At 46.9% G+C, this 144,179-nt stretch overlaps 4 protein-coding genes across 4 annotated transcripts in view; 2 read left to right on the top strand and 2 right to left on the bottom strand.

Moving 5' to 3' along the window:
* Positions 1 to 8,145: 8,145 nt before the first annotated feature.
* Positions 8,146 to 36,356, bottom strand: LOC119385570 (solute carrier family 22 member 7). The gene is made up of 2 exons (XM_037652984.1): positions 36,018 to 36,356; positions 8,146 to 9,648 (listed from the first exon to the last, which is right to left on the bottom strand). Exons 1-2 carry the CDS (start codon positions 36,354 to 36,356, stop codon positions 8,146 to 8,148), a joined length of 1,842 nt encoding a protein of 613 aa, XP_037508912.1.
* Positions 36,357 to 36,992: 636 nt separating this feature from the next.
* Positions 36,993 to 82,372, top strand: LOC119385571 (neprilysin-1). Its single transcript, XM_049414020.1, has 15 exons — positions 36,993 to 37,057; positions 41,542 to 41,684; positions 48,429 to 48,488; positions 49,753 to 49,914; positions 54,962 to 55,048; positions 56,723 to 56,925; positions 59,818 to 59,988; positions 63,187 to 63,267; positions 64,546 to 64,676; positions 65,411 to 65,609; positions 68,242 to 68,361; positions 71,037 to 71,111; positions 72,312 to 72,412; positions 73,746 to 73,798; positions 82,317 to 82,372. The coding sequence occupies exons 1-15, from the start codon at positions 36,993 to 36,995 to the stop codon at positions 82,370 to 82,372; spliced, it is 1,707 nt and encodes a 568-aa protein (XP_049269977.1).
* Positions 82,373 to 84,063: 1,691 nt separating this feature from the next.
* On the top strand, positions 84,064 to 119,093 carry LOC125757950 (neprilysin-21-like). The gene is made up of 6 exons (XM_049414351.1): positions 84,064 to 84,134; positions 88,630 to 88,748; positions 97,116 to 97,181; positions 99,210 to 99,326; positions 101,676 to 101,752; positions 118,750 to 119,093. The coding sequence occupies exons 3-6, from the start codon at positions 97,116 to 97,118 to the stop codon at positions 118,847 to 118,849; spliced, it is 360 nt and encodes a 119-aa protein (XP_049270308.1). The 5' UTR covers positions 84,064 to 84,134; positions 88,630 to 88,748; the 3' UTR covers positions 118,850 to 119,093.
* Positions 119,094 to 138,205: 19,112 nt separating this feature from the next.
* LOC119386730 (glypican-5) overlaps positions 138,206 to 144,179 on the bottom strand; it is a 153,326-nt gene continuing 147,352 nt past the window's right edge. Inside the window, exon 9 of the mRNA XM_037654014.2 lies at positions 138,206 to 143,094. Coding sequence (XP_037509942.1) covers positions 142,943 to 143,094 — 152 coding nt within the window. The 3' untranslated portion in view covers positions 138,206 to 142,942. The remainder of the gene's footprint in view (positions 143,095 to 144,179) is intronic.

Raw genomic sequence — 144,179 nt, forward strand, 5'->3', positions numbered from 1 at the left:
CCGTCGACAAATACAACGACGAGCTCAAGCAACTGACAACAGGCCGCGCCATTTTTCACGTTTTTCACATTGGCTGAAGTTGAGAGTCGGCACTACGACGTTATACTTTAACGACAGCGTCTGTTCACACACATCGGTCAGTTTTGCAGGAAGCACGCGGCATATTTAGCTGTTTTTGTTTGTTTTTCGTACCACCACGATTTAACTGGTTTAAGCTCTGAAATGGTGGAATCACTTGGCATATACTTGGCATATAGCCTCTTTTTCTGACACCAGCTGTTGCTTTCTCCCGGTGGCAACAACTGTAATTCTCAAAAGCTTTACGGAGGGAACGGGCGATCACGTATATCCCTGGAAGTAGTCTAGTGACATTTTATGCTATACGGCGCATGAACTCCAGGCTTGCGTATAGTGTACTCCACCAGTAGACTGGTAGCACGCATCGGGCAACTTTAAGCGCCCAAGCTTTCAGTATTAGCTCTTGGCAAATGGTGCTTTCGAAAATCGACTTTCAGACAGTCAAAAACCGACTCTCAGTCAAGCGAACGTAACGGTGCCAAAACAATTTTCCGCGCATCATTGCATGCGCTCTGTGGTATCGGGCTAGCAGACGACGCGCGAGCGTCTCGATCAAACAGCCGCGAAAGACACATGCCTTCGAAATGGCCTGATTGCCCAGAACGACAAGTGCTTCATGATTCCAGTTTACAAGTTTTCATTTTACTTTAAACAACGCGAAAACAGCCGAAAACTGAACCATATTGCAGCTTCGAATGCAGCCACGGCATTCCTTTCCGCGAGCGTCGACGCGCGGCGGGTCTACTACGGTGGCGGCGCTCGGCGGCTAAAAGCCGCACTAACGCCGACGGTCGGTTCCCATTGCGCTCCGCTCCTTCGCCCAGGCACAGAAAAATAGAGGAGGCGCTGGCTGTGTTGCGGTAGTTGCGGGCTGGTAGTCCCGGCGCAGCAGCAGGCGAAGACCGGCGGTGACTAACGCGACCGGCGGAGACGCCAGCCAGCCCGAACACGCGGTTTGGCGCGAGGCGCCGAAGCAGAAGAAACATCCGCACTCAACGAGTACTCTCCACACATTCTTTTATTTACACGTCGCCTGGGTAAAACAGGAATGCCAGAGCGGCGCCCCATGGCATTCGTACAGTGCAATACTGAACCGAAACCGAAACAACAATGAGCTCGTGCAGAGGGCATGGAGGAAGGCGAGTTTCAGCGCAGTCGCATTTTCAGCGCAGCTTAAGAAACTAGGGTCTCTAGAATTGCGTATCTATGTATTTTCTATTAAAGGAACACACCACCTAATACTTACCTAGTGATGTTGCGCCTCAGATATGCGTAATGTTTGCTTTTTGATCAACAATGTATACAAGTATGAACCTCGTCAGCCGTTCAAGATGGCTGGCCCTTGGGCAAGTGGTTCAACTTTGGCCGGGTGGCTGAATCGAGTGACGTGCCGACAAACAGAAAGACAGACAGACCAAAATTTCAGCGTTTAAGACCGTTCGCTCAAAACAAAAAAATCCCGCTCTGCAACCCGGGGCGGGACCCTTACCGGAGCGGACGTACTGGATGATGAGGGGTTGATGAGTGTTATATACTCTGGGACATGGTGCTTTCGAGTGCCAAGCTCCCCTTCCCTTCTGACAACGGTAAGTTCCCCAAGAAAGGCTATCGTCTTTAAAAGTAGTACTTTCAAGCAAAAGCAATCAGCATGCTTTGCCACTTTCAACGTAGTATCAAGCTTTAGTGCTTTTGATGGCATCTACGCCTTCAAGGTTACAAGCTTTCGTCTTCAAAAGGTAGTAAATGGGACAAGGTTCCTCAACAGCTGGCCAGAATTTCAAGCTTTCATTTCAGGGCTTCATGTCCCCAAATTTATTTGGACACGAGCTGCACATAATACATATATTGGTACGTAAGTAAACGGTCTTCGCGCGAGTGTCCTTTGCATCGCAGGCGTAGCGCTAGCTCAAGCAGCTAAGTTTTTAGCATATTTACACAGCACACATTTCATAGGAGACAGCTGGATTCCGCCAATCTCAATATCGGCTTAACTAAAAGTAGCACAGTTTCGCGTGTAAATCATCATCGTGACAGGATTAAAATCATGCGGATAGCTTCCAAAAGGGATCGATGAACGGTACTGCAGGTGATACTCTCTGATAGCACGCTTTTGTGAGCAAGACGCCTTATTGTAAGAGCGCTCGTGGAACAAAAGTTACGTTCCACGAAACTACCCGCAAAGCGTACTCTATTACACGATGCATGTTAAAATGATGAGTTCTCGCAAAACTTTGTGCGCAACTTGTAATATGCGGCAACAAAACATCGTTTCACTTTTTCGCGAGCTGCACTGAAATTACGACTCACGCGTACTACAGCGAGGACGTTTTCTTTACAAATGTAACAGCGTACGTACCTGACCAGGTTGCTTCCGCAGCCTGCTCAGCACGTACTGTATACATTGCGAACTTGCATGAGCAAGTTGTTCTTGATGCTCCAATAAGAACAGCGAAAATGTCCATGCTAGAAAAAACGCGAAACACGCCCTCCGACGGGCTGTGTGCACTGTATCGGGAGTTTCGTGTTTGCTCTGTGTAACGTCTGCGGGCATGGCAGCCCGGGCATGTTGTTTAGTCGCGTGCGTGGTAGATGGCGCGACACGCGATGCAAATATGGCGCTGCGCATGGAATTCACTGTGTTCGGGTCTATAGTGCAATATAGCAAGGGGGTGGGAAAGAGAAGTGATGAGGAAGAGAGGTGATGTGAGGGTGAGGAGGAAGAGAAGGGGAAGGCCACCAGCTGCACTGTTTCCTCAGTCTTCGCACCGCTAGTACACTCTAAGAGAAAAAAAAAGAATATGTGTAACTACAGGTCGGCAAACTCACATTTGAGGCGACTTACTCAGACTCACTCGGGCTCATATCGGGTAGTGAATCTAGGTCTGCGTGATTCCGGATCGGTAATATTTTAGTGAGTTTGAGTCCGAGGGAGTCCGACTGAAAAAGAATTTAGTGAGTGTGTTCGAGTGAGTCCGGTTGAGGAAAATACTGGTGAGTCTGAGTCCAAGTGAATCCTAATCGCAAAATATATTTCTTGAGTGAGTATTAGTGAGCTTCGCCTTTCATTGCGTACCTGTGTACTATCTACTCATCTTCAGCATTACTATCAGATCACCTTTACATCGGCTTACGTTTATACTTAAGTCCATTCACACATATCACAACGCACTGGCGTTCATGTGGCACCTCAATATTTATTGATTAAAGGTGTGAGTTAGGGGGAGGACGTTTCCATATGGCCTCCCCGCAAACTCTTCCACGGGAAGTTCTTGATAAAACATATTGTGTGAGTTCCGTGTTTCATAAAAATGTCCTTACTCGATTGCAATCTATGAAAACCTGTATTTGAAGGTACATGATCAAGAGGCGTATCGTACAGCACCGATTGTGCGAGATGTTGGCGTTAATGGGCATTCACACCATGACTGAAAAAACTAATTTCATGCAAGCGGACTCGTGAATCGACTCACTCAGGCTCAAGTCAAGCCGTGAGTCTGGGTCTGAGTGAGTCCGGTTGAGTATTATGATGGTGAGCTTCAATCCGAATGAGTCCGTTTGAGAAAACGTTTGGTGAGCCGGAGTCCGAGGGAGTCCGAGGGAGTCCGGTTGGGGAAATTTTTGATGAGTCTGAATCTGAGTGAGCAGGCAGAGCAAAACATATTTGAGTGAGTCTGAGCGAGCTACATTTTTTTTTTTTTGCCGACATATGTGTGTGACTCCTTTCGATGAGTCCTGACTTGTCACGTATATGACTCGCTTTAAGGAGACACGTTAACTCTCTCGTGGGTCACACGACTCTCCGAAGCGAGTATAATTATCGCCAAAGAGAGTTGACTCTTTAAAGAGAGTCTTATACGTGGCAAGTCAGGACTCACCGAAAAGAGTCACAGGTACTCCTTTTTTTTTTCTTGGAGCGTGCTACGCTGCCCCAATTTTCGCTTATGTTTGGTGGACCAGCGGACAGTAGTAGGGTTTGCCCAGTTTTTGTGGCACATACCTACTAGGGGTTTTCTGTTGAGTAGGTAATTGTTGGCTAGGCAACTGTTCGCGGAGTTAATAATGAATAAAAATTGTTGGGGTTTAACGTCCGAAAACCACACTATGATTATGAGGGACTCCGTAGTGGAGGGCGCCGGAAGTTTCGACCACCTGCGGTTCTTTAACGTGCACCTAAATATAAGTCACGGGCCTCAAGCATTTTCGCCTCCATCGAAAATGCGGCCGCCGCGGCCGGTTCAGCCCCGTGACCTTCGAGTCAGCCAGCGTGTCGGGTGTTCGCGGAGTTCCGAACGGCGCAGTTATATACAGTTTCGCTATAAAAGCAGTAAAGGTCGCAAAAATTAACATATATCGAAAAATAATTTGACCACTACTCAAACAACGTACACCGCGAAGCTACTAGGACGAAGAACAGCCTGTCCTTGAACAGCGAAGCTGTTTAGCAAATCGTTCCTTGTCCGGCGAACCATAAAACTATCATCATCGGAAACGGGTATGTGCCACAGAAATATGGTAAATCCCACGACTCACCACTTGTCCACTAAAAATAAAGAAGGCGACAGTTAGCCCAACAAATGACTCCGAAGCGACGGCGGTGAGCCGAAGACCCCGAGTACGTATACGACGAGAGAATACTAGGGAACAGGAAAGGCAACGGCGGCTGCGAGAAGACCGTAAAGCAATGGAAGGCTTACGCCAACGACGACCTGCCTGGAGATCTATGAGAAGTGCGAACGCTTGGTTTCAGCTCGAGCTTCTGTCTCTGCAGTTTGGAAATCCGTGTCGTGTCTGTGACTGTCTGTGGTTTAACCCTGACTTCTCTTCGCTGAGAATCAACGTAAAGCAAACTAACATCAGCTAGCTAAAGCCTAGAGCAATGACCTAGAAACAACCTTCATCACCTAGCAAAGGTCTAGAACGAAGCGCCCTTCGTGCTGTCTATCGCTTCAATGCGAATTGAACGGTGAGAACAAGCCCAGGCAAACGTACGAGCGGTCTGTTAATCCCTGTCAAAATAGGGCGCGCGCGGCCGCGCTGTGCCGATCAAAGTACGCAGTTTTCCGGAGGCACGCAGCCCTTGTTTCTTTTCGGCGTTTTTTGTCTCTGTTTATTACTTTCTTTCCTTCTCTTTTCATCTCTTTCACTTTCTCGCTACTTCTATCTTTCTCTTTCTCACTTTCTTTCTCACTATTTCTCTCTTCCTCTATTCTATGCTACGTTTCACCCTCTTCCCTCCTCCTCACCCTGACTTCCATTTCCCACCCCTTTCTATTCTATACTATACTATACTATACTATACTATACTATACTATACTATACTATACTATACTATACAAGGCTGTGCTATGCCCTGCTAGCGTGCGTTGATAGTCGAGTGGCTACGACGCTCGCCTTCGGATCGTGGGTACTTGGGTTCGTATCCGGACTCGCCGAGAATTTCTTTCGCCAACGACTTCTCTCTTTGTTTCCTTGTATTCTCTCTTCCTCTTTCTATCTTTATCTCTCTTTCCCCGCCTCACCGACAATTCTTTTTGTCAAGAATTTATCTCTTTCTGTTTCCTTCTCGCTATCTCTCTCTTGCTCGTTCTTTCTATATCTTTCATTGTCTCTTACTCTCTCTCTCTATACTCGTTCTCTCACCTATCAGAGTTATTGCATCCCACGCAGGACAAATTAGTGCACGTGTTCTGAGAGCGAAGCGGAATATCAAGAAGAGGACGAAGAAAACGAAGACAGCGTGCGGGTTAGCGATAATAATTTCTGTTCGCACTACCCTGTGAAACGAAAAGTAGGTGGCAAAATGAAACATGAAACAGGAGGTGGTAACAGGAGGTGGTAACATGTAAGTAATGACATGCATGTCATGGACAGCATGATTTACATGCCACGCTCATAGTGCACTCACGGCCTGTTCACTAGCTTGATATACACCAAAACTGGTATTGCGTGAGGTGACTGTATGACCAACATAAGTGACAGGTCGTAACATGAAAATAATGACATGCATGTCAAGATTTTCATGTTACCACGTGTGATTTACGTTTCTCAAACAGTCACGCGACAGAATACAAATTTTGGTGTATATCAAGCTACCGAACCGGTTGCGAGCCCCCCGTGAGCTTGTCATGTAAATCATGCCATACGTGACATGCATGTCATTAATTTCATTTTACCACCTGTCATTTATGTTCTCCATACAGTCCAGCGACATAATAAAATTCTGGTGTATATCAAGCTAGTGAACCGGCCGCAAGTACATCTTGAGCGTGGCAAGGAAGTCATGCCGTACATGACATGCAAGTCACGATTTTCTTGTTACCATCTGTGATTTACGTTGCTCATACAGAAATATCTCTTCATAGCAGTTTTGGTATACATCCATTTATTTAAACGGCCGCGAGCGCCCCGAGACCATGTCATGTAAATCATGTTGTACGTGACATGCGTGTCATGCTTTGCCCGTTAGTACCAGTCACTTATGTTCGTCAGTCTTGTCACGCCATACCAATTGTGGTATATATAAAGTTAACAAAACGGCCGGAACATGACCAAGACAGTGGCGTGCGAACCATGCGGTTAATGACAAGCGGGTTATGATTTTCATACTATGACCTGTAGTTTGTATTCGGCATACAGTCATGTTATGCCATATTAGGTATACATCCCATTAACGAAGCGGGCAGGAGAGCACAATGTCTTGGTCGGATAGATAGATAGATAGATAGATAGATAGATAGATAGATAGATAGATAGATAGATAGATAGATAGATAGATAGATAGATAGATAGATAGATAGATAGATAGATAGATAGATAGATAGATAGATAGATAGATAGATAGATAGATAGATAGATAGATAGATAGATAGATAGATAGATAGATAGATAGATAGATAGATAGATAGATAGATAGATAGATAGATAGATAGATAGATAGATAGATAGATAGATAGCCGGCTCACCTTAGGCGAATGCACAAGAGGCCCTATGAGTTTTTTTTTTTTTTTTGTCACGACTCGCGGCACCGCTTTCATGACGGAACATATTTGCGCAAGAAAGATTGAAAGCAAATATTGGTAGCATGCCACAAGCGTTGACTTATGACTGAAGGTTTATCTCACGAAACTCAGCAATGTAGTGAAGGAATGCGTATGCGTGAGGAGAAAAAAGCGATAAAACAGTTATTAAAATAACGAGAATCAAGAACTCGGCTGTGGTCATGCACTGAGTGGATATAAAATATGCTGGTCATCCTGCTCAAGTATTCTTTTTTAAAATTTCTACTCGCGCAGCGCTATGAAGGGCTGGCTCACAAATTTTCATTTTGCCTGGTCGTAAAATAAAGTTTGATTCTCTCTTTGCTTTAAATTGTAAGCCTCGGTGATTTCCCTCGCCAACTTGTTTCCGTGACGGAACAGAACCGATGTGCGTCCAAGACACGCCGCGCATCCACGTCTCTTTTGGCTTTCACAACATATTGAAAAACACCAGGTACATCCAGTGCTTTCCATTACGTGTCCATTACGCTCTATTAGGCGTCCCTCATAATTATATCGCGGTTTTTGGACACAAAGCCATAACTATTGTAAAAACAGTATGTCCCCTCTCAAACCTCATTTTAACTGCTGATAAACAGATGAATTAGGCTTACGCGGGCAATGCATACAGACAAAACAGTAAGTAACTTATGAAGCTCAGTTCTACAAATGAGCCAAAAATAAGTTTGCACATGCGCGGAAATTTCATGCTCTCCTAGGCACGAAAGCGTTGTGCATGGTGGTAGAATAAAAAATCAGCCAAGTTAGTTGTGGAAACTGCTCAGCATATCATAATTTCCCGTTAATGGCGCTAGTCTTCTGTATATGTAAAATAATCGCTTGGTGAAGCTTCTGAAGAATGCGCTCGTGACAAATCAGTAACTTAAAAAGTGGTGTCCAGCGTAACTTCAAGGCAAATAGTACAACTTCAGAAAAATAATGTGATCTGTAATCAAATAAATAGAAAATATATTTTCGTGAAGGTTGATTAAAAAATTCAATTCAAGGTCCACGAACAGACTTCAAGTTTTTAAGATTTGCCTGCATATGATAGTGCAGGGGAGGCCACTTGCTTTACGGCATTGGAGCCGACGTCCACGGATTCGGGAGAACCAGTCGTCGACCTTGTTTTCAAGCGGCGCGGACTATGCCGGCGGCGCGACTTTTTCGAGCGGGTCGAGGAAGCGATCGATTCTTTCAGTGCCGCCTTTCGTTCCTCGGAAGTCATGGCGTTCGACTCGAGCGGCTTATTGGGCGAACGCTTGATGAACACTTCCGGTAGCCACTGAATGGCACCGGCACTGACGATGACCATGACAGTTATGGCGACGCTAAGCGCTAGCGGATGCACCTCTTTCACTTTCTTGGCTGAGATGACACCAAGCACGGCACCCACGCGTCCGCAACTATAGGCTAGGCAAAGAGCAGTGCTGCGAATGGAGATGGGGCATACATCCAACGTGTATGCATGAGCGACGCTAATACATGGCGGGCACATTGCCAGCACCAGGCTTCGCAGATGTGGAAGCGCGGACCAGACGTCGAGGAGTTGTGCCACGGCGTATGTTGCTGCCGACAGGCACAGGATCACCAACATGGCGGTCAGTGTTTCGCGCTCTCCCTTCTTCCCCATTACCTGGCACGCGGTGAAGTAAATACAACACTGTAGGGCCGTGTAAGCCGCTGCGTGGTAGATGCTGGTCGGCTTTTCATGGATCAATAAAGCATAGAACAAAAACGTGAGGCTACTAAAGCAGATGACGACGGAAGCAACCTGGCGACGGAATACGCTCAGCCGAACAGCGACCTCGCCAGCAGTATCGCTCTTCAGTAGCCCCGTCGACGAGTTCGATCGCGCGCTTCCTTGCTGTCTTATTTGATCTCTGAGGAGACGAAGTGAGACTCGGGCTTTCTCCATGTCGACTCCGTTTTCTTTCGCAATGATAAGCATCGTCCGTTCCGCCTTGCGTATTTGCGACGTGCTGATCAACCAGCTTGGGGACTCTTCGACGGAATAGCACAGTAGGATGAGCAACGCGACCGGCAGTGCGAAGACGGCATGCGCGAGTGCCCACCGCGGCTGGAGAGCGCCGATGGCCTTCAGCAAAGGTAAGGAAACGGTGATACCGATGCCCGTGCCCCAGACGAGGTAGAGAGTGCGCTGTTCTTTTCCCACTGTCTCGAAAAGCAGCACGAAGATGATCATGTTCATCGCGTAAGACGAGCCGGACGCCAAGAACCTGGCAACGACAAAGAATGGCAATGTCTCTGCAAAGGCCATACATAGGCTGGCAATGAATAGGATCCCGGCCGCGATGAGGATGACAGGCCGACGTCCCAGCTGGTCGGACAGAGCGCCAGAAGCAGGAGCGAATGCCACCACCGCCAGCATGACAACAATGACTGACAGCTCGAAGAGCCAACGCCGCTCGCAGACCAGGTCCCAGCGGCTGATGACGCTGTCGGCGCGTCCGCCGCTAGCATAGTCCCACTCTCGGCACTCCAACACATCGCGTTCTTCCGTGCCGTTTTCCTGCGTTGTGTGGATGCGACAAAAACAACATGCCAATGTCAGGGCAGCTCACTCTTGCCCATTGGTGCTATATTATGCTGTCACATATTCAGATTGTTTCGTATTGTAGACGATAATTCGCTCCATTTTCACAGTATGACGCTATGCTCAACTCGCCTATCCTGCAGAAATCTCAAGACTGTCTTCATCCGCTTGAAGTAACGCTGGTCTTATCAAGAAAGACTTAATCCTGTTTGCGAATTACGTTAGACATGTTCTGTGGGCCATCTTTGCTGGAAACACAAATCGTAATCCAGGAAAGCGCTTTAGGCGTGTACGACTTACAGCACTGCACGGGCCCGGGCCGACCCGAAAGCCCGGGCCCGACCCGGGCCGTTCGAAGCGTTTTCCGGCGGCCCGGGCTTGAAAGTGCGGGCCTGGGCCGGGCCCAGGCTTGAGGTTGCGGGCCGAGCCGGACTCCGGCCCGCTCATTAAAAGGCCTAAGTCGGGCCTTCGAGCCCACGCCATTGTTATGCATTGCATGGTCTAAGGCGTTCTGTGCCAAGCTGAAGTGACACGTGCAAAGAGCTGGCTGTTAGTCAAGCTTAGCACAGAAAATTGAAAAACAGTTGAAGTTCTATTTCTTTTCCACAAAAACGAACATGGCTTCCGTGTGAGGAAAAATGAATTATACAAAAAAAATTGGCCGCGTATCTGCGTGCTTCGCTGCAAATGTCGTCGAAAGGCGATAGAGGAGGCGCTGCGTGAGATATGGATGCCATCTGGCAATACGTCGGCAAGCATGAGCTTGTGCAGAGGGCACGGAGGAAGGAAAGTTCTCTCCTTCCTCCGTGTAAGAGGGCTTTCGTCGGCGTACATAGCGTCGCATTTTCATCGCAGGCACATTTTTAGCGCAGCCTAAGGAACTAGGGTCTTTAGAATTACGTATCTATGTATTTTCTAGTAAAGGAACACACCACCTAATACTTACCTAGTGATGTTGCGCCTCAGATATGCGTAATGTTCGCTTTTTGATAGATATTGTACACAAGTATGAACCTATCCCCCAGTTCAAGATGGCTGGGCGTTCGGTAAGTGGTTCAACTTAGGCCGTGTTGCTGAATCGGGTGCTCAATCGTTTAAGTTCCCCAAGAAAGACTATCGTCCTTAAAACGCACTTTTAATGCAGCTGGGTGCGTACTACAAGACAGGAGGACCTGCTTGAAGCCGGACAGCCTGGACAACTTTCTGTTTTTGATCAAGAACATGTAGATATTTGCCTTTTTCTGGCATTTTCACATTCCTATTCCTGTGGCGTCGTTTTCGGGTGTGGTCTTTTTGTGTCACTGGGTGTTACTTTAAGCGTATTTTCTATCTTTATTTCACGAAGAAGGGTGAAACCTTTTATCTGGAATAGCATCAAGTATGGTGTGTAGTAGCTTGATTATATAATTATATTGTACGTGGCGATTACGTTTCCGTGACGACGTTAGAATGTGAACGATTCATATTTCATGTGCTTTTGGTGGGTCTTCACTATATATAACGTTAACGTTTTTTCATCTGGCTGCAACAAATTATGAATCAGGATCCTCTTTTAAAAAAATTTGTAATTATTGTTTCCAACGCGAGTGTAGAAAAGAGCATTAAAGAAAATGTCCCGGGTTTGCTTCTATCCACTTTTTCATGCTAGTTGTACACTTGTTTTAAATAAGTTTACGTAATTATTGTTTCCAACGCGAGTGTAGAAAAGAGCATTAAAGAAAATGTCCCGGGTTTGCTTCTATCCACTTTTTCACGCTAGTTGTACACTTGTTTTAAATAAGTTTTGTTGCTGTTTTATTGTCACTACACTGTTGTAATGACTTGCCATGTGCCATATAGGCAACATTTCATTTATATTTTTGGTATTACGTGCCAAAACCACAATATGATTACGAGGCACCCTGTAGTGGGTACCGGATTAATTTCGACCACCTGGAGTTTTTTAGCGTGCACCTAAAGATAAGTACACTGGTGTTTTGCATTTCGCCCCCATCAAAATGTGGCCGCCGTGGCCGCGGGAATCGCACCCGCGTCCTAGGACTTAACAGCGAAACAGCTTAACCGCTGAGCTACCACCGCCGGCAAGGCAACATTTCGATGCATGTACACACCGGATTTTCTGTCCGATCACCCGCTACGAACGCAAAACATCATTAATAATCATCATCAACAACAACTATCCTATATCGGGCCCGGGCCGAGCCTGGTTATGAACACACGCGCTCTGGATAAGTTTAGTAACGAACGCCCGGGCCCGGGCCGGGTCCAGGCTTGGAACCACGGGCCCGGGCAGGGCTCGGGCTGGGTTCGGTCATGTACGTCCGGGCCCGGGCTGGACTCGGGCTTCATAAAGCGGGCCCGGGCCGGGCCCGTGCAGTGCTCTAGACTATCCCGAGGTATAGGCGTGGGCTGTCACACGCTTGCTTCAGTAACACGCTCGACCAAACATGTCGCTACCCGATCGTCAAAATATTTTGCTTTCCCATGACCAAGTTGACAAGCGTAATTGGACGTTAGAAGTATTCTACTCATTGCAGGGAAAATGTCAGTATGGCAGTATAATGAATATTACGAGAGTTTTCTCGCGAAATACATAGCTGAGGCCCTGCTATGCGCGCGCCGCGTATGTCAGATATGCGTAGACTAGGCGGACGCGAATATTGAAGTTCTGTAATAGGAATCGTATGCGGATAACGCAAAAGCCTGCGTTCGAATATTCAATCGAAGGTTGAGTATGGAGCTATCATTAATGAGTTACAAAACGGATAGTAATTATACCTTCCATTACCCCTTTCTTTAAATTAGGGTGCACTGGTGGTGCCAAGCCTGAAGGAACAACGGTTCTGGGGGTCATTATTAGCATACCAGCCTAGCCTAGCCTTAGATAGCCAATTAAGACTATAGTCGGGTACAACTGTAGAAAAAAGGAGAGGCCCCGCCCATATGACCGAAGCGCGGCAGCCGATTGCCTCCGCGGCAAAGAAATAGTCCCGCTTCTTCTCCTTGAGCGGAGGCACCGGCCGTCCGGCTCGTGACGTCAGTCTAGAGCGCGCGCCCATTGGTGGAAGCGCGTGTGCATCCGCCTTTGAGGTGCAAATGCCGCTTTTTTCTAAAGTTGTACCCGACTATAGATATAGACACATGAGCATACAGAGGGGACATAAGTCTAGGAAAGCCAAGTTGACCCTATCTCTCTCTATTTCTTTCTCTGTCTTTCTCTCTCTCTTTATTTCTTTCCCTCTCTTTTTCTCTTGAACCTGCGCCTCCTTTCTATCCTCCTCTCCACTTCACCGAGCAGAGTTTTCGGTTAATGCTCGCCCCCCTCCTCCTTGCTGGCTCCTCGTTTTACTAGGCTTTACTTCAGTGCGTGGGGCGTCTATTTTTTTCTCCATCAGCCGCGAGTCTCCCAAGCACGTGGCGTGGTGGCACGCGCCGGCCGGCGTGCCATTCATAGCGCGCTTTGCTTGCCAATTCTGCGTCGGCTTTTTAAATGCAAAGCATTTCTTGAATACCCTTGTCACACGGGCAGTCTAACCACAGTTAAGAACGATGGCCGTTAAGTCTAACGGCTGTTGTACCTTATAGATTTCAAAACAGGAGAAAGTGCCTCAGATCAGGCTGGCCGACGTTTCGATAGGGGACCTATCTTTGTCAAAGGCGCCTTGTCATCCCTGGCGTGTTAGTTTTATGGGGTTAGTGATGACGTCATGTCCAGCGGCGGCGCGTCTGTTGCTGTTGGTAATTGATGCCTGGAAAGAGAGAAACTCGAAAGCAGAGGAGTAAAGCCCTTGCCACATTTCAAGAGAGTTTGCAAACACGTTCGGGTCTGCCATGTCAGAGTTAAAGGTAGCTGCAAAGAAAGAAAAAAAAAGGAAAAAAAGAAAAAAAAGGGGGGGTACAACTAAGCGAGAGGGCGAGTGCAGCCATCACAAAGCTGCAGAAGGTGGTGAGGAAGGGAACTACAGGCGGGGAGAAAAACCGGGAGGCTTACGTTTAAATGTCCGCCAAGGAGCTGCAGAAGGTGGTGGGGAAGGCAGCTACAGACGACAAAAAAAAAAAGGAAGGTACTCGGGCGGCGTACGTTTAAAATGCCGCCTGCCTACTTTAAGTGATATTGAAAGGGTTGCCTGAAAAGCAAGCTCCTGCTTAATGGGTGAAGTAATTGGCTGGCATATGCATCCAGTGTCGTCGGTGGCTTCCAAAAATTGGGCGCCCGTCAACTAAGAGGGTGAAGTAATTGGCTGGCATATGCATCCAGTGTCGTCGGCGGCTTCCAAAAATTGGGCGCCCGTCAACTAAGAGGAAAAAAAAAAAGAAAAAAAGTTGAGAGGAACGAGGGGCGGCCGGGGGGGGAACAATCAGAATAAGACTCGTAGAACTTCCTGAGAAAGCGAGGGCTGTGACAATGCTGGACAGAAGCGGCCTTTGGAGCGCGGAAAGGGGTAAGGAAACCGTGGTTCGGATTCACTAGAAAATGAAAACATCTTAAGAGAATAATATCTACACGTATGTGCACATTTATACATGCAAGGTTAAGAGATATTAAAAAAGAATAATGATAGTGTATTATGGGAGCTGGTTGGGATTTTATTTTGCGAATAGGTTAAGATTTGTGAAAGCTGAGCGTACTTCATGTCTCTTAATATTATAGGAATCATGGTATGGCTTTTAACGATTCCAAATTCCCACGAGCTAGATTTATTCCTGATGGGTGTAGGGATTGAAATTTGTGTATCAAATACGATTCCATGTATTTCCTCTCACGTGGTGACCGGAAGTTTGTTTGTAGAATGTAAAGTTTGGCTTGATCGAAATTGTGGTCTTGTTGATTGAAGTGGCTGGCTACTGCTTTTGGTAAGTTGTGCTTTGTGTCTGCGCGGTGGCCGTTCAGTCTTACATGAATTGGTTGTCCAGTTTCGCCTATGTACTGTTTTTTACAGGTGGCACACTCAATGCAGTAGATCAGGTTGTTTGAGGTGCACGTGAAGTTCGATGTTACCTTGTGAAGGTAATCGGATGCTGTGCTTTTTACGTTGGTGGCTGGCTGTATATGTTTGCACGTAGAACATCTTGGACGCCCACAGGGTCCAGACGTTGGTGTAGTTTTTGTTGCGAGTTTTGCATGTACGAGCATACCTTTAAAATTGGCGTTGCGTCTGTAGGCAACCTTAGGCGGTTCGGGGAAGATTTTAAGTTTCTGGTTGGTTCCCCGAACCGCCTAAGGTTGCCTACAGACGCAACGCCAATTTTAAAGATATTGTAACGACGTGGGATCGACGAGGACACGGAGAACGATAGGCAAACGCGCTTTATCATTCAGAGAAACTGCCACGTCTTCTTCGTCCCCGCGATGGGCCAAAAACACTCGCGCTGCTTCGTTGCCGTCGCCACTGGCACATACGCGCGGCATTATTCCCCCTTTAAAAATAAACATCGCCCCGATGTTCAACGTTCAGAAAGCAAGGTAAAAAAAAAAGAAACTGCGCAGTTAGTCACTGCAAGTATGGCTTCATCCGAAGCACGTGAACAATTTCTGGCGAATGTTTTCGGCGCTTTGAGCTCTGAGAGCCGTCCGGAACAACCTCGTAGTTGACCTCACTGACGCGTCGGATAACTGTGTAAGGTCCGAAGTATCTTCGCAATAGCTTTTCGGAGAGCCCACGCCGACGAATAGGTGTCCAGACCCACACCTTGTCGCCCACGTTGTATGTGACGGGTCTGTGTCGGAGATTGTACTGTCGCACATGCAAAACTCGCAACAAAAACTACACCAACGTCTGGACCCTGTGGGCGTCCAAGATGTTCTACGTGCAAACATATACAGCCAGCCACCAACGTAAAAAGCACAGCATCCGATTACCTTCACAAGGTAACATCGAACTTCACGTGCACCTCAAACAACCTGATCTACTGCATTGAGTGTGCCACCTGTAAAAAACAGTACATAGGCGAAACTGGACAACCAATTCATGTAAGACTGAACGGCCACCGCGCAGACACAAAGCACAACTTACCAAAAGCAGTAGCCAGCCACTTCAATCAACAAGACCACAATTTCGATCAAGCCAAACTTTACATTCTACAAACAAACTTCAGGTCACCACGTGAGAGGAAATACATGGAATCGTATTTGATACACAAATTTCAATCCCTACACCCATCAGGAATAAATCTAGCTCGTGGGAATTTGGAATCGTTAAAAGCCATAGCATGATTCCTATAATATTAAGAGACATGAAGTACGCTCAGCTTTCAAAAACCTTAACCTATTCGCAAAATAAAATCCCGACCAGCTCCCATAATACACTATCAATATTCTTTTTTAATATCTCTTAACCTTGCATGTATAAATGTGGACATACGTGTAGATATTATTCTCTTAAGATGTTTTCATTTTCTAGTGAATCCGAACCACGGTTTCCTTCCCCCTTTCCGCGCTCCAAAGACCGCTTCTGGCCAGCATTGTCACAGCCCTCGCTTTCTCAGGAAGTTCTACGAGTCTTATTCTGATTGTTCCCCCCCGGCCGCCCCTCGTTCCTTTCAACTTTTTTTCTTTTTTTTTCCTCTTAGTTGACGGGCGCCCAATTTTTGGAAGCCACCGACGACACTGGATGCATATGCCAGCCAATTACTTCACCCTCTTAGTTGACGGGCGCCCAATTTTTGGAAGCCACCGACGACACTGGATGCATATGCCAGCCAATTACTTCACCCATTAAGCAGGAGCTTGCTTTTCAGGCAACCCTTTCAATATCACTTAAAGTAGGCAGGCGGCATTTTAAACGTACGCCGCCCGAGTACCTTCCTTTTTTTTTGTCGTCTGTAGCTGCCTTCCCCACCACCTTCTGCAGCTCCTTGGCGGACATTTAAACGTAAGCCTCCCAGTTTTTCTCCCCGCCTGTAGTTCCCTTCCTCACCACCTTCTGCAGCTCTTTGTGATGGCTGCACTCGCCCTCTCGCTTAGTTGTACCCCCCCCCCCCTTTTCTTTTTTTCCTTTTTTTTTCTTTCTTTGCAGCTACCTTTAACTCTGACATGGCAGACCCGAACGTGTTTGCAAACTCTCTTGAAATGTGGCAAGGGCTTTACTCATCTGCTTTCGAGTTTCTCTCTTTCCAGGCATCAATTACCAACAGCAACAGACGCGCCGCCGCTGGACATGACGTCATCACTAACCCCATAAAACTAACACGCCAGGGATGACAAGGCGCCTTTGACAAAGATAGGTCCCCTATCGAAACGTCGGCCAGCCTGATCTGAGGCACTTTCTCCTGTTTTGAAATCTATAACGTGTATCCATCCGTCCGCTCCCTTCTTGATCTTGGGCTGTTGTACCTTGTCACACGACAACCCTAACCGCAGGTAATCCGCTTACGACAGTTTTCGTAAACGGAGGTAGGCAACCCCTGTTAGCGCCGTAAGCTGACAACATGGCGGCCCTCATGTCGGACGGGAGCAGCTCGGCTCCAAGCGAAATATTGAGCCAAAAGCGTGTCAACTGGACCGTTGCGACGACGAAAGCGTTGATACGCATTTGGGAAGATAAGCTACCGGCTTTGAAGTCCAATACAAGAAACCTGCAGATTTATAAATCCATGGTGGAGACCTTGAACTCCGGCCTGCCGGCGGGCGAAGGTCCGTACGGCGTGAAGAACAACGGAATACTTTCTATTTTAATTAGGCCTCCACCACGGCCGCTACATAAAAAAAAAACAGGTGCGACCTGCTGCGTGGCGCCGAAACGGCGTCCGGGGCCTAGTTCTCCTTGCGCCCGCTCTGGCGCCACCACACCGGTCCAGCTGTTCACGGAGAAGCGCTTCGACAGCCGCGTTTGTACGCGCGACACTTACTCCAATCAGGCCGTAGAATGCGCGTTTTATATCTTCACATTACAGGTTGAATATTGAAGTCGTTATTAGAAATGCCAAGAGATGCGCAAGATCTAATGTGGTTTGGCAGGCCTTATCTACAGGAAAGCTACGTTCTGTGCTCGGTTCTGAGGCCGACTGTGGAACGAACGCTTCGATCTCGTCTTTTCACAGGGTGCGAGGAACTTTTGATCTGAGGGCTTTCTCCTGAGCTTTCACAATCACCTGCCCCAACTATTGCGTCATCACTGCATTCATTCGCCGGCGTTTTCTGGGCTGCGCGTTCTTTTTTTTTTTTTTTGCATGTAGTGCGGATAACCGGGAAACACAGTTGGGACCGCAGTCGGAAGCAAAATGCTAATCTTCGTGTTCTTTTTATAGTCATCCTCAGTGAAATGTAATGCACATACCAGCGACCTGTCGCTTGTCTCCCACTTACTTGCTTTCCCTGATGACCCTTGGCGAGAAATATTCTTCAGCCACGCTTCGCGACGCTGAAGATCGCTAGGGAATTCGTGGTACTTCATAGTAGCGTCTCTTCTCGCGTTTGAATTGCACAGCGGCACACAACAGCTTCGCGGCATCTCACCGCTGGAAAAAACCGTCCGCCACAGACGCGCACACCAAATAAACGCACTCAGGCGCAAGAAACACGAGGAAAGATACTCACACACACGATCACACAAAAAAGCACACGAACAACGCATAAATTCCGAGCCGACCACATTGTAGCACAACGGCCGCTGCATAATGGTAGCACGAAGGGGCCTCTGCTTTGCGGACCGCGCTAGTGGCGTCCTCACCAAAAACTGCGGCCGCAACTGTGAACTCGACCGGGACGCGCTTGCCCATTGACGGCCACGCGACGCAGCAGGCCGCACCTGTTTTTTTTTATGTAGCGGCCGTGCCTCCACCTTCACGACGCGGTAGCTACCGAGACGCGTAGCTACGCGTTGGAAACGAATCGTTCTTGCGCAGAATGGCGCAGTTCTCGAACTTGTCCAATCATTTGCTGCTAATGCCGCTATGCATTTTCAATGTCAGCCCTGACTAAAGCTAAAACTGTGTTCGTTACACGCGTACAAGTTTGTTCGTGCTGCAAAAATCTGTTGTGCATTTCACGAGATTGATACACGGTTCCGTTCGTTCACTGATCAGGGCTTCACGCTATTTGACAGACGCGCATCAAAACGCGCTGCTGACGCGTCCATAATCGAGCGTGAAGCCCTGTACAAGGAGGTGTTGCACGAACGCAGCCATGTATCAACTAAAGAACGCATGGAAGCGCTAGAATAGAGATGCACAAGCGCGCGTCTATTGAATATTTGGCGTTTCGCGCGCTTTTGTTTCTTTCTCGGAAAAAACAAGCAGACAGATGTGACAGCGCCTCTGTCTGGTTTACGGTAACCGGTTACGTCCGCTAACTGCAGTTGGGTATAACAGCGGTTAAGCTTACCCGTGTGACAAGGGTATTAGCGAACCGTTGGCACTTTGAGCGTTTCTTTCTATCTATCTATCTATCTATCTATCTATCTATCTATCTATCTATCTATCTATCTATCTATCTATCTATCTATCTATCTATCTATCTATCTATCTATCTATCTATCTATCTATCTATCTATCTAACTAACTAACTAACTAACTAACTAACTAACTAACTAACTAACTAACTAACTACCTACCTACCTACCTACCTACCCACCCACCCATCTATCTATCTATCTATCTATCTATCTATCTATCTATCTATCTATCTATCTATCTATCTATCTATCTATCTATCTATCTATCTATCTATCTATCTATCTATCTATCTATCTATCTATCTATCTATCTATCTATCTATCTATCTATCTATCTATCTATCTATCTATCTATCTAGCCGCCTACGTCCGAGTCCTCTCATTGATCGCCTTCTTAACTTGGTGTCGACCAAAATTGGCATGGGAAGGTAAGAGGATATATGACTATAGGGTCATGACATCAATAATATGACAATCCTCTCGCGTATGTCCTCAAACCCTTTCCTCCAAACACGTGTGGCACATACCCGTTTACCACTGGCCGCGGTGACGGGTATGCGCCGCAGGTTATTGACAGTTTGTATCTACCCAGGAATGGCGAAAACAGACATTGGTCATTTAAATGCGTGGGCAACGGCAGCGTTGACCCGACGAATGGAACGAATGAAAATTAGGCGTGGCAATCGGGTATTCTACCACAGCGCCACGCCAGGTCTATAAACTGGTTTCGAAAAACAGCCTATCCAGGCTTAATGTCGGTGCAACGTCAATTGTGGTTATGGTGCTGGCTATCTAATTTTACAAGAAAGCAATAAACACTACATATGTACTCCTACGATACAGGCGTCATATCCGATTAACGTCTGAGGTTGCAGTGTTGGCTCCGCTTTTGTAGCAGTCTAATAAACATTACATTTGTATTCCTATAATTCAGCTAGCTACATTGAAGCATTGCTCGACCACGGAGGAATGTATTGTTACGGGTAGCTTGTTTAGTAACTATTTACAATGCACAGCGCAGGGTGGGCAAGATGGCGGCAGCCCAGCAACAACTAGAAAAGCGACGTCGTCTTCCTCCTCTTTCATGCAGCCACGCTGCGGCGGCTGTTTGGTATCATAACCCCCCGGCGGTAGAAGCACCGTCTCGGTGTTTAATCTACACAGATGTGGTCGAAGGAGGGTAATAAGGCTTGAGCCGAGACACGTGAACGACGTCGCTCGTAGCTGACGATGACGTTGTTGGATCGGCTGGGATGATCTCATGCGTAATGTCAGTCACCTGGCGAAGGACACGGTATGGTCCAGTGTACAACGACAGGAGTTTCTCTGAAAGCCCCACACGCCGAGTGGGTGACCAGAGAAGCACAAGATAACCCGGGGAAAAGTGCACGTCTCTATGACGACCACCATAAAGCTGTCTTTGGTGCTCCTGCGAGGCCTATAGGCGGTTACGGGCGAGTTGGCGCGCTTGGTCGGCGCGGGCGATGGCTTCGGCGGCAGATTCTATTGCGAAGGGCAGCAAAGTGTCCAAGGGTAGCGCGGGTTCTCGTCCATACAGGAGATAGAATGGCGAATAGCCGGCAGTGTCGTGACGCGAGGAATTGTAGGCGAACGGCACATATAGCAAATGATAATGTCCCAGTCCTGGGGATCAGCCGCAACGTATTTCGCGAGCATGTAGGCTATGGTAATGTTGAGGTGCTCCGTGAGACCGTTCGTCTGTGGATGGCACGAAGTTGTAAACTTGTGTTTGGTATTGCAAGACCGCAGGATTTCGTCAACGACAGCTGAGAGGAAGGTGCGGCCACGGTGAGTGAGAAGTTGGCGTGGGGCTACGTGCATTAAAATTATGTCGTAGAACAGAAAGTCCGCAACGTCCGTAGCGCAACTCATCGGAAGCGCTCGTGTGATAGCGTGCAGCGTCGTGTAAACTGTGGCGACAGCAATCCATTTATTTCCGGAGCTGGAGAGTGGAAAAGGGCCATGCAGGTCGAGACCAACTCGAAAAAAAAAACATGGCTGATCCCTCCGTCATAGGAATCCGTATAACACGAAAGTGAAACGTGTCTTCACAGAAGTAGTGCTTATTGTGTAATGATATATCAGAGCTTGTACAACGTCTATTCGTGTTTGGCAGCTATAGCACCGTTTGACGTGGATGCACCCATGTTGACAGCATGTCTCTTTCGCGACGACTAACGCCCATGATCATGATTAAACTGTTGTGGTAGCTGACGGTGTGAACATATATTTGGACACAGCGAATCGTGAATCCCGCGTAAGGATGATATCAACAAGCTCATAATCAACACTGGTACCCGGTATGCACTTCTTCAAAGCGTCGTCAATTAAGGAGAGAAACGGCACGGTGTGCGCTTTCTAGTAATGGGTAGCCGACGCCTGTGCTCATGCATACATAACACGCACTGCGCTTCAGCAACACGGGAGGTAGAGGTTCGTAGCCAGAGCCGCAAACGCGTGCGTCCCGCTGGCCTCTGTCTCGCAGGCGCTGCTCTCGCTCCACCAAAGCACGACATTCGCCCGTCGAAATCGCGTCCTTTCTGCAACGCATATTGCAGCAGTTTTGTTAGTCGGTGCTCTCGCAATTGAAGCAGTCGGCGGCGGAGAAATCCCGTTGGTGCACGTGGAAGATGCACTACTCCGATGAGCCGACGCACGCTAACACGAAGCCAAAGGCAAAGAACGTAACTGCGTCAAGGGTGCCTCAGCGACGCCAGCGCGGCCACTCTACCTCTCTGGTATCGAGACGCTTTAACCATGACCTCAGATATCGCGTGCAGTCTCGGAGTAAGCGCTAGTAAGTGTCGATCGTGAAGTATTACTTCTTTTCACCTCTCACAGACGGCGGCACCGCCCCGCTCCGCCCGCCGCGAAAGAGAATGTGTGAAAGATATAAGGCGCGTTCGCGCCGTACCCAGCATCTCCCGAGATGGCTTAGGGGGTAGCGCGCCGGGCGCTTGCCGTGGCGACCGCAACGTCGTGGGTTCGATTCCCAGCGGAGTATCTTGGTTTTTTTTCTTTCTCACCCGTTGGTGTCCATTTTATCAACGTCATATCCGTGACGGATGTATCTTGGTTTTTTTTCTTTCTCACCCGTTGGTGTCCATTTTATCAACGTCATATCCGTGACGGATGTACTTGGTGGACCCCGGCATAAAACACTTTCGTGTTAAAAGGTTCAGCGGGAACTTCGATTGGCTGAAGGCATCCAGCTGGAAGGGCAGACGGCTTTTGCGGCGCTGGCAGGGCTTGCAAGCGGCGACATAGCGTCGAACATAACGGGCAAGTCCAGGCCAAAAAAACGACGACGTACACGGTCGTATGTGCGGGAAACGCCCAAGTGGCCTACCAAAGGGGCGTCATGAAGTTGGTGAAGAACAGTCGAACGCAGGTGAGCTCGTATGTCGAGGAGCAAGTCGGAGCCGAGTGGAGAGGTTGTGGTGGTATAGGATCCCGTCTTTGATGAGATACATTCGTAGAGGCGCGTCGCGAGGCGTTGATTCAAGTTCGTCAATAATGGCTCGTAAAGAGTCATCCTGGCGTTGCTCTTCGCCAATTTTGACTAGCTGCGCTGCGACACAGAAAAAAACGTCTGCAATGGTGTCAGTAACGGATGGTTCCTCCACAGGGTAGCGGGATAAACAATCCGCATCCTGATGCAATCGTCCTGTTTATACGTTACAGAGAACGTGTATTCGTGCAGCCGTAGAGCCCAGCGGGCGAGTCATCCTGTGGGATCCTTGAGTGAGGCTAACAGCAGAGCGCGTGATGGTCGGTGACGACACGGAATGGGCGTCCGTATAAGTATGGGCGAAACGTGGCGACTGCCCACAATAGAGCGAGGCACTCGCGCTCCGTGATTGAATAGTTGCGCTCGGCGGGAGATAGCAGTCGGCTTGCATAGGCGCACGGTCGTGTTCACGTTGGTGTTGCAATAACATTGCTCCTATGCCATGCCCACTGGCGTCAGTGCGGACCTCGGCTGAAGCTGATGGGTCGAAGTGAGCCAAGACTGGCGGCGTGGTAAGCAGGGTCGTAAGATGAGAAAAAGATGAGGCTTGATCAGGGCCCCAGTAAAACGGGGGGTCTTCAAAAGGTCTGTGAAGGGGTGTGCAATGGTCGCAAAGTCCTTAACAAAGCGCCGGAAATAGGAGGAGGAGGAGGAGGAGGAGAAAAACGGAAAGACAGGGAGGTTAGCCAGTTCTCAGACCGGCTGGCTACCCTGTGCTGGGGAAAGGGGGAGGGGGAGTGAAAGATGACAGAAAAGAGATGTTACAAAAAGAAAAAGAAAAAAAAGAACAATAGTACGATAAACGACACTGCTTAAAGTCTGTCTATGAGATTAGTTTTGCGCAAAAAGCGCAATAACGCTTTCAAAGCTTTCCGTGCCGAGGATGGTTTCGTCCAGTGTCCTAAAATCTTTTCCTCCGACAGTGGACGATTGTCAAGTCTATTTAACGCTTTGGACAGTTCTCTTTGTGCACTGGCCGGAAATAGGAGCACGGCCCCAAATACTGCGAACATCCTTTGGGGACTTCGGAACAGGAAAGTTTATAACGGCGCTAATTTTCTCTGGATCTGGGCGCACGCCTGTGGCATCGACAAGGTAACCAAGCACGGTGATTTGACGACGAGCAAAGTGGCATTCGGAGGAGTTCAATTGAGGTCCGGCTCTACGGAAAACGTCAAGAATTGCCTCTAAACGATCTAGATGTGAGTTGAATGTGGGTGAAAAAACAATAACGTCGTCGAGATAACTCAAGCAGGTGGACCATTTGAACCCTTGGAGCAATGAGTTCATCATTCTTTCGAAGGTGGCCGGCGCATTACAGAGACCGAAGGACATCACCTTGATTGAACTGATAAAGACCATCAGGAGTGACGAATGCGGTCTTCTCGCGGTCCATGTCATCGACGGCTATCTGCCAGTAGCCAGACTTGAAAAAGTTGAAATAGTTGAAAAATAAGTAGCACCATATAGGCAGTCTAGGGCGTCGTCGATGAGGGGCAAAGGGTAAACATCTTTCTTTTGTAATCTTGTTGAGGTGCCGATAATCTGCACAAAAGCACTTGAGCACAAAAGCACAAAAAATTCTTTTGCCCCCGTCCAAAGTGCGCTACCTAACCATATAGGTATAATGCACAAAAGCACCTTGTTCCATTCTTCTTTTTGACAAGGACGACGGGAGAAGCCCAGGGGCTGCAAGAGGGCTCGATAATGTCTTTCGCGAGCATCTTCTCGACTTCCTGTTGTATTGCTGTACACTCCGACGCGGAAACACGATATGGACGCCTGTGAATCGGATTCGCATCGCCAGTATTGATGCGATGCGTAACGACGGTCGTTTGGCTTAAGGATGTACTGGCAAAGTAAAAAATATCGCGATAGCGCTCCAGAACGTGGCAGAGAGCTTCCGCTTGATCAGACGTGAGGTCCGATGAAACCATCCGTTCAATGTCGATGCCCGAGGAAGGTGATGAAGTCGAACCATGGGCTGAGCTGCAGCAATCATCCACTCTGAAGGGCTCGACATGGTGGTCCTGAAGAGCGGTAATTTGGGCGAGGGAGATACCCTGTGGGAGAACTTGTGCAGTCAGAGCGAAATTGACAAGAGGAAGGCAAGTGCGGTTTCCAGTAATTATCAGAATCGTGTGCGGAACAGCGACACCACGCGTAAGCATCACGGCAGGAATCGGTGCGACCATGTAATCGCCGTTAGGTACAAGTGGCGTGGAAGATAAGTCGACGTGTATAACGAAGTTAGACGGGAGGCGTATGAAGTCGATGCAGCTGAGACGACTTTGAGGTGGGTAGGTCGGATCGGAAAGGAGAGGCAAATCAAGGTGGAGAGCTGGCTGAGCAGTCTATGAAGGCAAAGTGAGAAGCTAGAAAATCCATACCGAGAATGAGTTCGTGAGGGCAATGTTCGACAACGGCGAAAAAATTCACAGCATATCCACGGGTGAATGATGAAGAGCTTGGGTGAAGCTTCTGTAGCAATCATGGTTACACAGTGAAATCTTCAGTGGTTTCGCCCAGCAGTAATCAAAGCGATAGCCCAGTACATCATCAAAGACGTGACAAACACTGTAAATAATTATACAAGAAATTTTAATAATCGTAAGTGGTAGCTAGACGTCGCTTCCGTTGCCCCTTCATTATAACGGCTTTATGGTCGGTGAAGTGATGGATCGGTGATGGGTCGTAGTGGGATGTTTGCAAAAACGAAGTAGTGGGCAGTTTGCAAAGGATCGGTGATGGGTCGTAGTATACTGCCGGTTACGCCTTACGCCGGACAAGGTTAGACTAAGAGGAGCTTCGCCCCTAAAAGAACGACAGTGCTTCTATCTTCAATAGTAACTCGGGCAGAGCACATGCCAATAATAGCGGCAATTCCGCCATCGGCGACTCGTACAGCTCGGTTTAGGGCGGGCGTGACAACTTTCTTAAGTCGGCGACTCATAATGGACACATGCGCCCCAGTATCTGTGCGCCCCACTCACAGGAACATCGTTCACAGGAACGTCCAAAAGATTCCGGTTAGTAGTTAACGTCAAAGGAGGATTTCTTGCTGAGGTTGTCAATGAAGCTCCACCTCCAGAAGCCGCACTGCCTAGTTTTCCGGTTGGAGGTACTGCGAATAGGTCGGAGAGGCAGCACGGCGAGATTGCGGAGGCGAGCGAGATTTACGGCGAGCAGGTTATGGTGAGCGGTTGTAGCGAGGTCTGGTCAGAGGTGCGGCAGGAGCAGAGAATGTGGTCGGCATAGAAGAAGCAAGTGCTGAGGACGACTGATTGACAGAACTGGCCTAGTTTGGAGACCCATAGTGTGCCGGTGGAGGCCAGTGGTTGCGGCAATGGCGAGCGATATGACCAACGCGTCGGCAGTTAAAACATATGGGCTTGTCGTCAAAGGTACGCCATTCGGACAGGTTGCGTTGTCGAGAATAGTTGGAAGCAAGCCGCGGAGCGGGTGGCCGACGGTAAAAAGGCTCAGCAGAGTATACAGGTCGAACAGGATGTAGGCCGACGTTCGATAATTCTTGACGGACGACGGCCTGGATCAAGGAAAGCGTGCTCGGCGAAGGCTCAGGCGTTGGGAATGGGGGGTGACTACCGGTTGCACCACCTCGACTTCTCGACGAATGATGCGGGTGAGGTTGTCACACCGAGGGTCCTTGCGGAAGACGTCATCATATGAGGAAGTAGGCGCTGTGTTCGGAAGGCGCATGATGCTTTGAGGTACGCGGCGGACTTTACCCTGTTCTAGACGGCGGCATTCTTTAAGGATAGTGTCGATGCTCGCGACGTTGTTAAAAACCAGCAGATTGAAGGCGTCGTCGGCAATACGTTTTAGGACGTGGTTAACTTTCTCGTCCTGCGACATGCGCTGGTCGGCCTTGCTACAGAGAGCCAAGACGTCAAGAATGTAGAAGACGTAGGACTCAGTAGATGTCTGGGCGCGTGTGGCGAAAGCCTTCTTTGCAGCAAGCGGACGACCAGATGAATCGCCGAAAAGATCGCGGATCTTCTCTTTGAAGAGATCCCAGCTCGTTATTTCTTCTTCGTGGGTTTCAAACCATGTCTGCGGAGTGCCGTCGAGGTAGAAAAGAACGTTAGCGAGCATGAGTGTGCGATCGCAGCGGTGCGTAGCACTGACAAGCTCATACCGGTTCAACCAGGCGTCTACGTCGGTAGTGTTGTGTCGCGCGACCCCTGGTGACATGCTAAGACACCAGTGCTGTGGGGGTCTCTATTCATGCTACTGGGGGGAGCTGGGTCTCTTCCATGCCTCTTTGCTACCACCATTCTGGCGTGGCCATGCCGGTCATGTGACCCGTGCCTCGCTGACCAATAGCCTTTCTTCTCCCTCCTTAAAAACCGCCTGCAATAAACGCGGGAGAGCAGTCTCCCGTCAGTCTCGCCGAAGCTTGGTCTCTGCGTCGTCACTCCGCGCGCCCTCCCGTCGTTCGGCCTCTCCGTCGGCCCGCCGCGGGTTACGCCGCGCTCCTTCCTGACACAACACATGGCGACGAGGTAGTGAACCCGGTTCTTCAGGTGACGCCAGGAAGAGCACGGTATTACGCTACGAATCACATTTTCTGCTGCGCGTCGGTGCTTTGGCTTCGTCCACGCTACAAGCGCGTCGGCCTGAATTCATTTGTTCCTGCTCCGGCTACTGAACGACGCCAGTTCCATTCTGGTTAGGCCTACTGCTACCTGCACGCATGGCTACCCTGTTTGCAAACCTTCCTCCGTTCCTCAACGTTCCCGGCAAGCCTCCTATTCCTTGGCATATTGGAAAAAGATTTTCCAGGTTCACCTGAAGGCAACCGGCGGAAGCGGCTAGGAAGATGAGCGACGTGCGTCAGCGCTCCTCTGCGCGCTCGGCATCGAGGGCCAACGCAAATACTTCGCCGCGCAAGAGCAGCTTGAAGCGGAGGCGGATGGCGCAGTTACGGCGTCGGGTTCGGGCACGGTGCCGAAGACAGAAGTGGCGACAGCAACGGCGTACGGCACGGTGCTCCAGTTTTAAAGTCGATAGTCTTTCTTGGGATATTCCAACGGAGAAATTTTGGTCTGTCTGTCTTTCTGTTTGTCGGCACGTCACTCGATTCAGCCACTCGGCCAAAGTTGAACCACTTGCCCAAGGGCTAGCCATATTGAACGGCTGACTAGGTTCATACTTGTGTACATTGTCGATCAAAAGGCAAACATTACGCATATCTGAGGCGCAACATCACTAGGTAAGTATTAAGTGGTGTGTTCCTTTAATAGAAAATGCATACATACGTAATTCTAAAGACCCTAGTTTCTTAAGCTGCGCTGAAAATGCGACTGCGCTGAAACTTGCCTTCCTCCGTGCCCTCTGCACGAGCTCATGGTTGTGTTTCGGTTTCGGTTCTGTATTGCACTGTACGAATGCCATGGGGCGCCGCTCTGGCATTCATGTTTTACCCAGGCGACGTGTAATTAAAAGAGAGTGTGGAGAGTACTCGTTGAGTGCGGACGTTTCTTCTGCTTCAGCGCTTCGCGCGAAACCGCGTGTTCGGGCTGGCTGGCGTCCCCGCTGGTCGCGTGGGCCAGCGGGGACCAGCGGGGACCGTCGGGGGCTGGTGTCCCCGCTGGTCGCTTGCTGCGCCGGGACTACTAGCCCGCAACACAGCACTCATGTTTCCCGACGTATTGCCAGATGGCGTCCATATCTCACGCAGCGCCTCTTCTATCGTCTTTAGACGACATTTGCAGCGAAGCACGCAGATACGCGGCCAATTTTTTAGATGGGCTTTTCGCCGAGTCAACGAACGTGCTAGCCGAGCGGCACCTTTTCACGAGCCGCAAGCAACTGCCTGGCGAAACGTTTCTCGACTTCATCACCGTGCTGAAAGAAAAGGCTCTGTCATGCAAGTTCGGAGCTACCTACGACGATAGATTGTGTGACCAGATAATTCATGGGGTCGCCAACGCACATGTACGGGCCAAACTTCTGTCCTACGGGGAAGCCCTTACGCTGCAAAAGGCAGAAGAAGTTGGATGCGACTTGGAGGCGCTCAACAAAGCCAACGCGGCACTCGGAGAAAATGAGCGGCTACTCGGCTCGCACTCCGGTTACGGCGGCAGCATCCAGCGCGTCGTAGCGGCTCAAAATGGCGGGTCGGCTGCTTCGCTGGCCCCGCACGTGACTCAACATGGCGGCGGCTTCCCCCCAAGTCGGGCGGCCGCATCCAAGATGGCTGCGCGGACTCGACGGCGCTGGTACAAGACTGCGTTCGCTGCCAGCAAGTACAACAGCTTTCGCCCAAGCCTCAAGTCGGTCCTTGTTTTCGCTGCCTCAAGATGGGGCATTTGGCGACTTCCAGAAATTGTCCGGCCAAAAACAAAACTTGCCAATTTTGCCGCATCAAAGGGCATTTCGCGGCAGTCTGCCGTAAACGACAAGCGTCGGTGCAGCACGTTATCCCCGTCAGAGACGCTGACTCCGGCACTGCCACAGTACTATCCGTCCAAGCTCCGCCGACTAACCCAAGGGACTTGCGCATCCCTGCCGTCGTCGGAGGACATAGCCACATGTAATTGTTAGTGGACACCGGAGTCACGGCATCATTGATGACGGAGAGGGCCGTCGAGGCGCTTTTCGCTTCGAAGCATCGCCTGCTGCGAGCGTCAGTTCAATTGAACAATTTTTCGAAGCACCGAATACCGGTCATGGGCTATTTCCGCACGGACTTGCAGTACCGTGGCAAGCGGGCCTTTGTCATCTTCTACGTGACAGCACACGGCACTTCACTGCTGGGGCTCGACGCCATCCAGCAGTTGGGATTCCTGATCGACGGCGCAACGTTGGCGTGTCGTCCGACTACACCAGTTTCCTCGCAGCTTCCTGCAGGTGTACCTCCGGGGTTCGAGCACCTGCCTGACCGGGCCAAGAGGTGGCAGCACATCGTGCCAGTATCTGCCAAGCTGCGTCGGCTGCCTCTGGCGCTACGGCAGCAGGACCTGGTGAGCTGCGCTTGCTCCAGGACGACGACATCATCGTCGACGGCCGCGGTCGACGGCCGCATTCAAGATTGCACATCAACAACCAGGTGTTGCCTGCGCAGGCCATTCGCGGGTGGCCCTGCTGTCCAGTGCGACTCTACATCTGCTGAAGCGCAGATTCAATTGCCTGCGACGCAGTATCGCCCGTTGGGACGTCAGGAGCGAAGTCCTCGGTATTCATCCTCACCTACAGTAAATGCACCAAATTCCTACACGGGGGAGGGAAGTGATGCGAATCGGTCTTCAGAATCGGCTCACGGCAGCCGCAATCCGCTATGTTCTTCTGGAAGAGATGGGGACAGGTCTTCGAAGTCGGCTCCCGACAGCCGCCACACGCAAAGTCTTCCTGTAGGGCCTGGGTCACGTCGCCCACGGCGGACGCGTAAGCCCCAGACCACACTTATAGTGCGCGTGTGAATGTTCAGTGAACAGTGCAAGCTGGCACTTGTGTTAGGTGTCAGTGAAATTAATTTTCTGTATCCTAAGTTGTGTTTGTGTGCTCCTAGGACTGAACTTCTGCGTTATTGCAGGTCTCATCTCAATCGAAACTCGAATGTGAATTTTTTTTTAGTGTTTGCTGATGTACAGCATCTATATCAAGGGGTGTATAAGGATGCAATTCCTCCCAGGGCGGGACGATGTTGTGTCGCGCGACCCCTGGTGACATACTAAGGCACCAGTGCTGTGGGGTTCTCTGTTCATGCTACTGGGTGGAGCCGGGTCTCTTCCATGCCTCTTTGCTACCACCAATCTGGCGTGTCCATGCCGGACCTGTGACCCGTGCCTCGCTGACCAATAGCCCTTCTTCCCCCTCCTTAATACCACCTGCAATAAACGCGAGAGAGCAGTCTCCCGTCAGTCTCGCCAAAGCTTGGTCTACGCGTCGTCACTTTACGCACCCTCCCGTCGTTCGGCCTCTCCGTCGGCCCGCCGCGGGTAACGCCGCGCTCCTGCCCGACACAACAGGTAGCACCATCTCCGGAGGAAGTGCCTGGATCACGGGGGGAGGGGGGGGGGCAAGAAAGTGACGTAGGTTATGGCCGGGGCTGAAGGGGTCGGCGGTGATGAAGCTCCGGCAGGCGAAGTCGGTGAGGGGTCGCCGGGTGTTGCGACCGCTGCGCGTATCCATGGAGGTACGGGAATCGTCCACTTCCACCAATATTGTTACGGGTAGTTTGTTTATTAACTATTTAAATGCACAGCACAGGGTGGACAAGATGGCGGCAGCCCAGCAACAACTAGAAAAGCGACGTCGTCTTCCTCCTCTTTCATGTAGCCACGCTGCGGCGGCTGTTTGGTATCAATATTAACGAAATAAGTTCAGAATCAGAAACTTTATTATTAAAAGTTGAGTGAAGCTACAGGCGTTTGGTATACAGGAGGAGGTCCCATAGTCACGAGACTGGATCGAGGCCTCCTCATACACTCACATCACGCGGTACCAGTTTTGGTGGAAATGAAGCTAGGGAAACGGCCGCGAGAGCACCACGAGCGCGGCATGTAAATCATGCAGTGCATGAAATGCTTGTAATGATTATAATGTCACCCCCTGCCATTAGTGTTCATCATACAGTCGCGCAGCGCAATACCAGTATTGACGTATATCAAGCTATCGAAACAGCCGCGAGCGCACCAAGAGCTTGGCGTGTAAATCATGCCTTAAACGACATGCGATTATTACCGAGCGCACCAAGAGCTTGGCGTGTAAATCATGCCTTAAACGACATGCATGTCATGATTTTCATGTTACCACCTGTCATTTATGTTCGTCGTACAGTCACGTCACGAAATACGAAATTTGGTGTATATCAAGCTACCGTAACGGCCGCGAGCGCTGCAACAGCGTCGCATGCTGCACATAATATGCATGTCGTGATTTTCATGTTACCACCTGTCATCTATGTTCGCCGTGCAGTCACGTCAGACAATACCATTTTTGGGGTATAACAAGCTAGCAAAGCCCCGCGAGCGCACCATGAGCGAGGCATGTAAATCATGCTGTGCATGAAATGCATGTCATGATTGTCATGTCACCACCTGTCATTTATGTTCGTCGTACAGTCACGTCACGAAATACGAAATTTGGTGTATATCAAGCTACCGTAACGGCCGCGAGCGCTGCAACAGCGTCGCATGCTGCACATAATATGCATGTCGTGATTTTCATGTTACCACCTGTCATCTATGTTCGCCGTGCAGTCACGTCAGACAATACCATTTTTGGGGTATAACAAGCTAGCAAAGCCCCGCGAGCGCACCATGAGCGAGGCATGTAAATCATGCTGTGCATGAAATGCATGTCATGATTGTCTTGTCACCACCTGTCATTTATGTTCGTCGTACAGTCACGTCCTGCAATACCAATTTTGGCATATATCAACCTAGCGAAACCGCCGCGAGCGCACCGTGAGCGTGGCTCAAAATCTAATGTACACGACATGCACATCATGACTTTCATATTACCACCTGTCATTTATATACGCCATACAGATATGTCTCGTCGTACCAATTTTGGTATATGTCTATCTAATTAAAATGGCCGCGAGCGCCCTGAGACCATGTCATGTAAATCATGCTGCACATGACATGCTGTCATGATTTGCACGATAGGACCTGTCACTTATGTTTGTTACACTCTTGTCACGCCATACCAATTTTGGTATATGTCAAGTTAACGAAACGGCCGCAAGAGCACCAATGCCATGGCATGTAGATCGTGGCGTTCATGACATACATGTCATGATTTTTATGTTATGGCCAGTCACTTATGCTCGTCCAGGGTGTCGGAACGGAACGAAAACCGAAAACGAAAAACGAAAAAAACGATATTTTTGACCGGAACGAAAACGTAACCGAAACTTTATATATTATTTCGTTCTGGAGTGGAACCGAAATGTTTTAAATCGTTTTTTGGTTCACGAGAAAACTTCGCGATCCGGAACAACTGAGCTCGTGCAATGTGAGCATATCTCAGGGCACAGTACTAACGCGTACCTCAGGCAGGAATTCCAAAGCAAAGATATGTTGAAATTGTGCGAAAAACGAAAACAGTGGCAACCAGAGATGTTTATATTAACGCAAGTGGACATTTGCGCGCGTGTCATGCAGGACAAAGTGGAGAGGGCATTGTCGGCGCTGAAGTTTGTTACAGCGAAAGCTGTTATGAGATCACAACAGCTCATTTTGGGGCCATAGTTGTCCGCCGCCGCCGGTGTCCGTGACCGCTATCGCGTGAAATAAGAAAAAAAATTGAATGAGGAATATATTTCTAGGGTTGGATGGGATTTTAACCCGCGCCCTCGGCGTGGCAGTCGGGTCTTTCACCACAGTGCCACGCTGGTGCTTGTAACTCCTTCGCAAAAATACTCTATCGAGGCGTCATGTCGGGTGGGGAATCGTGTTAACATATGTAATATCGCGTGGCAGAAGAGTAAAATAACAACCAGTCATCACACAATGCTAATAGCATAAAGTGTGTGGTTTAATGCTTCCCACCAGTGTTGCGAAGGTGCCACTCCAGAAGTTAAGTGACTCCGAAATCATCGAAATCATTCCACATTTTCGCAACCCCGGAATGGAATGGGGGCAACGCTTGGAGGAATGGAATGAAAATGGAATTGAGCGCCTTTTTCACGCAATGGAATGGGAATGGAATTGCATCTTTTTCCGAAAATAGAGCACGTTTTCGTCTACGTGCTGTTTTTCAAACTTCAAACATTAGTAAGTCAGAGCCTCGAATTTAACAATAAAGCAGTATTTTTAAGATGGCTTGGCTGATTACAAGCATGGTACATTTATAAGCAACGCGTCTACTACAAACAGAGGCATAGGTTAGTGTAAAAACAAATTCATTATCCCAGCAGGTAGTGAAGGGAGAAACAAACTACCCCTGCGCGTTTGTTCGCATTGATACCCCCACACGAAAGTGGCGAATACTCTATGCACAGCCTGATCTTTATCTCACGAGCACTTTAGTACCTGACACACGTGAATAACCTTTGCGACAACGAAGACACTGCATACCTGCGCACAGGCGAACACAGAAAGCTCTCCTCACTACATCCATGCTTGCGAGGCGCGCTTGACAACCATGAGTGCTGACGAGCAGTGCGTACCAGTGTTCCGTATTCGATGCAAAGGCACAAGGTGCCCCAGAGGTGCACTGTTCCAACTAATACCAGCAAATCAAGAGGGTTTTGTTCCCCATATTAACCAAATCTTAGTTTTCTCCATATTCACGACCGCTCCAGACGCGTGGTAAAACGGCTTAGTCTTCTTGAATACTACTTTTTTCAGCATAAAAATACGCTATGTCGTCATTTTAGCATTGGCACATTTAAGCTTAAACATTATTAAAACACCACCATTCGGTAAAACATGCTCACTATGCAAATACTATAGGTAGCGGAAGAACTGTCCCTATGGGAATTAGTACGGTGGTTGTACTGCACGAGATGTCACCAAGCTACAATCCCTCGACCGTGGTAACGTGTTTTGCGTACTTCTGCAGTTCTTAATGCATCTGATGGAATCAGCTTTATAGGGCGTTCATTCTTGACTCGATAAAACTATCAAGATGCCTTTCCTACTTTGAAGAATTACAGGAATAGAATTGAACTGCCCAGCCATTCCCGGAGTGGAAATGGGCTAAGTTTTTTCATTCCGAGGAATTGAAAGGAATGGAATTGCGGCAAGTCCTAATTCCCCGGAATGGAACTGGAATGGTAGGGAGGCTCCCATTTCGCAACACTGCAAGTTCACACTCACTGCAAAGTGCTCAGCCATAATTCCTCATCGTCATCAGCTACAGCACAAAGTGCACTGACTTATACAGATGTGTAGCGGGTACCACGTTTCTCCAAAAAAAATGACGAAAAATTGCATAGTAGGAACTACGATAATTGCGAAAAATTACGATGATTTATGGCGTAGTGGATACCTTGCATGTGTACTTGTATTAGTTGCCCCGAGAGAATCTACAACGGGCTCTACAAAGTCCGCTCTTCCAGCTTTCGCTGTGACTGTGCTGCGTGTTCCCCGCCGGCCTGGCGATCCTTTTATCAGAACAGCGGTCTCGGACATCAGAGAGTACATTCAGTGACGTGCTGCTTCTGAGGTCGTGATCACTCCCTGGACACAAAGCACTGAGCCCACTAAAAAAATCGTATTTGTCTTTTGAGAAAATAAATACTATGACTTTGAAATTAATCTGCTGTGTGCAAGTTGGTAGGAATTCGCGGTAGAGTTGCTTCCGCTCCTCTGAAGAACGTGTTTTGCCCTTGTCCCACTTTCCAAAGAGGAGGGCAAGTCACTACATCACAAATCCAATGTTCTATATGATTACTTTAACTTCAAATTTTTGCGAAAAAAAAAAAAAAACGTTACGAACCGTTACGGAACATTTTTTTTTTCGTTCCGGAACAGAAACGGAACGGAACTTTTTGCGGTGGAACGAAACTAAAACCGAAACGAAAAACATTTCGTTCCGACACCCTGTGCTCGTCACACAGTCATATAATGCCATACCAATTTTGGTATGCATCCCATTAACAAAACGGCCAGGAGAGCACAACGTCGTAGGCGGATAGATAGATAGATAGATAGATAGATAGATAGATAGATAGATAGATAGATAGATAGATAGATAGATAGATAGATAGATAGATAGATAGATAGATAGATAGATAGATAGATAGATAGATAGATAGATAGATAGATAGATAGATAGATAGATAGATAGATAGATAGATAGATAGATAGATAGATAGATAGATAGATAGATAGATAGATAGATAGATAGATAGATAGATACGCTCAAAGTCGCAGAAGTTCGCCAAGAAATGCTTCGCATTTAAAATAGTGTGGCTTGCTCCGTGCAATAGTCAGCAATATGCAATCGGTAGCGTCGTCATAGAGTGCGTCGGCATATTTTTAAAATCTGGTTAGATATACCTGGAGCACCTTGCGTATATATTGCCATTAAACACTGCGATGATTTTCTACTCCCAGCGCCCTATACTATAATCTTCGTAGAAATTTATCAGATTTACCTTGTTTTTAACCTGTTGCTGTCACTTTCCTTCTGTAAGGTGTAAGGTTTAATAGCGGAGAAGCAGGACGATGGATAAAATGCAAAAGCTCCTTTCCTACCTCGTGCCTTACCAGTTGCGGTTACACGTCCGTGAATATTTGTATACGCTCGTATGTGCACAACATCCGAACTTTTGGTTGCGAGTTAGCGCTTTTATACATCGGTATTATTTTACCCTATTCTGTTTCTTACACTGCAGTTCCTTTTTTAATACACGCTCGCCTTTGATTATACCGGTTTAATAGACGAGGAGGAGGACGAGGGATAATATGGTAACCATACGCATCACGGTATACACTCACTGCGATTGGTGGGTCGTACATGGTGCACTGGCTGAAATGCCCGTCGACGTCGACAGGGATGGCCGCGTTCCTCCACACATTCGCCGGCATATCGCGCAGATCGGCTGGCGGCCTGCACCAGTGATCCACGGGTCTACCGATGACCTCATAGGCGAGCGCTTGGGTCAGCATCATCGCCGTGGCGAGCACTGAGGCGACCAGGATACGAATTTGGTACCAGCCGTTCCCGAGGATGACGTGCGTGTTGTCCTCGATGGCAGTAAGCGAGCTGGTTACCACGAAACCCTTGAGAGCGCCGCTTCCCTGATCTCGATGGGCCGCGTCAGCTGATGCGGCCATTTCCTTTCTCTCTGCGCCGTTCTGCTTCGCGGACTCTGCGTTTCGGGAAGTTGAACTAGCGGTGGAGACGGGAGCGGATGTCTTCCGCGGCATCATTCTTCTTGTTCTTCTGCGCATGCGCCGCGCGGTCTCGTGAGGAGATGTGCGTCGTCTTTCTTTTTCCTATAAATTTCAGCTTGAATGCTGTCTGACAATTAATGCAACTAACATTGTATGGCAAGTTTACGCAATAATCGGTTCGACGTCCACGTCTAGCCTTTTTTCACACCAGCTTGAGCCACTGCTAAAATGTCACAGGATGCCACAGGCCATAATAGTTAATAGTCTTTAAATAACCTAATTGGGTAATATGATTTATGCAACTAGGTATTTACCATTGTTGTCGGTTAGAAGTTCAGAAGACAGCGGGAATCCCTCCTCCAAGGCGGACGATATTAAGCCTGCTCCGATGGGTGCGTGTTTAGACTGACGTCGTGAGCCGGACGGCCGGTGACTCCAACTTCGCAAAGTGTGGATGTGAACATGAGCGGGACTGTTTCTTTAGTCGCGGAGGTAATCGGTGTTTGTGCTCAGGCCATCCCACTTTCTCAAGTTATGTAGGTACAACGCCAGATTAGACAAGTCGACTCAGTGGGCATGCGCAACACGACTGGCCCCACTATGTTTCTGACCGGTCCTCCAGAATGGCAACATGCCATTCGGTGCGTGGCCAGATAGGCAAGCTGGAAGAGGTTCATAACGTGATAGTTCCGCCTACTCACAAGGGAAGCTAAAATTCGATATGTCGCTATAGACAAGGCAGCATAAGTCGCCATAAAAGCTGTTTTGGGGTGCAAAGGCTTATTATGAACAGAATTACATCGCAGAGCGCATTGAACGAATCGCTGAGCTGCGGTGTGGTGAAAAAGACCACAAAAAATTTCGACAGAGCCCAGGCATTCTGGGAATTGATTTCGTACGAAGCAGTCAGGGAGTAGCTGCGTATGTGCCGCATTGAGCGAAATCCTACGAGGTGGATTTTCATCTTTGTGTGAATTGAGTAGTGGTGTGCATATCGCGGGCTTACCAGGCACGTTGACTACGCCGGCGTCTAAAGGGCAGCTAATTGTCCGACGTAACACCGGCAGTCGCATTACAGTACGGGCGTCAGTTTCATCCAGACGAAGTGTTAGCAGTGTTCGTTGGCGTATTCCTAAGAAGACAAGCAACACTAGACCATTGTAACTTGTTGATTCATAGATCAGGTGCCGCAGAAATTGGGCAACCTGCACTACTAATTAAAAAAAGTAAATGTGTAAACTACTGGCTGCCTGCTTCGTATGAAACCGATTCTCCCAAGGCGTGGGAGCTGCCGATATTTTTTCCGTCGCACTTCCTGTCATATCTTCCTAACAAAGGTGGGACTCCAGAAGCGCGGACGTAAGAATATCTCTGATTGATGCTCATAGACACAGGCTCACTTCATTAGCATGGAAAAGAGTAAAGACTTACGGCTTTTATGTAATGTGAAAAGGGCACACACAGAGAACATTTGTCCGACAAGTGAGCACAAATTCGGGTATGCCAGACACTCCTTACACCATGTACGCATGCCATCACTCAACAGAGGTACTCTGCTATTACAGAAAGCCATCAACTCGATGGGGTTTTGGCAATTGCCTATCACGCATATCATTTCGTGAATAGTAGGTTCAGTCAAAGTCATCGCCGTTACGTGTCCGACTGGAAAGCACCAAGCCACGGAAGCTTTAATTCTGTCACCTGGTCAATCACTTGATCGGCCACTTCTTCTACACCTGCCTAAACTGCTTCCGTTGCTCGACTTATACGTGCTTCTTTACGAAGGTATCAGCATTATCGCTTCGTTCTTCCAACTACATTTTCCATTTTATCTTTCACTTCAATGTGACCATGACTTTATTGAATTCAATCCTACTTTCCTGAATTCATGTCGTGTGTTTCTTTTTTTGTATTTGTCTGCTGTTGTCTGCTGTACCCGTGGTGCCAGGAGCCTAGTCAGGCGTATGCAGACCCGCCTTTTGCTCCGGCATCGTGACAGTTCATGTCTCATGTATTGTAGAAACTGTAAACAAACATCAAACTTCAAACAAGCCGCTGTGTCAAACCAACATATTTCTTCTTATTATGGAATGCACCGCAGAAGTCGCGCTCCAATCTCTAGCGGTTGATGAAGATGAAGTAATCTACATAGGCACGCATTTTAGCAAGGTCGTTTAATCTACAACTTTTCAATGTAAATTTGGGTCCCCCTTAATTTAATGCATTTTTTTCACATATCATCTGCCCTCCTGTTCTTGGGCCATTCCCCTCGGTGGGCACGTGCCATAAAGAATAAATTATCGTCAATATAATCATCATCGCCACCGTTCGTTTCTGTTCTTGTGGAGTAAGCTTGTGAGCTTGCACTAGACATTCAATTTTCCTAGAACGCGACTGTTATCGCGAAAATCATGGAGGCGGAGGCGTCGGTCGGGAAAGTCCGCTACCGAAGGTAAGACGCCTAAGGCAAGTTTAGTCCAAGTATGAGCTAACCGCATGTCATCGGCATACTGGCACTGTCAGTTCCTGTCAGTTCGACTAGTTTAGAAGGGGATCGTTGTCGCGGGCTCAGCTTGCTTTTGGCTTGGTGGGACGTTTGTAGTCGTTACGACAGATGGATAGAGTCGGCGGTCTTTGTTGTGGAGTGGGTGGAGTACACGACCACTTCCACCATGGACACCCCAGCCGGCTCGCTACGCGTCCGCCGCCCATGTAGTAGGGGCCGGTGTGACGCTTCGACCTGGCACCTCTTATCAGCCAGCGTAAAATTTACCGTGAAATACTGTGCATGTTTTACGGGCCTCTTTCAAGGTTCGGTTTCACCTTTACCTTTTCCTTCTCCAGTTGATACAAGCTCTCGAATAGTCGGCATGGTAACCATTCCAGTTTACGCATATGGTGCGTTCTTTCATTTATCGGAGGGGTTACCTTGGACTGCGCATTCGGCACAGGTGAGTCGACCACGGCAGCTCTGCGAGCCATGGCCGAATCTCTGACGTTGGTAGCATCGTCTAGGGGCATGAAATATACGGTCGTACAAGCGACTTTATGCAGGCGGTTTCAATAGTCTGTGCCTGAAAGCTGGACGCGGGGTGGATTAGATGTTTAGTGGAAATTTTCTGGTTTTCATCTCTCATCTTAGTTTGTTCTACGTTAGCCACGTCTTGGTGTTTCCAGGCTCCCCTAAGTCCGGTTCAGGTCAGGCCAATGAGGCATCCGCCAGATACAACTTCGCGCGACGTATTCATTGTAAATGTTATAGGTGGCTGTCCAATGGTCTGAAGGCTGGCGAGCTTTTCATGACCTCCTGCTTGTCTCGAATTTCAAGCAGGAGGTCTCCGCTAGCCATTATCGTGACCTTGCGGCCCGGACCCAGGTTTTCTGTCAGAGTTTGAGTTTGAAACTCTTGTGCTTACGCACGAGTGCGGCATATCTTCTTGGTTTTATCTTACTTCAAGTCACCGCCAAGTCGCCGCTAACTCCACGTCATCCAAGAGTAATCCGTGTACAAGAACCACCTTTGCAGGCTAAGTTTGTGTTCGAAAGTGGCTTAGCAGGGTTTGTGAGGCTTCTCCGAAGCGCAACACCTTGTAAAGAGGTCTTGCGACGGCAAAGTGGAATGTGACTTTTGCTGACTTTTTTTTAGTTTTCACTCCATCTACAATTTGATATCGATGCGAACTTTCCTTGAAAAAGCCAGTACAGACTCTATTGAAGAAGCTGGGCCAAACCATAAAGCGCCCACCACAACGACACCGGCATGTTAAAACTTGCCACTGTTGTCAATGCAAACATTAACAAAAAGACTAAAAGTTAGCTTATGAGTGCAAATCAGCGCAGCCGACAGGAGGGGACAGAAGAAAGGACACAGAGCGCTGATTTGCACTCATAATCATGTTGTACCAACACGCCCAATCCTAGTCTTCTAAAAATTAGCGTTCCTAATTTCTAAAATTAGGGATTTACCTCAGATCAACGAACGATAGAGTGCGGCCAAATGTAATGTATACATTGTAAGAACCAGGGTTGCCGTTGGCGGCTACTTTGCACCAAACTGGCTTCGTTACGACCCCATCTAGCGATAAAACTCCCAGGTTGGCTCCATCGCTACTTTTTCTCTACACTGGGCTCCTATTCCGGTGCATTTACAAGCCATTTTTGTTACCATTTACCAATGAATCGCAAGCAAACCTAAAGACTTAGCCATTATTTCCAAACTTTTATGTCACATCGACCATGTCCTCAGCGGGCTGGTGAGCATCGAGGCCACCTTTACGCTCATCGCGACGGCAAAGCCGTAGTGACGTAGTAGCGCACATGTAGGCAAACGCGTGGCTAGGACGCTGCTGATGCTTCCTGCCATCTATGTATACTGAAGCTACGTGTCAGTTTCTAATTATGATGCGTAGCAGGTATTCTCGTGCGAACATTACAAATACAGAGACCCGTAACTAAATAAAGCTGCATGGTTTATTTTCAACCAGATTTCGCTATTTGTAGCTGGAGTGGTATTATGGTAACTCTGTTAGTCAGGTTCGGTTTACGGCTTCAAGGAAAAAATGCCTCAATATTTAACTGTCCGACTCAGTTGTTGGCTATAATGTTCCGAAATCGCTGTGACACAAACTATCCTTCATGAGCTATGTGCAGGTGCCCTGAACCTGCAATAATTTAATTATTTGTTTGCAACTTACCTGTACCTTGAAGACTAAATAAGAAAGAACATTTGTGGCATATGTTCTATGCTTTTGCTTATTTAATAATGAAAATCGTACTTATTTTTCACTAATAGACACTCGATCTATAGTATCGCCTATGCTCTGTTTGGGTGTGAATTTGACGCTAAAATGGAACAGCATGGCTACTTTTGTGTACTTTTGGATTCAGTTGTCACTAATTTTCAAATCTGCCTAAAGGCAATCCTGGTAAGTGAAGCAAGAAACACGACGTCGAAATGTACACAGGAGAGGTGCCGTGACCTACGTGCTCTTTTCCTGTGTTATCCTGTTGCGCTGGTATTACGATCAGTAACAAACCACTCGGCCACTTTAGCATTATTTCAGTGAGCTATTTAAATGCTTCTTCTTGGTTTTCCGTGAAAAACGTAGCTGTTTATCTGTCCCAGACGCAGGCGGCGCTATCCAGTACCTTCCTCGAAAGCGCGGACCAAGGGTCGCTTTCTCGTGGTCGCCTTCATCTTGATCTCGGTGCTCGTGGTGTTCTTCGCATCTAGCGTCTTCCTCATCAGCCTCGGCGACTTAGCCAACAGTGAGTGCACTTTAGCCCACAGCCGTGTAACGACTTCCACACCGCTGTCGCGGGATCAAAGGGATAATAATAATAATAATAATAATAATAATAATAATAATAATAATAATAATAATAATAATAATAATAATAATAATAATAATAATAATAATAATAATAATAATAATTGGAGTTTAGGTTTTAACGTCCCAAAACCATGATTTGATTATGAGTAACGTTGTAGTGGAGGGCTCCGGAAATTTCGACCACCTGGGGTTCTTTGACGTGCACATAAATCTAAGTACACGGGGCTCAAGCATTTTCACATCCATCGAAAATGCGGCCATCGCGACCGGGATTCGATCCCGCGACCTTCGGGTCAGCAGTCGAGCACCATAGCCACTAGAACACCGCGGCGGGTCAAAAGGAAGATCAAGCTGATCGGTCTATATCATGAGTATTCACAGTATCTGTACACAGTGCCCACCTGCTATGGTCTCAGCAGAGACTGGCAGTATTGTAAATAAAAATATAAATGTGTTGCAAGTGGCTCGCTGTAACCTTGCTCTGCAATTATTCGAGCGATGCAAAAATCATAACTAGAATACGAATTTTCGTTCTTTAACTGTTCGACAGCACTCTGCAGAGACAACACATGCCTTTATATATTTATTTAGCACAAAGTTCTCGCGTGTACAACCGCAAAATTTACTTCAAATGTTTATCCGTTTTTATTTAGATGACTACTTCGTTTTCAAACCAGTGGTTCTCAGTGTACGAATTGAGCGCGCTTCAAGTTATGCCGTTTATTCCAATGCCTCTATATTTAATTTGCTTTCCTTTATTCGGAACATACCTCGTAAGAATCGCCCATGGCAGGAATGAACATTCAGCGGTTCGCATATTATGAATGTCACATTGTGGGCAGCAGACTAGACATGAGCACACTTGAACGTTCTTTTGAGCGCACTCATGGTACGGATCCCATCCGTCCGCCTTTTTGTGCGTTTTAATTAAAAACAAAGAAACAAAAGAATGGATTATCGACAACATATGTTACCAGCGACATGACTAGCTCTAGCAGCATGAAGTACGACTCCGACGTACTCGAAATGTCGAGCTACATTTAGGGCCCCGTCCGCCCTACATTATGCCGCCCATAAACTGAATTAAGAGCACGTCATACTTGCGTTAAGCCTCACAGAACGCGAAGCTTTTGATAACAGCGGGACCCACTGTGTTTGATTTCATTGCTAATACTTCCAGATATCTGTGTTTCGTGGTTTTGAAATGCTTCGAATTTAATATAATGGCGTTGGCATTTCATCATATTTCTATCAGTCGATTTCCGCCTGCTAGGCCGTTTGGCAAAATTTGCTCGGAGCATCTGTCGCAATGAAATTCCTGATCGGTTATTTATTCTTCTCTACAGGACACGAAAAGCTCTTGGCAATCTCCCTACGAGCGGCTCGCGGTAAGTTATTGTCTACGGGCCGCGCCCATCTTCACGCGATATTCCGCACCACGCGCGTATTGGTTGGTGCAAATGAAGCTTCTAAACAAATACGAGCATCTCGCGGCTGTTGTGGCGCTATAGTGTTTATGGTATAGGCGGTATCCTGCCTAGATGTACGAGCACGCATTGCATATATTTCAACAGCACCAAAAAGCTACAATGAAAATTCGCATGATTTCGTTTAACAGCGCCGCGTGAGACGAGGGAAGGCGCGCACACAAAACCGCAGACCTACAACTGACGAGTATTTTCTTTCAAAAAAAAGAAAAACAAACAATCTAGGAAATGTGGAAAAGCACGTGCTAAGTTTCGCTCTAACCGTTGTCATCAACAGATCCTAAAAAGCACACCTCGTTTTGCGACAAGCCAGTGGAAGGTTTGCTAACCGCCCTTTTATATTTAACGCCGGAGCTGTTTCATCTAGGAGAAACTGCATTAGTCGCGAACACAAAATTATCATCATCATGAACCGACACGCGCTCTCTTCGTCCTCTTCTTCATCTTCTGCTTCGCTCCCAGAACACGTGCGCCGATTTGTACGGCGTGGGATGTAATAACTCTGACGGGCGAGAGAACGAGTACAGATATATATATATATATATATATATATATATATATATATATATATATATATATATATATATATATATAGAGAGAGAGAGAGAGAGAGAGAGAGAGAGATTTTGAGGAAGAAAATGAAGAGGAGAGTAGAAGTTGAAAGGAGGTGGAGAAGAAATAAATAAAGCAGAATGACATTTCTTGGCAAGGCGCAATTCGAACCCGAATACCCGCTGTCCAAAGGCAAACGTCGTAACCATCGACTACCCAGGCGCACTAGCAGAACACGCGTTTATGGGAACCATATAAGTATAGTATAGCATAGCGACGGGGTGGGAAAGGTAAGTGAGGGTGAGGAGGAGGGAAAGAAGGAGCGGAAGGCCACCAGCTTCGCTGTTCCCACAGTTTTCGCACCACTAGGCGTAGCTGCCCGAATCTTTTTTATTAGACAGCTCAGTCACTTGAAACTGAATGGAGATAACGAAAGCAGAGGCCGACAGCCAATATAAGACAGCATTAGCAATTATTTAGCCGCAATCGGCCAGCACCGGGCAACATTAGCCGTAATTTAGCAGACATTACGCATCACTAGCCGACATAAGCCAGTGCCCAAGAGTGTTGGTACTACACAAATAATACGGTAGCTGAAGCCATGTGACCTAGTCAAACGTTTTGTAGGAAAGCACTGCCTTCGGCACTGGCCCATAGTAGCGCGTATACTTTTTCTCTCTTTCGATGTGACTGGGTTTCCAAACTAAAACTGTTACACGTATTATGTTCGGCGCAAGCCACAGGTTAAAAGAAAACTGACACAAAATTCTGAAGGAGCAATAACATGAGAGAGATTTTTGTGGACGCACACGCATACTCAACAAAATATTATCAGCAAATATAGCTTAGAACATAAAATCAACTGAAGTCGACGCCGCGCAATTGAGCGCGAAACAGAGCAACACGAGACATCGGCATCAGCTTAGGTTTGGTGTAAAAACAACAACCACTTACGTCACGTGTGTGCTCTCTGCAGCAGTTGCCAGTGCGGCGCTCACGTGCACGTGATGCCACGCGCTGGGCGCGCGTCACTGTTTCGCGTGGTCGCGTGGCCAGCTATGTTTACAAAAAATCACCCTGCTTTCTGAAACCGAAACCGCGACGCTACAAAAACGCCTCCAAAATATTAAGATGAAAGCTTTGTATGGCTCATTAGGCAAAACATCCGATGTCCGGCGTCCATTGTCACGGCCCTCTCAATCACGTGACGGCGTCAACGTAAAGGGCACGCTGTCACGTGACGTGTGAGTGGATTTCGTTTACTTGCGGGCAAGCTGCTTCATTAGCACACACGCTTTGGGAGCGCGGGTCGCTCGGCCCGGCTGACAGCAAGGCCGAGTGGGATGCGCTTCTGCTCAGCCCAGACCTTCAATACCAAATTCTGGTCGTCCAGTGCGCCCGCGACAGGGTCGTTAGGCTAGACCTGCCGGTCCCCACGTGGGAGTGGCCGGGTGGCGCGGGGCAACCGCAGCGTCTGCACTGGACTCTAATAAAGTTGTGTTCCCTCTCTTTCTCACGTGACGTAAGCACAGTGCGCGTCATGGAAAAATTTTCCCAGAGACGGCATCGTTGGCGTAGGTATAAAAAAAAGGCTGCGTGTGTGCGGGGTCTTTTAGCAGTCGTCCGACAAGGTGAAGTGATAATGAAGGGCGGGTGCGAGGTGGACGCTGTAGCCGAGCCTAGTGGTTTCTGTCATCGGCCACAAATAAATCACGATACAGTATGTGTACGAGTCAATCTTTTAATGCATCAGCGCTAAAGCTTTCGCCTTCAAGTCTTCTCATCGATAGTAAAACAGACCCGTATAACTTTTAACTGTAGTGCGCTCGAGCAATCTAAGCTTCCAGCCGTGATAATTGGCTCATTACCTACTCATTCAAGCAGGAAAGTTAAGAGACGAAATATTTGTGTCTGTACTCATTTGGTCTATTGGAACCTTCTCGAATATTATTGACGGTTCTAATATAGTGTGTGGGCAATGCTAAAACCAGTGTACACTTGAAACATGCTCGAGCGCCAACGGTGACGCTGTAATGTACATGACGCATGTGCAAAACTTAAGCGTTTAACGCGAAAGGAAGATTCTCGACTATCGAAGACAGCGCTCTTCACCACCATTGTGCTATGAGTGTATTGTTTTGCTGGTCCCAGGTTCGCCCAATAAAGAGTTCAGTGGTTACTGGTATGGTTGTTGCCTTATTCAGTGTCACAACCACGGGCTAATAATCTCGGTCAGAAATTGCCCCTTTACATTATGTCGGTAGCAGTCGCCAAGAGAGAGAGATATACGAAGAGGAAAGGCAGGGAGGTTAACCAAGCTTTGGCTCGGTTGGCTACCCTACACTTGGCCTGGGGGAAGGGAGAATAATAGAAAGGAAAGGGTAGAGAAGAAAGAAGAAGAGTAAGAAACAGATGGATGAACAGCGTGAAACTACACAACACGAACTGGCGCTGTTAGTTCACAGGCGCTCGTGAAGTCCAGGTGGTGCTCAAGAAGCACAAGAGGGCTTGCGCATACGCGAGACCGTAGGCCAAGGTCCCAAGATCTTTTCTGTCAGTGGTCTTGAATCCCAGTGACGGATCTTGGCTTTCATACTACGTCGTTGATCCTGGTATGATGGGCAGTGGCATAGAATGTGTTCAAGCGTCTCCTCGCAGGCGCAAATGTTGCATGCCGCACTGCTGGCCATTCCAATGAGACACGAATACGCATTCATAAATGCCACGCCCGACCACACGCGACACAGCAAAGTTGCATCGCGTCGTGAGAGCCCGGATGGCAAACGAAGTTGCAAGTTTGGGTCAATCGAATACAGGCGCGCGTTGGAAAAAAGTTTGCAGTGGCTTAGCTCGGCTATGCCAGGATAACGTAGCGTTAGCAACGGTTCAGCTAATTATTCTTAGCTTTGCTGATTGTCTAGGATTAGCTTGATTATCATGCTTACTGCTGCTTCAATGACACACACACGGTATACGTAGTATGTGGCACATGTATATTTATTTTGCCAGGCAACTACTTCGGGATCCGATGAGTTAAGCTTCTCCGCTCTTCTGCGCCGTTGAGCAGCATTTGCGCTCTCCTTCTCCATGGCTATACCACACTTGCAAACGCCAGTCAGAGGCGCTATCAAGCGGCTCCAGCGCAGTGCCAGACGGCGACTGCACAGCGAAGGTGAATAGCTGCGCGCGCGCCGGCGCCAATAGATGGCTCGCACTGACGTCACTGAAAGCTCCGTGTTGGAGCACCAGCATGTGTGGACGCGACGTTTCCGATAACACATTCACGTTATCAAAACATCACATGCAGGTTCTTTCATTACTCACGCACAGAGACGCTCCTGCCGCGTCGTTTTCACATAGACTCAACTTGTGTGTCATCAAAGCCGCCATCGTGGAGTCCCAGTTCCTTCCAGAAGCTGCGTTCATGACGTCACGTGCAAGCCATTTATACGTCTGCCAAGTCTACGACGTCACTCCTCTGGAAAACGCAGACCGGCGGCAGCGAGTCGCGCGCGGCGGCGGCGAAGCGCGCAGGAGCTGCCGGCTCCGGTGCGTGACATCACTGATCCTCGCGCATGCGCAGCACGGCTCTTGAGGATCCACGCGAAACTGGCTCGGCTAGGCCAGTGTAGCTAACGCTACAAAACCCTGCGTATTCCATTGTAGAAGCGCGATACGGCGTGCGAGTGATGGCAGTCGCCGCGCGGCGTCCGTTCTCTAGAGTGGCATGGGTGTCCGCAGGTTTTGGTCATGAGCCGATCGTGCAGCTTCATCCGCGCGGTCATTGCCGACAATTTCGCAATGACTCGGCAACCATTGAAATATAATATCATGTCCTTCCTCGAGCGCTTGGTGGTAGTCGTGCCTTATCTCATACACTGATTGTTCGTGTAATCCGTGCCGTAAAGCAAACCGTAGTGTTTGTAAGGCTGACCTCGAGTAGCAAAAGATGGCCCATCGATTAGGTGGCTGTTGAGGTAGACATTGTATCTAAGAGAACATCAAGTTTTGCACGAAAAGTGTATCGTCGACATCGATAGCAATAGTATAATTTTACGGCGAAGCGAATGCAGGTGCGTATTTTTATCGGCTGCACATATTACAGTAAGCATTCACTTACAAAAGGACTTGTCCAGAATGTTGTCGCGTGCGTACAGGCGAAAAAGCGATCGCGTACATGCGCTGCTACAATGCTGGTGCGATGAACAGCGTAGGCAGAAGCGAGCGAACTCTCCACGTTGGCTCTCGCATGCTTCTTCAAAAGCTTAGCACAGTGCAACCGCTAATATTAGGCACGACAGAGGACAGGAAGCCACCATCCACCTAGGCTTGCCTAGGCGTTCAGACGCGTTGACAGCTGGCACTGCCATCACAGCCTATCTTTCTAGAGGAATAGACACTCTGTCGACGAACTCTGCTGTCTGTTGGGACCGTCAGTGTTATTTCGTAACCGCTGACTGCTTGGTTCACTTTCATAATTTCGCCTTATATAAAGCTGTCTCAGCTCACGCTATTATACGCCTGAATAAAGTCGGAATTCCAATTCTTTAACTGTGTACGTACTCTTCTTTCGGAAGGGCAATGGAACTGTTAACACCGACTTTCTTTACAGCAACGTAGTTGGTTTCTCGTATGCGCAGGCAACCTGGACGACAGCGTGAACGTCGTTGTCTGCCGAAGCCCCGACTGTCGTGCGGAAGGTATGAAAATTTGTTCGTAGTTCAGTATTCTAAAGAGACAAATGAAGGTGTGCAGCATACGTTAATCTAATAGGCAAGATAAAAGACGTGCGCCAATTGATCGGCCAGTTGTACAACACGGACAGCTCGAATGAGCTTTGGTGTGCGATTATGACGACTGCCTTAAGGCTCATTCACATCTGCGACTAGCGCCGGTCGCGCGACTGTTTACGACTGGCAGTCAAAAAGCGACTCAAAGCGACCGATGTTCACACCTGCGTGCGACCTATATGCGTCGCCACATAGAATTCACGTCTGCTCGCATTGCCATTGCCGCGTAAAATAAGCTGACGTCCTGTTCCTGCGCACGTGATTGGCTCAGAGCTCGGCGACTGAAAAATCTAGCAGCGAGCGACTTGGCCAAAGCAGTCGCTTTGCGACCAAAATGACCAACTAGCAACGGTCGCGCGACCGTTGCTAGTCGCCTGGTGTGAACGAGCCTTTAGGCAAAACAAAACAGTTATTTCTAGCAACTCAAGCGCTTTCCTCTTTAGAAATGGAACGGGACGGTGCGTTTAGGATGAAAGAATGCTGCTACTTCTTCCTTCTCACACCACCTTAATCATAATCATCTTGCGCAATAGTAAGACGACAGATTAGAACAACCTACTCGCTGCGCAGTGTTTTGGGCGTTCATGTGCAGCATCATGGCTGACAAAACCGCAAGTTTGTAATGATTCATAATATTCCGTGTAAACTGGTACGCAAATACAAGTAAAACTAAAAGCCACGCAACGCATCTGCGGCTCCGTAATCTCCTTACATTTACTTTCCTTTTTGCGCTGTGGTCAAGAAGCTCACTGCGTGCCCCCCACAAAATAACACTGCGTGCAAATCCTGTTAGCAGCCTTGGCTGCTAACAGGATTTGCTGCTAACTAACTGGATTAGCAGCCAAAACAGCCTTGGCTAACAGGAGGGCTCAAAAAGAACGAGAACTGACTGCAAGCAAAGGCGTTTATGAAACGTGGAAGCAGCCTATTCACATGAAAATCTATGACGTACGCGAAAACTGTTTGACAGAAAAAACGCCGACCATTTGTTATGTTAGGCACATTATAGTGAAGGAAGATAGTTAGCCGCAAACAGCGCGTAGAAACGAAAAAAAAAAACTTGTGAATTTGGGACACAGCTTTGGTTCTACACACTACGATACCTCGAATCACCGAGCATTTGCTGAGCTTTTCCATGAAGTGATTGAGAGACGGGAGTTTTTCCATGACGCAGAGGAGGCCCTCTCTCAGGACGTGGACGAGGCTAAGCCGGCTTGCGACGACTTCTACGCGCACGTGTGCAGCCGCTGGACTCGCCGAAACCTGCCCACGCGCCACCAGGCGGAAAACGCCCGGGCGGACACCGTACGCGCCCGATACGTGTCGCACCTGTACGGTACGCTTGGCTTTGATTTCCCGATTTTCCTAAATGTCCGTAAGTGCCCCCGTACGTAATGCTTCAAGCAAGTAGATTATCTTTAGAATGACAGAAAGTCGGGCTAGTTGATGGGCGTTCATAATTGGGAATGTAAGCCGTGCTGCCGTGACGGAACAGGGTTGAGACGCGACGCCCGCGCGAATTTGTAAGCTCTTCACGTCTCGTCTCCGCCCATGGCCATGCAAAACACGAGCACAAGAAAAGAAAGCGGACAAGCGTCTCGTTCTCTTCCTTTGTATCCACCTTTCCACTCCTTACTTTCTTCGGCGACGGATGAGGAAACTTCATCAAAGGGAAATGGGATCTTGGAGCTTTTATGGGTTAGGTCCTATGTCCACGGCTCCACTGGTCTTAGTCGCCGTTAGATTTTGTTACAGTGGCTTTTTAGGCACGTAGTTTGTTATCGCTGCGGCATATCATTCCTTCATTCGTTAAATTTGATTATGGAATACTCCTGCGTGGTGGGTTCTTCAGTGTACAATAACACTAATATTAAGGTTCATTTGTTCAGCTATCTTTTTTCTTGTGTTCACGGTATGCACTATTCGTACGCCTTACAGCCGTGCTGATTTTGGGCCAGCAGTTCTGTTGCCGCATACTTGTGTCGAAGAACCATGACCTTAGCATTTTAACGCGATAGTGTTTAAGCGCTCGTTTTGCAGAAATTCCGGTGTCAGTAGTCGTGAGCGAAAAATCAGCGTTGTCCATGAGCGGAAATTCGAGATGGATGCAAATAAATAAATAAAACGTTCTGTTGTAGTGGGAATCGAACCCAGGACTTCCACGTGGCAGTCAGGCGTTCTACCTCAGAGCCACGCCTGTGCTTGGAACTGCTTCGTAAAAAACGCCGTAGCGTCAATTCCACGCCAAACGACCCAGCCATCTTGGCGACCACCTCCATTGTATTCGAAAAAAATCGTGCTGATTTCTTGCATTGAATACAGCGAATTGCTAGAATATCTCGAAGAAAAAATTTTTGGTAACGTGGGAGTGTTCAAAATTTTGTAGAATTGTCGTCTGAATGTTGTTTGTCAGAAAAATTATTCCGAGAGTATCACTTCTTGTCTCAATACCAAATTTGGATTAGATATTAAGCAAAAGCGTTTGTTTGAGGTGTTCGGAGCTGAGTAATATTAGTGCAATTTTTCAGTCGCATACACCTCCAGAATTATGCCAAAATGTCCATGCATTTTCTTCCTTATAATACCGCGTTATGTACGAATATCTGAGTAATGAATAGCTACTCTAAAGAAGTTATATTTCGCAGTAAAAATATTATCAGGCCACTGAAGTTTCTAAATTTTACGAGAAAAAATCACGAATTTCAGACAATCGTCACATGGGTCTACATCGAGACGCAATTTACACCACGTGGTGCTCCAATTAAAAATTAGCTTTATACCCCAATCGAAAGCTAATAGATGGTTCTTCTTATATGGCAAGTTTTATTATTACAGTTTTTGTTCTAAGGAAGCAAATAATTATTAAAGTTCCCCATTGACGGCTATCTTCCCATTTGGTCATACGGCAGCTTCCCCGATGAAGTTTCTCATTGCTTTCAATGGGGAACTTCAAACATTGTTTTCTTCTTTAAAACAAGAATTGTAATAATAAAACTTGCCATATAAAAAGAACCGTCTATTTGCTTTCGATTGGGGTACAAAGCAAAGTTTTAATAGGAGCACCACGTGGTGTAAATTACGTCTCGATGTGGACCCATGTGACGATTGTCTGAAATTCGTGATTTTTTCTCGTAACATTAAGATTTAGTGGCCTGAAAATATTTTTACAGCGAAATATACCTTCTTTAGAGTAGTTATTCATTATTCAGATATTCGTACATAATGCGGTATTATAAGGAAGAAAATGCATGGGAGATAGAACATGTTGACATAATTCTGGAGGTGTATGTGACTGAAAAATTGCTGCAATATTATTCAGCTTAGAAAACCTTAAACGAAAGTTTTTGCTTAATATCTAAGCCAAATTTGGTATTGAGAGAATAAGCGATAGTCTCGGAACAATTTTTCTGACAAACAACATTCCGACGACATTCTGCGAAATTCGGAACGCTCCCACGTGACCAAGAAATTTCTTCTCTTCGAAATATTCTAGTAATTCGATGTTTTAAGTGCAAGAAATCAGCACGATTTTTTTTTTATACATTTGAGGTGACCGCCAAAATGACTGGGAAATTTGGCCTGGAAAGACCCATATACGAAAGCTATGCAGTGCGAAGAGTCGTCTTAACGCATGCAATATTGCGTGGCAGAAGCGTGAAATCGTATCAGGCGTCAGAACATGTGAATTGCGCAACGAGTGGTTGGTTGAAAGGCCCGGCGATAACAAAGCGCACGGGTGTAACTAATGAACATGATCAGCAAGAGCATCAACAAAATGTGCAGGAGCGCGGGAACGCGAGTTGCCTTACGGACGCGTAGTGGGCACAACGCCAATCCCAAAAGGAAGAATTATGGCGTAGTGGGCACTTCGAAGCTTTACTTGCAGTAGGCATTTTATGCTATTTCGAAACGGCCAGTGTTAAGCGCACAGACGTCCCTTTGCTCGCGGCACGGTTGAGGTGTGCACCGACAAGCGACGCAGGGCTGTCGACTGAAAAGGCGCCGCGAACGGGGCCCGATTACGCTGTCGTGTTCTACTCTTGAACGCGAAGCTCAAGCGTCCTCCAAGTTTTAGATGCGAAGTATCTCTTGCTCAAGGGTATGTAACGCGGCGTGGTCATCCGCACGCAGCGTTGTAGTCCGCACTCACACTACGCATGCGCGACTCTCCTCCTTCCCTCTCTCCAAGAGCTGCGCGTTACTCTCTCCAATTCTCTACCAGCACCTGCTTGCGCTTCTCCTGCGTTCTCGCTTCTGCTCTGACGGCGCATACGCTACTCTCCTCCTCTATAGTCTCCTCTCCTTCAAATGGCAGAGCGCTGCGCGCGTTCAGTCCAGCGCTTGCCTCGGTTGGCTCCTCAGAAATGCGGGCTTGACGTGCCGAAATGCTCTCCTGCGCAGCGCAGCGATGAGGGCCAGCGCATGCGTGTCCCCTCCCCCTCTCTCTCCTCTCCTACGCTGCCTCTCTCTCGCGCGCCTGTCGACGTTCCCCGCACGCCCTGGGAGAATTAAAGGCCAGGCTAGAGAGAAAACGCGACGCGCGTAGTGGTCCTCTTCGCGTTCCACGACGCGGGGTCGGTAGCAAGCCCAGCGAACGCCAACGCAACGCTATCGTGCAAGTGCTCCGGCTTGGCATCGCTTCAGGGTCCCCTTTAGCGGGAGATGGTGTAATTTTTTTTCTTTGGAAAACGCCAATGTCAACTCCGCGGTAAACACGAACGAAATGCGATACCTTTACGCAGAACGATCGGGCACCGACGTAGTCGTGCAACTGTCGACTATCGGAGTGATGAATCGAACCGCACCGACAGTGGGAGGGAAGCCTCGTACCGCGATGAAATACGCACGAGATGCGACCGACGTCAAACTTTCGCTGTGAAAGCGCGCCAAGTGTTTAATGCGGCCGCTTGTAAGAAGGTAACAGTCGACGCTTGCCAAAACGCAGCTAGCTTAGGAAGGCGCTCGCCTGCACTGGGAGCGTTCTTTAAAAAATCACGCCATATCCACGAAGTGAATGATGATTGAGGAGCTGGCTCGGAGAAGATCGGGAAAACCCGTGAATCTTCCGTACAAGTCCTCTACCATCATATGAAGAGGTGACACACGTTCTTAAATATACATATATACAAAATGTTTTATTAATATACAATTTTAATGAACTATATACACAATTTACAATTATGTACACACTGATGAAGTATATATACAAGAAATATCTAAGAGCGTCTGATTCTCCATTGTCGACACTTGCAGACGCAACGCTTCTAATGCCCTTTCAATTTGAAAACTGCCCTCGAGAGGCGCACGACAATGTGGCCCTAAAAATAGCTGTCCGACGCTCGCCTGACTGTCGACCGCGTTCCCCGCTTGCCCCGTGAGAATTAACGGCCAGGCTAGAGGGAAGACACGACACGCGTAGCGTTCCTCTTCGCGTTCCACGACGCTTTGAATGGATGGATGCAGGTTACGGCGCGGGACTTCGCCCCAGCTTAAGAACCTGGCAGCCAGCTCCTAAAAATGTTCTATTCCGCCTTAGAATGTATGAACTTGTGGCGTGTACTGTAGGTATAGCACGGGCCTCGGCCCTTCCGTTTTACATGGAAACTGTGTCCCTCTACCCGGGAACGGGTTCGTCTCCGTGGACTAAAAACGAAACGCCAGGCCCCCAAACTACCAACAGACGCTCGCGCTCGAGTGTTCCTCTGCTAGCAGATGCGCGCGTTCCTTACGTTTTCACCTCGGGCGCTGAGGAGGAGCAGTCGCAGCGATGGACAGACGAGCCGCGGCCGGTATTCGATCCCGCGACCTTTGGGTCATCAGTCGAGCACCATAACGACCAGGCCACCACGGCATATGTGCGCACTTTGTTCATGCTACTGTTGCTGCCTACGATGATTAGTTATTCCTGACACTTTGTAATGGGTGGGCCTTTACACTAGCCACCGGTTGTGCAATCAAATGGTGCGACGCCTGGTGCGGCTTTACGCTTTCGCCACGAAATTTTACATGTGTTAACGCTACTCTTCGCACTACATGACAGCTGCATGAGGTTTATTTACTGCAGAGGTTCAAGCACTGGCATGGCTCTGTGGTAGGACACCTGCTTGCCACGCCTAGGTTCCATCCCGACTCGGAGCCATAATTTTTCGCGAAATCGAATCCCGGCCGCCGCGGCCGGGATTCGATCCCGCGACCTTCGGGTCAGCAACTACTATAGACTACCGTGGTAGGTCGCAATCTTTGCCTGTAACATGTGTGTTTCGGCTCAGCCAATCTGACGTTTCGGAGATAGCAACATAGCTTCTTTGTGTTCATTAGGTCGCACGTTGACCATGTATGCGACATTTTACTCGAAAATATACTGCCTCGGTACACCATTTCAGAAACCTACAGAGCAATGGCCATCGACAGTGCCCTGCAGACTGCCGAAGAGAAAGCAGCCGCCATGCTCACTGGCTGCATGGACAGAGGTAACTCGTTATTTCATGCGTCTTTCATAGATCAGATCATAAGAAGCAAAAATAATGACCTAAAGACCATAATAAGCCTAAATAATTATGGCGTTGATATGCAGATTCTCGCGTTAAGACCTTTAACATTAAATTCATGTAGATAATTAGAGCTTCCCCTCATTAACTTCTAGATCGGTTGAAACCACCTTGGAAGATAAGGTTGCCTAAAGGTCTTGTCTCTTTCAATCGGTGGTCATAGGTTCGGCTACCCAACCTGAGCGATACTTTATTGCGCTCCCGCCGGTTTCAGTTTGCTTATGGACACGTATTGATTTCTTTTGGACGTTGCGATACAAGTGTTGGCGTAATGGTGCGTACTGATCTTATTCTGCTTGTATGACTAACAAAAATAAAGAAGACATCCTTAAGTTGAACACGTACAACGACTCCTTAGATCGCGTTGCTTGCATTTTAGACCGCTGCATATGTACCTCGCACTCACTGCCTGCATATTGGTCATTCAAGTTCTTCCTAAGCGGTATTCTACCGGAACGCGCGTGATATTCCAGATTGTCATAAAATATACGGCGCTTAAATATTTGTGTTGTAGTCTAGAAGAGTGCTGCTAGCAGTCTGGAACACTACTTTGCGGGAAGCCATGCTCTACTGATAGCTCGTTTTATTCGGGTGTATGGTTAGAAGAGGTTCAGGAAAATTTGGAAGCTACTTTACCGCAGACTTCTCGCGACACTTTGCCTAGAAGTAGATGGCAGATAAATGCCGTCATGTGCATTTGAGTATGTTACTGCACAATCCGCCCGCTGAAATTAGGTTGAATGCATTGTCAAATATCCATGCCGAAACCTTCAAGCAAATGAAAAGTAAACTTAACTGTATAAACAAGTCCAAAATTTTACATCGTCTCCGCCGCCTTCTTTAGAGAGGCATGGAAGATTCGCCTGAACGCAATTCACCTAAGCGAGTTGTAGCTAACCGTCTTGAGGCAGCGAGTGCAGTCTACACTCTGCTTATGAATTTTAGACAGCATAAGGTGACATTATTGAATAAAAATATAAATTATCACCCCTAAGCGCTACAGTTATTTATGATGAATGTATTAATTCCTTTATATGAGGTTCATTAACGTGTGTTCGAAGCTGAGCGTACGAGCCTTTTCGTACTAGTTGAATGCGACCCGGGTTACCGCGAAATCGGATGCACGGCTGCTACTGAGCCACCTTACTCAATATCCACAGGGATACTGCGGCAGGTTAGCGTTAGGTTGACGTATACAAAACGTATATAATTGTAATAACAATAATTGTCGTGGTTTAACGTCCTAAAACCACGATATGATTATGAGGGACGCCGTAGTGGAGGTCTCCGAGAATTTCGACCACCTCAGGTTCTTTAACGTGCAATCTAAGTACACGGGCCTCAGGCATTCTTGCCTCCATCGAAAATGCGGCCACCCAGGCCGGGATTCGATCCCTCGACCTTCGGGTAAAAAAAAACGCATATAATTGAAGATCATTAGAAAGAGCTCTGAGAGCTGCATGCACTCTCTAATCTTGTTTCACACGAACTGTCTAACAGCGCGCATGTCCCAGGCGGATGCGAAATTTTATTTTCACTCTTAATGTAAGCATACACAAGGTGCGCTGCGATGGCTCTTTACGGCGCGCATCGCAGACTCGATCGAGGAGCTGGGAGCGGCGCCACTCAAAGCGCTGCTGTCCAAGTTGGGCCTCTCCTTTCCGCCCAGTGCTGACGAAGCCCGCCGCCTGGATCTGTCTCGCCTGGCGGCTATGTCGTTACGGACGCTCGGTGTGCAGTCCTTCCTCTCAGCACAGATGAGACCCGACGTGCAGCTCAAGGAGCAGGCCGTGTGCGCCGTGAGCGAGAAGCTATACTATATCTCACGCTTTCTTACTGTCGCTCAAGCCGCGTGGTATAAAGGGAATTTACACTTTTCAGCTCGCAGGAATAAGACACTGACTGCTCTGCTGTCACTGTTCTACTTGTTCCATTACGTATAATTCATTGCACTGAAAAATGAAGCAGGCTCATTGACATGCATCTCGCTTTGCTGGCATTGTAACTGTAATATTTTGTTAAGGCTTCTAGATAAGTCAGTGCTCTGCGCATGCGCTCCGATATGCACCATTGTCGCTACTGCAAGCAATCTATTACAAAGCCAGTCGACCACAAAACGGAAAACTAACCTGTACACCGCTCTCAACGTGCGCTCTTCAACAGTGGATGTCACTGTATAGTACAGTATGTGAGAGGACTATACACCTCGCACTGATGCAGACATGACGAAATTGATTGATTAACGCGGTGAAGACTCAAGTCATATCATCTAGCCTACTGGAGGATAGGTGCAATGTAGACGGAGGAGGCGTTTCTATCTCCACGAATCACAAGGTGAAACGTGGCACTAGCCGTTTCACAGTTCTCAGTGAACTTTGATAATATTATGTTTCGTTTCAGGATAATACAGCGCCATCTCGTCGATACGTTTCTCTCGGGAACCGTTCAATAAAACGTATCACGAAAAAATTGTATTAACGGAAGAGGTTAAAAAAAGGGAGGAATACATGCTTGCTCCGCCAGCAACTCACTTAATGAGCAACATTGAAGCAGCTGGTCAATTTGCGTTGCACTTTCTTCTCTTTAACTTCTAGGAGTAAATTATTCTGAAAAGTAAAAAAGTCGCAGTTTCGCCGCAAGACCGAAGCAATGAATGCGATAGCAAGAAACTAATGCTGTATGAAGTGAGGCTCGCCAATGGATACTCTCAGTTTGAACAGCGCAAAGGCGGCCGAAGCAGCGAAGGAAGCTAGCGTGCTTCAAGTGTCGAGCTGTGACACTTGATAGTTCGCGCTCATCTTCTGTTTGTTCGTTTAGCGGCGTCCCTTGAGCTCAAGTGGCTTTCGTACGCTCCGTAACATGAGCGCGGACATCACGGTGAAAGCGTGAAACACCCCTCTTCCCCTCAGCACAAGAAAACCGCGCGAGCAGACAGCGGAAGGGCAAGGTTCTCCCTGCGCAAGTATAAGAAGAAGCGAGCGAGCTCGCCGACGACTTTTAAATGCGCCTGTCGCGCTCCTAACGCCATCTCGCTGGTAATGAAGAAACGCTTATAAGCGCAGCCGTCTCTGAGTCCGTCCAGCGGTGAAGGGTGTGTATATAACGTTCGCCGTTACATACGTGGAGGATCTGCCTTTCGTGGCGTAGTGGCTAGCGCCACTCGCTGCGGAGGAAGAGGTCCCTGGTTCGATTCCGCGCTTCGAAAGCATTTTTCTGAATCATTTTTCTTTGGGGCATTTATATATATATACATACTTATACATATACGGTGCATGACGGCGGCGACGGCGACGGCAAAATCCAGCCGAGACTGTCCATATAATTGCTATCGCAATAAAAAAAGAAAAATAATCTCTAGCTTGCTCACTCAGCTGTACATTCGCGACGAAGCTACGAAGTGCGTCCAACTGTTCAAGCGCGTCGCTTGCTGTAGGCAGCGATCTTTTCGCCGCAAAAACGACGCTGCTGCGGCCTCAACGGCTCTGAAACGTGGAGATCGTAGCTTGTTGGAACGCGGTTTGAGCTAGTATACCGAAGAATAAACATAGTATTTTTAGATCTATCGGTCAAGATCCACTTTCGCGTTCGTAATATCCAAGTTTGGGCAAAATGTGCTGGTATTAAACGCAAGAAAATGCATTCTTACCAAGGGACGTTGGCCGGGAATAAAAAGAAGAGCTTTTTAGGCCGAAAAACGTATTATGCGGAATCGCATCAACGAGATTGCATTGCTATTCTCTGTTCTAGTATCTCCCTCCACGTCGGCTCTTCCCGTACATCTGCGCTTGATTTCGATTGTATGTCTCAGCAAGCTATATCACAAAAGCAGGCTTACTAGCAAAAAGTAGGGATGTACAACAGGCTACGAATGTGAAATTGAAGTTATGTTAAAGTGCACAAAGCTCTCCGAAACATGGCTGAGCGCAGCAAACCTTCTTCTCTCGAACGTGAATTTAGTATGAAAGCATACAGCCAAACCTTTTGATAAAAAAGTATCATCGGGGCCATCAATTAGTTCGTTGTATCTGATATTCGTTGTAACAGAGATAAAAAATTGGGCTCTCTCACTTTGGCAACCTAGCTGGCGAAAAAATCCTATAAACAAAAAGGCATTATTCTAGGCTTCAAGTCTACTATAAACGAGGTAAGCCTTACCTGTCTCCCAGGGACAATTCATAATAAATAGACCGGGACATTTAAATTACAACAGAACGAAGTTCGTTTGACAAAACGGGCCTGAATTCACATTTATTTGAAGAAGGATGCGATCTTCGTCTGGTAACTTTTCTCAGCAATGCTCCACTACACTTTCAAACAAAAAAAGTTATGGTTGTGAATTGTCTTTCAATATTTATTTAGATTTTTATGCTAACTTTCAAGTTTTGAGCCTCGTTGAAACGAATTCTTTGTTATAGCCGATACCACGGCAGCTTTCGCGTTTTCGGTTTTGTTATTTCAAAAATTAATGTAACTGAAAGGAAGCGTGACCAGCCAAAGTTAGTATCTATTTAGTTCGCTATGACCCATAATTCGCTATATCAGTGTTGTTTATAACGAGGTTCAGCTGTAGCAAGAAAGAAAACAGAAATATGACAACGTGCACCATTCAATCTGCACCCACTAAGCTGTTATTAAAGAGGTCACTGCATAGACATCGTAGATCAAATCCCGTTGCTGATTTCCTGCCGCAGCTTGGCGCCCCCGACATTTTTCTCGAGACGCCACTGCTGGAGGACAACGTGATCCGGCTGTCTTGGTATCAAGGTCTGATGGCCAAGGCCTTCTTTTACCTCGTCGAAGACGAGAACTACGCCTCACGTCTAGCTGAAGACACTTTCAATCTGGAGAACGACATAGCTCTAGTGAGTACATTTTTCCCCGTCCCACGTAAGATTCATCGCAGACTTAAAGTAATTCAAGTTCCTCCTAGAATTACAATAGCCTTAACTGCTTTAACCAGCGACCTTTGATCGTGCACCATTTTTTACAGCGAAAGCTGTTATGAGATCATTCACCGGCCGTTTTTGGCGCCGTAGTTGTCCGCCGCCGCCGCCGCCGGTGTCCGTAACCAGTATCGCTCGAAATAAGAAAAAAAAACGAGATAAACAAATTCCAGAACGAAACGAGGTTCGAACCTGGGCCCTCTGCGTGGGAGCGCAGTATTCAACCTCTGAGCCATGCCGGTGCTTGAAACTGCTTTGCAAAAAGGTCCTATACAAGCTTCATGTCGGGAAGGAACCACATTAGCATATGCAATATAGCGTGGTAGAACAGTAAAATAAGCACCAAGCGTCGCACACCGCGAATTCTGTAACCAGGCGTCACACAATGCGAATTGCGCAACGAGTAGGTTGTTGAATGCTTCCAACCCATTACAAAGAGCTCTGCCATAATTCTTCATCGTCATCAGCACAGCATCAACAAAGTGCGCATAATGCCTTACCTGCGTAAAACTTGTTGTTGGGCTAGTTGGTGCATGTTACAAGCAAATCCGACGACGCACACCACCGAGGAAAGTAGGCGAAAGAGCTCTTTCCTTTCGCCTACTTTCCTCGGTGGTGTGCATCGTCGGATTTTCTTGTAACGTGCCTTACCTGCGTTTAGCAGGTACCACGGCTCTCCGTAGAATGACGAAAAATGGCACAGTGCCTGCTGCCCTACTTCTAAAAAATTACAATGATTTATAGCGTAGTGGGTTCCTCGCAAGTGCACTTGTATTGGTTGCCAAGGAAGCCCATAAGAGCATGATTCATTTCCTCGGGGTCTCAGTAAAATTACAATGATTTAGAGCGTAGTGGGTTCCTCGCAAGTGCAATTGTATTGGTTGCCAAGGAAGCCCAAAAGCGCATGATCCATTTCCTCGGGGTCTCAGTAAAGTTCTTGTCCCCCCCCCCGTCTCTCTCCCACGTCAACGTATATTTTACAGCATGACGGGAGAGGGAAATAGCGACCGGGCGTCACCCAATGCAAATTACATAACTGCTGGACCGTTTAAAGCTTCTAACCCATTACAAAGGGCTGAGCCATAATTCTTCATCGTCATCAGTCGTCGCGTCAACAAAGTGCACATAATACCTTACAGACGTGTAACTGGTGCCTCGCTTCTCCGCAGAATGACGAATAATGGCTTAGTAGGTGCTTCCCAACTTCACAAAAATTTTGATTTATGGCGTAGTGGGTACCTTTCTAGTGTACTTGTATTGTAGCCCCAAGAGAGCTTACAACGGGCTCTAGAAACGCCCCTCTTCCAGCTTTCGCTGTTTCTGTGCTGCGGTTTCAGCGCAGGCTTGGCGTTTTTTTTTTTTTAAGTTATAACGAGCATTCTCTGCGGTGCTTTTGAGGCTTAGTCAGACAATGCATTTCCTCTGTGTAAACTGCAATCAAATATTATGCCATGGCAGGCCTCGTAATCAAACCGTGGCTTTGGCACGTAAGCCTCCATGTTTTCTGTTTTTCGATAACCTTCGTGTGCAAAGATAGAGCTCTTATTACTTTTTTTTTCTCGACCCACTCTTAGCTACAACACAGTGCCTGTGGAAGTTTGCGCACCGCTGAGATGGAAGTAGGAACTCTGCACACCGCCATCAAGCTGCCCCCAGTTCCTGTTGACGTTTAATAGTTTTGCCACACAGTCGCTTTTTGTGACATGAGCATCACTCACACATCACTGTTATGCATCTGTACGCTGGTAGGCAGCCGCGCACAGCGCAGGCTTTCGTCTTCCGAAGTTGTGAGACAACACCAGCTAAAAAGTCATATTCGGCAAAAATAAAGCGCGGTAACAGACATTCACATCAGTCGACAGACACATGTTATACCTTCTCCCGGCTTACCTGAATGTCTGTTCGGTGCTTTATTTTTTCTCAAAATCTATGCAGCGTTTTGCCCAGTATAAAATTTTGTTAACATGTCGTTGCAGCTTTCATATAGGAGCCGATGTGGCATAGCAAGCGACAGCTACGAGAAATTAAAGAGGTCATCACTACTTCAGTGCCATTTTGGTGATTTGAAGGTTGACCCGCCGGCAACTGACAAAATGTTTGGCGAAATATTGCTAAACGAGTTATATGCCAAAATTTAAAACAAGTTTTGCAACGGGTAAGCTACATCGAATTGACGCAAAGGTGAAAAATTACTTCGTGGCTATCAGTAAATTACGAGTCCGCTATGCTGAGAACGACATTCTTACCCCGGAAGGCGGCTTAGTTAGGATATACGAAAAAAAAAATAAATGTTAGCAATGGCCCCTCATAGATGTCCTGCTACTCCTTTTCAACGTGGTCCTAAAGCGTTGTCCATGTGTGGTCAAGGATTTTTTTTTACATGTGAGCACTGCATGAAGTTAAGGACCAAAAAAAAAAGTGTCAGAAATTGCATGATTGCTTTCCCCCTCCTTTGCGTTGTATTCACCATTTACGCAGTAAGCAGGCGCGACAGGCATTGGCCGACTTTCTGAAAGGCATACCGGCCCGTGACCTCGGAGGTAACGTGCCCCGTCTCGTAGGTACCGCAGCCGCCATGGTGTGCCGCCACGTGCAAACAGCCGGTCGGTTCTTTGTCATCCCTCATGCGTATTTTCCAGTGCATTTGTGGCGATGACAAAAGATAGAAACCGCGCATTTCTAGCGTTATCTCCGCACATGTTTGACTGATTCGAAGAATAACTTTGTCAGGTGGTTCTTGAGCCACAAAGTGATGCGGAAGAAGTGATGCGGAACGGAATAAACCGTTCTTGGTGTGCCACATCAGGGTCCTTAACGGCCATTATTGTCAAAAATCTGCATGGCCATAACAATGCACACTAAACGATGACAGAACAGGCTAGTAAAGTTGTAGGACGGGCTTGGAGCCCCCCCCTCCCCTCCTACATGATTAGGAGGTTTCGCGCCGCCCTGCCCCTAGATTGTGTCAACACTTGTAAACGATATAAACGCGTTAAAACGTGCTCCTGAACAATAATGCGTCAAACACAATAAGCCTTCCATCAGCTATCGCCATTCAAATCTTTGATGTTCGGTTTGATGAGTCTCAGAGAGATTTTCTCTCGCCTATCATTGCAGGCTAAGATAGCCGACATACCAACAGAGGCTGATCCACTGTTCGAACGAGTCCTCATCAGTAACCTCGTGCAGCTTCCGCAGGTAGGTTGCCACACCTAAAGTCAGAATACATTCAAGCCGTGCACCAAAGCTGGGTTGAAGGATAAACGCCAAAACAAAATAAAATTTTGTGCAGATCTTGTGCGCGCGTTTATGCCTCAGAAGCCTTGGTTTCGAATATTTGCTTGCACGACAGAACTACTGTTCGGCATATAGTCACTACGTTTCCTCTGTCTTTGCGATAGATGGTGTGTAGATTTAATTTTCGCGGGGTTGAGAATAATACGTGTGAATTTCTTGCCGGAACGCCACCGGCGCCACACAACAAGGACATTTAGGCCTCCATTTATTAGCTAACTCATATTGGCATAAAGCCCTGAGCTAGTTCGCGATTGTCTGAACACTCAACAAACACTTAGGCTCCGCATATATAAAGTCAACGGATTATTAAACTAAGATGTTCATAAGTAAAATAAGTAAATCTTCATTCAACATAACGTTCTTCATCTAAGCCGACAGAATAAAACAGTACTACACTTTTCAGCACATGCTTTCTAATGTAAGCATTTGTGTTAGCGTGATGCCAACGTGTCTCCTGGAGACAAGCTAGTGGGAATCAGTAAACAAAATGCACCAGGGCAATTCAGTACACATGAGGTTATGTTTAATACAATATTACGCATGCGTAATTGCAGTTGATGTGTGTTATTAAGCATGTTATGCTTTTAGATCCCGTTGTCGGCGACCTTCAAGGGATCTTGAGACAAAAGCGAGTGCCGTTATTCGGTCGGTCGAACGAGAGTATCCGGGCATACAGCTAAAAGTTTTTAAAAAAGCGGTCTTTGTCCCTGGGACAACCCTCTCTACATGATCTCATTACTTGCGCGAGCTACTGCCCAAAAAAGTTACGAAAGATATAGCGTCCGAGTTCTTAATATTTCTTCACAGTACCACTGAAGTTGTAACTTCTGGTACGCTGAGATTTTATTTGTGATTTCCAATAGTGACTTCCAAATCGAGATACAGGCCACCATACGCTTGTCATCTTTTCGCTGTGAGACCGGGTTGCATGTGCTCGGCGGCTCCGCGGATTTTGCGCTGCCTCCGAGACAAACGCTCATATTACGTACGGCACGATGGTGTTCTAGTCCAGCACTGTGTCCGCCTACACCTCCAGATCAGTTATGTAACAGCTGTTTCTATTGTGTTTGTTCGATTATTCATATATTTGTGCTTGAATACGAATAAAAACTTCGAAATTTACGTACTCTTAGAGGCTTTATGTTTTGGCTTGGGCTTTTCTCTCTCACACCTGACTAGTGGAGCTGGACGGAATTTCTCTCCACCCTGTTCGGCGCCAAGCAGTCTTCGCTCGGAGAGGACGTGTACGTTCTTGTCAGATCCGTGGACTTCTTTCGCCACCTCGTGCCCGTATTTGGAAACAGCTCGAGGTGAGCTAGGCCACGAATGCCGTGCCCCGTTCGATGAATCTCCAGTTGAATAACGACCTTCATATAAACTGTAACAACTGCTGTCTTTTACAGAGAGAACCGCTTTGTTCTGAACCGTTAACCGATATTATATTCTTCGGTTCAGGTTCAGATAACGTTAGGTACGTTCTGCGAATATCGGCTCGGGTACGGCTTTTGGGTCGCATTCGGGTGTTGTTTACAGCCCGGTTTAATTTTATATAGTTTAGCGTACAATACATGCACAAACAATGTGTTGAGCGAAGGACAGAAACCACACGCGCGATGAAAAGAAAATAAACGTAACACGCATATGCAAAGCTACATATATTATAAAATATTTGCACGACATGCTTAAAAGTTCATCAGGCCACATCATCTGAACAACAGGCATCGCTATAAGAGCGAAACTGTTTTAGTCTACCCTGGGCTGCCGTCGCAGTACTGTAGCAGTAGGCGTCACGTAGGTCACGTGACCTGAGGGGCAGGAGTGAGGCTCAGTGGAAAGGAGGGGGTCTGACGAGAGGAAGACAGTGAAAGGGGGTCACTTGTCACCGCACCAAGGCAAGCTTGGAAATCATGACTGTGTGTGAGGTTGTGATATTGCTGAAGGTGCGCCTAGGAGTTCCTACTTCTGATCGGACCAATCGTGTTACGCCGTAAGTACACCAGTACCGTCGATATGTCTTGGGAGACTAGAATATTTGGTGATGCAGGGCAAGTCTGGCCACCCTGGTAGCTTGGCGGGTCCTCGTCGCCGTGTCCCCGCTGCTACCCAGACCCCTAGACGAGCTGTCCCGGCTACATGCCCAGGGTGACCCCCTGCATGCCTGCTACGCGTTGCTGGAACCAGCCCTCGGAGCGACCTTCGCCAACACACTTATGCGCAGCCAGCCTACGGTAGACGTTCACAAGGTGTGTCACTTTTACTGTATATCTATACATCTCTCAATTTATCTAGGCCACTGTGCTATCCTGCTACCCGAACAAGATGTATGTTCACAGGAATACGGAGCCTGACGTCATCAGCATTGATTCAATAGATGAGGGAACTCGTGCCAACGCTTTCAGGGCAGCTTTCTTTGTCACGGTAGTAGAACAAAGCACTTATTGCCCGCCTAAGACAAATCTCTTCGTAGAGACCCTGGTTGTAGCATAAGTTGAGAAATAGACATGCAGGCAGGGAAGACAACGTAGCGAAAGAAAGAAAATGGGAAGGCGATGAATTGGTAAGGAAGGCAAGACGAGTAACATGTGCAAGCAGCGAGGGCTGGGCAGAATAGAACAGGGTTGTACTTAGTTTGATGACTCAGAGACTAGCTAGCTGATCAACACTGATCGAATCGCGAAAGTCGCTTCTCCGATTTCAACTTTACAGGGCAACAAAAAAAGTTGTTACCTGACGAAGACACCTTGTTTGCCCACTTTCAATGTGTTCCCTAGTGTTCTGCCTAGTGTTCTTGCGTTCCGCCCGAATGAAATGTAGCCGTCGCAGGTGTGATCGAAACCACTATGTCAAATTCAGCAGCGTGGGCTCACAAATTATACTCGGTTATAGTGGCGGGCGTATGCAGTTACTCACAGTTGCCCAGATAAGTTTCTCTGACCTTTGGGTACCCATAACTTCCACAGAAAAACGGCTCATGTTCCATAGACCAACACATCAGCTTACACAATTAAATTCTGTGCACGTTTTCATTGAATTGTCCATATAAACCGGAGTGCAAGTTGCCCGACCTAGCAAAAAATCAAACAGCGCAAAAAAGATTATTTCATATTTTAATACGAAAGTGAATTGTCCATATAAACCGGAGTGCAAGTTGCCCGACCTAGCAAAAAATCAAACAGCGCAAAAAAGATTATTTCATATTTTAATACGAAAGTGTTTCATGCCGGGTCCACCAAGATCTTCCTGAGGTATTTCAGTCACGCATATGACGTTGCTAAAACGCACACTAACGGATGAGAAAGCAAGAACTGGAAGAAAAAGTTCCTCCGCCGGAAATCGAACACACGACCTTTCGATCCGCGACGACAGGCGCCCGGCGCTCTACCGACTACGCTACCGCTGCCCATACACGAGGGTCCACAAACGCGCCTTATATCTCTCACACATTCTCTCTCGCACAGTGCTCTCTGTTGGCGGAGCCAGATGGCGCGGAGTGGGGCCGCCGTTTGTGAGCGGTGAAGTGAAGTACTGCGTCATGACAGTAGCGAGCGCCGATAGGGATCGATTTGGCGATGGCGCAGTTAGAGCGTCTCGATGCCAACGAGTAAACTGGCCGCGCTGGCATCGAGGAGGCGCCTTAAACGCAGTCGCGTTCTTTGCCTCTTGCATCGTGTTAGAGTGTGACGGCTCGTTGTCGGAGTAGTGCGGCTACCGCATGCACCAACGGTGTATCTCCGCCGCCTACTGCATCGAGTGTGATAGCACCGACTAATAAAACTGCTGCAATAAGCGCCGCAGAAAGGCAACAGTGTCGACGGATCAATGTCGTGCCTTCTTGGCTAGACAGAGGCCAGCAGGACGTGGAATGCCTTCGCGCGTTTGCGGCTCAAGCTACGAATCTCTGCCACCCGTGTTGCTGAAACGCAGTGCGGTAGTGCATGCATGAGCACAGGCGTGGTTTAGCTATTACTCGGGAGCGTACACCGTGCCGCGTCTCTCCTCAATTAACGAGCCTTCGAAGAAGTGCATATAGAGTACAAGTGTTTATTGTGTGCTTGTTGATGCGATCTATGCGCGGGATTTGCGATATGCTGTGTCCACGTATATGTGAACAACTTCACCTACCACAACGGTTAAATCATGATCATGGGCGTTAGTCGTCGCGATGGTGATGTGCCACTAAGCGTCAACGTGGGTTTATCCACGTAAACAGTGTTATAGCTGCCAAACACCTATTGACATTGTACAAGCTGTCATAGATCCAATGCACCCAACAACCAACTAATTCTGTGAAGACGTTTCACTTTCGTTTTATGCCGATACCTATGACGCAGTGATCAGCCATGTTTTTTTTTCACGTAATGCGCTGCTGCGAAATTTAAGAATTCGGCATTGGGCTTTCGTTTTTTTCCTTTGTATTTGGCAATTTTGTAACGCACTTAAGCAGTCGGGGAAAGACGCCAGCCTGGCAAGCGAGGCAGCGAACAGAGAAGTGCTGAGGGTTTTATCACACGCTGTAGGACTACGTACGATAGTCACGGAAAAGCGGCTAGAAAGGGGCGGTTTTACAGCTCCTAATACATACGGCTTTACAGGCGCCGTAGTGAGTGGTTATGGTTGCTTGATGACGATTTCCGAACGCTTTAGAGTAGCTGGACATTACACACTTCCCTCCAAGCAAATTTAAAGCCCTTATGGATCAGGACTGATTTATCGTTGCTGTTTAGTGTTCCCTTAATCCACGTAGATCACTTCATTGTAAGACACCTTCTTTCAGTGCATTTTTTTAGAAGCAGCCATTCTAAAGCTGGATGTGTTTACATGCGACAAGACGTGTACCCCAGGCATTACGCTGAACTGCTTTTTGTTCCCTTACAGGTGAAGACACTATTGCACCAAATCCAGGCCAGCATCGTCGAAATTCTTCAAAATTCACCCGCCATCAGCAAGGAAATGAACACTATCGTTGCAGAGAAGGTGCGTGACCATATGAGACAAGTTTTCTTTGACTCACTTTACAACCCATGGTGATTTCGAAGTTTTCTGCCAGCTTAGTCTTAACAGAAAAGGCGGTTGGTTTTAGTTTTCTTCTCCTTAAAGGCTTTGCTAGGGATTGTGGGTGTTAGAATATTTCAATTTTCGAATACTAATGGAATACAAATGTGGACAAAAGCTCTCCGAATATCGAATCGAATATCTAATATGCGTGCATCGTCAAAATGTAGAAAACAGGAAGCATAACTAGCTTTCCTTACTGTTCTAAAAAAGTAGAGGACATGGTCCGCAGCCTCAAAAGGGGTGGCCATAGGCACCAGACATTTGAAGACGTTTTCCCTGAAGGGCTCGCAGCAACGAGGAGGAGCGTGCAACGAATTTTGTTTGCCTTCCTGTGAAACATGGGGCTAGGTAACGCGTGGCGACACAACCCTACCATTCATGTGATGCTTAGGTGGAACAGTTGCCGGCTATGCAGGTGAGGCTAGCACCACCTGCTGCGACATCACAACCGTCACCATCACCTAAAGGAAATCAATGAAACTGCAATAAACTATGCCGCAGTACGCTGGAAAGACTTCTGGGAATCCACTCCAAACAAATTATCATGTAGAAAAACTATATACTCCACATGTTATGGAAGTAAGCACTTTCCGCACGTCGTTACAACAAATCTACAGCTTTTCCTACAGCTTAAAGGGGCTCTTGCACGCTTTTTCAGCATGGTCAGAAAAAGCTGCCAATCCGTAGTCGAGGCTCCCGAGGACATGTGAGCCAAACATCATAAGGCAGTAGGCGGCCTGGAATTTACAATTACTCCTCAAAGTCAGCTATAAATCGCTCGCTCTTCTCTAGGCAAATGCCATAAACCCAAATGACCGCTCGATAAACATAGACCACGGCCGTTGGCTTACTTGAGCATCGTGTGCTGTATAGTTACCGCGGCCGCCGCGGGATGCCTCCACGGCCCGCGCTCGCTGGCGATCACGCTGAGAGTAAGCCGTGCGTTCGAAGAAAAAAGAAAATAAAGTGCTCAGGCACATGACGCGCGCCGATGAACGGACGTAGCCTCTTGCCCCCTTGCCACCCCCTTTGCGTGGCTTTCAGTGCGCTTGCTGGTACGAAGGGAGAGAGAAAGCGCCTAAAGCGTGCTGCAAATCCCTGTAACTCTCCTCGTACTTGACGGATTCTAAAAGTGTGTGCGGCAGTCGATTCGTGAAACAATAAACTCATTTAATGAAGTCAGTCGATGATTACTAGAAAAAGTGTTGCAGGGCCCCTTTGAGTGAGCTGAGTGGTAATCCGAACGAGTTTGTCTTGAAGGCGACATTTCAGTCTCCCTCCGATAGACGCTCGGGCTTGTCGGCACGGCTCTGATATGAGAATCATATTTGTTGATCATGCGCTCGGCTCACGGTGCTGATGGACACAGTGCAGCGAGTGCAGGTGTCTGCTCTGTGTACAGGTGTACAGGTGCGAGCGACACATGTACACGAAGTCTTGTAGATCCTCGCTGTGAGGTAGTGCAATTTCGTACTTATCATCCTCTTTCACCCCCTTGACGTCAACCATGTACAGGGCGTGTAAATCACCTAATAGATATAAAACATACGAACAGCGGCTACGTTAGGTTGAATTAGACATGCTTCTGAACACCTGTCGCTCCATCATTCACGCGGAGTTGATAATTCGTTGGGTTTTATTTGAATAACACAATTTTTCTATCGTGCCTTCCTTTCCAAAAAAAGTTACCTTTAAACAAAAATTAGAAGAAATGGGAGATTTAAAACTATAAATACAGAATAAACGTCCATGTCCTTTAGGCTACCTTGTGGAAAATTAAATACTTCGAATTAAAATTCTGTTATCTCTTTGCCGGAGAGAGTATCTCTGTCTCTGACTCTCCCCAACATGCGCTAGCGACATATTGACAGTATATTAACACGAAAGTGTTTTATGCCGGGGTCCACCACTGACGTATTTCCGTCACGGAAATGACGTTGTAAAATATAAAGACTAACAGTGGGCAAAGAAAAAACCAGAAGAAAAAGTTCCGACCGCTCGCTCCGCAGCGCGAAACGATTCGGCCACGGACGGCACGCTCTTCACAATGCTAACGGCGAGCTATTTATATACACCATTTACCGGTGGCGGTACTCAGAGATCGGCGTTACAGCGTGTTTTCGTTATCACTAGCGAGATGGCACGAAGGGCTCGAAGAGCGCAGTAGAGCGTGCTTGGAAGGTCGTCGCCGTTGCGACGAGCGCCCGCGTCTACAGGGCGTGGTCGCACGTGCGTGCGTCCTTTCTGCTTGAGCAGCGCGTTGCAAGTTTTGAGCTGCTTGCCGTTCTTCGCGTGACATTACAATCGCTGTAGCATTCATTCCTTCGCCCTTGGGGCGAAAGAATGCGCAACAAACGCTCAACTACGTCTGTGAAGACACGTTTCACTTTCGTGTTTTACCGATTCCTATGACAGAGGGATCAGCTATGTTTTTTTTTGTAATTAATATGACTGCACACCTGCAGCGCACCATTCCTACGCTGTTTAACATTAGCGAATGTGCGGGTGTGCGAAAGCGAGCCCAGAGTGTGCTGACTTCGACAGCATACCATCATGTTTCAGCATGACACTGTGATGATTCACTTAATAGTGCCGGTTATTTCTATGTTTTGCAGATGCGCGACATGAAGTGGCATATTTTTCCGCGACACATGGAGGGTGTCAAAGACATGGATAGCATTTTCGAAAAGGTAACAGTTGCAGCGAACAATAAGGCCCGCAGTAGCACCTGGAATATTTACACGAGCTGGTCCGCTCACATTGCAGGCAAAGTCTGTAATTTTTTCATTAAGCACGAGCTGAAAAGACTGACTTTAGAAACGCCACGCGAATGTTACGAACCAGCAACATGGTGTCGTCTGAGCTAGTAGTTTGATCGTTACTAAGTGCGCATCCTAAAATACCGGTAGGACATAGCGGAGGTAAATCGACAGGTTACGGTCGAATACACCTAACAGAGGCACTAGATTTCAAAGCTGGTGGAAATATCATGTGGCCAATACTCCAGATAAAGACGGCGCGTTTAAGACATCAAAAAAACAAAAGAACAATATAAGGGATGGATAGAACCGGAGCTGTTATAGCCGTCCATAGCTGGGCACAACCTAGAAATAGAAGTTTAATGACGAAACGTTCACGAAAAGACAGACGAAATTACAACACGATAGCTTCAATGAAACCTGGCTACATCAAGCTGACAAAGTGACTGTTTGTTTCCACCCTATTTTGAAGGCGATGCGTAGATGATATTTGCCACCATCATTATGATCATCATCCAATCCATTGCACCGAACCCGATGGGTGTTATTGGCATGGTGGGAAACTATAGTATCAGTGCATTTTTGGGGCAGTTGACCATTCCTCCACATTAATACCACAGTGATGTATATATATTCGTTCAATTCACAGCAGTAAACAAGGCCGATTACGCTACGGAATTCGTAGCCGTAGCTCTCACAATAATGGGCGCTGATGGCTACGCATAGATGACGCCATTTCTCTGCGTTTAACATCATCCGAGACAAAGCAACAACACAATTTCAAGAGGCCTCACCGTTTTTGGGTGAGCCCCTTGAATTCCACTGTGGCGTTGAATTGGCCCTACAACTTTACTCCTCTTCTCTGATGTTTTCATTGACGCCTACATGGCGCCATATTACGTCCACAGATGTGGTCAGCCATACTCCTTCAGTATCGACAGCAAATACGAGTATGCCTTGCTTCTATCACTTCATCTTCCAGTTGCACTTAGATTCCTTCTTTCGGCTGAATATTGCGTGTCTGTAGCATAGATTACACAGCGGAGCGATAGTTAAGTTCGGTATATTGTGACCTCACACATGGCTGAGAAGATCACCGTGGGTGCTGATCATACCTTGTTTGCACGGCAGGCTCGCGACATCAGTTCGTCGCGCGTGCTGGACGGCTTCTTCACGCTGTCATCCTTAGCTATGGAGAGCCGCTGGTTGCCGTCATCGCCTTTTTTACAAAAGTATGTATAGTGGTGAGCTTCTCTCTAGAAAAGTGCACGTGTGTCCCCGATTCACTTGTTCCTGCCTGCACCACTGACTGACAATGAAAGGTGGCTTCGCTCTTTTTCGTCCACACTGAGAGGCCTACTAACACGTCAATATGCGACACGTTCTCACCATAAGATAGATGATTTGGAGTATTCAATTGCGTTTTAAAAGGGTACGCTGAGAAAAATCACAATGCCGAAAAATCCAGAAGGCGTTAAAATGCTGGCGTTTGGAAAAGCCCTAACTGCCATTTATAGCCAAGCTTTATTTGTTCTGTAGTACGTCCGTGTTTGGAGACAATAGCTATTTTGAAAGAGACATTAAAGCAAACAATAAATTAATACTGATTGATAAATGATTCTTTGAAAGCTGTAACATCATTATTTTACCATCATAAATTTATAAATAGAAGAGAAAATAAAGGCGAAAGTTTTCTTTTTAAATTTCGCTCTAAGATCCTCACGCATGAACGTCAGCGTGCCGTCACAGATATATAGTTTTTTTGTCTTCGTATTTTGGTCACATCGGCGCAACAAACGCTTCTGAAACTTTGCACGTTAGTCTCTGACCCCCTCAGAGGACAATGTAATTCATTCTGCGCCCTAGTAGGCTCCGTAAAAAAATCTATGACGTCACAGCTAGTTGGTGCGCGAACTTCGTGGTGACGTCGCCCCTTACCTTTCCTCTTTATGCGCTTTCTCGCTTACCAAGCGCCTTCTCGCGGCAAGTGTTGTGCTTTTGGTATTGTAAAAGGGGCTTTTTACTAATACCAGGAGACTCTTTTTTTTCTGTATAGCGACGCTAAGTTTTGCTAGTCCACCGGGCGTACAATTAAAAAAAAATAAAACTTCTACAAAATAACGTATGCAGTACTTACAGCTCTGTGCCCATAAAGGCCATTGGGTGCGCCTGAGATGTGTAACTGTAACGCAAAGAAAGCGAACCAGTAGAAAAACTATCGTTGACGGCATGTGTTTATCGCACAACATCAGGCTCTCAAACAAACATGCAGTTTTTTATCTTCGTGCCCAGCTTTCTCACGCCGACCTCTAATGTTCCCCGTAAACAACAAGCGTTTTAGAATCAGCTTAGTTTCCATCTGAATAGAATGCAAAAACGCAAGGTCCAATTGAAACCTTTAGTAACCTTTAGTTGGGGCACTACATAGCAGTCCAAAAAAATATCGAAGATTACACTCAAAACTTGGAAGTTCTAACTTCTGGTACACTCACAATATATAAACTATGAAGTAATTGTGAGCTGTCATAACCATGTATGAACAAAATGACCGTGATTTCATTTCAGCTGGGCCTTTCTGGACGTGTCTCCCTTTTACGACGTCTTTCACAATACCTTAGGTTAGTATTTTTGCATCTGTTTTACAGCGAGTAAACTCGAGGTTTTCAGTCAACGAGCCAGCTGTATTCTCTCATCTGTAGATAGGTACACTAGTTACGACGATTCATGAACAGAGATATAAAACGCAATAACCGACAATGCGAAGTGCAAACTTGTCTTCATTGTAATCAGATCGCTCAGCAGCATCGCCGTCGATTTTGAACCATATACCAACAACCTCGTGCAAAAGCTGTTTTGTGTCTTCTATAATTAACAGTTGTGGGCGATGCTGTACTGGACAGGAGAAAAAAGACACAGTTTCGCCACAACGGCGAAGCAATGGATGCGATAGGAACAAATTAGAATGTCACGCGAAGAACGGCAAGCAGCTCGATACTTGCAACGTGCCGCTCGAGCGAAAAGGTCTGGCGAAAAGAACACACACAGGACGACCGCGAACTAACCACGGTCACAGCTTGACACTTGCAGCGCACTGCTTAAACACAAGGAAGGGCACTCGAAAAGAATGCACAGGTACACACAGGACGAGCGCGAACTGTTACGGTTGTTACTTCTTCGTGTTTGAGCAGCGCGCTACAACCCAACGCTCTTCTTTTTTTTTTAACTGCGGCGCGTGGAGTGACCCCTCCGCGTCTCCTGCCGCACGTGGCGTTCGACGCATCGTTTAAGACTCTGATATACTCCAGCGTACCGTCGTCGAGCGCGCGCGCGCGTCACGGCGACGTTACATCAGCAAAAAACAGCCCTCTATGGTCCGGCGTAGGCTGACCGCCGACGCGGCCGACGGCTGGCGCGCTAGGGCGTCGCTCGGCACCGAATAGATCCTGTTGCATTTCGCGCCGGCCGCGCCGGACTCGCATGTACAGAAACCTGCTTCGCGGGCTGTTTCGTCAGTTCCCGACAGGTGGCGCGGGCGTTCTTCGCTTTACTGCGCATGCGCTCCTCTGATTCTCCTGCGGTTGCATCGGAGCCGAAACGTTGACTGTGTGGAGACCGGCATGGTGCCTGTGTAACGGTTTCTTTTTATCGTGGGACCGTCCTCGTGATACGTGAGACGTGCTGCCGAAGTATCTGAGAACGTCGCTGTGTCGTCGTTGGGTGGTGACAGGGCGACTTCGATGCTGTACAGCGGTAAACAGGCCGCAGTGCGCTAGGCCTAATCTGCTTGTTCCTGCTCATACATCGCACCGGCACTGCTGGCGCACCGAGGTGCCGCTAGCTGTGCGATATATCTCCCCCCTTTCTCCATCCGCCTTATTTGAGTGATAGAGGTGGTCGTGGAGGGCCAGACAATCACCGAAGAAGAGTATCTAAGCGGGAGCTGGACCACGTTGGAGGCGCAGCGCTGGTGCGCGCGCCAACAGCCCCGAGCCGATACAGACAGGAAGCAGACCGGGAGCGCCACTGCTGACTCCGAGCATCGTGAGAGGGGGAGACCTCGATTCCGCGCCAGGCCGCCACCGCTCCCTAAACGTAAACCGCTACCGAAGCTTCTGCCGGCGGATTACAAGGTCATCATCCGACCACAAACAGCAGCCAGTCTGCTACACCACGGTGCGACAGAACTTTTTAAGGCAGTCTGCGCTGCGGCGCAGGTGAACCCCACGGAAGTCGTCGCCGAAGACCAGCTCAGGTTACACCCTACGAACAATACGGCGCTGATCAGCACCCCGTCCCTGGATAGGGCAGGCAGGTACATAAAATTACAAGTTGTCAAAATCGGCCAACAAGAAATCCAAGTTTTTGCTTACGCTCCGGCGCCTGAGAACTCCACCAAAGGGATACTGTATCACGCTTGTTCTGACGAGGATGATGCAGCTATCTTGAATGAACTACGTGCCAGAAATAAGGGCATCGATATCGTCGGAGCTCGGCGCCTGGGCGAGTCCAGGCATATTGTGACGATATTTACCGGTGCCGACCGGCCGCCCTACGTAAGATACTGGGGGGCCACGTACGTCGTATACCCTTTCCGGGATCGCATCGAAGCCTGTTACAACTGTCGGAAAGTAGGCCACCAAACGGATGTGTATCCTCAACAAAGACAGGCAAGATGCAAGAGATGTGGAGATGAGACGCATGCCACGCCGGAGTGGGGCACCAAGCCCACATGCCTAGCTCGGTGCATAGTGTGCAAGGGTGGGCACCCCACCGGTGGCAGGAACTGCAAGTTCAAGTACTATTCTCAAGTACAGCAGCGTAGCAACAACAGCAAGAACAGCACAGGGACCAAGCGCACGACCGTCGTCATCGGTCAACAACAAGGCGGTGACCAGGAGAACACAACCCGCATCACTTCGGCTACCCAGCCGAACTCGCAGAGCACGGGTTACAGGGACGCGGTACGAGGCACTCGACTGACGGAGGCGTCGCAAGCCCGTCAAGAAAACGCAACTGTGCTGCAGCAGGCTCCACCAGGCTCCAGAGAGCACTCGTCCAGCAGAGGAAGGACTGCAGCACATGGCCACGGGACCAGCCAAGGCCAAGGGACTACCCGATCGGACCCTGGCGGAGAAGTCAGCGAAACGGTGAGGGGGTTAGTTGCAGAAGTTAAGGAGCTCAAAAAACAATTAGAAGCTGCTAATAATAAGATTCGACACCTGGAAAATCCCACGCCCGCTCGGCTAACGCTTGCAGCTAGGGAAACGGCCGCATACGTACACAGGAACGCGGAGTCGAGTATGGAGGTAGATCATGCACGTAATCCTAAAAGAAAATTAATCGACGAGAGTGAACCCGCCGAAGAACCAGCAAGCGATCTCAAACAACGAGTCGAAACAGTAGAACAAACAATATCAAGCCTGGCGAAAAGCATAGACGAAAGATTCAACGTTATGCAGTGTGCAATGCAAGAAACGCTGAAGACGTTCCACGACATGCTCAAAAACGAAATACGCAACATGATACCCACATTAGGCAACAACATAGAGACACCGTCAACCTCGCTACCTCTAGTCATCGCGTCTGCAAATCAAACAGGGGGACCTCAAAACGGACGCGGCATTCCCAACGGTGCGGCCGACGCCAGGTCCACAGTATACCTCAAAAATGATGGCAGAACAAGTTAGAATAATTCAGTGGAACTGCAGATCGTTTGCCAAAAAGAGAGCAGCGCTGCAGTTCGCAATGACGGACCTCAACCCTAAGATCGATGTCATCGCGCTACAAGAAACAGAATAGGCTGTCAAAATTACCGGCTATACCAGCTTTAATGAGCTCCCGACAAGCAACAAATCGAACGTAAGAACAGCCATTGCAGTACATCGTAACATTGCTGCAATGCAAATCGACTTGGAAATAGAAAATCTGCACTACACTTTTGTTCAACTCATGCCCAAGAACAGAAAGCATAAATGCATCTATATACTTAACGTATATAGCCCGCCAAGATGCAGTACTATCCCCTTCCCAACAATCATGCGAAAAGTGAGGAAAGAAGCAGGAGAAGCCCAGGTTGTCATTCTAGGAGACTTTAATGCAAGTCATACCATGTGGGGCTACCCCCGTAACACCAAGAAGGGCGTCTCGATAGCAAATGGGGCCAACAACCACGGCTTGACCCTGCTCACAGATCCTTCACAGCCGACAAGAATTGGCAACAGCGTGACACGAAACACCACTCCCGATCTGACCTTTGACCGACAAGTGGAGGGAGCGACATGGTCCAACACAGGACTCAATTTGAGCAGTGATCACTATGTCCTGGACATCAGAATACCTGCGGCGGGATACAGTAAAAAGAAGAAACATATCAAACATACCAAGTGGGACCTTTTTCGATTCAAACGGAACCATCAGGCTGTCACAAAAATTGAAGACTTAAACGAATGGACAACGCAGCTCCTCCAGGACGCCGAAAAGTTCACGACCGACGCGCTCGCCGAAGAGGATGGCCCCAGACCTGACGCTAAGCTGATCACGCTTTTGGAAAACCAGCAAACTCTCCAAGCGGAATGGCTGAAGCGCAAACATGACCGTCAACTTAAACTAGCCCTGGCTCAAGCTGAAACGGAAGTACAAAAATACTCTCAAGAGTTACGTTCGGCTCAGTGGATGCAGCTGTGCAACAGGCTAAACGGTCAGCTCGGCTCGAAGAACCCCTGGTTCTTGTTTCGTCATTTGCTGGATCCCGACAACAGCAAAGGGGCAACTGCCAAAAAGGTCAGCCAGCTTCTCCGGATGCATCCGGCGTCGGATCAAGAGATCATACAAGAGCTCACTAGCCGCTATTTTAATACGGAAACAGATGATCTTGCGTACGCAGAATACAGTGGCGAAGCAAATGAGAAGATAGATGCTGATATCACCGAGGCTGAGGTCAGAGCTGCGCTCGCCGATCTAAAAACCACCTCGGCGGCTGGGCCGGACGGCATTACTAATAAAATGCTGCGCAACCTCGACGACCAGTCGATAAAAAACCTAACCGTCCTATTCAATCATGTTTGGCGCACCGGTGAACTTCCACAGACGTGGAAAGAAGCCGCCGTAGTCTTCATTCCAAAACCAGGAAAAAAGCTGCTACTTGAGAATTTACGTCCAATCTCGCTTACGTCGTGCCTGGGCAAAGCACTAGAACATGTGGTTCTGACACGCCTCATCGAGCATGTTGATGAACACCAGCTATTTCCGCCCACCCTGTTTGGCTTTCGGCAAGCTATGTCCACGCAAGATATTATGTGGATGCTCAAAAGGGACGTGGTGGAAGCAGGCATTCCAGGAGCAGTACGCACAATACTCGGGCTCGACGTGCACAGGGCGTTCGATAACGTCAAACACGAGGCCATACTCAGAAACCTATCGAATATGAACGTTGGGGCACGAGCGCCAACGAGAGGGCGCGTGGCTACGCGAAGCTGCGCGCCCTCCCTCTCCACAGGGAGAGGACGCGACGCCGCGTCAAAAAGTCACGCGTTGACGCGCTGCAACGCGTACGTGTGTTCGGGCCTTTAGCGTTAAATGGTGTGTATAAATAGTTCGCCGTTGTTATGCTAAACAGACGGTGGCACGTGGCCGAGTCCTGAAACTATTGAACATGTATTCATTGATTGTAATAATGCCATATTCTTTTGGGACATATTGCAGAGGACCTTAAAGATAGAACTACCTCTTAATCCGCACGGTATTCGCTTTTTGCCCTTTGAATACTCTGTTCCGCATTTGGATGTTATCTTTTTACTGGGTCTCCATTCGGTTTGGCGCAGCATGTTAGCGTATAGACACTGTGATGTTAAAGTTCCATCTGTTCATGAGTGTTTCGTGGAAATTGTCAAAGTTCGTGAGGTGTATAAGACGACTGACTGTGATGAAGATGTGATAGCTTTGCTTGATGCATTAACGCACATGAAACGGATATGATGTGTGCTTGTTAGACGATCTTGACCTGTAGTCAAGAAGGCAATAAAGAAAAAAAAAGTGGCACGTGGCCGAGTTGTTTAAAGCAGCGCGCTGCGGAGCGAGGGGTCGAAGGTTCGAATCCCGGTGGCGCGCTTCGGAAATCTTTTTTCTTCCGACTTATTTTTCTTTGTGGCTTTTATTTATATATACATATACATATCCGAGACATGACGGCGACGGAAGAAACCAGCCGAGAGCGTCCATATAATTGCTCTCGCAATAATAAATTAGTTTATTTCGCGCACAACCGACTTCAGTTGTCAGTGGTTAGGTACAACTGGTGAGCCACAACAGCTTTTTTCATGTTTGCCACAGTACAGATTCTGAATTGCCAATTTTTCCTTGTGAAAACCTTTCAACCTTTCGCAGTTGCCACATTGTTCCTCGTAATTTACCGGCTGACTGATAATGCGTGTAAGCGGCATTTCTACCATTACCATATATCATAAATACGAATTTGATCTGTACATTTTCATGGACGATTTACTTAGTATTTACAATGTTTTAAGTGGCGTATGTATTGGTTCAGTATTTTCTTTTTTCCCCTAGTTTACATGTATTATCTTCGGTGTTTCTTATAACCAGAGAATTCAGTTTTCCATTCTGCATTTTTTTTTTCAAGTGAGCTCTCAATGTTTTTTTTTTTTTTTTGCCGGAAACCGCTCGAGTCAGTAAGCCTATTATTTGCATTTCTTCCTTGAATATTTGGTATTAGGGGAGCGCTAAAATATCATCTATAATTCGACATTCTGATATGCAGCATTGCTGCATCCCATACAAAAAATAACTTCAGGGAGCACTTTAGCTAGCTAGGACACAACGCCCCCACAGTAATTCAACTTTATAGGAACAAATAGTGGGCGCTTTAGCTGTCGAAAGTTTTGAGGCACAATAGTATACACTATGGAACATGTAACGGCCCTCATGAGTAAACGATTGCGTAATGGTGCAACAAAAAATTATCAAATAAGTGAACTTCAAGTAACTGAACTGCGTAAGAACTTTCTATAGGCGATACTCACGCTGTCTCACGTGAATAATCTCTGTTCACGTTTGCTGGGAGTCATTTGGATCCCAGGAAATTAAAAGCTGGATGTAAGTTTGAATTTATGTCAAAATTTGAATTGACCACACGCACATCATCCACAGTTATATAAGAACAGAAGAACAGCCGATACACGATAAGTGCCAAGAGCCACTAACACTGATGCACATTGTTATCACACGCTCACATATTGGAGCACAAAGACAAGGCAGCAATATAATAATATATGTGGTTTAACGTCCCAAAACCACGATATGATTATGAGGCATGCCGCAGTGGAGAGATCCGGAAATTTCGAACACCTGGGGGTTCTTTAATGTACACCTAAGTATAAGTACACGGACATCAAACATTTCTGCCTCCATCGAAAATGCAGCCGCTGCGGCCGGGATTCGATCCCGCGACCTTCGGGTCAGCAGTCGAGCGCCATAACCACTAGACCACCGTGGCGGGGCGCAACCATATTTCCGCAAACTACACAAATTGCACATATCTATACACCTCGTCTTCGTTCTGGGAGGTGACTCACTTGTTCCTGTGACAAGTGATTTCTTAGACAAAGCTAGCTTTTTGAATATGCACTCAACGCTTCAGATTTTGATGATATTACGAATAATTTTATGACATCCTGTCGCTTGCGCAGCATTGTCCTAGGTTGCCTTTGTACAAATAAACCTTATACATATAACTTCATCAATCCATCCACCGCGGCAGCCACAGCTTGAATACTGTAAGGATCAGGGCCAAGCCTCCCGTGACCGGTTTGCTTACGGCCATGCATCTTCTACGAACACACGCATGCACACGGACACCAGTACACGCATATGCACGCAGGAACTCATTCATTTTTTGTTTAATGTTTCGCTACGCGGAACAAGGACCTAAGGAAATAACGGACACTGGAGACACCAAATGCGCTTGTGGCATGCGTTCTTTGCGGCGAACTTTTTTCAATAACTGATCGGTAACAACTCGCCCACTTTGACTGTTTTTTGCCGCGCACATATTTTTTGGGTAGCAGGCCCTCTTGTGATACTGACCGATATCATCGGTCATCAGAGCGCACGTAGAATCGCAGCTGTGTGAACATCGCTCACAGCTCCTCAGTAAGTTTGCCTTTGCTGACTGTTTTTTGTCAACGAGAAATTTCTCTAAAAATTGCCATGCTGTTTGTTGTGTGTCCTTATCCTCTTTTTTTTTATTATTATTAACCAGAACACTTAACCACATTCGTGTTTTGTTACAACTTAAAGATAAAAAGCTGACATCTTTGCAGAGGGATTAAAATGGGTACATAGTAAATAGCGCCATGAAATTTTCTTCTTAATTTATTACGAAACCAGATCAAGTGCAATGGCGCTAAAGGCAAATGCGAAAGGGTGTCAGAAATACACGAACAAATTTGAATCGTTCAAATAGTCTAGAAGTGAACGATGGAATGGTCCATGAATGCAACTATCAATGTGAAAGTATGCTGTTTTACATAACATAATCATAATCTGATCATAAAATTCATCATACTTGGTGATCTAGAAGCTTAACTACATCGGGTTATTATTAGAATGGCATATAAATATAACCATGCAAGCGCCTTCTCTTTCTTTTTTCGCTCTGGCTGAAATACGGCCACCACGTCCGAAATCTAATCCGCGACCTCGAGCACAGCAGTGTAAAGGCATAACCGCTTGTCTAAAACAGCGGGTACATATCGTAGCGGTGATAGTAAAAGATTACACATAATTTCAAAATGAGGTCTCGTTAAGTCAACCGAAACGGAAAGAACAAATCAATGAAAGATCGAGAAGCTCTGCTCACGGATGCTTTTGAAACAACCTCAAAACATACGCAGCGAACGCTGGTGCTAGGACACCGAACATCACCATGGTCATCCGATATATATGTATATATTGTAAACTGCTCGTGATCCATGTCGATTATGGCATTCGAAGAATGAGGTGCGGTAAGGTAGCTTTAAATTTTCGACCGGTCAATCTCTCAACGCTTCGGTGCTACAAATGACTGCGTCACTTTTAGTGTCGCCTCAAAACTCTAATTTATCATCTTGTTATTCATTTCAGTAATTCCCTTCACATCTGTACAGAAGCCATTTCTGTATGATAAGCTATTTCCGTAAGCATAATTATTGTTTTTCTGTTTCTATTGTGATGTTTCTTGTACATTATTCGCTTTTATTTATTCCGCTCATCTGACCATTCTGCGTTATAAGAAACTGTTGTAGAACTGTGGGCAACGCAAACAGACGTATCACTGTATAACCTTTTCAAATATGTTCAGCTGCTTTTTCGGTAATTGGATGACTACGTTGCTTAGCTTTATGTATTTATTTTAGAAATGCTTTTTAAGGTCCTTGGAGAGGGTAATACGTACATAAGAGGGTGCGCTTATGTGATAAAGGAAAGCTGTGATAATTAGTAAAGATGCATTGTCAAATAGCAGAGAAAATGTAAACGATACAATAAGCAAACGACAATAAACCTCAAGATCAACCTACTGATAACCTAAAACCAAAAAGAAATAGTGAAGGTACAAATGCAATGCATGTAGAAACCAAGTTAAAATACGTGGAAAAACAATACATATACTTACAAACGTCACATGCCGGAATAACCCAAAATTAAGAAAAAAGGTTAAGTTAACGCTAATAAAAATGAACATAGTTTCTAAGATGTCATTCCGCATGCTCATTGTGAAGCTCTTGGAACTTTATTACAGTAGCTATGTGCGATGGCAGATCGTTTCGATCCACTGTAGTGCATGTTCTGTGTAAAATTGCAGACGTTTAGTGGCATGTGGGTGATCATGTTAACCTTCGGCAGGTGATCGCGGCACGGAAAAATGGCTGCGGGAGATTGAAAGACATAATTGTCGAGAGTGCAACTATCGTATATAAAACGTGTGAAAAAGTGAATGACGTTGTATTTTCCGACGATGCAATACGTTGCTTTACTGAGCTCCATTACCTGGTGACGGGATGCTAGAATGGCGTAAGTGATCAAGAAATATAAAGCGCACAGCATGGTTCTGCAAAGATCCACTGTTATGATTTAGGTACGACTGATCTAGGTCTCAAACAGCGGAAGCATGCATATTCTATTCTCGGGCGAACAAGTGTAATGTGTATGAGCTTGAGTAGTAGTAGCAACAGGCCTCAGGCCTGGCCGACCACCCGACCTTGACCGCTGGATTAGTGGACCTCACCACCGCTCCTTACTGGACTTCATACACGAAGCAAGTTTATATGTGTATTTCTGAAGCAATAATTATTATGCCTAAGGGCAGACTTTCGAAAAAAAAGTAGTAGTAGTAGTAGTAGTAGTAGTAGTAGTAGTAGTAGTAGTAGTAGTAGTAAAAGAACAAAAATAGTTATGGAGACCGTCCACGTTGGGCGCACAATATGCTCGCTCACAATAAACCTTTATTTTTCTATCTTTCTTCTTGCGTGTCAAAGCCCAGAGATTGGAGCCCTCACTCCAGCACCCCATTTGGTGCTGCGATGTGCTGCGTAATTTTGTCAATCGAAGTGAAGTTCTTCCAGTTCTGCCTTTTTTATAAAAATTTTTAACGTAACTGAGCTTTTTTTGTAGTTGTGAATGTGTGCTCGTTTTAATGTATAAATATATTGTATCCCTTTTGCAAGTACTTACTTATGTGTGCTCATGCAATGTTTTACCATTCATGCTGAAACCCGCACGATTCGCATTACTGAAATATAAAAACCCGGCGCACTGTACTACACAGAAATACATTTTTACTATCTTAGAGCATACATCTTAACTTGGCTACTTTTATGGATACTATTTTTCACAGGCCAATATACATTGCCAGATTTGGATTTTCTGCTGCCCGACAACTTCTACAAGCAGTACTTCCGCAAGGTAAGTGCACCCTGCAATCGTTGGTCACTCGAATGGAAGTTTCAAGCAGCTCAAGTTGTTCGGGATGTGGCATGATAGTCGGTCGCTATTCTCAAAAATGTAATCATGTGAAATACAAGCGCATAAAAGCACAGATAGTTTCTGTGCAGATATATGCATCATGTCCGCCATCTTCTCTTTCAAGGGGCATACGTCTATTTGTACTATAAACACAACAGCGAGAAGCATCTAGTCATAAAGGAATGATATGTAACTATTTTCTGCAACCCTCAATTCTATGTTTATAGTATTCGTAACATACAGCAGCAAAACATTTGCAGGTACTAGACCTGAACATCTGTATGTCCTGCCTGAATACTGTCCCACGAACTGCGGCCCGAGTCCGCGGCAGCACCACGTACTGGTACCAATGCTATTCAGCTAGAATAAATACGCAGATTTAACGCACACAGTAAACCAGTTTGCTCCCTTAAGGGAATTTTACCGTTTCTATAACTAACACCCTTAGACCCCAGAAAAAAAAACATTTTCACGAGTCAAAACACATATGTCACGGGGTGTTGACAATTGTCGATGGAGAACCCAAGCTCAAGTTTGGGCGCGACGCTCGCGCGGCTGCGCTATGCGGGGGCAGACGGTGCCGGCGAAGGCGGTTTGTCGCCGGATTTGCCAGCGGCGGCGGCAAGGACACGTGCGCGCATGCGCTCCTCATTCGCCCCAGAGCACTGCTAGTCAGCAATAGTTACATTGTGACGCACCACAGATGCAATCCGAGAGCTTTGCGCGTGCGCGGAAGCGGCGGCGGCAGTGTTGTGGCCGGGGATGCCTCCAGTTGCAATAAGAGCAGTGGCGCCACTCGACGTTGCTTTGGAAGCCTATACAGCCTTATCACTGAAAAACTGTGAAAAATAAAGACTACCAGCCAGGGAACATCCAATTGCAGATATCAGCATAGAAGGTGCACGTACTCGCCCAACCGCACACACAACACAGCGCAGTGTAAAATGCCTCGTGGACGGAGCGCTAGCGCTACACAGCCCTGACCCGACCGTCTCTTATATATGGCCATGGTATCTTAAGCCGCCATTCAGTGCCGGTAGGGATGTTAATGTTCCGCTTAAGTGAACAATAAACATTCACAGAATACGCGTAAATATATGGTGTGCTTGAATAGCCCAAAAAGAGACCTATCTGTTAAACCAAACCCGCCTAATATTCAACGCCATTTTATCAGCGAGTTCCAATTAACATCTGGCACTCTGCCTACAGGCCACAGGTGTTTCATAACCCATAACACCCTTTGCTCCTAAAGGGTGTTTTAGGTAAAACATTAACCCTTATGCAAAACAAAAGACTACTGGGCAAGCAAGACACCCTTACAGCCCCATTTCTTTTCATTCTGGTTAGGCAAAAGAGTGTTTTGCTTGCTTGAAATTGCTTTAAGTGTGTAAAGTGGTTTACAGTGTACGTGTAGGGATCCGTGTCAAGCAATATTTTAGTGAAGTTGTTAATTAAATCACCCGGAAATAACGCTCTCGCATACAGGTGCTTTCGCTATCCTTATGTGTGACGTGGCGTAATATCGAGTAATGTTTATTTTATCCACCACGAAACGTCCCCATTTTATTCACTGGCAATCTTCGCATGCTGTAGCAGTTCTCACATTTATGCACAACATTAACTCACCAGCTCTGGCGAAATGCAAACGCAAAAAGGCCTACGAGAACGAAAATCTGGGCGAGTTTGTAAGAATTCATCGTAGAGCATGTAGCGCGAAAATTACGGGGACACAAGGAAGCAACATAAACACGCAAAAAGGCCTTTAAACACAGCAGTTAATGTAGTGATTAGTGCCATTCAAATTAAGCGCTGATGTCGTTCTTGTGTAGCGATTGATTTAGTTCTAAATCCTGCTTTAAATGCAGTTCCACTACTGTGAAACCTCAGGAAGTGCGTAGCACAGGCACCCAGCGATTCTCGTTTCTTAGAGTTCCCTCTGTTCCGTTTACCAAACCGTCGATGACGTCAATGTTTGCATGTAGTGTTTCCCCGGCACGCGTAGAATCGTGTTTGGGAGATTCGCAAACTCGGTGTGCTACATGTGTGCTACTTTTTTGCTGCGCTTTATCGACTTCCTGCTTGAGATACCTGTCGTCTGCAGTGGGTTCCAGCAGGTTGCTTCCCCCTTCAGATGCAGCGACGAAGGTTCGGTGAGAGGAACAGTCGTGCGCTTGTCGAGGCGGTGGCGCCCACTCTAGCGCGGCGCGGGTGTCATCCGGATGTTTCCGAAGCGTGTTTAGCGATTTTAAGTGAATTGTTGCGATTAATTATTGGTTATTTCTGTTAATTATTTTAGAGCTTGTGCGTTTATTTCAACCCGGTTTTGAGCATTGCTAGCCTTGTTTTAGGCCTGTATTGACTGCTTGATCTTGAGCGTGATCCCGCCTACATGAGCTCTACGGATGGACGACAAGACGGGCCCCTAAAGAGCTACACACTTAAAATCAGGCTGATGAATATGACATATATCTCGACGGCGATGTCACGTGAATGAAGACCATATCGAGGGTATGACCTTCACAGTTGTGCGAATGCAACTACCTCCAAATCACGGCTCCACACTGCACGGGTGTGCGTTCCCATTGCTACTAGGTTGTTAGAATGCTTCCTGTGGTGTCTACTGTAATTTAAGTTGCTCATAACGTTGCCTGGCTACAGTTGCTTTCATACTGTCCCCGCGAATGCTTCAGAAGTTTACTGCTTGTATTATAGTTGGTGAATGTTTCACGAATATTTTTTTTTTCGATGCCATGGCTTGTTTACCTAATACGAGGAATAAATCACGTCTTTTCCTTTAATAGAATACTACTCTGCTGCCGTGTTATGTCCTAATGCGCGGTTAACATTGCCTGACGTTGACACATCACTTTTGCTATCGCTTTGGTATTCAATACGGGCTGAAATGCTCGCATGTCGCCCTTCTTGTTGGTAACGTTAATCTTAATGCTTGGAGTATATCGTATACTTATTGTGTCTTATACGTCCGCTTCTGTTGACATATTTGGGTCTGCCGCACCACAACGAGCCACTAGATTGTCCTAACGTATTGTTTTCTGTTTTTGTTTGTTTTGTATTTTGTTCTTTTAACACGAAGGTGATTTATGCCGGGGTCCACCAAGACTTCACTCACGGAAGAGGCGTCGTTAAAATGTTCACAAACGGATGCCAAAGAAAAACCGGAAGAAAAGGTTTCGTTGATATAGATGAGCTGGGAATCGAACCCACGACCTCAGAGTCCGTGACGAAAGGCGTCTGGCGCTCCACCAACTGCGCTGCCGACGCACATGCATGAGGTCTTACAAGCGCGCCTAATATCGCTCACACCTCCTTCTCACACTGATCTTCGTTGGCGGGGCGGTTCTAGACGGCGGTGTCGCCGTCTAGAAGCGGTGAAGTGAAGTACTTCATCATGACACTAACGAGTGCCGACAGGGAGCGCTTCGATCAGCGCAACGGAGGCTTTCAATGCATTATTGTAGGACACTCTGCGGCCGGTGCACAGCGCCGTACGCGCTGATTCGGTTTAGTGACGAGGCAGTACATGCTTTACCTTGCGCGTCGTGTGAGCGTGACGGCTCGTCGACAGAGTTGTGCAGCTTCCACATGCACCAACGGCGTTTCTCCGCCGCCTACTGCTTCGAGTGCGATAGCGCCGGCCAATAAAACTGCTGCAATAAGCGGCGCAGAAAGGCAATGACGTCGACGGGCGAATGTCGTGCAATGAGTGATTTGGAGCTGCGAGAGAGACACTCGCGGTTAGCGGAACGCCTTCCAGCTTTCACGGCTCAAACTACGAGCTCCGACTCTCGCGTTCCTGAAGCGCTGTGTGGTGTATGCGTGAGCACAGGCGTAGGTTATCCTGAAATCTAGACATGCTGTGCAAGCAGAAAGAAGGAAGGCGGGAGACAGGATGGACCGCAGACGGCCAACTGTTTATTTTGAGTTCAAGAACCCGATATATGTTGTTCCAATATCTTTTGTTTCGAGCCGATATATGAGTTCAAGAAATCGATATAGGTTACCTTGTTACTGGGGAGCGCACGCCTTGGAGTTTGTCTCGTCGGATGACGACGCTTTGATTCAATGTATATCAGGTACCAGTAGTCATTACGTGCTTGTTGATGTCATCTTTGCGCGGGTTATACCTTATGCTGTGTCCGGGTGTATGTTAACTACTTCAGCTGCCACAGGGGTTACATCATGATCATGGACATTAGTCGTCGGGATGGAGATGTGCCACTAGGCGTCAACGTGGGTACATCCACATCCAATGGTGGTATAGCTGCCAAACACGAGGAGACATTGTGCGAGCTCTCGTACATGAATGTACAATAAACAGTCAACTACTCGTGTGAACACGCGGTCCACTTCCGTGTTACACCGATTCCTATGACGGAGGGATCAACCATCTTCTTTTTTTTCTTGTCTTTTGTAGGTTGGCTTGTCGACAGCAACGGTCGCTTTCGTGCCTGGTGGTCAGAGAGCGCGCGCAGTATCTACGACAAGCGCACTTTCTGCCTCGTCAAGCAATATGCGGAGTACAGCAAACTGCCGGTGAGCATATCTTTTCTCTTTTCTCGGTTCGTTCACCCACAGCATTCAGTGTGCGACGTCAACAAACGTAGTGGCGCGGTTGTCACGACGTCAGTGCCATCGTGAATCATTGATGTGAAAGCATCAAAGCCTCTTCAGTCGCAAGAGTGCAAAAATAAAAAACCTTTCTTGAAACTTCTATTTGGATTCTTGCCCTACAAACAAACGCAGAAACATTACAAATGCGGAAATTAAATGGTTTTGTCAAAAATTGAAGGTAACCAATTGGACACTCTGTGTCTTTATGCGTGTGAAACGCGAGGATGCGGCTTCAATTCTGCAAGCATAGAAAAACATTTCACTTCAGGCATCTAACTCTTGGTTTGGCACCACATCCTGTGTAGCGGCACTATATTTGAGATGTGAACTCTTCATATCGTGGAGTGTTTCCAATGTGATCGTACCGCAACCAAAGTGGCATTAACTTGTTCCGCTTTACTGCACTGTGCGATGGCTGCACACCAGTGTCTGAATTCCAGCTTGATCTTAGCTGTCTTTCAGAGTCAGCTTTGAGGAGCACGTTTGCTATGATGGATTTGAAATCCAGAAGATCAGGTATTACTTTCTGTGAAGTCAGAGCCATTTCGCAATCTCCCTGGTGTTTAATCCAAGCGTTGCGTCATGCGAGATCCAAAAGATGTGCAAGCTCATACTGTCCACTTATGCGTCCGGAAAGAAATTCGATAGTACGAGATGTAGCGATCAATTACGTCGGCTCCACCCATGTTCGCGCTGTACTTGCTGACCACAAGTAGTTGCGTGACGCCAGCTTTTTTCTTTTTATCTATATTTTGCCCATTTCTTCGCTCTGCATTTGTCTTGCATTTGCCTTCCGGCTCAATACTGAATGCACTGTAAAGGAGACGGGTCTATTCCGAGTCATTATACATTACAACGCACATATTTTCATCAACGCGAACTTTACAGTGCGAGTGTCCTCGTTGTATCGACTTGTCTTGAGGCGTTGGTGCAGCTCCGCCGCCTGTTCCGTTTGTCGTGACGGTACCTGGGAGGAAAATCTTCTCCTCGAGGAGGTAGACAGCGAGCTTGAAACTTGTGAAATATGCATCAGTAAAAAAGAAAAGTTGGATCACACCTTCCGACTGTCTCTGCAGGCTTTTGACAACGCTGGGTCCCAGTTAAAGCTGCTTCATATAATCCTCACGAATAACTTGCTTCGCGACGTAAATGACAAAGTCAAAGAAAAGACTATCACCCGAAGCCATCACACATTTTTTTAGGCCAAGAGTTGGCTTTACCTGGCACATACTGTCGGAAAAGACATCTTTCCGAAAAAACATAGATGGACGCTTGAGCTTCACCTTCATGACCAGAACGCGATAGCGTAATCGGGCCCTGTGCGCATCGCCTTCTCAATTGCTAACCTAGCTTCGGTTCTCGGTGCATGCCTCAACCGTGCCGTAAGGAAACGAAGGACTGTGTGCATAACTCTGGCCGTTTCAAACTATCCTAGAATGCCTACTGCAAGTACAGTTGTGAAGTGCCCACTATGCCATAGTTCTTCCTTTTGCGAATCAGCGAAGGGCCCACTACGCGTCCGTAAGGCAACACACGAACCTACGCGGCTGCTCACTTTGTTGATGATTTTGCAGCTGATGATGATTAAATCTGTCTGAGCGTTTTGTAATGGGTGTGCCTTTAAAACATCCACTCGTTGCGCAATTCGCATGTTTTGACGCCTGGCGCGATTCTACGCTTCTGCCACCCAATATTACATGCGTTAAGAGACTACTTCCACTGCATGACACTAGTATAGTGTTTTTTAAATGCGAAGCATTTCTTAGCGAACTTCTGCGACTTTGAGCGTATCTATCTATCTATCTATCTATCTATCTATCTATCTATCTATCTATCTATCTATCTATCTATCTATCTATCTATCTATCTATCTATCTATCTATCTATCTATCTAGCCGCCTACGACTTTGTGCTCTCCTGGTCGCTTGGTTCATCGAATGTGCACCAAAATTGGTATGGCGTAACATGACTGTATGACGAACATAAATGAAAAGTCATAACATGAAAATCATGACACGCATGTCATCTACAGCATGATTTACATGCTACGCTCATGGTGCACTGGCGGCCGTTTCGCTAGCTTGATATACACCAAAATTGGTATCTTGCGACGTGACTGTGTGACGAACATAAATAACACGAGTTAACATGAAAATCATGACACGCATGTCATGCACAGCATGACTTACGTGCCACGCTCATGGTGCGCTGGCGGCCGTTTCGCTAGCTTTATATACACCAAAATTGGTATCTTGTGACGTGACCGTGTAACGAACATAAATAACACGAGATAACATGAAAATCATGACACGCATGTCATCTACAGCATGACTTACATGGCACGCTCACGCGGCGCTGGCGTCAGTTTCGCTAGCTTGATCTACCCTGAAATTGGTATTGCGCGACGTGACTGTATGACGAACATAAATACTCGAGTCAACATGAAAATCATGACACGCATATCATGTACAGCATGACTTACGTGCCACGCTCATGAAGCGCTGGCGGCCGTTTCGCTAGGTTGATCTACCACGAAATTGGTATTGCGCGACGTGACTGTGTGACGAACATAAAAACACGAGTTAACATGACAATCATGACACGCATGTCATGTACAGCATGACTTACGTGCCACGCTCATGGGGCGCTGGCGGCGGTTTCGCTAGATTTATATACACCAAAATTGGTATCTTGTGACGTGACTATGTAACGAACATAAATGACATGAATTAACATGAAAATCATGACACGCATGTCATGTACAGCATGACTTACGTGCCACGCTCATGGGGCGCTGGCGGTGGTTTCGCTAGATTTATATACACCAAAATTGGTATCTTGTGACGTGACTGTGTAACGAACATAAATAACACGAGTTAACATGAAAATCATGACACGCATGTCATGTACAGCATGACTTACGTGCCACGCTCATGGAGCGCTGGCGGCCGTTTCGCTAGCTTGATCTACCACGAAATTGGTATTGCGCGACGTGACTGTGTGACGAACATAAAAACACGAGTTAACATGACAATCATGACACGCATGTCATGTACAGCATGACTTACGTGCCACGCTCATGGGGCGCTGGCGGCGGTTTCGCTAGATTTATATACACCAAAATTGGTATCTTGTGACGTGACTATGTAACGAACATAAATGACACGAGTTAACATGAAAATAATGACACGCATGTCATGTACAGCATGACTTACGTGCCACGCTCATGGGGCACTGGAGGCGGTTTCGCTAGATTTATATACACCAAAATTGGTATCTTGTGACGTGACTGTGTAACGAACATAAATAACACGAGTTAACATGAAAATCATGACACGCATGTCACGTACAGCATGACTTACGTGCCACGCTCATGGGGCGCTGGCGGCCGTTTCGCTAGCTTGATCTACCCCGAAATTGGTATTGCGCGACGTGGCTATGTGACGAACATAATAACACGAGTTAACATGAAAATAATGACACGCATGTCATGTACAGCATGACTTACGTGCCACGATCATGGCACGCTGGCGGCCGTTTCGCTAGCTTGATCTACCCGGGAATTGGTTTTGCGCGACGTGACTGTGTGACGAACATAAAAACACGAGTTAACATGAAAATCATGACACACATGTCATGTACAGCATGACTTACGTTCCACGCTCATGGGGTGCTGGCGGCCGTTTCGCAAGCTTGATATACACCAAAATTGGTATCTTGCGACGTGACCGTGTGAAGAACATAAATAACACGAGATAACATGAAAGTCATGACACGTATGTCATGTACAGCATGACTTCCGTGCCACGCTAATGGGGCGCTGGCGGCCGTTTCTCTAGCTTGATCGACCCCGAAGTTGGTATTGCGCGACGTTACTGTGTGACGAACATAAATAATAGGAGATAACATGAAAACCATGACACGCATTTTCCTCAATGGCATACGAGAAGATGTATGCAGCTCTTTGCTGGCTGCTTCGCGTTACATCGATTCCCACAATGCGTGGGATCTGCCGGCTTTTTTTTTTTCGTAGATGTTTCAAGCAATATAGCGCGGCTCTGTGGCAGAACACCTGCTTGCCACGAAGACGGCCTGGGTTCGATTCTCACTAGAACCTACGGTTTTTATTATTTATTTTATTTGCATCTTTCTTGATTTTCTGGTCACGGACAAGATGATTTTTGCTCACAACCACCAACGCCGACGCCGCAAATTCTGCGAAACGAGCTCTTTAACGCTATCGCGTTAAAAGGTACCATTTGCTCGTCGACACAAACATTTTACGAGCTTGGCCACTGCAAGCAAGCTTTTCTGAAATTATCAACATGGTTGGACTAGAAACAGCCTGTTTTCTCGCTTGTCCTCTTCAGTGAAGGTGTTCAGTAAGCGTTTTCTTTTCTTCGTCCCGTGTTTGCGCTGCTAGTTCCTTCTTTGAGACATGTGCCTAGCAGCCGGCCTTTCCTCATTTTTTCATTGAAGGCAAATTTGTCATCAAAATAAAGGTTGTTCCGCAAGTCGAGATATCTGTCACGTGGCACCGCCTTTGATATGCCGTTCACGTTAACCATGCATGACCCACATCCGAGGTACCTTTAGAAATCCCATCAGGATGGGCAACAAGCACTTTCATTTCGTCAGGGTTAGTTTTTGGAGATCGACTAGACCTTTCATGTACAGAATGCAAATTTGTTTGAGATGCGCATCCTTCCCAAAATTCTTCTCCATCGTACTTTATGCACTGATATGGAGTCTTCGGTTCGTTGACAACCGTGGTCAGCTGCTCATTGCCAGCTTCATGACCGACATATCTGTTCCCGCAGAAAATGAAGAAAAGAGGAGTATTTCAATGAACCGTGCTCCCATCTTATGCGCTTTTCGCACATCATTTTCGAAAATAAAAATAAAACACTATGTAAAAGCAGAAAGGTCATTCATTTTCGTCTTTCACAGTACATTTCTTTGGCCAGGCGGGTCCTCATCAGCGGAAATGTCATTTGCTCCTCGTTCAGCACATCTCCACTGACGGAATCTGTGTCTTCTGAATCGGACCGCTCCGCGTCGCTTTGCTCCAAAAGTGCTTGAATTCCGTCGTCAGTGAGGTATACCTAGCTGAAAGGCGTTAAAAACACAAGTGGGACACGTAGTACCCAAATCGGCATTCAAAACTTTCGAAGTCGGTATGATAGCGTGCAACAAAATTATAACAGTGAAACGGCTCCCAATATAATGTTTCAGTTTCGGGCATCCATAATTTAAAAAATGCACGACAGATGGTGACATTCATGTTACAAGCCACGGAAAGAAACTCCCTTGCCACGAGGGCGCAGCCGAACGCTCGCGCCACTCGAAGTCATCTTCGTTTACTGGCTCTTCGAAGATGGCTGAACACGTTGCGCCATCTATTAGGTGTTAGCAGAAGCAATGTATGCCATTTTGGTAAGGCGAATTTGAGCGCTCGAATTTTGAATCATGGTGATCTGTAGCCTTTAAAACTGCGGTACCATAGGCGTGCGCAGGGTTCCCCTTCAGGGAGGGCGAAGGTTCGTCGCAGCGCCCCCCCCCCCTCCTCCCAATTATGTCAATGTAGGGCGCTGACATCGATTACCATAAGTCGATTACCATAACCACTACACTGCCGCGGCGGGTGTTAAATTAAGCGAAAAGCAAACGTGTCCAGAGTCGAAACGTGTCTAGAGTTGACCTGTGAACCAGGGGCGTAGCCAAGGGGGGGGGGGTTGGGGGGGTTCAAACCCCCCCCCCCGAAATTTTTCAGTTTTGCTTGCGTATATAGGCACGCACACATACAAACGCACGCACGAACATACATAAAGTATGGTTGAACCCCCCCCCCCCCCCCGAAAAAAATTTCTGGCTACGCCCCTGCTGTGAACTTTCTATAGAAATGGAATGCAGGATCAAAAGCCTTTTTCGAGTTACGCTGAAGCAGAGAATGCTTTGAAATATGTTACAGAGCGAAGCCTGTGATCTACGTGCTCGAAATGTGCGCAGGTTGCATGAAACCCTGCAACTACAGATGCTATCTTCAACCAGCCCTACCGCAGTGCTTCAGGGCTAAGAATTACAACATAATGAAAAGAAGGCGCACACTGAAAGGTACTGGCGAAGGCCAACGGGCTGATATGAAGTTCTCTGGTTTGGTTTGGTTTGGTTTAATTGGAAAAATACCATGGTTGATCCCTCCGTCATAGGAATCGGAATAACACGAAAGTAAAACGTGCCCTTATAGAACTAACTGAATGTTTACTGTACATTGATATAAGAGAGCTTGCACAATGTATATTGATGTCTGGCAGCTATAGCACCGTTTAACGTGGATGCACCCATTTTGATGCTTGGTGGTACATCTCCATGCCGACGACTAACGTCCATGTTCAATAATTAAACAAACCCTTCTGGTAGCTGTAGTAGTTTGCGGCGAAAGCGTAATCAGAGAACGAGTTGTGATAGCCAGAAGAGCGTCGCATATTGGACGCAGGACTTGGTCGCCATCCTGCGGCATGTTAAAATGTGACTGAGCACCACGACGGCACTAGAGGGAAACGCAAAGCGCGTCGTGCCGCCCCGGTAGCCAGGCAGCAATTTTCCTCGGGGCGAGCGCGTAGGCGGCGAACGCGGTGTTACAGCCAGGTGAGGCAGGCGCGCGTCGCAGAGCTGTTTTGGTTTGATTAGCGTGATGCTATGAGCGAGGCCGACGCTTTTACGACGCTTGCGTTAAGTCGCCGCCTCGCGGTGTGTTAAGGCATTGACAAAATTGCACTTCTAGTGAAAACGCGCCGAATGGGATGAACGTGTAACGCGTTGCAGCTACTTATCGTGGAAGCCACAGTAATATGATTTACTCTACTTTGCCACTCCCAGAGGGCAACACCACCCCGCCGACCGGGAGAGCGGTAGATATAAAAGGCGCGTTTGTAAAGTCTCTAGAGTCGGTGACCGTGGCGCAGTGGATAGCGCGCCCGGCATCTGTTGCTGCGGACCGAGCGGTCGTGGGTTCGATACCCGTTGACGGAACTTTTTTTCTTTGCCATCTGATCGTGTACATTTTTTCGACGTCATTTCCGTGACGGAAATACGTCACTGAGGTCTTGGTGGACCCCGGCATAAAACACTTTCGTGTTAAAAAAGTCCGGAGGCGTGTGCCCTAGCACACGGCGGGCCGCTCCCACGATGGGACAGTCAGGCCGAGACCTACCGCCGCATCTTTGTTCCTCTGGACAGGCCAAAAATGTGACTATGTCCGGACTCCTCAGAGCCGAGCCGTACTTGCTGGCGGATGCTATATCCGAGCCCCGTACCGAAAGGCACTCCTATAGCATGTGGTGTAAGGTGTCTAAACCGCCACATTTGGTGCATCAGTTACTTAAGTAAACGTCAGGATAAAGCTTATGGAGAAAGGCAGGATCAGGATATGTTTCCGTTTGAAGCAATCTCAATGTCAGCACCTGCGCCCAGTTTAACTTCTTATCTGGAGGAGAAAAACTCTCCTCCCCATAGCGAAATGTTGAGTAATTCGTTGTAAGTAGTTGGTTGATCCCTATTTACCAATCCTCCAGGTTGACCCAGACGTCCTCCATGGTCGCGGACAGCTAACCCTCGTGCTCTGAAGTGGGCCAACTTATTGAGATTGATAATCCCTTCTCCCATAGATCCCACATGAGCAGGGAAACATGTAAGGGTATGAGTTGTAAGCGACTTCTCACCGAGTATGTCTTTGGCCTCTTTGCACACAGTGCCAACACTGAAAGCCCGAATGGCTGCCCCCCTAAAATCACTAAATATATTTGCTTGGTTGTCATCTAAAAGAGCCATGGCAATGACAACCTGCTCGGCTGCATTAGCAGTTTGGGCGTATACCGACGCCGCATTAATGGTAACCCCCTTGTGGTTGACTGCAACTACCGTAAACATGCCTTTGTTGTTGTCATATTATGCCGCGTCTGCACCGATTTACTTGATTATTGACGGTACTGTCCTTCAGTGACCGATATATGAATACTACCAACGGAAACAACATGAAAAATTGAGGCACCCACGTACTAGTATGAAGATTGCGGAAGCAGTGGAACTGGTGGTTTTGCCCTCCTCACTGTCACTTCCCTTTCCCACCCCTTGCTATACTATACTATATAAGACTATGTTATGCTTTACCCTATCGCATCCTCCTTTCCCTGACTTCCCTTTCCCACCTGTTACGACCGGTTGAACACGAGAGTAACGTATAACTGCTGGTTTTAATTGACCTCCTGTATTTTTATATTTTTCTCACAGATGAACACGACGGCTTCGCTGCATGAAAACGTGCTGGACAACGTTGCTGTTCAAATTGCACACACGGTAATTATCTTCTACAGTTCTTTACGGAAAAGCCTATTCGCTTTCTTTTTTTCGTCGGTGTGGCTCTCCTTGCCATATAACGGGTGTCCCAGGTAACTCGGATCAAGATTTAAAAAGAAAGCATGCGCTCTAGGGAAGTTTTATTTGCTGTATAATAATGTATATTAGTGGTAGTCGCGCGTACTTACAACCTGTATTTTTTATTACTAAGTATTAATTCATTAAATCTTGATCCGAGGCAGCTGGTGGACTGCCCGGTATATGCAGGGTGGTTCACGAAAATAGAACAAATTATTTTTTTAAGTGCTCAACCACAACTCAATGAAACCAACGACATATGGTTTGCCATCACGGGGAGTTCGTTGAGGTATTTTGATATTGCGCTTAATTGACTGATTCACTGAGATCCGTTATGCACAATTCTTAATGTTCACTTTTCAAGTGTTTTTCCTTGTGTTGGAAAAACACTTGCAGGGCACTGCAGAACGTCCCATTCAATTTTGTGTGGCAATGTACATTCTGCGTGGTGATTTTTTTTCGGGGTTTAAAGAAAGCTTGCGAAATATGAAATAAAACCACGTGATTGCGCGAATGTGCTACCGCACTGCAGCGCTCTCAACCATGCTTCGAGCAAAACAACCAGCATGCGGACCGTTAACTATACTAGTACACTATACCGTTAACCTATCGTTTATCAGGGACGAAGGCGCTTCCTTGACGTGTGCCGCCATCAAAAATGATGACGCACTGTAAAGCCGATGTCTAGAGCCGCGGCCACTCGTTTCGCCACTGACCGCGCGCCGGTTACTTCGTTGGAAGCACGTTTGAGAGCGCTGCAGTGCGGTAGCGCATGAGCGCAGTCACGTGGTTTTATTTCATATTTCACGGACTTCTTTAAACGTTGGAAAAAATTACCACGCAGCATGTAAGTTGCCATTAAAATTGAATCGGTAGTTTCGGAATGCTCTCTACAACGTGACGAAACGCACTTCGCTTTAAGATGAATATTACAATTTTTTTACATAATGTATCTTATTTAAGTGACTAATGAAGAGTGATATAAAAATACCCAACGAGCGCCACATAACGGCGAACCGTATATCGTTGGTTTCTTTCAGTTACGGTTAACCACTTTTTAAAAACATTTCGCTCTAGTTACATGAAACACCCTGTATATGTTCTCCTGTGACAGGAAATCAAGAAACAGATACATGTATGGCTAGACAACTGGCATGGAAACATTAGGAGCGTATACATGAAGAGCACTTGAACGCAACGTCATTAAGGTGCGGAAGAAGTTGCGCAATAGTTGTATACTTACTAAGCAGTGCTGTGACCATAACTTCCGGAAGCAAACCTTGCGACTTCACATTGTATGCTAGAGTCTACTTCACTGACTTTACACCTGAAAACTTCCAGTTGCACAGTAAACGAGAAAAAGTGCTCACGGTGCAGTCCTGTATATTTTAGTAAGCCGCAGCGTTAGAATGGTTCGGGATTATGGTGCGATTGGTGTCGTTGCGTAAATATTGCTAATTCATTTTTCTCATCCACTCAAACTCTGGAACTGCCTGATTTAAACGTTGGTCAAGAATAAAAACTAAACCTGAACAAACATTGAGGCAGCTTCGCAATAGGGGTGCCAAGCCTGAAGGAAGTGCGGAGCTGGGCAGCCTTCTTTGTTTCTCTTCGGTTTTCCCTTTCTTTCCTCCTCTCTTTCTTTCTTTTTCTCTTTATCGGTTTTCTTTCTGTATTTTTTTCCTCTTTACTTCTATTTATTTCATCTCTCGTTATCGATTTCTTTCTCTTTCTTGCTGTTTCTATTTTTCTTCCTATTTCCCCCTTTCTTTCTCTTTCTATTTCTCGCTTGCTTCCTCTATTTTTTTTATTTTTATGCGTGGTTTTGCCTGAGTTACGCCAAGCGACGACAGCATACGATGACAGCATACAACAGGCGGAGCCCTTAAAGTGCTCTGCACTTAATATAGAGGTATAGTTTATTCGGGTAAAACACATGTTTGTGCGCAGGTCTACACCAACATCCTGAAGTACAGTCGGCCTCCATTCGTGGGTCGCGAGGCACAGTGGCATTTTGGCGACAATAACATGACTGCAGAACAACTGTTCTTCTACGCTTATGCATCGGTGAGCACACACATATCGGACCGTTTCCTGGATCTTTGCGTACGACGTAAAGAGAAATAAGAAGATTGATTTGAATTTAACGGACACCCGTTAACGGAGTAAGCTGTCTTGCTGACGAGCTTGTAGTGACTATAAATGCGTGCCTGTCCTGCCAGACTTTCTCTGCTTTAACGTTACCCACGTAACTAAAATTCTATTGTGTAATATTCATTAAAATCTAATATAGAGGTATACCGGGCGGAAAGCTTCAAAAGGTGATAGAGACGTAAAACTCATTGAGTATTCTACGCATGGTTGATGCATCGATATATGCACTCTGAAGGTACATTCGGATTGCCGTTTTCGAGCTCTCTAGAACGCTCTGGCCACGCGTGTCCCATTCGTCCGATCGAAGTCGAGAGCTCTGAATACATTCGACTGGTTCTTTCGGAGCACCACGCTCCAACCTAGAGTGCTGTGAGGCGCTATCAACCCCGACCTCGGAACGTGACAGAGATCTTATCACGTGACTCCTCCAGCTTACGTTCTTGACGTGAAGTCAGCCGCGGCTGCGTACGTGGTGCGCTTGCGCGCCTTGTTTGTTTGCGGTGAAGACGCGGTGAAGTGTATCCTCTTTCGTTCTCGGATTGCTCTGGTGTACGACTGCTCGTTCGGCGCGGACACGCGTTCTCTGGCTTGGATCGAGAGCGGGCTCCGCATTGCAATCCGAGTGAGAGCGTGGTAGCTCAGCGGAATGTACCATTAGTTTCTTCAAAGCATTATCAAACATTTGAGGTACCTCATGCGATTGCGCAAATTGATATCCTATCGCAAACACTCACATGCCACCTGCATGACATGGCCATCACACTGTTTGAACATTCATTTTACACTTGATGTGGCCATAAGCAATACCATATGTGAGCATTGCTGTTTCTTGCAACTTCTAGTGCACGTCTACACAATCAGTACAAATTCGCAAAAGCACCGTCAGGTTTTCCACAGGCAACACCTTCCAATGTGCCTGCCTTAGGGAGAGTGCGGCGTCGAGGATAAGTCGCTTCCGTTCCAAGCCTCACGGTGCGAATCCGGTGGCTCCGAATTTATCACAGCGTCAATATCACAAATTAATATTTTAGCTGTTTAAACGAGGTTTCACTTCTTGTGTGAAACCTTCGATGTAGATTTGCGCACCAGCAAAACTGTAAGGATGTTGTAAAGCGGAAGGTGGTCGTCCAGCTTGATGTGGCAAGAAGCTTCTAAAGAACCTTCGTGGATTTCTTGTAAACAAAGTTTCGCGACCGAAGAAAAGATTGTCCCTGGACGTTGACAGAAGCAAGGGTTTTTCGAGAAATCCTTTGCTAACAGATTTTTGAAGAAAAGTCGCACAGTCCCTTATTATGCCTTCACCTAAGACGACTCGAAGGCGAACGCCATCTCTTTCTTCTTTTGCTTATTCTTCTTCTCAGTCGATTATATTGATCCATCCCCCGTAAGCTTACCGCACCTAACGTGGCTTTCCACTGCCTCCAGGATCGGAGGCATCGCAGTTTTCTGCGCCTCGCGAGGTTTTTCAGCACTGCCTCCGTGATCGGCCCGCGTCTTACCAAGGGACTGTGTCACGAGATGACGTAATCGAGTGACGTCACGTTATATGACGTTAGCGTCTCGATGACGGCATAAGGACGTCACGGATTTTGGCTACCTTTGACGTCGTGATGATGATTTTTTGAATCTCATCCTGTTGACTCCGCCTACGACCAGTTTTCGCGTTTGACGAGACATGTGTGGCTTAATAACTCATCCTTATAGCAGTGGACAGAGCGAGAGCTGCCGGAACGCTGTAGAGTCGGGATCGATTCCAAGAACAGTATGAAATTTCCAATGAACTACGAAGCATTGCCGCTAAGGAATCACAACTTGTTTTGATGTATAGCTTCGTGCCGCTTACATTAGTAGTAGTAAGTGGTGGTTTGTGAAGAAATATACACAAAAGGAGGAAAATAAAAGAAACTTTATACTGATCGCCACACTGCAATTGTCTAACCCGAGCAGCAGACACCGGAACGACTGTCATAAATGAATGAGAGGAGAGTAAAGGGCGGGGAGAGTGTGGAGGGCAGAGGGGAACTATTCATATACGCCCGCAGAAGGACGTAATGACTGTTTACATATGTAAACAGAAGGACTAAATGCCTCATAGTTCTCTTGCGAAGTGACCTTTTCGATAGTGTTTGTCACACGGCCCCGCACATCGTCACTCTTGCGGATGTCATCTTATAACCTAACGTTAAGTTCGCGTTACTTTGTGAGATGTGGTGTATTAGTCTATGTATAAATGACAAGCACTCCAATACCATCCCTTCGCAGAATATGTGCTCGGCGCTGAGCTCGAGGGTCGACTACGAGCGCAGAATGCGAGGACCCATCGCGCCTGCCAGCTTTAGGTGAGTTGCAACCATATAGCTAAGTATAGAGTTCTGGAATGGCCTTCATTGTGACGCAACTGTTTTCGTTTATTCTCGAGAGGCTAGAAGCCCAACGTCTCTCTTTTGGCAAATTGGTATGCAGATGGCTTTTAATTTACTCCACCGAGGACAATGTAGAGTGCTTCAAATACCAATGCGCGAAGTTAAAAGAAAACAGAGCAGTGTCGTTTTAGAGGTGCAGTGTACAGCAGGGGTGTAGCCAGAAATTATGAGGGGGGGGGGGGAGTTGTAATCCCCTGCCCCCCGTCTGGCTACGCCAGTGGTATACCAGAGGCCGCTCTTTCGAAATCTCTAAACGGCGATAGGCTCTTTACAGGAAAAAAAGTTTCACATTTTAACTGACCACCTACCTCCACTAAATAAAAAGTTAAGTAATTTCATTTCTTCAATTACAGTCCCAAGTGATCTCATTAGTCATCTGAAAGTGCCTGCCGATGCAGGGAAAGCAATTATGAAGGCACCAAGCAAACATTATATTTCCTTATTTATGACGATTTTCGGACACACATCTTGAGACACCCTGCATAGGCACACAAGAAGCCAATCGTACGCATTTTCTGCTCGTCAGCTGGTCGTCTGGACCAGCCTCAGATAATCATCCATGAGCCAACATTTTATCACCAAGCTTGTTTCTTTTTTATTTATTTAAAAATTTCAAGACCACGGCGCCCACACCTTCGATTGTCTTCGTTTTCGTTCCTTGAGGGCTAAGTGTTTTTGTTTTTGTTTTTTTTTACAAAAAGCGCATTTTCTTACGTTTCTTTCGTTTTCAGCTTTATTTGCTGGCTTGTGTTTTCACATGTGTACAGGACAATGGCAATTAGCATATAAAGATCTTGTATATTGCACACCTGAGCACAAGCACCGAATACAGTCAAACCCGCGTATTTCTAACTCGCTAAAAAGACAGGAATTAGTTCGATATATTGTATAATTCGATATAAAACATTTTAAAAAGTTACGTTATTTTTGGTGTGCAAGTTGGCTTCGCGGCATTGCTTATCGATAATGCAAGGAAGCCGGCTTCACGCCACTGCCCGTGGATTTTCTTTTTTTTTCTTTTTCCGCGGTTTGTAGTTTGGGGTGCGCGTTAATGCAGGGCCGGGTTATACGCAAGAAAATACGGTATTGATGCAAACAGCCCCTCGACATCTTCAAACGTAATTGTACATACGCGTCGGGAGCCCGAGGCATCTAGTTCGCCTTGGCCCAGTGCAGCCCTTGTTCTTCAGTATCGTACTCGGTGTGCTTTTTGGGACGCCTTACGCAGCAGCGGTATCAGATGTTCTACAGGTTCCACTGCGTTAATGTTCTCCGGCTTCGGAACATGCTGCTCTCTGGCTTCGCGGAGAACCGAAGGTTCTTCTGTTTCACGGCTGCCATCGTATTAACATGGGGTTAGTAAAGTTGCATCCTCAAGAACCATCGTATAACATACGAACAACAGAAACATGGCATGTTCCGCATTGCCGAACCGGTTATGGTCGGCAAATAGTTTGTAACAAACTTCCGCGTTTACTAAATGACTATAATAATAAACAAATTGACATTCGTGATGTAAAATTATCTGACCTCTACGGTTTCTTCCTGGCCTAATCTTTTCCTCTCAAACTTACTGTTTGTACATAATCTTATACTTAAAATGACACTATTGCTGTGCTAAAGTTGTGACAAATTGTGCATCACCCTGCTGTGAATACGATGTATGCAAATGCATAACGTTCTGCGTAGGGTAACGAGTAAGGATGTTAATTTTGATGGTTTATTCAAATTGTATGTTTTTAAATGATTCATCATAAAGTGTATGTATCAACAGTGTGAACTAGATGCTTGTACCTCAGCTGCTGTATTTGCATGTACGGGGATGAAGGACTCCCTAAAGCCATTTTGAATGGCTTTTCCGTTCGCCTCCGATCACATGTGTTGCGATAAATCAATAAAGATCTATCTATCTATCTATCTATCTATCTATCTATCTATCTATCTATCTATCTATCTATCTATCTATCTATCTATCTATCTATCTATCTATCTATCTATCTATCTATCTATCTATCTATCTATCTATCTATCTATCTATCTATCTATCTATCTATCTATCTATCTATCTATCTATCTATCTATCTATCTATCAAAGAGAGCGATCAATCGCGGAGAAGCGAACAGCGACACCGGCGACCGCGCACGACGGGCACACGGGCGGGACGACGAGGAATCATAGGAGAAAGCACGTTATGGCAAGCGGTAGATTCTAGTCGTTATGCGCGTCACCCTTCTAATCGCACCGCTAGCTCTCCCAAATGTATGCGGGAAAACCACCCTCTGTGAGGAAAAGCCAACTTCTTTTGAGGGAAAGCCAACTTCTTGGGACGCTTCGCGCTGCCGGGTGTTCCATGTATGAAGTGTTCTGGCCATTTTGTAGCGTTAGCTACGCTGACCGAGCCGGAGTGGTTTCGCGTGCACGCACAAGAGCCCTGCTGCGCATGCGCAAGGAGCAGTGATGTCACACAGCTTGCGCACCGGAGCCGCCACCTCCGCGCACTCCGCCGCCGCCACGCGCGACTCGCCGGTCTGTGCATTGCAAAGGAATGACGTCAAAGCCGCGGCAGACGGCGCGCGCGCAGCTGTGCGCCTTAGCTATGCAGTCGCCGTCTGACTCTGCTCTGGAGGCGCTTGATAGCGCCTCTGGCTGGCGTTTGCAAGTGTGGTATATCCATGGTGAAGGAGAGCGAAAATGCTGCTGACCGGCGCAGAAGAGCGGAGAAGCTTAACTCATCGGATCCCGAAGTAGTTGCCTGGCAATTAAAGGTTGAGCGTAGGAAAACGAACGGCACAAGGCTAAACGTGCTGCGGAGACAATGCAGCAAAAGGAGGAACATCTAGCAAAGCGGTGTCGCCAGGTGGCTGAGCGTCGTGCCCGACAATCTCTGCAGCAGCAACAATAAGGCGCTGTCGATGACGGCAAGGTTCGCCGATCGACTGACTATACGAGGGCGGTCCGATAAGTACTTAGCCTTCAAAAGAAAAACGAAAATTTTAGAATGGTGTTGATTTATTTCTCAACATAGTCCCCTTTCAACTCTATACACGTTACCCAGCGATCCTCCAACTTCTTGGTTCCGTCAGAAAAATACGTTTTCTCCTGAGCTGCAAAGTAGGCTTCTGTGGCGGCGATAAGTTCTTCATTCGACCCAAATTTTTGTCCGGCGAGTGACTTTTTCAACTTGGGAAACAAGAAGAAATCACTCGGGGCCAAATCTGGAGAATACGCTGGATGGGGCACCACTTCGTAGCCCAGTTCGACCAACTTGGCCGTGTGCAACGGCGCAGGTGTGAGCTGGCACGTTGTCATGGTGGATGAGCACCTTTTTCTTCAACAAATGTGGCTGTTTTTTTCGCAATTCGGCGTCGAATCGGCCCAGTAATTCCGCACAGTAGGGTCCTGTCACCGTTTTGCCCTTCTTGAGGTAGTCGACGAAGATCACACCTTGAGAATCCCAGAAAATAGTGGCCATCACCCTTCCGGCCGATGCAACAGTCTTCGCCTTCTTCGGAGCAGGTTCTCCGGGTGCAGTCCACTATTTCAACTGTTCTTTGGTTTCTGGTGTGTACCAGTGGATCCATGTTTCGTCGACGGTCACAAAACGACACAGGAACTCCTTCGGATTACGCTTAAAAAGCTTCAAACACTGCTCTGAAGTGGTCTCACGGACGCGCTTGTTGTCCGGAGTGAGCAAACGCGGCACCCATCGCGCCGACAACTTTCTCATGCCCAAAATTTCATGCAGGGTATGACCCACGCGGTCTTTTGAGATGCCTAGTGTCTCAGCTATCTCGCGCACCTTCAGTCAGCAGTCTGCCAATACGAGGTCGTAGATTTTTGCCACATTATCGGCCGTGGTAGCCGTTTGCGGGGCCCCTGGGCGAGGCTCATCAAAAACCGACGTGCGACCACGTTTAATCTCGTTGAACCAATTTTTGACGGTTGCCATCGAAGGAGAAGACTCGCCGTAGACGGCATCCAGTCGCTCTTTGATTTCGCTGCGCGATTTCCCTTCCAAAAACAAGAATCGAGTCACCGACGGATATTGGTCTTTTTCCATTTTTAACGGACACACGAAAATCACCCGCTTCCTCAAGCGGCCAAAACAAAACCGCGAGCCCGATTCGACTGGACCTTTGCATGTGTCCCTCTAAGAGAGCGTACTCAACGTCAGTATATGTCTCATGCGATAGCGTCGCGCTCTCGTGGTGAGGCTAAGTACTTATCGGACCACCTCGTACTCGTACGGTGAAACATAGCGAAAACGCCGGTGCGACTCGGGCCTTCGAGACGGACTTCGTAAACAGTCCGTTTGGATATGTATGCGACGTCTGTGAAAGACTGCTAAGAATAATCTGCTGAACCTTAGCTAACGCTACGTATATCCTGGCATAGCCGAGCTAAGCCACTGCAAAAAAAATTTTTGCTCGATGTCGCCGTATATTTTCCTATGTTTTGACGCTAAACGATCGTCGTATTCGAAAATAGTTGGATATAAAGGATAATTCTATTTATCCGACTTCGAAATAGTCGGATTTGACTGCAGGTGTTCACGAGAAACCATGCAACTAGCGCCGATCAGATGTTTATAGTTTGCTGTCGTGTTAGAGTATCCGCTGTCAAGTATGAAAGTCGTGCTCGTTGCTGACCTTGCGCTGAGCGCGACTTCTGCAAGCATACGTAGTCGGATCAAACTTAAGAAGTCCGGCGAGGCCCCGCCCGGACGACCGAAGCGTGGGAGCCGATCGCCTCCGCCACTATATAGTCCCGTTCACGCACTCGGCAGTGTTCTCCGAATGTGCGTCCACCGGCAGTCCGGCTCATGACGTTAGTCTAGAGGGCGCCACAATTACTGCAGGCTTATGTGCACAGTCATGTTTCATTTGAAACATAGCGAAATTTCATAGTCAATATAGTCAACCACCGCGCGGCTCTTATCAAAACTTATAAGTAAATCCTCCAACGACACCATGTAAATCCGAGATGGCGCTGACCTCCTACGGTACAGGAAATGAAATTCCTGCATTCACTAAAGATTGCCATAACAGCACTCATTAAGCGGCACTCGTTCACTCGCACTGATGGTAGCGCAAGTCGTGGCACATCTAGCGCGTCTGGTAGACACGTCAGATGTGGTCGAGACAAATAAAAAAAAAAAAGACCCATGGCTGATTCCTCCGTCATAAGAATCGGTATAACACGAATGTGAACCGTGTCTTCACAGGAGTATAGTTGATTGTTTATTGTGCATTGATGTATGACAGCTTGCACAATGTCTATTGGTGTTTGGCAGCTATTAGCCCCGAGAAGTTGGGGTGTCGCCACCTGGCGGGAGGCGTGGATGACGTCACGGCAAGGACTCTTCGACGCCCGCCGTGACGCGCCGGCATATCGCGCGCTTTCTTCGTTCGCTGTTCCGCTGTTTACGTTCGCCTTTTTCCTGTCTCAAGCTTCAGATGAATGCGAAAACAGCATCGATAATGTTCCTATTAAAACTACAAAAAGTTATATGAATTTTTTCTTCACAGTCCCCAACGGTGTCAGCGCGCCGTCGTGCACACTTTGAAAGGGCTGATCAGGTTTGTCGTTGTGTCGTGCTGCTAACTTCTGGGATGGGTCTGATTACCGACCACAGCAGCCGCATTCCGAAGGGTGTGAAAAGCAACATTCCTGTGCTTAGATACAGGAGCACGTTAAAGAATTCGAGGCGGTCAAAACTAATCTGCAGCGCGTCTCACACTCATGTCGTGGTCTTGACACGCAAGACATTATTAGGTTACCTTGTTCACGGGCGATTCCTTTAAAAAATATGATGGCTTCACCTCCACAAGTGTTATTTGCATCGGACGCATCCGGGATCGGTGGACAGCGTTCTTGCCGGCGTGCCAAGCCCCGCGCACGATTACGAAAGCGATTGAGCTTCGCAAAATATCTCGAAAGCGCTCGCCCGGGAATACCGCCGCAGTTGTTGTGTTTGTTTTTCTTGTGTACTCGCTCACTCATCATGTTGTTTAGTTTCACGTTTTTCTCCCAATAATTTCGGGCTTCATTTCACAACATAAAAATGTTGAGGTTAATTGCGGAAACTCCTTATTGCTGTCAGATTGTGTATTCATGCAGCATCGTAGCACGGCGCTGTTACACTTGTATAAGTACTAGTTTAGATAGCCAGCTTGTAAATTAATGTTCTTTGCATTTGAGATACCCCTGATCATCATCAACCTTTATGTGGACATGACGTTCGAGACCATTAATTCACTCATTAAGGCGAAGGACAGGGGCGTAGCCAGAAATATTTTTCGGGGGGGGGGGGGGGGGGGGGGTTCAACCATACTTTATGTATGTTCGTGCGTGCATTTGTATGTGCGCGTGTATATATACGCAAGCAAAACTGAAAATTTTCGGGGGGGGGGGGGGGTTGAACCCCCCCAAACCCCTCCCCCTTGGCTACGCCCCTGGCGAAGGACGTTTAATTAATACGTGGGCCACGTCACTGAGAGTGCCATCGAAACAATTCAAAACGCTCATTTCGACTTTCAGGCGTTTGTTTTGCAGGCGATTGCTATCAACAGTGCTCCCACGTGAATTTAACATTACCGCATGTGACCCGGCGGTTGATCGGACCAGCAGTTCAGCAAGTCTGGGTATACGTCCACATAATAAGAGACGAGCGTTGAGAAGAAATGTTTACATAATCCAAGTATACTAACACCTCAGAATTTCCGAAACCATTGTGTGTGGCAGTATTATTTTGTTTATGTTCCGGATGTAATAAGTGATTGTTTATGATAGACAGATTCATCTAGAGTCTCCTGTAGCAGAAAGCGCAATTCTGTCAAATCACCTAGATAATCTGCAAAGTCAGACATAACTTGTGCGATAAACCACAATGTAGTCAGTGAACTGAAAACGCCCTAATTTAACTTGTAATCTTCGGGACGCGTGTTCTAACCGTGTAGTCTACGCCAAGTTGTATTGAAGTTCGAACCATTAGCGTAAATTATGTAGCACCGATGTCTTGGTGTACGCGGTGAAAACAACGAATGTCTTGCTCTCGTGCATCACCATTTTCACGGTGAATCTTCAGTTCGGACGGGAATTCGCCCATTATAAGCTATATTATCCAAACTTTCTCAGCTTACTAAACGTTCGCTATTAATGGAAATTTCCACCTTCTACCGTAGGAAATCTGCATCTCAAGAACGAGCAGTAATCATCACCGGATCGCGAAAGAGCGGGCACGCGGCGAGCGCAGAAAAAGGCGAGCCTCGGCTGTACGTCGGCCGCAGAGCAAGCGAGTCCTTGCCGTGACGTCACATCGCCGCGACTGCCGCGCCGCCAGTGTTCGTTCTCGGGGCTAATAGCACCGCTTCACGTGGATCCACCCACGTTGACGCCTATGGTGGCACATCTCCATCCCGATGACTAACGCCAATGATCATGATTTAACCCTTGTGGTAGCTGAAGTAGTTAACATACACTAGATGTATGTGCTGAATCCCGCGAACAGATGGCATCAACATGCACAGAACAGTGGTACTCGTTATGCACTCATTCAAAGCGTCATCATTTGAGGAGAGAAACGCCGAGGTGTGCTCTCCCCTGTGAAAGCGTAACCCACACCTGTGCTTATGCATGTATCACACACCGCTTCAGGAACGAGAGAGGCAAAATTCGTAGCTTGAGCTGTGAACGCGGTAAGGCGTTCCGCTTCCCGCTGGCGTGTCTTTCTTTGCACCGAAAACGGCAACTACCGAGACGATCACTGTCGGCGCTCGTTAGCGTCATCATGCGGTACTTCACCGATCCCAGACGGCGACACCGACCCCCGCCAACCAAAGTCACTGTGAAAGAGAGAAGGTGTGAGAGATATAAGGCGCGTTTGTGAATCCTCATGCATGAGCGTCGGTAGCGCAGTGGGTAGCGCACTCGGCACATATCGTCGCCGACCGAGAGGTCGTGGGTTCGACTCCCAGGTCATCCAAATCAACGAAACTCCTTTTTCCTGGTTTTGCTTTGCGTCTGTATTTCATTGACGTATTTCCGCGACGGAAACACATCAGTCAAGTCTTGGTGGACCCTGGCATAAAACACTTTCTTGTTAAAAAGTAAAATGCAATGCATACCAGGGCTCCAATAGCAGGCAACCGTGCAGTGGCCGATGGCTTGTCTCTTTCATGCGCCCACCAACGAAAGACAATGCCAGCTGTGGTCAAAGCTGAGCGTTGAGGCTTCCTAGCCTGGGCAATCACCACAGACATTTCGAATTGGGTGTTGCAGTCACTGCAATGCGTCATCAGCGGACGTTGACGGTTTTCACTAGATTTCTGGCGCACCAAGAGTGCCGCGTTTCGGTTTCATGCGGAAAAAAAAAACACTTGAGCTTCGCAGGCTCCAACGCTTTACAGAATTGCTTTTCTTTGCTCCAACAACTGATATGGCATCGTCGTCTCCGTTGCTACAAACTTACCATTGGCAATAACCGCCAAACATTGCTGATTAAAAGTCCATTCGACAATTTCAGTTAATTAGCTATGTAATTGGCATGTTTCTCGCAACTGCTGACGTCCGCTGAACCTGACAGCCTGCTCCTTTAGATGGTTCCTATTTTTCCCGGCAAACATATCTTTAGAAATTTCTTAAAGCGTTCGCTGAAACACGCTGTATATATTATAAGACGCCGTCCGGTACGACGGTACGATGCTTGCATTTGCAACACAAGCGCGCGAAACGTCTTTATTGACGTCTGCATACGAAGGCACACGAAAGGGCACAGGAGACGAGGCATGTGCAACGCTTGTCAACGAAGCTTGACAACCTTTTCACGCGACCTTTGAAGAACTGTCCGTTAATTCGTCAAACTCGCGCAACAATATATGAAGGCACTCGATACCCTTAGCCATAAAAATATCGTCATGACAGTGAAATTTTAAATCCGTTGCGCGACAGAACCGCTTTAAGGTGTGGAAACGAAAAAGGAAGGTACGACAGGAAAGAGCGCAGTGCATCATACTTGGACATACGAACAACACGTGTTTTCTGGAAACAAAGGCAAACAAAAGAAAAATATGTAGATATACATAGATCGTCCAGGTGGACACATGAAGTACATTCCTGTCGTCCATTGTCGAGCTCCACTTCTCCGGCTCCCTCCTCGTAATTTTGTTCCTGAAGCTTGGACACAATAAGCGAGTATTCCTTCCGTCCATTGTCACGCCTCACGTCTTCGGCTCCCTCCCCCCACCTCCACAGCTGCTCGTGGTGAAGCCTAGTGAGGGGATGAAGCTTCACAAGAAGTAATAAGCGCTTAGAAAGGGGGGTTAACTCAAAAAGCTAAGTACAAGTCCGGGAATAGTGTAGAGGATAGGTACATTCAATGAAAAACAGGCAGCCACGATCCCCGGCTCAAGATAATGTTTCCGAAGAAAATGGAGAATACCCTTCAGATTTTTGCCAGGGGGTCGAATCTTTCAGTAGTTGAGTGTCGGAGTGGCTTCATTGTAGGGAGGATTCTTCGAAGGCTGCCCCCTTTTTCCCCCTTCGTTCCCCTCGGAATGCACGTGAGGATGTTGCATGCCCGACAGCATGCTCCTGGCGATATCTGAAAAAAAAAAAAAACACGAAAAAAAACAAGAGAGAGAGAGAGCTTCGTTTAAGATTATTATTATCTTGAATCTTCCAGAGCACGAATTGAAGGCAGTATGCCCGATTGATATTTAATCCAGCCTTCAATGTATTAAATTTATAAATCATATATGATTCGCGCTGTTCACGCTCTCTTGTACTGGAGAATCTACTTTGTAAGAGTTTAACGTTGATGGAATCAAATGGGTGGTTTTAGGAATTTATATGCTGAGATAGACGCTGATTCGCTTCCGCATCTGCCTCTGTCTCAGCATATAAGGTCTGCACTTTGCAGCAAAGAGACGCGACACTCATGTAGAAAATGATAAATAAACGCAGCCAGCCAGAAAAGGCAAAGAAGAAGAAGTAGAGAACACGTTCTATCATGGCGATACGATGGCTCCTGGCTCATATTTTCTGTATCCGCTAATATCGTAGCGTCTACAATTTGGTGCCGAAAACCCACGTGCGGACGCGCCTCCCTTCTACGCACGGCGAACAGGAATCTACTCTCGCTTCGCGTCGCGGGCGGTGAGGAATCGACGGATCGTGGATGCGAAGATCGGCGTTTGTACGGCCACTTTGGCCAGCAGCATTGTTTACCCAATGGATCGGCTCAAAGGCAATCGATCTGCACGACGCGCGCAGAACACGAAGATAATTCAGGAAGCGCGACTCTTGCTTGACTCCGACAACGTCGAAATCGCGAAGCTCGCAGCTGTAAAGGAATGACTCTCGGCAAGCAACGACGAGCTCTCTCAGATCGACGAGCTATATGAGCAGTGTATTCCGAGAGAAAATATCGAACAGGAGTATACAGCTATAGCTGAATACCAGGATGAGGCCGCTGGCATCCTTGCTGAGCTACAATGCCGAATATCCCAAGTGGAGAGAGATCGGAACGGCCATGCTCAAGCTCACAATGGTGAAAGCCCAGAAGCACCGGCTTTCAGAAATGAGGCTCCCGCAAGATTCATGGCGCCCCGGTTACCTCAGCTGCATATCCCAACGTTCAGAGGTGACATCTCACAGTGGACGGGCTTTTGGGAGCGATTTTAACAAGTTGTTCATCTCAACAACGACCTGACGCCTTCCACTAAATTCTATTACCTGAAGAGTTTCCTATTCGGTGACGCAGCAGCAGCGATCGCGGGTTTGTCCACGACCGAATCATGTTACGCCGACGCTGTGGCTATGTTGAAGGAATGATTCGGCGACAAAACAACGATTATTCAACAACATCTTACGGCACTGAGGAATCTTGCAAACGTGACATCAACCAACGACATCCGCGGTTTTCGAAGATTGTATGATGCCACACAACTGAATATTCGCTGCCTTGGAGCACTGTCAGAGTGCCTACTCTGACATATTCAGCTATGCTCGTCGACATCTTGCAGCAGGCTCTACCGCGCGACATGTCTCTCTTTCACTCGAGCAAAACGACAACGCGCCTTGACACGGCTCTCTGACGTACGTGCTGCTCAAGTCTCCTCTTCGGGTGCACCAGCAGGTGCGTCAGCTGCGTCGGATGCCGAGCTGAGCGATCTTTTGCTGTTCATGCGGGTGGAGCTAGGAAGCAAGGAGCAGCACGCGTTCCCACATCCAAGGCCTTCTATTGAAGATCGCACGGACAGCAGACACAGTGGCATCCCAACGGCGTCAGTTTTCCACGCCTCGTCTGTCGCAAGGTGGGAATGTTTCTTCTGCCGTACTCATCAACATGGGACGCGAAGCTGCAGCGCCGATATACCTCTTACTGTCAAGAAAGAGCAGCTGATAAATGACAACAGGTGCTTCCGCTGCACGTCAAGAGGACATCGAGCGAAGGATTGCCGAGTCAAGCTCACCTGCAGTTCCCGCCGTGGAAGACATGCTTCAAGTATGTGCGACCCGACTTACAAGGCTACCACGACGACAACAGGAAAACCAAGAAGCGCCACAGTGTGCGTTTTTTCTAGCGGGATTTATTCCTGCGATGAAACACCATCCAGCAAACAACCAATCAAGGACAACGCGGTCTACCTTCAGACATTTTGCACCGATATAGTCAACAACGACAAGAGCAAATGCATTCGCGGGATTCTGGATGCAGGTAGCCAGAGGACCTTTATTCAACAAGATATAGCTCGTAACCTTAACCTGAAGGTGGTCAGACAAACACGGTTAGCACTGAATACCTTTGGAAGCACTTGCCCTTCAGCACCAGAAAAGCGGAACGTGGTTAAAATACAGCTTCGAAACATATGTTGTACAACAAGCCTGACATTCGCATGTAGTCGTCCCTGCCATTTGCCACGAGTTGACTGTGCTGTCAGCCAACAATACATTCATCCAAGAATTAAGAGGACAAGGAAAGTTGCTCGCGAACGACTACTGGCCTGAGGACGCAACAGACACCGGAATCAGTTTGCTAATAGGATCTAATTATCTCTGGCAAGTAATCACCGGCGAAGTCGTCCAATGCCCAGACGTTCCAGGACTTGTGGCGATCGATGCTATTTTCGGTTGGACAATACAAGGACGAGTCTCCCAAAAGACCTTCTTGGACTGCGGTACTCATCTGGTCAGCGTCTTGCGAGTGGATGTAGTGGAAGAATCTGCAGCGGAGATCTCAGGGTCTTATCCGAAGATAGAGTCTATAAGCCTCACTTACTACAGAGAATGTCCTTCTGATAAACATCTGCAGTTTAAGCAGACAATCAAGCAGTCTGGTGGCCGATACTCTATAGTACTACAGCACGACTTAAACAACGTAAGCGGAGAAGACAGAACACTTGCCCGGACTTCGAAGCAGAGTTTCTCTGTCGACGACTTGCGGCCAGGAGACGGCAGTTTTGACCAAGCTTTAGACGAGGACAACAAGGCAAAGTCAATTTTGGGCAATGCCGTAATGAAGCTTCGGAAATGTGAAACAAACGACAGCCAACGCCTGGAAGATTCTGAGGAAAACAAAGCGTGTCTACAAGAATGTGACAGCAGTTCCGCTGCAGTTCTAGGTATGCGCTGGAACACTAACGAAGATTACTTGCAATGTTCTTCAAATGCAGTAACGAAGTTGCTACTTTCGTTCAAGGTGGACACGAAGCGGACTACATCACGAACAACTTCCAGAATATTCAGTCCCTCTCTGGCATGCTGTGTACGCTTACTCGTCGGGAATTCATTCATCGCTCATCCGGATCCCCACACCTGTGACACATCAGCTTGTCATCGGACTACCATGAAAGATGTGATCAGGAAGTACCGTGAGGACCCTCATCAGTGGGAAAGATGGAAAACGGAGTATCTCCTGAAATTAAAACCTCCGTATGGATGCCTTCCAAGATCCAAGCGATGTATAACGTTAGACGGTGTCGAATTACTACGAGACGACAAGAAGAATCGCTGTTTTTGGCCGCTAGGTCGACTATTGGAAGTATACCCTATAGTCGTCATGGACTGGTGCGGGTTTACGCCATCAAGACGCACGACGGAAAAGTGTTTAAAAGACCCGCTCAAGCTCTGCATCACCTGGAAATGCCTACTACTTCTGGGGCGGGGCAGGATGTAGAAAATGATAAATAAACGCAGCCAGCCAGAAAAGGCAAAGAAGAAGAAGTAAAGAACACGTTCTATCATGGCGACACGATGGATCCTGGCTCAGTTTTTCTGTACTCGCCAATATCGTAGCGTCTACAACTCATACATGCACAAGAAGTGACGAAAATAACTATATATATAACTCACTCACACGCGCTCATCATACACTGGTGGATCGCTCACCGTCTCACTCGCCATGATTATATGTTAATTAGCCACACTTTATTGAATACAAATTCTAGCTTGTTTAAATAGACGGAACGAGCAGTGAACGTACAGTTTTATGAAGGCTAGTTCTCCTTGAATGTATTATTGAATAATAATATTATCTGGGGTTAACGTCCCAAAACCACGATATGATTATGAGGGACGCCGTAGTGGAGGGCTCTGGAAATTTCGACCACCTGGGGTTCTTTATCGTGCACTTGAATCGAAGTACACGGCCTCAAACATTTTCGCCTCCATCGAAAATGCAGCCGCCGCGGCCGGGATTCGATCCCGCGACCTTCGGGTCAGCAGTCGAGCGCCATAACCACTAGACCACAGTGGCGGGACAAGGTATCATTGAAGAAATGAACCTTGTATGTACTCCGTAAGCGTGTCCTGGTGTTTTCTTTTCGTAATCATTTATGTCCAACAGGAAAACACCTTCTTCATGGCCTAGAGGCCATGAAGAAGGTGTTTCAATCTTCAATCTTCAATCTTCTTCGCCCCTTGGGACTGCAGTTTCTTTTTGAACATTTGAGTTTTCATCAAATAGAACGTATTCTGCTTAAAATAAGGAAGGAGAAAATGCTGTTTGATCAGCGTGAATTAATTCCTTCCATATGGAAATGGCTGATTTTACAGGATTTTGACGGACTTTAAAGGAATCCCGTCAAACGAAAATCTTGCTTGCTCAGGCATCTCTTATCTTTTGTTCTTCACATTGACGTTAACCGGTGCCTACTTGTACTTGGTGTCACCTTTTTGGCACAGGTGCTTGCTGCCATGCGATCACTAGGGGCCTCACTTATTTCAGGAATTCGTGTGTCAGCTGCTCATTTCTCAGAGCGAGTCGAAAATAGCACGTATAGCTTGCGTGGCGGCGATGCGCGAAATAGCGGTGGGACCGGAATAGTCTCGTTGTTCGAAGTGTCACGGCAGAGCCCGATGGACGCACCCGTCTGAGTCAAGCCCTTAGCATCACAGTTCGCGTACACGGTTGACGCTGGTTGGCACATCCTTTCTATTGTTTATGTTCAGCATGCTTCTTGTCAATCGTAAACAACGCAGACCTGTCAACGATTTGGTAAAACAAAACATCGCATTTGCTACAAGATATTGCAGAATGCGTGAGCTTGAGTGGTGCGCGACGGAGTCGCTGAGTTGCGCTTAAACCCGCCGCGGTATGTTAGCAGGTAAGGTGTAGAGCGGCTAAGTTCTATGGGGAAAGCGTGGGGACGCTTTCCCTAATTATTAGGGAAATAATAATTAGGGGGCGCCTCAGAAGTTCGAACAGTTCCATATCAAAATTTTAAATGTCTTTTTTTTTTTTTTTTTGTAGACTTACAGGTATAAACGCGATGCTCCTGTTGCTTAGTAAACGTATACCTCCGTGTTTCCCAACGTCCGTGAAATACGTTTGTTACTGGCTTTAGAAAATAATGTACCATCTTAGAGTGACCGATGGCGTTTGTAAAACATTTGATTTTATATGAACGTTTCTGCAAATATTGATTTGAACAGATATGTTTCCCAGACAGCAGACAACTCTGCGCGTGCATGTTTCTTCTAAATTTCGCGTTACGATAGTATTTGTGTGGTAATTATTCATTGAAATGTAATCGTATGACCGACGAGGCATACTGCATTGGACTCACTGCTGTGTTCTATCATCCTCTTTCTTCTGTCCTGTGAAATAACTGGTGAAAACAAAGGGCCTAATTATCTTCTTAATTATTAAGGCCTTTGTTACACGATAGATTGGTTCGTATTTACTGCACATGCTCGAAAGTGTGGACTTATAAGGAAACCGATGAGGTTTCTAAAAAGGAAATCGAGTTCATAAGCACCCCTTTGCACTTTTGAACACCTTAAACACGAAAATCAACACAATATTTGACATTACTCGACCTAAAGTGCATCATTAGCGAGGAACTCGGAGCCGCTGCGCACGGCGCGCATGCAAACCCGGCTCACATTTGTGATTGGAGGAGCCCGTCTTGACGTCACTCTCGGGATCCGTGCACCGCAAGAGCGACAGCTTCCGACCAGGCACTGCGCCAACTTCCCTGACGATTTGGACGTTCAGTCGCTATGGTCAGTGGCACAGTCACGAATTCATTCGGGCTAGAGGGTGCTCTCGTTTGAACAAAAGTATGAGTACGTATATTATTGAACAGTGCCATCTTATGTGCAAAGAAACGGGGGCGCGAAAACAACGTCAGCTGGCGCTTTACAACGTAACGTCTGCATTTTGGTTCTGAAACAATTTGGTTACTAAGTGAATGTAGTGAAGCACTTTTGCAAAGCAGAGCCCAGCACTGAAGCACTCGCCGCCTCGGCTGGCTGACTCTGCGGCGGTGGGCGAAGCACAGGCTTCATTTTAATTCTGAATTACGGCGCCGCTACCTCCGTGATCACAAAAAAAAATTAAAACAGATCTTGGTAACTTGGAGTTAAAGTATGCGCTCTTCATGAAAACGTAAGTTTTTAGAAACCGAAAAGCTGTTCATTTTCCCTAGAAAATATACAACTAAAATTCCTTTTTTTTTTTTGCTTTTAAACGTAGTGCTCCTACATTTCTTCAAATAGCGTAATACTGTTTTTAAGTTCGCAGAACTCAGCAGTAGGGAAATCGCCGAGAATGTCAAAGCACCGCTTTTCATCCGCTTGAGGGACGAACAGTTTTTCAACCAGCCGGCAGGGTCGTAGGCAAATGCCCAGTTATACTGTTGCAGGCTCCAATGATCGCAGTGTACTCGTCTATGAGAATTTCAAGTGGATACGCGCAATTCGCAAATAAAATATATCGATTCGAGAGAGGTATATGCGACTTGCATGTAAATGTTTTCAATGCACCCACGTCTCGGCTGTTTTGGGAAAACCGCAAACAACGCAAAACAGAAACGAATAGATAAATGTCTCCGCATGGGAGAACCATTTATTGATGTTTTCTTTGATAGTTTCCTTAAGAATCACTGTGGACTATCGGAACCTTTCCAAAATCCTTCTGGTATCACCTGTGCTAAACCAGTAGATAGCGCATTTAAGAGACCGTCAGAATAGTAAACTCGAACTTAAATATGTCGAACTTAAGGTCTGAATATACTCCATCAAGCATCTACTCACTCACCCCGAGCAGTTCATAGCTATAATACTGCACGGTACCAGTACTCCAAGCTTTCAAACAATGGAAATCGTATTAAGGCATTCCGCCTACGTACAAATATCTATTCCACTAGATCCCTAAATAATAAGCAGTCATGATTCACTCATGAAAAATCTGTAAAAAGCGCAGCTGCTAGTGCTATAGCTCCGCTGCCTTCTTAGAAACTGATTCGCGTTTTGGTCCTTCCCGGATGGTAACCGCTAAGGAATGGTCATGCCCTGCAGCAAACGTTTTAAAATATTGAAACTACCACAAAATATTTCTCTTCACTCCCACGGTCTCGCTCACTCGTCGCCTAATTTTTTCGTGAACTGTTTGCGTGTCATTTCGCAGAGTGAACATACCGCTTCAGAACTTGCGTGCGTTTTCCGAGGCCTTCGAATGTGACGGCAAGGCCAAGATGAACCCGGAGAGAAGATGCATCATCTGGTGACTGACTCATTGCGGCATGCACCTCAAGCAAAGGCTCCTATAGCGGCGCCACTTGGCGCAGCATTGGCGCTTTTCCAAAAAGCGTGTTTTCTTGCTCTTCACATTGACAAAAAAGCGATAATAAAATAGCGTATGTCCTTAGCCATCTTTCAGCACAATGCGTGCAATGTCTATGGTTGAACCGAATTGCAACCTGGCCTCGTTTATTCGTCGACAGCAATTTGCGAAACAGTCCAGGACAGACCTTTACACATGGACGTGCGCAGGGCTCTCCATCAAGGGGGGGGGGGGGGGGGGAGTTCATCGAAACGCCCCTCCCTACTAATGGTACATTCGATTGGTCGCTTGAGAGCGCTCTGACTGTGTTTGAAACTGTTGAATTCAACAGCTTTAAACCTTTTCAACGAGAACAAGCAGGTATGCAAGTCATCTTTCTCCTTCCTGATCATGTTTTGACCCGATAATGTGAGTAGCAATGGTTAGTTGCTATTTTACACACTTTTTCCAGCGCCTGCGGAGCGCTCGAAAACGACCAGTCGAATGTACCATAAGTCAATGTGCCGGGCAGCTTTCGCCCCCCCCCCCCCCCTTCTTAGGTGACTAGGGGGCGCCCCCCTCCCCGTGCGCACGCCTATGCTTGTAAAGTACACACTACTGCACACTGTTGCATTGCGAGGATTGTTTGGAAAGCTTGTGCAGTGCAAAACAATATACAACTGGGTTAGTTGGGTGAAATGCATGGCGCACCACATAAGAAAAATGAACCAAATACATCACATAAGAAAAAGAGGAGACCGGTGCGTTAGCCGCCCTTCGGTTTTCGTTTTTCGTAAGAAATTTGTTTTAGAGCGCAGCTGATCGCGCCCGTTCTTGCGTTGAGCGGCGTCGCTGTTGCTTTCGATGGCGTAACCAACAGACACGAAAACGTGACCGATAGGCATGAAAAAAATAAGCGAGAAAAAATACCCATGATCTAATGGGATTTCAAGCCGGGCCTCTGCGTGGCAGTTGAGTAATCTAACAAAGAGTCCGCGCCGGTACTTGAAACTCATTTGCAAAAAGACCCTATACAGGCGTCATGTCGGGCAAGGAATCGCGTTAACCTATGTAATATAGCTTGGCAGAAGAACAAAATAAAAACCAGTCCCACGCAATGCTAATTGCGCAAGGAGTGTGTGGTTTAATGCTTCCCACCCACTGCAAAGTGCTCAGCCCTAATTATTCATCGTTATCAGCCACATGCAGCATAAACAAAGTGCACATAATACTTTACAGATGTGTAGCCGGTACCTCGCGTATCCGCAGAAAGAAGAATAATGGCGTAGTGGGTGCTGTCCTACTTCACAAAAATATCACCACCATATTCACGAAGTGAACGATGTTAGAGGAGCTTGCTCGGAGATGATCGGGTAACCCGCGAATCCTCCGTACACATCCCTCGACCGTCATATAGAGACGTGACAACGCTGTTATATATACATTACATACACAATGTTCATTAATTTACATTTGTGCCGACATGGCACGCCCCCCGCAGGGTCTTGGCGGCGAGCCCGAGTTGCTGCTGCGTTGCGAGCCCGCCGCGCTGCTGCCTTGGCTGGGGTGTTCATGCTGCGGAGCGGTAACGAAGAGTGTTCACTGTGAGCTCCTGGCGAAGAGAAAGCGCGCCAAACGAGAGTAGCGGCCCTCTAGCGGTCACCTATCTAACTAGCGCACGCGCCGAGGGTGGTGTGCGCCGCCTTGAGCGGCGGTGCGCCATCTAGTGAACATTCTTGAAATCACCGGAGAGAGCGCAGCTGCGCCTATGGCGGGACCAATGAGAACTAGTGTACACGCCGCCCACAACGGACAAGGCGCGAGCATAAGAAGCTTGGCGAGCAAGCTCCTAAAATTATGATTTATGACGTATTCGATGCCTTGCTGAATAATAATAATATCTGGGGTTTAACGTCCCAAAACCACGATATGATTATGAGAGACGCCGTAGTGGAGGGCTCCGGAAATTTCGACCATCTGGTGTTCTTTAACGTGCACCTAAATCTAAGTACACGGGCCTCTACCATTTCGCCTCCATCGAAATGCGACCGCCGCGGCCGGGATCGAACCCGCGACCTTCGGGTCAGCAGCCGAGCACCGTAACCGCTATACCACCGCGGCGGACGATGCCTTGCTGAAAACCAAAACATCAAACATAGTTGGCCTTGACCCAACACGAAGCCGCGCTCAGAATTCGCATTAGACAGTATCGTAATCGTCGGTGAATTTTTTTTTTCTTGATAGTTTTCCATCTTTTGCCGTTGCTTGTTTAAACCTTTGTCTTCGCACGCTTGCGTCTGCCCATTTTCTGTATTTCTGCGCTTTCTTGTTTGAATAAATGTTTCACAGCGAGTAAGCGTTATTTGTGTAGTGCAAGTGTCCTGACCCCCCCCCCCCCCCCCCGTTAGTGTTTGAACGTATATCCCAAAGAGTCGTATGGGAGAGAACGATGGAGCTCTTTCATGTCAATGGAGATGGCGCTCAAATATATTTTACAGCGAGGCTTGCGTTGCGCGCAGTGACTATTCTGTGGTCCAGACCACAGAATAGAGTGCAGCTTTATTCTGTAGACCACACAATAAACTTGCGCGCCGTGGGCTGCGCAGAAATGTTCTGTAGCCCAAGCAGCCCACCTCTCTTGACGACGGTTTCTGCGCACCAGACCACAGAATAGAGTCCCAATCTATTCTGTGGACCAGACCACAGGGTAAACTGCAGCTTTGTTCTGTGAACTAGACCACAAAATAAAGTGCAGCTTTATTTTGCGGACCACACCAAAAAGACGTGCTGTGGACCGTACGCACCAGACATCGCTGTAGCCCAAACAGCCCACCTCTCTTGACGACGGGTTTCTCTCACAAATTGGTAGGGTTTATTCTGTGGTCTAATTCACAGATTAAGCACTGCGCCCTCCTCTCTTGACGACAGCTTCTCTCGCGAATCGCAATGTTCGCTCGCAGCTTTGTGAATAAGTCCGGACCAAGGAAGTCATTTCCGGGCATAGTACGCGAGATGGAAGACGCTGATGCGTGAAAGGTTCGAAATATGAAGGCGAAGCCCACCTTTGGCATGCTTGCTGGTCTGACATGCCAAAGCAGGTATAGCACACTGAAACGCGGTTCCGAAAACACAGCGCGGTTTATTATTGTATCTCCGCCATTGTTCCAACTACTTCTTCTTTCTCCACAGCAGACTACCCACTACTAGTTTATGTCCCAAGTGCGTCGTGCCAGAAGAAGAAGAAAAGTATGCCACAGATAGGCCCCCCCTGCAGACAAGTGGCCGTGGGCACTTGAAGAAAAAAAAATGGTCAGACTGAGCTTGTCAGAATGGGTGCCGGCTTGATCCTTTCAATGCTGACTGTGTCTTCATGCCCATTACGCAGGATTGTAAAATGATGTTCAGAACGCTTGATGACTGGGAAAGGACCGTCATAGCGAGGCTGAAGAGCACGGCGAGACACATCGACACGAACAAAAACGTGTGAAGATGTCTGTAGGTTTGCCGGCAGAAAAACGTCGTTCTTAGTATGAGCTGAAGTTGGTGATGGGCGCAAGTTTTGCATGAAAACCCGCAGACGCTGGACGAAAGAAGATGGATCCGAAACACTCTGCGTAGTAACGGGGCTGACGAGGTCACCAGGCAAACGGAGTGTGCAGCCATAAACCATCTCGGCTACAGAGCAGGCAAGTTCTGGCCGAAGTGTTGAACGCAGGCCGAGAAGCACGATAGGGAGGTGTGATACCCAATCTTCGGCGTGAGGCTGCGAGGCGAGTGCTGCTTTTAGATGACGGTGGAGTCTCTCCACTAAGCCATTTGATGCTGGATGATACGCAGTTGTGCGAATACGCGCACAACCCAGTAGAGATGTGACAGAGGTGAAAAGCGCTGACTCAAACTGTCTGCCTCGATCGGTAGTCACCGTTGATGGTACACCGAAACGGCTAATCCAGGTAGCAAGAAAGGTACGAGCAACTGTTTCTGCCGTGATGTCAGGCATTGGAGCTGCTTCAGGCCACCTAGTGTACCTGTCAATGCACGTAAGCAAATACGTATTTCCCCGACATGGAGGTAAAGGCCCGACAATGTCCAAATGAATGGTGTCGAAACGTGCATCAGGGAGAGGGAATTTTCCCCATGGAGGCTTGGTGTGCCGTTGTACCTTGATACGCTGACACGCTGTGCAAGTGCGAACCCAGTCAAGAATGTTAGCGCGTATGCGCGGCCAGACATAGCGTTCAGTGACCAGGTGTTGCGTAGCTCTTACGCCTGGATGGCAGATGGAGTGGAGGGTGTCAAAAACAGCACGACGCAGCTGTGAAGGAACATAGATACGAGTGCAGTTGTGTGAAACATCGCACCAGAGCGTAACGTCGTCGTCGGGAAAGTTGACTTGTTCCAGTCGGAGGGAAGTAGAGTATCGGAGTCGTGGAAGCTCATCGTCTAATGCCTGTGCCTCCGCGAGCGAAGACAATGAAAGGTCGGTGGTGCCTGTCGTGGCATTGATGGTAATACGACTGAGAGCGTCCGCTGCACTGTTAAAACTGCCTTTTACATAACGTATGTCTGTGGTGAATTCGGCAATGAAAGCAAGGTGCCGAAGTTCTCTAGGAGTGTGCGTGGCACTGCAGGAACGTAAAGCCGAAACAAGTGGCTTGTGGTCGGTAAGAATGGCAAATTGTCGCCCTTCAAGGAAGTACCTGAAATGCTTCACCGCAAGGTAGGCTGCGAGGAGCTCCCGTCCGAAAGTACTGTATCGGCGCTCAGTGTCGCGTAACTTGCGGGAGAAGAAGGAAATTGGAGCCCATGCACCATTGATCCATTGATGAAGAGCGGCTCCAACTGCTTCTGAAGAAGCGTCCACCATGAGGCTAGTGGGAGCAGTTGGTGAAGGGTGATGCAGGAGGGTGGCCTGGGCGAGTTTGGTCTTAACGGCGGAAAAAGCTTGATCCGCGACCGTGTCCCAGGAAAGTGCGGCTGACTCGGCTTGCGAAGTCGAGAGTAGTGCTTCCAGAGGCTGCAGCAGTGTAGAGCATGAAGGGATGAAGCGGCGATAAAAATTGACGAGTCCGAGAAAACGTCGCAGACTACGTATGGACGTGGGAGGCGGGTACTCGAGGATAGCTTGAACCTTGTCAGGTAGAGGAGTGATGCCATCTTTAGTGATCTGATGTCCGAGGAATGCTATCTCCGAGACTCCAAACTGACACTTTTCTACATTGATGACAAGGTCGTAATCACGCAGTCGAGTGAAAAGCTCACGTAGATGTGCCTTGTGCGTTTCAGCGTCCTTGCTGGCAACGAGAAGATCGTCGATATAGGTGAAACAAAACGGCAAGCCTCTTGTGACTTCGTCTATAAAACGCTGAAATGTCTGAGCTGCGTTTCTCAAACCGAAGGGCATTCGTAAATACTCATAGAGCCCAAATGGGGTAATTATTGCAGTTTTGGGAATGTCAGAAGGCTCAACGGGGATCTGGTGATAAGCTTTCACGAGATCAATCTTCGAGTATACTGTTGTGCCGGTTAAAAAGGCAGTACAGTCCTGAATATTGGGTAACGGGTATCGATCTGGAACGGTGACTGCATTGAGAGCCCGATAATCACCACAGGGCCGCCAGTCATTGTTCTTCTTGGGAACCATGTGTAGCGCCGACGACCACGAGCTTGATGACGGACGAATGATCTGCAGCTGTAACATATGCTCAAACTCGTTGCGAGCAATGCGAAGTTTATCAGGGCCAAGTCGGCGAGGGCGGCAGTGAACCGGTGGGCCTGTGGTTACGATGCAGTGGGTCACAGTGTGCTTGGGGGTCTTATCCATTGGAGACTGCGTTGTAATCTCCGGAAACTCGTTGAGCAGAGCTGTATATGGTGACGTAGGCGGTTTCACGAAAGTGGGGTTTAGGGCCGTAGCGCGTGACAGAAAACCATTGACCGATAAGCCGGTATAGCTATCCACCAGGCGACAGCGGTTCATATCCACGAGCAGATGAAAATGCCTTAAGAAATCGGCGCCTAAGATTGCGTAGCGTACGTCTGCTATCCAAAATAACCACTGCAGTTTCCTTTTGAGACCGAGATCAAGGGTCAGAGACTTCTGTCCGTAAGTTGCGATGACCGAAGAATTGATCGCTTGTAAAGGAGTAGACTTCTCGCGGAGACGCCGGTCAGTTTTGGACGCTGGAATTATGCTGACTTCTGCTCCAGTGTCCACCAGCAAGCGAAGACCTGTGGTTCTGTCGGTGATGTGGAAGAGGCGGCTTGATGCTTGGCCTTGATCGCCCGCCGCTGTTACTGACGATCGGCCGGAGCGTTTCCCATGCGCCATGAGCAGGGTGGCACACATCTGCGAGCCGCGGCACGAAAACGCCGGTGATAGTAGCATGTGTTCTGCGGTGAAAAGCGGTGCTCGGGCTGGTGGAGGGGCCGTTGCGGAGCAGGCGACGTGAGAGATGGTCGGTGTGGACGAGGATGGTCATTTAAGTTATGAATGCTCAGCAATTGCAGACGCAAGTTAGCGACTTCAGCTGCGAGATCTTTTACCGTTTCTCGAAGGGAATCTGCTTCAGAAATCGGAGAGGTGTGGGCAGCGTTTATGACTGCCGGAGCAACGTCCATCATGTCATCGGCCATTTCTGCCAGCTCCGACAGCGTCTTATCCTGAGCTGGGACAAGAGCCATTCGCACGGTAGGTGGAAGACGCTGTAGAAACAACTCACGTAGTATGGATGTTTCTAAGCCGTCCGGCTGGTCCCCAAGCAGGTGCTGCAGGTGACGTAGAAACTGTGTGGGACGGCGGTCCCCGAGCTCTTCGTTGCACAGAAGTTGCTGAATGCGCCGATGCTTAGGCGGAACGAGTCGGTGAAGAAGAGCCTGTTTGACTGTCGTATATGGAGTGTCACCAGGCGGGCCCACGAGGATGTCGCGTATTTCGGCCATTGCCTGTGGCGGCAACGCTTCAACGAGGAGCTCATGCTTGCGAACTTCTGACGTGATGCGATGAATGCGGAACTTGTTCTCGACTTGAATGAACCATAAGGAGGGATCGGCAAGCCACAGCTGTGGTAGCGTTATGGTAGTAGTACCTCCAACAACGCCGGAAGAGGGTACATGGCCAGGTGCAGTGGCAGCGGTACCAGGGCTGAGGCCGTCGAGATGCTCACGCTGCTCCATGGAAGGTCGCGTTCGTAGTCCGGGTCACCAATAAATATAGCACACTGAAACGCGGTTCCGAAAACACAGCGCGGTTTATTATTGTATCTCCGCCATTGTTCCAACTACTTCTTCTTTCTCCACAGCAGACTACCCACTACTAGTTTATGTCCCAAGTGCGTCGTGCCAGAAGAAGAAGAAAAGTATGCCACACAGGTAAACTTGTCGTGAATTGAAGCAGCAATAAGAAGGCGTATAATAACAAATGACAGCCGTTCTAAAAATTTCTGGACCTGATCTATCAGTGCGAAACACTTAAGTCACTTTCACCACAATACATTTGTGTCATGCAAAAAGAAAATGTGCACTAAGATATGCACGGGATACTCAAATTTTGAGCGATCCCCCCGATTGTGCGAACACAGCCACAGATCTCCTTAAGAACAGCGTCAACGCCACCGCGAGAAGGGAATCATAACGACAAAGGGCGACACTACTAAAATACTCCGGCCCTGATCTCTCGCGTCAGGACACACTTCAGTCACTTTCACCGCAGTGAATCAATGTCGTGCAAAAAAAGTGCACTGAGATTGGCAAGGGGCTACTTTAGCTGTTTCTCTAAAGTTTTCAGACGTTGACGATCATACAAGTACTCGTAATTATACGGCGCGTGCAAGTGTATCCAAGTGACAAAGTACGTGTGCTGTGTCCAGTGACAACTAGTAGGTTCTCGCCAATATTATTGCGCATGATTTTTTGCTTGACACAGGTGTACTGCGGCGAAAGTGGCTTAAGCGTTGCGTACTCGATGGATCAAGGCCAGAAAACTTTATACACGCTGTCATTTGTTATTATTGTTTTCTTTTCGCGGTGGCGTTAGCGTTCTTTTACGGGTGATTTATGGCCGTGCACATTCAGAGGGATTGCTCAAAATTCAAGTCTCCCGTGCAAATGTTAGTGCACTTTTTCACATGATACAAACGTACTGTGGTGAAAGTAACTTTAGGGTTAGGTTCACGAAATTTTAGAACTGCTGTCATTTATTATCATTATACGCCTTCGTTTTGCTGCTTCCGTTCACAATAACAAGTTTATCTGCGGCTTATATCAATACTGGTATATGTCAAAACATTGGAATCTTTCACGCATACGCGTCTTCAATAGCGATTCACAAAACGGCGAGCACATGCATATTGAGGTTCGCGAGAGAAGCTGTCGTCAAGGGAGCTCGAGCGCTGGCAAATCGAAGTCTTCATGGGGTGGGTTCAGATCCTTCTGAGGGCATTAACAGTGCCTGTTCTGTGGACCAGACCACGTGGACCAGACCACAGAATGAACCCTCGCAATTTGTGACGGAAAACCGTCGTCAAGAGAGGTGGGCTGCTTGGGCTACAGAACATTTCTGCTAGCCACCATAGCACAGCCCACAGCGCGCAAGTTTATTGTGTGGTCCACAGAATAAAGCTGCACTCTATTCTGTGGTCTGGTCCACAGAATAAAGCTGCACTCTATTCTGTGGTCTGGACCACAGAATAGTCACTGAGTTCTTTGCGGACCCTGTGCCGGTGTCGTCGTCGTTGGCTATGTACGGCGTTCGCTAAAACAGGTCACGTGAGCAGGGGAAAGGAGAAGCCTCGTCAGAGGGAAAAGGGAAGGCAGTTACGTGATCGACCACGGAGAGGAGGTGTAACTGAAGGGGGGAGTGAATAAAGAATAAAAGCTGAAAACGAAGTTTTATAATGCTATGCATGCGCTGCGGTTCTGATTAAGTGGGGAGATTTCCCCGCTTCGGGTGTGCGCTTGACAACGCTTGAAAGCACTACAATACGTGATCACTGTCGTTGAAGGCATTTTATATGGTACCCCAGTGCTTGGTGGCTTGGTGCCGCAGTGCAAGACGTGAGCAACGGAGCCCGGTGTCGGCACTCACACGTGTCCGCAGGGTAACACGTTTGCTTGCCCGGCATGACACCTATAAGGCATTTTTGCGAAGGAGTTGCAAGCATGTACTACTAGAAAAAGTGTACAAGAGACAGTTGCCGTTGTTAAAAAGTTTGGAGAAATTGCAGGAAGCCGAGTGAATTGGGGAAAGTGTCTCGGACTATGGTATGGAGAAGGGTCATCGACCCCAAATATTTATGCTAACGTTCCGTGGTTTAAGCATCCAGTAAAATACCTAGGTGTGCCTTTCGAACACTAAAAAGACACCAATGAATACCGGTCTGAACAGATAAAAGAAACGCGTGAAAAAATAGCGCAGTGGAACGGCACCTGTCTCTCAATGTTTGCTAGAGCCACTGTGTGCAACATATTTTTCATGAGCAAATTATGGTATGTGATACAGGTGTTGTACACGAGTGAATGTGCAAAAGCTTCATAGGATATTCGCTGTGTTTGTATGGGGCTCCACTTGGGAAAGATGTAGTAGGATGAATCTGTTCAGAAGAGTAAAAGAGGGGGGACTCAGCCTGCCGCATCTATTTGTGCGGCAACTTGTTAATCGCTTTTTCTTTCGGAATGTTCGAGATCCCTTCTTGAGAACAGTATGCCAGTTGCGCCTTTGTCGTGTGTTGCTTAACTTTGTTGTTAGCACCGCAAGCATGGCCGGAGTCACGCGAGGTTTTTTTAAGGAACTTATGGACAGTGTCCGCTTTTTGTCAGTTAGGTTTTCACATGAATACCTGTTTTCAGTCGGTCGAAAGAAACTGCATAAAGACATATTCGACATGATTTTTCCGGTACCTATGTTGTGGGGATCGAGAGCGTCCTCCTACCTGGCGCCTCGTTCCCCAGCTGCCGCGCGCGAGCCGGCCGCGTAGCCCGGGCGCACTTAGGCACCGGCAATCGCCAAGATGGCGGCCAGGGCGCCTCTTTGTCTGGGCGAGCCAAGCGTCGGCTCCGTCCCGCGCTGGCATGTCCGGACACGCTACGCTGGCGCGCTGCGCGGGCCTACGTCACAACGCAGCGCCATTCCCCATTGGGCCGCTGGTGACATCCTCCTCTCCTACGAGCTAAGATGCGCCCGACGATTCGCTCGTGGCGGGGGATGCTCTCAGGCTAGCACGAGAGGTTGACGCGCTGCTCTAGCAGGCGGCTTCTCGTTCGTGTGCTCGACCGCTGCCCTTTGTGTGGTAGTCTTAGCGCCGCTGGCAAGCGTACTCGATCGGTCTTGCGGAGTTCCCCTTACGGCCTGCAAGCCTGTGACTGTCGTACTGTGCTGCATCTTGGGTTAATAAACCCGTTGTTGTTGTTACCCTGCCTCGTGCGTGGTTTCTGCGCCGTGTCGGAGAAAACGACGAACCCGGCCGCAGCGTCGTCGCACGCAGCGGCAGTGGAGAACGTCGCGTCCCTACACGGTCGCGCTCGTAGGTAAGCCTAGTGCAAACCTATCTCCACAATGTATAGGGTAATAAATAGTGGGGGCGAGGGCAACGATGTTCTCAAACGTGTAAAGAAAATGCAAATTCAGCCAAGCGCAAAAACCTTTTTCTTTAGGTTACATTCGGGCACCCTGCCGGTACGGACCTTTTTAGAAGATCCAGGTGTTTATATGCCATGGGGTTCTGATTGCTTTATCTGCAGGAAGCCAGAGACAATAGGTCATGTATTTTTCATACGAAAAATAATAAACTCTCCAGCCACTTTGTTAAAGTTAAACTTTAAAAGCTATAAACTGACCCGACGTTTCGGGATCGATTCGGTCCCTTCCTCAGGGGTGTCACCCTTGAGGAAGGAACCGAATCGGTCCCGAAACGTCGGGTCACTTTATAGCTTTTAAAGTTCAACTTTAACAAAGTGGCTGGAAAGTTTATTATCTTTCGTATGAATTTTCACCCAGCGAGACAGATCTCTGTCGAATATGTTCACATTTAAATCATGTATTTTTGCATTGTTGGGAAGGGGTTTATTTCTGGGACGTTTTACAGAGAATGCTCAAAAAAGAACTTCCCTTGCACTCACTTGGAATAAGATTTTTACCAATATAAAATGAGGATGGACTGCCTGTACATCTATAATGCTTCTTGGCCTCCATTGTCTATGGCGGGCTAGAATGGCCGGTTTCCACTGCGTCCCTGACAGGAGACCAGCACGCATGCTTTTTCGCGAAAGCATTGGTCAGTACGTTGATGTACTCAAACAAGACTTTGTTCCTGAATGGCTTTCCAGAGTTGAGCCCCTGGCTTACTTAAAGGAATTTTAGGAATGTAACTACTCATAGGTGTGTACTGCTTTGACATTGCTGCAGTTTTGTCTATTATATTGTATTAAGTGTCTGCTGTTGATTCCTGTGCCGTGTTATGAAACTGGCAATAAAGAAAAATTAAAAAAAACAGCATGGCTCTGTGGTAGAATACTCGACTGCCACGCAGCGGGTCCGAGTTCAAATCGCGTCCGTTCCAATAAATTTCGTTTTCTCACTTCATTTTTTTTCCATGAGACTGTTTGGCGTAGCGCACACCCACAAGGCCAAAAGAAGGACGCACACACACACAGCGCTAACTTTGAACTAATGGTTTTATTTCTGATCACGCGTGTCCTTTTTATACAGCAACAGGCGATCGATAAAACCAAGAAAAAACATGTAATAGTACAGCATTGACCGCGTGCACGTCATCACTGATCACATCTGCACCCACCTTCTTCAAAGAGACAGTTCAAGATACTTCTTTTCTTTATCGGACAAACCTAAAGAAGGCGCACTCACGCATTTTTCTTTCACTTTTTCAATTTCAAATGCCTCGATTATTTCCCGGGTTGTTTTGTCTCGAGCCCTATATAGAATACGAGTGCTCTCAAACTCTGGAACGCAACCACACCTTTGGCAGTGAAAGCCCAAGTGGCCAGACACAGCTTTGTTGACATTATACGAGTGTTCTCTGAGTTTCTGGTTTACACACCTTCCGGCTTGGCCAATATAGACGCGTTCACACGTGAGAGGAATAGAATACACTACTCTTTCACTGCAATTTACAAACTTTTCGCGGTGCTTGATTGTGCACTCGCGCCTTTCTTTGCTGTCCGCATTAACCTTTTTGCATATCCTTTGCAGACGTTCGGGAGCGGAAAAAACTACGTCCGCACCGGACTTTCTCGCTATCCTGCGCAAATTATGCGATATGGCGTGCATGTAGGGCACAACCGCAACCTTGGTTGCCTTAGTGGCGGCGGTCTGATTACTGGTGTTCGCTCTTCCTTTTTTTCTGATATTTTCGGCGACGGCGGTTAACAGGCGCAGGGGATAGCCAGAATCAATTAAACGTTTAGCCTGGGCCCACAAGCTCGCTTCAAGCATGTGCCGGCACGATTTCATCAGTGAACTCTGAAAACATGAATTTATAACAGCACGCTTTACCAACTTTGAGTGCGCATATGTAAACGGCTTATTTCCTCGCGGTTCATAACCCCAACACACACCTGTTGACGAAAAATACAACCCGAGGTCTAAAAATATTATGAAGTTGTCTTTTGGTACTTCATGCGTCAAGGCCAGATGAGATAACTCAGTCGTGAACATGTTTAGCGTTCCTGAAACGACCGCGTCAAAACTGTTAGGTTCATTATTACAAACGATTAGGTAGTCATTAGGTAGTCAGATCACTAAAGTATGGAGCGCTCCATACTTGAGTGATCTGTTTTTAGCAAAGCGTAACCAAGTTCTCGACGTACGTGTAAGGCACACGGATGTTGTTGCTGTTTTTAGATATGTAGATGACTACCTAATCGTTTGTAATAATGAACCTAACAGTTTTGACGCGGTCGTTTCAGGAACGCTAAACATGTTCACGACTGAGTTATCTCCTCTGGCCTTGACGCATGAAGTACCAAAAGACAACTTCATAATATTTTTAGACCTCGGGTTGTATTTTTCGTCAACAGGTGTGTGTTGGGGTTATGAACCGCGAGGAAATAAGCCTGTACTTTCGTTTACATATAAGTTCATGTTTTCAGAGTTCGCTGATGAAATCGTGCCGGCACAAGCTTGAAGCGAGCTTGTGGGCCCAGGCTAAACGTTTAATTGATTCTGGCTATCCCCTGCGCCTGTTAACCGCCGTCGCCGAAAATATCAGAAAAAAAGGAAGAGCGAACACCAGTAATCAGACCGCCGCCACTAAGGCAACCAAGGTTGCGGTTGTGCCCTACATGCACGCCATATCGCATAATTTGCGCAGGATAGCGAGAAAGTCCGGTGCGGACGTAGTTTTTTCCGCTCCCGAACGTCTGCAAAGGATATGCAAAAAGGTTAATGCGGACAGCAAAGAAAGGCGCGAGTGCACAATCAAGCACCGCGAAAAGTTTGTAAATTGCAGTGAAAGAGTAGTGTATTCTATTCCTCTCACGTGTGAACGCGTCTATATTGGCCAAGCCGGAAGGTGTGTAAACCAGAAACTCAGAGAACACTCGTATAATGTCAACAAAGCTGTGTCTGGCCACTTGGGCTTTCACTGCCAAAGGTGTGGTTGCGTTCCAGAGTTTGAGAGCACTCGTATTCTATATAGGGCTCGAGACAAAACAACCCGGGAAATAATCGAGGCATTTGAAATTGAAAAAGTGAAAGAAAAATGCGTGAGTGCGCCTTCTTTAGGTTTGTCCGATAAAGAAAAGAAGTATCTTGAATTGTCACTTTGAAGAAGGTGGGTGCAGATGTGATCAGTGATGACGTGCACGCGGTCAATGCTGTACTATTACATGTTTTTTCTTGGTTTTATCGATCGCCTGTTGCTGTATAAAAAAGGACACGCGTGATCAGAAATAAAACCATTAGTTCAAAGTTAGCGCTGTGTGTGTGCGTGTCCTTCTTTTGTCCTTGTGGGTGTGCGCTACGCCAAACAGTCTAATGGTTCATAACCAAAGAGCCCAACAAAGCACCTTGAGCAAATTCATTTTTTTCGTATCACGCGCGAGAGCGATTACAGACACTTTGTGGATAACTGCTTTGTGGGTAACTACGAGCCGACAACAAATTATGCAGGTATTGTGCCTTATTTAGTGTTTAATTAGGCACAAAAAAAATTACGATCGGGCACCGCGCATTGTAGATTACAAATGATGACTGATCGGGCTTGAGAGAGAGAGAGAGACATAACTTTATTTTTGTCCTTGCTGGGGTCAAGGGAGAGGCAAAGGCCCGGAGACTAGCCTTACCGGAGCCCCCCTTCCTCAGGCGGCGGGCTTGAGAGTGTCTGCGGCGCAAGCAATCCAATGTGATGGTGGTTGTGGACAAAGGAATCGTATTCCTAAGTCGTGGCAATCTGAAGCTAAGGAAACGAGACAGCCGGGCAACGCAATAACGTTGGGAACAACGACGGTAATCGAGAGCGTCGTTCACTAAATCAAATTCACTAAATAAATGAACAATTCAAACCCAACTCAACGCTCCTTTGTAGTAAAAATTGACAAAATTTGGCCAGATACTTATATGTATAAGCACCTCTGTTCAATGTAAGTTCAACTCTGGCAAGTCCCCTAGTTACTGAGCGCCAGGAGATAATAGTTTTTACAGGGCTACCTGCAAAATAATCAAACAGTTCTGCTACAGCTTCTGCTAAGGTCAGATGTTCTTCCGTCAAAAACGGCCTTCATCGTTAATGTACGACTTCGCGAGCTGTAAGATGAAACGAATAAATAAAGGACCGCTGCAATGTTTTGAGGATTTTAATTCTTTTACTGCCGTAGGACATTAACTCCAACATACACTGCCGTCATTCACGGTGGAATTTCAAGAAAGTAAAGGACAAATAATTTGACAAAAGCTTCTAATGGCAAAGCAAACAACAATGCTACTAAGTAAAAAAAAACATTTCGAGGGACCTAGACTGTTCAACACATTTCAACAACATAGTCAGCATTTGCAACCCATACGGCCAAGTCCAAATGTCTCTCCCGGAGTGCCTTGATCCATTGATTATGATCAACACATTCAGTTCACATGGCTCATTGTATTATATAAACCACATAATCTCACTCAGCACCAGCCAGAAACAAGCAAACAAAATGGCACTCGCCAAGCCTTTTGCCAGCGATAATAGTTATACAGACACTCGATGACTTTGTTGTTGATTCAGAGACAATATCATTCGTAATTAGTAATAAACAAATAAATTACAGACAACTAACAACTCCTAACAAAACCTTCCTTCCTTTCCAAACATGCATGCATGAAAAGGACACACGAACTATTTCAAGAGGCGACGAAAACCTTCAGCATGATAAAAGACATCTTCGCTACAGCAGTAACATGACAGAAGACAACAAGTTGGCTGTCACAATGACAAACATTTGAGCTGCATAAGTTGCACAAATGAGGAAGCCAGGTATAAGTTGCTCGGCAAGTTACAAGAGTGCTTGCTTTTTACACTACAATTTCACAGATGTCCTTATGCAGCATGTTCTGTTTAAAACAACTTCGGATGCAGTTTTCCTATTTCACCAGAAATAACTCATACCTCATGTCACATACAACAGGGCTGACCAAGCGTAATTCTTCTCGGCAATAAAATGGCACTACCATGTGGCAATACTGTAGCAACGTCAGGTATGCAGTATTTAACCAAGACAGTAGGTGCTTTTTTAATTACCAATACATACTTCTTTTGTTCTACACTGCCACAAGTAACATGACGATATCAGTTATTCTGGATGAAACAGGCAGCCATTGGATCTGTATGTCGTTGTAAAAAGCGTCATGGAATACCACTCAGAAGGAAAATTTAGGTGTAAGTAACTTACTCTTAAAGGCAAAATAACCAACAATACCTGGCTCTCTTGCTAATTATGCAACAGCTCGTATAACATAACAACCAGCTTGGTTCCTGTGGCTCTTGTGGTATTTCTGCTGGACAGCAGAAATTTTGGTCGTCATATTAACTTCATTCACCACAATACAGACAGTGCTAAATATATTTACATGCAATATTTCGTCCCTCTGTCGAAGATTATGGCCTGAAGCGCAAGTCAGGACTGGAGCCTCTATACTTATGTAAATGCTCGTAGGCACAAACGTACATATATAAAATCCACAAAAAAAAGCCACAAGAGTGTACTTCAGCATCAACTGACAGAGACAACAAATAAACAACTAACTAATGAGCATCACTTGCACTCTTTACATTTCGCCTCTCCTGTTTCACACAAAAACTCTCACTATAATGCTTCAACAAAAGCATTCTTTGATTTTCCATCAACTGCGTTGGCATCTGGCCTCTTCTTCAGTGGCTATTCACCTTAGCCTTGTCAACAAAGATGCAGCGTTCTCCAGCAGGTATGGGTTTATCAATGGCACGAGATAACATAAATCCATAGGCGTCACTTTTCGACTGAACCCTGAGCGCGCAGGTTTGTTAATAATGCCGCATGACACTTCAGATGGAACTCGATAAAAAAGTTTCTGCACCACCTCAAACTGTATATAATCGATTACAGGATATCGAATGGAAAATTTGCTGTCTTAATCCTGACCACATAATTATCAATATGTTGCCTGCCTCATTCAAGAAGCCGCATACCTCCTAAGCCAGCATATTTTTTGTCAGGTATGCGCAACTGCCGCTTACCGACTTTGGCGCCAAACCCATTGTCACATCTTTGCACAGCTTGGTACACATAAGGATAAGTGATGACCTAGTTGTTGCAGTGCATTCAATGTTTCCAAAAGTTCAAGGAACAAGAACAACAGAAGAGACACACATATGACACTTTATCTGTCTTTTCTGACATCCTTGTTATTTGCATTGGAAACCATCGAATTTGGTGCGCATGTTGTGCAAGATGTGTCACCAGCAACGTTGACATGTGGGCTAGTTGGCATGTTTCCATGAAGACATTAGAACATGTAACCAGCACATGAAAACGGGTCCAGATGAGTGAAATGAGCATTGATGTGAAGCACATCAAACTTGCTTCGCTAAAGAGTGGCTTCTCCGCAAGCAATACCTTCATTTAAAACACTGTGATTGTCATGGTGCTCATACAAGATGGTGGTGGTACAATTGGTGAAAGCAGGTACCTAATAACTACATATATACCTCACTGCAATCATCCGTGGAGAAGCAAATTGCTTATCTTTTCACAGACATTTGCGATAATTAAGACATCGTAAATTCTATTAATCGTGTATTTGCAAAAGTGTGTGCAAGTCCACTGCCTTGAAATTCTGCATTAAAAACATAAAGCTCACTTCCAGGCATTTATAATACCTAACCTTATGGCACTTTGAATAAGAGCACAAGTGCAAAGGCACTGAATCAGCCTACAATTACTGCTGCTTTGGGTGTTGCGTGATAAGAATAAGCATTATTTATTATGAATTGTCTGTATAGTTGTCAAGAAGTGCTCTGCTGTCTCAGTGTTACCCCTCCTTTCACTATCACGTCCCCAAACAGGCCCAAATTTAAGACTGCTCGGCATGACTAAAATAGCAGTGCATACCATGGCAAAAGAGACAAATTATGATAATTAGAGCCGTTTATCTTGCCAAGCCAAAATCGATCAGTCCAGCCTCAAACTGTACAGCATGTCAATACTTTTTTGGTCAAAACAAAGAATGCAAGATTTTCAGCCCTAATGCATTTCGGTTCTGTTGTTGAAGATGATTGTGCTTATGTGAATGATAGTTTTTAGTTGGCAGTTTAACTTTACTGACCAGTTGCTGTGCAGAATTCTAATGGCTGACTCACAGCATAGAAGAAATTAGATTACTCAGATGTAGGGTAGTTTCCACAGGCTCTTTGCAGGTACATGTTCAATGAGAAATTTTGTAAAAGCTTGGCAAAGCACTTTACAATCTTAAATATTTTGCAATCTACATCACGGTTCACCCAGAACTCTGTGTTCTCTACAAAGAGTGGCAATTTTAATTCCTAAACTCAAAATCAAAAAGCTGATTCAGTGCAGGCACCTATCGGAGCAAATTATATGATACTGCATACTAAAAAGAAAGTAGATATTATAAGGAGCACAGATTGATGATGCACAAGACTGAGCATAACACTAAAATATCCTGCATTTCTACATACCCAAGCAAGCACCATGGGCTGTAGGCGCTAGAACTAGTTTCACTCTGCAAACAGCCAGAAATATAAAGCAACTGTTTTTTCTCAACAACTTGTGATGCACACCTCTCATACACTGTACACACCATCCATGCTTGATATCTCACTATGCTATTTTTTGTCTAGCAAAAATGTTTTGTTTGTTTAAGTGGTGAAACAACAAACTAGAGGAGTGCTTACAAAGATGGACTTACATTTCAGTCAGTTAAATAATGGAGTGGAATTATTTTACCAGTGTACTCAATGTACTCTTTTATTTTAAACTTACCTTCTATGAACCAAAATTTCAGTCTGCCAATGCACTCAGTTATAATTACAAATGACAACACCTGCAGCCAACAGATACTGCATTACAGTCTTAATCAGTTTCCTTAAGGCTTCACCTAAAATTCGATAGACACATTCAAGGGTGCCTATAACTATACAGCCTTGGTATCTTTATGTTAGTACCAATATTCACAAATAAAGTGAAGTCATCTCCAAGTTTCTACTACAATAAAAAGTGATAATTTTAATATTAGGGAAAGCAACCCGAGACACCTAAACATATTAAACCTCAAAAGGCATGGCACATAATGAATGCTAAATAGATCTTAGTTACCGCAAGACCATTCGGTATAGTAATTATATCAGAAGTTCAATGCATTTATAACAAAAATGCACATGTTCTTTTCAGGGATGTGCAGAATCTACAAGGAAAATAGAAGCTTCAATTAACAATAATCGTACCCATATATGTGGTGCTGTAGAAATGGTGGTTTGGCAAAGCTTAAGCCTAGTAGTGTTGAGTTCTAACATGAGGGGACATAAAAGCAGCATTGAATTTGGAATTGAAGTATGCTGCTTCAAATAATATTTATTCATCCAGCCACAGATGGAACTTTTGATTTTAATATGCTGTCATGTAATTTAGAGTTAGTTGCATCACCAGTCACAAAACAAATTTATAGCTCTCATCATAGACAATCAAGAGGCACAAAAGCATTCAACTGCATTAAAACAAGATAAATAACATCTTGAAATATAAACCATAACCAGGATGCCTGCCCACAGCTACAAACGTACAATTATTAAAAAATGCTGCTTACAGAATGCTGGCAATAGCTTGTACATATCAATAAAGTGTGAATAAAATTACAAGGAGCAGTGATTCTGTTAAAAGCAGAATTTAAGTTTGCAGATTCCTATCTACATAAAAAGCATATGCTTAGCGCTTACGTGAGCTGTGAGTGGATTCCTGCAGACATAGTTTTTCTTATGTAATCCAAGAAAACCTTTTTTATTCTTATCATTATAAACCAGAATCACCGAAACAAGAGGGGCATGTAGTGAAACACAGCAACTTGAATTATGTACTAGTGGCGACAGAGCCTTCATGGCAGACTGGCAATAAGCTGCTCTACACTACTTCGTGGCACGACTGAGCAATTTAAAAAATATAGTTGCACATATTAACTAAATTACACTTGCGGCTACAACTAAAAGTGAGACGCACTCTGCAAGAGCAACTCTTAAAGCCTCGAAAGCAGTATAACTTTTCAGCAAGCAGCCGATATTCAGTGCTGCACTTACGAAATATAAATGCATGGGAATCTTTTTCGAGATCATTCTCTGCAGTGAGAACCTTCCAAAAAACGTTGATGGAGGAATTTCTTGTTTGCTTCTGCAGTACTGACTATAACGAGGCAATTCTTTCTACCCTCTGTAATAAATGTATGTGGTACCTTACCACATCCATGATTTGATATATGGAAATGCCAAGTGATTCTGTTTTGTGTGGTGCTCAATTAACTGTGCATTTTGCATACAAATCACAATGTTCGCAATGTTTTTCTGGGTAAAGGATAGTTAAATTTAAGTGAATTCAATAAAAATAGTTGCATATAACCGTTGCAGTGCTGGGCGAATGTTCTTACATATGCCTTCGACGCTTTGTGCTACTTTTCGTACACCGCTGGTGCATAGTCGCAGGCTTTCATGCCTCAAAAGCACCACTAAAGGTAGTAATTTTTCATCAAGGTGGGCCACACTATGTTTACCATCATAAGATTAGCACCTGCATAATGAGAAGAATGCGTGCTAGGCTCAATGCATATTATATATACACTGCCTAATTTTGCATGACTGGCTGAAATGCATGAGTGGGTGAAGGAAGACAGTTGTCAGACATAATTGATAGTGCAGAGAAGAATAAGTTAATCATCCCATTGATGTCTTGAAACAGTACAAACTGGGCGTAACCTCTCAATGTCATAGCTGCTCTTTTAGTACAAGCTTACCTCCAGTGAGCGATTCCTCGTTTTGCATATAGCATATATGCGCGCATTGCTTTTAACAAGTCATCACGCAAAATTTCTACAAATACTTCACCGAATATATCTTAATGCAGCAGATATATATGCACACTAGATGATATATAAAGAACAACAATTAGGCACACACCACAGGCAAAATGCTTAATTCAGAATCAAGATTAGAAGTTGATGTACGAGTAATGCTATTGCCAGCCGAATTTCCAGTAGAAATGACAATGATGCCAAAAGCGGCAATAGCAAAACAGCTGCATAGTCCTATTCTCTCACCATTAACTCCACCGCTACTTTTGCAGAAACTAAAATAAATAATTCAGGACCCTTAATCTAAATGTTCCCTTATACTGGTAAAACATTGTTGCGTGAAAAAATACACAGACTTCCAGTGTAAAGAAGCCAAAGGAGGACGAGTTCATCCTTTAAAATTTTCAGGTTGTCCCACTGTTACCACAAAACTTGTAATAAAAAACAAAAGGCTTCCTTGAGTTTGACAGTCAGTTTTCACATTGAACATATTTCTTACAAGATTATGTGGAACAATGTAATGATAAATAAACAACTTCAGATAACAATTCCAGCAGCTGCACACAGTCTAGCTGATGCAGTGCAGCCCAGTGGGGTCAATATCACAAGTGTGGGTGCTCTATATAGCAACTGTTTACTTTGCCAGATATAACAGCAGTTCAGTTCATCTTCACTCAAAGTAATTAGACGGTCGGGCGATTCATTGAAGGACAGCCTGTTTGTTGCAGATCAGCTGTCACATCATTTCTCCGTCATTGAGCGAACAAAGCTGCATTCAAGCTGCATCGAAAACTAAAAACACCAACACGAGTATCTTAACCGAAATCTTCTAAAGCTCTTCTCACCCTTCAATGGAGATTTGAGAAACTCCTCAGATAAAGACATTATATGCCTTGATCTTTTTCTGTCAGCTTTTATATTGTGCCTTGTCAATTCATTAACAACACATCATTATTACTCGTATCTAATGCTGCTTCTCTTGTTGCAAGAAAATATCAGTGGCAAATTTTGGCAAAGATTGCTGCATAGATACTGCTTGCATAATGAAGTCTCATCAAGTGCTCAATAGAGAAAGCGCACCGTTCTGGCGTTACTTTGGTGCCCCCTTTTAGTGCATGCCAAGTTATTCCTTTTGCCTTGCTTTTCTTATTCCACAAAAAAAAAAAAGCTGAGCCCCTCATCTTGTATTTGCGCAAATGCCACGCAGCGATGCGTCGAAAAATTTTTTGACTAATAACCTTGACCATAACTAAGCGTTTTGAAGGAGCAGTGTACTTTGCTTTTCCTGCAATGAGCAACGTCGTTACCAGACGTCTCTGTCTGCATGGTAATGCGTACCACACAAGTACAACTCTTCCATGGGTCACGGCTGCCACATAATGGTATGAAACACAACTACTGAAAGGTTTCCTTTGCAGGTAGAAAGCTCGGACATGCCAGCCTGCCCTCAAATGGAAGGACGACCAAGATACTCTCATCATATATATTAACACACTACTGACTGGACCCTAATAACAGCTCTATTTCACATGGTGATTACTGAGCCCTTAATGCAGGCCAACAATTCTGCCAGTAGTTGCCTAAAATCGTTACCTCTGAAGACCAGCCACCATATCTCCTATGCACAATTCACGCTTGACGTGTCTTCGACGGTCAAAAACTAATTCGTTTGTATGCCCTGCATAGCATGCTGAAGGAGACAAGTGCCGCAACCAGTTGAATCAAACCTACGAGAGTTTGAATTCAGCTATCGCAACATAGATTTGGCCAGCTTTCGGCAATGCCTGCACATAAAGTGGCCTATGCACTCTGGTCCATAATGGATAATTCTCAGGTACAAACAACTGCAAGAAGACTTTCAGGGACTGTTTTCCTGTATTAGGGAGATGGCCTAGTTTATTCACAGTGCCGAATTTAGTGGAAGAATAAATTTCGCAGCCAGAGTTGAGGAAATGCTACAGGAAATGAGCCAACCAGTGTAGAAGTTCTGTCAAGTAACCACAGCCATAATCATAAAAACAAAGGAGTCCTGAATCATAAGCAAGTTGGGAGACTGAGTGAAAACATGCGCATACATCAAATTCAGTAATTCCTTGAAGGTACTTAAAAGCCTCTAGCAAATTTTTATAGACCCAACACAGATTTGCTTCAAGTGCAAAATCTTTGTCACGAAATTGCTTGCTGCAAAAGTGCTATTGATCGGAAAGCCTGCACTTTAAAGTGTACCACATGACAATGGGAAACGAAAAGCTTGTAACGAGAAGTAACAAAAGACACTTAAGTTCATTGAAACAGTCACATACACAGAAATTTATCGTTTCGTGCATACATAGAGTGAATAAATGGTTGTATTTCAAAACTGAAAAAAAATTTAAGGAAGTTGACCGAAGCAAAGCCAACATGCCGCAGATGGTTAAACTGACGACCACTCTTTGCGCGGCTTATGCAGCACACTGGTTGCACACATACAGGCCAAGTTTTCAAACATCCTGAAAAAACTGATGCTTACAATTACAGTAGAGTCAAACGAGTGAGACGTGTGAGTAAAGAAACCAGGAAACAGTCCAGAAGTCCAACTCCTTCGAATCAAGCGGGTCAGAGGGTGTTTTATAAGCACACACCCATCAAAAGACCTCAGGCAGCTAAGTCTCACTCATGTACCAGCCAACACGAAGCTGCTGACTATGGCACAAGGATGGCACGTCATCTAAAGACATACTGGTGTCCAGAAAACAACAACTGTTCTTTGCGGAACAAATTGTGTGCGGGCACTATGGAAGCACAGCGACACAATGATTTTTTCACAATATAACCAAGCAACGCGTTTGAGCACATACAGCAACTCTAGCGGCTTCTTTGATGGATCGTATTCTACTGGCAAGACGAGAAAAAAAAATGGACACTCGAAGAAGTTACAGCCCCACGCCTCTCGGGTGAGCACTCCGTTGCATCAGAATGGCCGTTTGCAGCTGAGGAGCTTGAGTCGGACGTAGTAAGGCCACAGGAGGGGATAAAGCAGCAACACCTGCAGGAAATGACTACTTGGAGGCGCTGCTGCAGTGATGTGACACGAGTCCACACATCACCGGAGGGCCTCACCACGATGACACATTTTTAAGACAGGAGCGGGAGGGTTGAGATGGCATGACCAGGCGATCGGTTTCATTCACTTGGCACGCGCACAGAAAAAAAAGGCAGTGAGCGACACTGTTTCCAGAAGTCACGCAGCCGCAAGAAGGAAGACACTCGAGGCACAGTGTTGTCCCGAGAGCTGCCAGGCCTCACAGACAGCTGGGAGGTCCTTGGCCGGAGAACGCGTAGTGGGAAAGTGCTGCTGGCTGGAACACCCCAGTCCGTGTACACTTTGCCCACATAGCCGCACACACCTTCAATGATATCTTTCCAACGCACGATTTCTCGTGCCCAGTTCTATCACAATGCCACAAAGAAGGTGCCGGGGTTTCCTCGGCAAGTAGGCCGTCCTAAACATTGCGAGCGGCGAAGACACGGGCCGCTCACTCAGGTTGCGAACGTCGATAGCAGGGAGCACACCACAGCTACGATGAGCGCCGCCGCTGCCACGTGTGGTGTTGCCGATCCGCCCGCCTTTGGACGAGGTGTGGTGGAAGTTGTAACGTGTGTCGTTGGTGTGGGTGACTCCTCTCCAGGTCCTGCATAGGATATATCCCAAAAATTAGTGATGCCTCTCGTCTTACACCCTAGCAAAACACTGACACAACCAAATCGCTAGATAAAACACAATTCCTGTTGTGTTCGTTGCTTGTTTATCATTTTCAGATTTGCAAGCAACTGGCGGCACATATGTTGCAAATATAATCTTTGCTCTGATCAAATCCACACCTGGCACTACATCCCCAACTGCCATATTTTAGTGCCCACTGCTGTGGCCCAATGGTTACAGTGCTTGGCTGCTGACCCGAAAGGTGTGGGTTCTATCCCCGCCGCAGCAGTTGCATTTCAAGGGAGGCGAAGTACTAGAGGCTCATGTACTGTGCGATGCCATGTTGATAAAGGCATTCTGGCATACTTCAGCGGTTCAATGCAAGGAATGCAATTACCAAAAAAAAAAACCTTGCAACCCCCTTCAAGCATTGAATCTGGCATCCATAAATGGCGGAAATACTTAACGTACTAATAATATATGGCATGTGCATTTATTAGGCTTCAGAAAACATGGTTGTGCACTTCTGCAAATGTCGATGCCGAGTTCCTGGAAAAAATAGTACATTTAGATAAATTTGTAAAGCTTGGTACAACTCTCTGATATATTTTGGTGGAAGACCCTTCAATAAGTAATCAGTTAAATTACTGTGTCTGCATAAAAATGCCCACTTATGTCTGGAGCTCCTTCCAAATAAATGCCTAATACCAGGTTTTCTGCGGTTTCAGAATTATTGGTATGAGATTCTATGTTGTGTTAAAAAATGCTGTAGCGCATCCTTCTGCAAAACTGCAGTGAAGGTGCAAAGTGCACTCCCACCAGTGAGTCTTGTGTGGAATGGTAGACCAAACACCTCTCATTGTTGTTTTGTGTGCTGATCAAGAGGGCAATAATCATTCTTACTGGTGCTTATTTGTAGCTCATTATTACAGATAAGTTAATGCATGTTTTAGAGGTACAGCCACTAGAAAATTACCTCCAGAAATTTTAACAAAGGTCGATATGTCACTTTCTCGACCTGAAAGAACTGACCTACTCGCTACCTATGCAATAAAGACCTACTGGCCATTAACA

This window comes from Rhipicephalus sanguineus, chromosome 3 (assembly GCF_013339695.2).
Source record: "Rhipicephalus sanguineus isolate Rsan-2018 chromosome 3, BIME_Rsan_1.4, whole genome shotgun sequence".
Lineage (NCBI taxonomy): Eukaryota > Metazoa > Arthropoda > Arachnida > Ixodida > Ixodidae > Rhipicephalus > Rhipicephalus sanguineus.

Bases quoted from the DNA above. Each gene is read 5' to 3' on its own strand.
- LOC119385570 (XM_037652984.1), bottom strand. From the start codon at position 36,356: ATGGCCGCATCAGCTGACGCGGCCCATCGAGATCAGGGAAGCGGCGCT. The intron at 9,649-36,017 runs GTGAGTGTATAC...CACACAACGCAG, and splicing joins TGTACGACCCACCAATCGCA to GAAAACGGCACGGAAGAACG.
- LOC119385571 (XM_049414020.1), top strand. From the start codon at position 36,993: ATGCGCAACACGACTGGCCCCACTATGTTTCTGACCGGTCCTCCAGAA. The intron at 55,049-56,722 runs GTAACTCGTTAT...CGCGCATCGCAG, and splicing joins CACTGGCTGCATGGACAGAG to ACTCGATCGAGGAGCTGGGA. The intron at 56,926-59,817 runs GTGAGCGAGAAG...TTCCTGCCGCAG, and splicing joins AGGAGCAGGCCGTGTGCGCC to CTTGGCGCCCCCGACATTTT.
- LOC125757950 (XM_049414351.1), top strand. From the start codon at position 97,116: ATGAACACGACGGCTTCGCTGCATGAAAACGTGCTGGACAACGTTGCT. The intron at 99,327-101,675 runs GTGAGCACACAC...ATCCCTTCGCAG, and splicing joins TCTTCTACGCTTATGCATCG to AATATGTGCTCGGCGCTGAG. The intron at 101,753-118,749 runs GTGAGTTGCAAC...GTCATTTCGCAG, and splicing joins ATCGCGCCTGCCAGCTTTAG to AGTGAACATACCGCTTCAGA.